Here is a 144179-nt window from a genome sequence, read left to right on the forward strand (position 1 = left end):
AAACACAGGCACATGCTGCACAAACACAGGCACATGCTGCACAAGCACAGGCACAGCAAAATCATGAAAATGGAGATGATGAGGATGAGGAGGGGGAGAATCAAGAACCGACATCAGCTTCCTCTCAAGGAGAAGGGAACATGTTTTTACAGATGGCTAAAGCAGGAGAATCTCCATTTACTTGTCATGTTTGTGGAAAGACTCTAAGCACATTGTATACACTGCGTAATCATATTCAGAACCATTATGGTCATAAACCATTCAGCTGTGATGAATGCGGTAAAACATTTAGTATTAAAACGCATCTTATTACACATAAACGTGTGCACACTGGAGAAAAGCCATACATCTGCCAGTGTTGCGGAAAACATTTTCAACGTTATAGCGCTGTTCAACGTCATCTCCTCTTCGTTCATAAAGTTGAAAAGGGACTCAAAGGTAGAGATTATGTCATTGTCCACTCTGATTCTATGAAAGATGACATTTTACAAGAAATCAAAGACCATGAAGATGGACATGGAAGCGATCATGAACACGAACATCAAGAGTCTGAAAATGAAACTGATATTGTAATGCCTCCTGCTTCAACCAGTCAATCATCAATCAAAAGTGAGCCAGTGGTGGCTCCTCCCAGAAATGGACTTAATACTTCGTTAGATGAAAGTGAATCTGAATCTTCAGGTGGTAAAGAGGAGATAATAGAATGCCGTTGTACAATATGTAATATTTTGTTTATGGATCATGAGGCTTTAATTAAACATCTTGGGATCATGCACACAGGAGGAAATAATAGAACATGTGAAATATGTGGCAAAAATTTTACGGTGCCTTTCTCACTGAAGAGACATTTAATGATTCATATGGGTATAAAACCCCATAAATGTAATGAGTGTGGCAAAAGATTTACCGAAAAACAACACCTAGAGTCACACCAACGTGTCCATACTGGTGAGCGACCTTTCAAATGTCACATTTGTCGTAAAGTCTTTTCACAGTCTGGTACACTACAAAACCACCTTAAGAAACACGTTGAAGAGCCACAAGCATCATCAGAACTGAGACAAACAGCCAGTCATGAACAATTTCTAAATAATATACAATATCAAATGATGCTGGCACGGGCTCAGATGGCACAAGCACAGGGATTGGATAACCCTCTTGCATTGTCACAAATCATGTCTCCTGGAGTTGACATGCAGCATGTGTCTTCAGCCGGATTAGTTCAGATGAGGTCTTTAAGTGTTGATAGTTCTGTCGGAGTTGCACAACCTGCGAAATCACCGGGGCTTGATACAAATGTTGCAGCAGCATTAGCATCTAGATCAATAAGTGTCGATAGCGCCATTGCATTACAGCAGTTGCAAGAACAAATGCAAGCAGCTGCTACCATGGAACGGCAGATGCAGGAGCATTTACAAGCAGTTGCTAACGCTGAAAGAGCAATGCAGGAGCAGATTCAAGCTACTGCTAATGCAGAACGTCAAGTTCAGGAGCAACTGCAAGCAGAACGTGCAGTCCAAGAACAGTTACAAGCTTCAGCGAATGCTGAACGAGCTTTGCAAGAACAGATGCAAAATTCAGCCAATGTTGAACATGCTGTTCAAAATTCAACTAGAGATGAACATGTGTCCACAGAGCATGAAGAACAGGTGTCCAAGGACCTGAAGAATAGTCGTTCAAGGAATGAACATTTGCACAATAATACAGACACTATAGACAATTCAAATACTGGTTCCAAGTCCACAGTTGGAGAATCTCATCAGTCAATGGAGCTGGACAGGGAACCAGATAAATCAGGACAGGAAACAGTCATATCTAATGATGTTGAAATGACAGAAGTGTCACAAGCTTAAAACATGAAAAATTGTATAGGTTTTTTTGTATTATATAGTTAAGACGGCTCTGTATATTGTCATGACAGCACAAACAATATGGTACATATGAAAATTTGTTAATTGTTATTGTTAGTGCATCACTCTAATATTTTTCAATATGAATATTTTCAAAAGGTATAATATGAGCAATGATGGGAGTAAAGTTATGCATTAACCATTTATCTAATTTTATTTTTGAGGGGGAGGGAGGGGGAGACAAATGGGTTTTATAATTGTGACAAAATTAAACAATTTTTCAAAAATTTTCAAAAGCAAATTATTGTTTTTAACATCATCAAGAAATATGTTTTGAAACACAACGTTATTTTTTTTCATCATAATATCAATGGAAATACACTTAAAAAAAAACTCATACCTTCTTTAACTTTTTCTTTCTTTTTCAAAATTTAGAACCAAAGAATTAATTGTTTTTTAAATCCCTATGCTGCCTCTGAATGGTCAGTGCTTTAATTAAGTTTTTATCTTATATAATGGTTCCCAAAAATGTTACCATTAATACAGAAAGAGTTGACCCCTTGTGGGAACTAATACAGGTTTAAGCAGAAGCTACATTTATTCAAAACTATGTAGCAGTTGAATTTAACATTGTTCAATTTTAAAAAAGTTCCCAGTATCTTTTTTATCAATTTTGATCAACTTGAATTCAATAAGAACTTTTAATTTTGATTAAAAAAAAGACATATCACCGGTTTTTTTTTAACACTTTCAAAACAATTTGAATAAATATTAACTCTAATAAGTGGGATACATGTTTACAAGCCTTTGGTGATCGACATATTTCATGCATTTTAGTCACAATCTGCCATGACTATTATAACTGTGTACCATTATTTTGAAATGATAGGTTTGTTTAAACACAAGTTTATGAATATTTGCAATGCTGTGGATTCCTTAATTTTCGTGGGTACCAATTTTCATAGATTAAGAAACTTGCATGTTCGTGAAATTTAATTTTGTGGTTATGCAAAAGTCTGTGTACAAGCCTATATAAAATATGTCATTTGTTGAACATTTAATTTAAATGTTCATGTGTACCCATGAAATCCACGATTATTGGTATCCAACGAATTATAACGAATCCACAGTATATAAAGGGGTTGCTTTTCTTAAAAATAAGTTTTTAGACAAAACATGAAAAATGCTATAATAGCATTTTAGTTTTGATTTGCCATAAATGAACAGGTTATTTTTGTTAAACTTTCACTTTTTTCTTGCATAATGAATATTACAAAAGTTGTGTTTAATGACTTCCCCCAAACCTTACATACATTGAATTTTCCAAGGATAGGAAATAGGAAATGGCTCATATTCTTTTATTGTTACATATTTCTTGAACTTTACAAATTATGTCTACCAAGTTTTGAATAGGGCCGTTTCAGAAAGTGCCATACATGCAGTTTTATTTTTCTGCTGAATATAGGTTGAAAAAGATAAGCTGCTTTTTAAAAAGCATTTTTATAATTCAAATGTCTTTTTCTTATTTAAACATTAGTTTACTAACCACAGTAGTCATGGAAACATGTCCCAATAACCAAGAGTATTTAATATAAAATATAATATCTATTTAAAAAAGCGACCTGAAACTTACACTCTATGACATCAAATTATTTGAATCCGATTGTGTTTCAATTTATAAATAGTTTTTCCTGACAGAACTGCAGCCGTGCATGCAGTTATAAATTGGCAATACTTAGAATTAGTGTATTTTGATGAATTTGTAATTTTGTATAGAAATGTTCTTAGATTGATGTTGTTACTGTCGTGAATTGTATAATTTGTACAGCGTTTATCACTAATGAATTTCATGTCTTTTCCTGAAAACATTTTGCATTTATTTTTGATGAAATATACATGTAGTAAAATGACTTTGTAATGTATTTTTGTTATAAATTTCAATATTACGATGAATTTATCATGTCTTTAAAGTAATTCATAAAGTAAACTCATACATACATGAAGTGTATAAATAACATCGTCAATCTTTCATCATGATAAAAACAAAACCAATAATAAAAAATATTTTTGTCATTTATCAATCATAATTATTATTAATCATAATAATACTTGTATAATATATTTTATTCTAACCATGAATACTTAGAATATTTTCAATATTTCAATATAAATAACTATTTTATTTTAGTTTTAAGGGTTCATTCTCAAGTTTAAATATGATTATCTAAAGTTGTAAATATTTTTGACCGATAAGTTTTTTTTGCTTAATATTGTTATATGCAGAATTCAATTGCTTTTGTAATATTATATCATTTTGTTGTCTGCTACACTGAATATTAAAATACCTTTGAAATTTAGTATCTTTTAAAATCATCAAAATCTGTTTCTATAGAATAATGATAATAACTCAGACTGTATGATAAAGGACATTTGTATGGTCCAATTAAACATAGTTCATGTGTCAACATGAGGTATTGCAAAAACCTTGAATAAAGTTTTACCCCTTTGACAAAATATAAAAAACTCAAAAAAAATTAAACCACACTCTAAATCAGAAAAATTTAATTGGCTCAAAAGCAGTTTGACAAACACTTACTTTGATCATTGAGAAGCATAATATTTCTTTAACAATAGCTTGTGCTTAAAATATTCAACTGATTTTTTTTTACAGAGTTATCTCCCTGTAGTGTTATGTATCAACTTGAAAACAATCACTGGATTAAAAACATAGTAAAGCATTAAAAAAAGGTCTGATAGTCCTAAATTAGATTTATAACTTCAGTTGGCAATTTTAAACACAAGATATATGTTTTAAAGATATAGTATTAAACCTTGATACGAGGCAACATAGAAGTGTTTGAAAAAAAATTCTTTAAAAAAAATATCATGTTAGAATCTGGAAGGAAAATATAGTATGTGTTTACCTTTTTAAATGGCCTTGTATTTAAATGCCAGTTATGTTAATTTTTTAAAATAGAATATTTGTGATCCGACAATGTGAAGCTCACTGAGGCTATCATAAAAAAAATGTTTTTTGTTAATCTGTTTTATTTTATCTATGTCTGTTAGTTATTCTGTATGACAAATTGTTGAAAATTACAATATCTATTTCAAAGTCACAAATGACCAATTATTAAACAAGCAGCTGAAAATTCAAAAATATAGTACATGTATTTTGAATATAAGAATATTGCAATGAATTACCTCCCTTTAATTTGAAACTTAATTCAAAATTTTCAACAAAGAAAAGGCAATTGAAAGATATTTTTTATTCTTCATCTGAAGTTGTTAACATTTAACACAAGTACACAAAGCATACGCCTTTTAAAAAAACATTTTCAAAATCTCCTCGAGCAACTTTTAAAATCAGATTTGGTTCTAACAATTTTCATAATTTTTGAAATATTTACATATTGTTGTTGAAAATATTTTTGGTAGATTTTATTTCTTATGAATACCTATTGATGCATTTATTTCAAGCTATTAATATTAACTTAAATAGAGTTAACTAGTTATCTAGTAAAAAAGGGGGAGAACTTTAAATTTGAAAACACCCATTAATAATTTCTCTCCAAGTGTGTGTGTTTTTAAGTGCTTATGAAAATTGTTAATATCAAATCCCTGTATCTGAAAACAAGTAGAATTGCCTCCCATGGAAAAGGAATCTATTTTCAAAGTTTAAAAAATTAGCGAAAGTTATTAAACCCCATCTAAAAGAGATGATAATATTCTTGAAATTGCAGGATTGATTCTGATTACGCAAAAATAAAAAAAGTCAACAATTTTGTGATATTTTATTGTATTTAATGTATTAGTGCTTTCTATAAATATATTTTTTTAATCATTAGCTAACACATTTATACCGTTTCTGCTTTTAGGAAATTATTTTTTGTGACGACCCTTATCTAGTGTTTTAATACATTTTGTACATTTCTTTTCATAAAATCTCACAAACTGTCTGTAAATAATTATAATGAACATTACACCACATATATCTGTTACTGGTTTGAAGAAAATATTTTTTTGTTTAATTATGTTATGTCATGTTTACCATGTTTACCAGTATTTTTTGTTAATGACCTAAGCTGCATTTCACAGTGGTCATGTGACTTACAAGCAGAAGGTAATTCCTATTCAGCTAGAAGTTACAACTGGTGGTGAATCATGTGACTTTTGTAAAACGCAGACTTGACCCTGATTAATTGTATATGTTATTCAGTGGTAGACATATTATGTATGTAGTTATATAAGGGTGACCATTACACTTTTCTTATGTTTGTAAGGGAAAAATTAGAATTTAACACCATTGCTGTTGTGAAACTTTTTTTTAGACTAAAAAATGATTTAATTGGTCCGTAGTTCAAAAAATATGCAGGGAAGACTTTTGATTGTTTAATAAAGAAAATTAGAAAAAATTTACATTAAAAAAAACAAAATTTACATTAAAAAAACAAAGTTTACTAAAGAATTGATTATTACACTGCATAGGAAAATACCACTGAAATTTAATTTTGATTAAGAGATCATCATCAAGAATGAGATTGTATAGGGGTAATTGAAGAAAAGAGAATATTTCACCCAGAATTCTGCACTTTGCTGATAATTTTGTATTATCAGAACCAGTTAAACTTTTGTGAAAAGCCTTAAAAATGTACCCGTGCCCTTCATGTTTTTTCAAAAAGCAAAAGTTCAAAAAATGCATACTTATTATTTTGAACAGATATTTCAAATTTTGTGAGAATAATGCAAAAGCATACATTAAAAATTTATTTGGATTTCTGTAACTTTTCACGAAAAAAATTATATATTTTGGAGCTTAATTGTAAATGAGACTGAAATGTTCATTACTTACAAGTATTTCTATTCTTTTAAAAGATTTGTTGAGAAAAGAACCTCTGGACCCTTGCAGTTCAATTATGATTCCCTATTTGTAACATAATTTTAAAAGTGGAAAAAAATAAAATATGACTTTTTCGTTAAAACTATGGTATACTTTAATAGACCATTTTCATATTACCGAATTTTGACTCCAGAATTATATTTCTTAAACAGGTTACCTTCTCTGTGGTTGGATATCCTGGTACTTGGTCAAGCAAGAGCAACCAAAATAAGTAAAATCAAACATATGATCAGTGTAATTTGATTTGATTTTGTTGTTAATAGAAAATATTAAGCAGTTAATTTTCACTGCAAATTGTACCAATTGAAAGCTTAATTTGACTCTTTTATCTTGCTCTTACTCGCATTGATACTAGGATGTCCAACAGTATAGTTGAGTTGTCGAAAAATTATAAACTGATGAGTCAAAATTTAATAGGTAATAGGAAAAGAGTCTTTTGAGTTTTTACTCCTTGATCGTTATTTGTTTTTTATGTATAATATACTTGATATGGATAAATTCTAACTTTTCCCAGAGATGATGAAACAGAAGTCAAGCCCTATAAAATTTCAATTTATGTCAGGGTTCTCGTTAAGGCGAGTCCATGAGTCCTGGACTCATCAAAATCTGTCTGGACTCACCATTTTCAAAACTGGTGAGTCCACAGATGCATTAAGATTGAAATATTTTGTATAAACTGAACACAAATAAACATAAATATCATCATTTCATAGCAAATGTTTAAAAGAAATCTTAATTTAATGTCATTTCATGGATCTGTTAGGCCCTGGAGACTAAAATATTACATTATATAGTAATAAAATATCTTCTACTTGCTATTGGACTTACCATGGCAAAAAATGACGAGTCCCTGGACTCGCCTTCAAAAATCCTTAGCGAGAACCCTGTAATATGTTTCTAAATTCTATATAGATTTTTATTTTGGGAATAGACTTTTTTAGGGTTAGATTTCTTAGCATGCTATTTTCAAATCACATTTTGAATGAAAAAGATTAAGTATATTACTATTTACCCTTCCCATTTAGATAGGAAAGAAAGATTTTGATGAAACTTTTGATGGTAAAATCAATTGATTAATAAATTGAAATTATAAATTGTCTGTTTTTATAATTCTGAAAAAGTCTTATACACATTTTAACTATAAATAAAACAATATAAATTGAAATTAAGGCTACTGTTTCATTGTGTGTGTGCGTGACGTAGATGTATGCAAATATTATATAACTGCTTTGTGTCATTTGCCATGAAATGAAAAGTGGCGCCACCATGTGGTAAATGAATTAAAACTATATATTGACTTTTGGCAGTTCTTTCCTATTTTCCAAGAGTACTTTCAAGAAAAATCAGGGTTTTTTTTATACAAGAAGAAAAATTACTTTTGTACTTATTCAAATGACTAAATAAAAACTACTGTTAATTCAGAAATTATTGCTTGCATTTATATTGCAATTTGTGATTTTTGACTAAAATGCGATTTTAATTTCTGCAATATTGTGAAAAATCCTGTCTTATTCATACACAAAATTTCAAAAATGCAAGAATTAATTGTTGCAATTTTAATCCTATCACATTTTGCAATAATAAAAAAATTGCAATTTCTGAATTTACATTTTTTTCATTCATAACTTTTTTTACACGAATTGATTTTATAAGAATATTTAAGTTGATCAAATAAGTTGAAGTGTTATAAGAAAAACATATTAAGAATCAAGATCTGACAAATTATTTTAACAAAGTGCATTTATTCATTTGCGCAAATTATTCATTACATCTGCTTCTGATAATTTTGGTTTATTTAAAATTGTATATCACACTTGAAAGATGCTGTATTGTGAAATATTGAAATATTTCTGTAATATATAATTACTGCTGCATTTTTAGAAATATGTCATCCTTTTTATATTTTATCTAGAAATAATTCTTTTAAAAGGGAGACAATTTCACAACCATCCTGTATTATCTCCCTTACTTATATTTCTATTTTGTAAAGGGAGGTAACTAATATGTACTTTTCTTCAATGACATATGTACAAATGTGTTACAATAATCACAAGTTTATGTTGTTTGTTATATTATATCTTTGTTAGAATTGTGTAGTGCCAAAATAGTCACCTAGATAATAATATAACTTTAGGTTCGATTTTGTGTTGTTATTTGGCCTAAACCAAAAAAAAAACAGTGAATAGTGGTAATTCTATTTAGCTTATATAGTAAACGTCTGTGGCGGATCCAGAACTTTTTATAAGGGTTGCCAACTGACTGACCTAAGGAGGGGTCGATTCAGTCATTCTTCAGTAATTCCCTATATAATCATTTTTTCCACAAAAGTGCCCACCACTTTTGTGCCTTGATCTACCTATGTACAAGCACTCAATTCAACTATTATAAAGAAGGTATATGTTTTGCTTTTTGTTAAGGCTGTACAGTTGCCGACATCTACATCAATCGAACGCTGGTTGAAAGTTGTATCATTGGCAATCATGCTCAAGATTCTTTTGATATACCTTTATGTTCGATTTTGTTTTGTCATTAGGCTCAAACCAACACCAAAGTGACTTGCATTGATTCTTTTTAGCTAATAAATTTTAAAATGTTGTAGGAGGGGTTTGAGGAATGGAATACTCACATATCTAAGTTGGCATAGATTTTGCTCATTATTTAAGACGTACTCTGACATATAGATGCTTTAAACATCAACCTAATTTGATCTCTGGTGGGTAGCTTTCTAATTGACAATCATGTGTCATCTTATTCAACAGAATATAGGGTGACTTAATGTGCAATGTGATCCTGTAGTCGTACAGTGGTGATTTTTTAATGAAAATCTGTCTTAACTGAGTTTTCTTTTTCTTTCCAAAAAGTCACTGTGGTTAAAAGAAGTAAATGTAATTATGTCAAGTTTTAGTATGGAAATGTAGTAGTGCCTTCCTTGGCCTAACCCTTTAATACCATGATTTGTTGAAATCTTCTGTTGCTCAGTTGGTAGAGTAACTTGATATGCCAGGCTTTAAAAAAAAACTGTTGAAAAGACAAAATGCTACACATATAAAAAAAAATCTAGATTGAGCAAAACAAAAAACACAAAATAACAGGATGTGCTTTTCAAGAGCTTCAGATGAATAAGTAGTTCCAGCTCTACTGCTGGCACCTTTCATGTGACTCAAAAGCAAAAAAAAAACATCTGGTGTCAGCATCAAGGAAAAAGAGTGCAGAGGTTTAAGCTTGACGATTAAGACATCCTTAAGTATCTTTATACTATGTGCAGAGATCTTTCTTATATTGATGACATTATAAAGTGTTTGTTATGATAAGTCACACAATTCATACATGTAAAAGTAAGGAGATCTGGTATGATTGCCACTGAGGCAACTATCCACGAAAGTTCAAATGAAATGGATGTGAGGAATAATAGGAAACTGTAAGGCCTTCAACAATGAGATACACCCATACAGTATGGTCGGCTATAAAAGGATCTGACAGGGAAAATATGAAACAATTCAATTGAAAAAAGTAACGACCTAATTTATAACAAAACAGTTTATGAAAAACAAATTTGAACCAAATGACAACCACAGATCTACAGGCACTTAAAGAATGTGGTGGGGTTAAACATGTTTGTGAGCTCTCACAAGTCACAGGTGCCAGTCACAAGTCAAGAACCTCATCAGTGGCTCATGTGTGATATCTTAATGTTTTTTTATGTTTGATCTATGATAGTGAGTAGCATTATTTTTTCTTTGTCTCTGTTTCCATCTGTTCTGGGTCATTGGTTGGTCTGTCCTATGTCAGGATTAAGTTTTTGGTTATAGTAGTTTGTTAAGAAGTTGTTGCCATACCAAGTCAGACGGTTGTTATTTATTCATTTGATGTGTTTGCGCTTTGCACCTTTTGGTAAGGATCTTTCTGTTCTCCATTTTCCTTGGATTTCGGTATTTTTGTTATGTTTATGTTCATTATGATGTGAACTTTTTTAATTACAGGTTATATTAATTATAGTGTGGGTATCTATGTTGTGATGTTACATTATTATTTCAGGTAAGGGTGAAGGTTGGTACCTATTATAACGTTTAATCCCGCTGCATATGTTTCCACCTGTCCCAAGTCGGGAAACTGATATTCAGTGGTTGTTGTTTGTTGGTGTGGTTCATAAATGTTTCTTGTTTTGTATAATAGATTACACCCCCTTTTTTTACTATCAATATTTTTTAATGGGGGCATATGGTTTGAAACCCCACATTCTTTATCCTTGGTTAGAAACCCCTTTTATAAAGAAATATGTGTGTGGCTAATTGAAGGACTTGTTTTTTTATACAGATCTTTAGCTAGATTTTATTTAAATCTTCAATATTGAGATTCTTAGTTTGAAATATTGTATGGGCATTTGTCAAATATTAAATACAAAGAAGACGAGGGATGAATGCCAAAATATTTGCCACTAGATATCGAACAAACATTGCCAACAATCAATCAATTCAATTTCAGAACATGTTATATTTGCCACTAGATATCGAACAAACATTGCTTACAACCAATCAATTCATTTCAGAACATGAAATATTTGCCACTAGATACCGAATAAACATTGCCAACAATCAATCAATTCATTTTCAGAACATGTAATATTTGCCACTAGATATCGAACAAACATTGTCAACAATCAATCAATTAATTTTCAGAACATGTAATATTTGCCACTAGATACCGAATAAACATTGCCAACAATCAATCAATTCATTTTCAGAACATGTAATATTTGCCACTAGATATCGAACAAACATTGCCAACAATCAATCAATTCATTTCAGAACATGAAATATTTGCCACTAGATATCGAACAAATATTGCCAAAAATCAATCAATTCATTATCCGAACATGTAATATTTGCCACTAGTTATCGAACAAACATTGCCAACAATCAATTCATTTTCAGAACAAGTAATATATATTTGCCACTAGATATTGCTAACAAACATTCCCAACAACCAATCAATTCATTTTCAGAACATGTAATATTTGCCACTACATATCGAACAAACATTGCCAACAATCAATCAATTCATTTTCAGAACATGAAATATTTGCCACTAGATATCGAACAAACATTGCCAACAATTAATCAATCAATTCATTTCAGAACATTGGTGGCCTTGGGCTGTTTATGGTCTTTGGTTTGCTGTTAAGTTTCCTTTATTAAAAAAAATCTCAACTTGAGGTCGACTTCCTTTAGAATCCCCTCCCCTAAATGACAAAATTGGCATAGACGAAAAACCCTCCTCTGATGAAAGAATAAACATGGGCATGACACGGGTTATGTTCTTCTCATATATGTTATGATGGTATGATACTAAACCCCTAATGGGAAGGATTGTGCCTGATGTTCATATGATGAAATCATAATCTTTCTGTCAGTTTAATTGAAGTCTGGAGCTGGCATGTATGTTAACTGCTAGTACTCTGTTGTTATTTATGTATTATTGTCATTTTGTTTATTTTCTTTGGTTACATCTTCTGACATCGGACTCGGACTTCTCTTGGACTGAATTTTAATGTGCGTATTGTTATGCGTTTACTTTTCTACATTAGTTAGAGGTATAGCTAGGGGGAGGGTTGAGATCTCACAAACATGTTTAACCCCGCCGCATTTTTGCGCCTGTCCCAAGTCAGGAGCCTCAGGCCTTTGTTAGTCTTGTATTATTTTAATTTTAGTTTCTTGTGTACAATTTGGAAATTAGTATGGCGTTCATTATTACTGAACTAGTATATATTTGTTTAGGGGCCAGCTGAAGGACGCCTCCGGGTGCAGGAATTTCTCGCTACATTGAAGACCTGTTGGTGACCTTCTGCTGTTGTTTTTTTCAATGGTCCGGTTGTTGTCTCTTTGGCACATTCCCCATTTCCATTCTCAATTTAACTGAATCCACTTCTGGTGAAGATATAAGCATATATACCGAACCCTCTTTTGTTGTAGCCTTAAGGCTAAAGCATAGACTGAAACCCCCTTTGTTGGCAAAATAAGCATAGCCTGAATTCCTTCTGTTGAAAGAATAAACATGTTCTGAAACCACTTCTGGTGAAGATATAAACATATACTCTTGTTGTAGCTTTAAGACTAAAGCATAGACCTGAACACTCCTCTGTTGATGAAATCATTATATACCGAATCTCCTTCTTTCGGTGTAATAATCATAGACTAAACCTCTCGGTTGAACAAATTTAATTAAAGTATAGACGGAAAAATGATAGACGGAAATTTCTGTCACAGTGACGAAATAAGCATCTTGCAACCCTCTCTGTTGACGAAATAAGCATATTGCACCTTTCTTTATTGACGAAATAAGTATATATTGCACCACTCTATGTTGACGAAATAAGCATATTGCACCCTTCTCTGTTGACAAAATAAGCATATTGCACCTCTCTTTATTGACGAATAAACATGTACCCTTCTCTGTTGACGAAATAAGTATATCGCATCTCGCTCTGTTGAAAAAATAGGCATTTTGCACCCTCTCAGTTAACGAAATAGACATACTTGTATTCCTCACTGTTAACGAAATAAGCATATTGCACCCTTCACTTCTCTGTTGACGAAATAGGCATATTGGCTTTTGCACCACTCCGTTTATTGACGAAAATTCAAATAGCCGCATATTGCACCCATCACTGTTAACGAAATTAAAATAGACTTCCGAGTTCCTTTAAAGTACAACCTTTTGTAGGACTGAAGTATAATCGCTCTATTTCATAAATTGTTTAAATTCTATTATAGGTCCTCAATCAAAGTTTCATCTAATAAACAGTCATGTAAACATCTAATTTTTCAGGAGTTATGAATTCCATTGATCAGGAACATATGTACTATTCCCAGCATTGATGAATTTATAATTATGTTTTTTATTCTTTAAATCATTATTTATATCTAAATTTGTTTATTTGTCTGTTATATGATACCTGTTTTAGGTATAGTTTCTTTTGGTCGGGACTGGATAATTTAATTTATACCCAAAAATTAGAAACTTCCGATACATAACAATGCATTGTGGGAATTGTTTGTGAATGGCGGCGACTTTAAAAATTGCAAAAGTTGGTTGCTAAAGTTAGTTTAATTAGACCTGATGATAGATAGAACATACTAATACACCAAACAAAAATAAAACTAAATCAAAATCCTCCATTATTTTCATTTTTAGGAGACAGAAAGTCCCTTGCCCATCGCAATAAAACTGAGCGACCTGCATCTCTCATCTAGAAAACAAGTCAAAACACGACATCGACAAAGTTAAAAAGAGAACATTTAATCCTAGTCACACGTTGAATCATGATCACTGGAGTTGACTGGTATAGCATGCTGTTGTGTGGAGTTAATCAATATCTTTAAAGAACTGTCTATTGTTTTCGATGTTATTTGTGTCATTGTCTGTTCATTATTTAGAAATTTTTCTTTCGGAAAATATGTAAATAAAAATTTAAACTGAGTGGAATGGAGATTTAGATTGTTATAATCAGAAACATTTATAAGGTAGGATTGAAGTTACAAACTACATGTACAATGATGTATCATAAGTTTACATGATAACCTAAAATCTTGGTTGACTTAATTTTTGGCAGTTTTTATTTACATTTTGTAAACTAAACATGTTGATAGAGAATGGGAAGATATATAGATAGATAGATGTTGATAGAGGCGCATTTTTTAGTAGATTAGTTTATCCACAAGAAAAATTCACTGAGTAAGGGTTAAGTTCTGTTATGTTTTCAATCAAGAATGGATGAAGCTTCCTAGCTAAGTCCCCAAATTGCCAAAACAATATCAGTAGAACCTTAGGTCTTGGGTGGCTTTAGATGATACACCTTATATAAATTTGCTATTTTGAAATGTGTCCCTCTTGAGCTGAGATTCTGTCCTGCTCAAACTTTTGACTTCATATATCAGTATATACAACAATCACTTTTCCATTGGTGACGTCAGATATTTTCTATTATGACGTCAAAATTTTACGGGAACTTTTGTGATGTCCAGTAATGGCGTACAAAACGCGATAAGATGAATTCATTCTACATGTTCTACCCCTTATGAGAAGGCTGGGGACCTTATGAAGTAACATTTCAGGCCATTCCAGAAATGGGCCAACCCCTAGCTGTCTATTTGAATTTAACCCATTTTTTCATCACATGCATCATGACACCGCTTAGGTCCTTTGGCCAATTTCTCGGATAACTTTTCATCCTAAATTTTAAAAAATCATACATATTTTTTGTAGGAATGTACATTAATGAAATGAACCATGAGTAACATGAGCGGAACCAGCATCAACTTTGACGGACAAGCTCTACAGAACATCCAGGAGGCTGAGTACAGGAAAGAGGAAGAGGAACAAGAACATGAGGTAGGTCATAAGGTCAGAGGTCATGTAAACGTCACTTTACAGAACATGCAGTAGGGTAACAACAACACACTTGTAGATGAAAAGGTCATAGCACTTTATGGTACATTGTAGGTCAGAGTTCATACAGTTTGTTATGAAAAAAGATGAAGGTGCAGTGTTCCAGCTAAGATTTCAAAAGGGCAGGGAGCCAATCATGAAAAGGGCACTTAAGCACAATGATTTATGTTTCAAAAAGGGCATGTTAATCTTTGTCTAACGTAAACTGCAAAGGTTTCAACTAGGAGTTTTGAGGGGGTTTAGTCACAAAAATAGACTTCATTTTTGTTATACGACCGCAAATTTTGAAAAAATTTTCGTCGTATATTGCTATCACGTTGGCGTCTGCGTCGTCGTCGTCGTCGTCGTCGTCGTCCGGCGTCCGAATACTTTTAGTTTTCGCACTCTAACTTTAGTAAAAGTGAATAGAAATCTATGAAATTTTAACACAAGGTTTATGACCATAAAAGGAAGGTTGGTATTGATTTTGGGAGTTTTGGTCCCAACATTTTAGGAATAAGGGGCCAAAAAGGGCCCAAATAAGCATTTTCTTGGTTTTCGCACCATAACTTTAGTTTAAGTTAATAGAAATCTATGAAATTTTGACGCAAGGTTTATGACCACAAAAGAAAGATTGGGATTGATTTTGGGAGTTTTGGTTTCAATAGTTTAGGAATAAGGGGCCAATAAAGGGCCCAAATAAGCATTTTTCTTGGTTTTTGCACAATAACCTTAGGTTAAGTAAATGGAAATCTATGAAATTTAAACACAATGTTTATGACCACAAAAGGAAGGTTGGTATTTATTTTGGGAGTTTAGGACCCAACAGATTAGGAATTAGGGGCCAAAAAGGGACCCAAATAAGCATTTTTCTTGGTTTTCGCACTATAATGTTAGTATAAGTAAATACAAATCTATGAAATTTAAACACAAGGCTTATGACCATAAAAGGAAGGTTGGTATTGATTTTGGGAGTTTTGGTCCCAACAGTTTAGGAAAAAGGGGCCCAAAGGGTCCAAAATTAAACTTTGTTTGATTTCATCAAAATTGAATAATTGGGGTTCTTTGATATGCCGAATCTAACTGTATATGTAGATTCTCAACTTTTGGTCCCGTTTTCAAATTGGTCTACATTAAGGTCCAAAGGGTCCAAAATTAAACTTAGTTTGATTTTGACAAAAAATGAATCGGTTGGGTTCTTTGATATGTTGAATCTAAAAATGTACTTAGATTCTTGATTATTGAAGTTTTTTTGGTCCAGTTTTCAAATTGGTCTACATTAAGGTCCAAAGGGTCCAAAATTAAACTTTGTTTGATTTCATCAAAAATTGAATCCTTGGGGTTCTTTGATATGCCAAATCTAACTGTGTATGTAGATTCTTCATTTTTGGTCCTGTTTTCAAATTTCAAATTCTACATTAAAGTCCAAAGGGTCCAAAATTAAACTAAGTTTGATTTTAACAAAAATTGAATTCTTGGGCCTCTTTGATATGCTGAATCTAAACATGTACTTAGATTTTTGATTATGGGCCCAGTTTTCAAGTTGGTCCAAATCAGGATCTAAAATTATTATATTAAGTATTGTGCAATAGCAAGTCTTTTCAATTGCACAGTATTGTGCAATGGCAAGAAATATCTAATTGCACAATATTGTGAAATAGCAAATTTTTTTTTAATTAGAGTTATCTTTCTTTGTCCAGAATAGTAAGCAAGAAATATCCTATTTGTGCAATAGCAAGAATTTTTTTTAATTGGAGTTATCTTTCTTTGTCCAGAATCAACTTAAATCTTTGTTATATACAATATACAATGTATATACACTTTTTACTACCAACTGATAAATTTAAATAATCTTTACCATTCAGTGATAACAAGCAGTTTTTTTACATCTTAATATTTTATGATGTATTTAAATGAGTAGTTATTGTTGCAAACTCCATTAGAAATTTGAATTGATATCAGTTTTGAAAAAGGGAAACGGGGATGTGAAAAAAAAGGGGGGGGGGGTTAAATTTTTCTCATTTCAGATTTCATAAATAAAAAGAAAATTTCTTCAAACATTTTTTTGAGAGGATTAATATTCAACAGCATAGTGATTTGCTCAAAGGCAAAAAAAACCTTTTAAGTTCATTAGACCACATTCATTCTGTGTCAGAAACCTATGCTGTGTCAACTATTTAATTTTAGATTTAAAAAGTTTGAAGAAGAAATCTTTAATTGATTTGTAAAATCTTGGCATTTGTTTTGTGTAAAAAAAAAACCATGTAATGTCAAAAATTTGATCACAATCCAAATTCAGAGCTGTATCATGCTTGAATGTTTTGTCCATACTTGCCCCAACTGTTCAGGGTTCGACCTCTGCGGTCGTATAAAGCTGCGCCCTGCGGAGCACCTGGTTGCTTTTTTCACAGATTTAACACAGCAGATCAGCAGAAATACATTGTAGTTCAAATGTACATGTATCTGATTTTTTTTTTAAATTACTCTTAAAAACTTTTTTTGGAAAGTTTGCTATAGCTTGCTATAGCAATAAACTTTCTTAAGGCATCGGACTAACCCGAAAAGAGACAGACTATCTTACTTTAGGAAGTGTGTCCTACTTCTAGATAATATATAGTACTGGTGTTTGAAAACTAATAATAGAAAGATCCTTTTGAAATTTTGAGCTCTTCTATTTTAATAGCATACAGCTTGAATAAAAATGTACTGAATTTTCATCGATAAATCAAATAATTCAACTTCATTTGAAAATGACGAACAAACACTACTTCGCGGATCTGCGCTACGCGGAAAGTAAAATCAATACACACACGAGAAAGAAGTTTCTACGTTATGAATTTATCGGTATTCTTCAGACATGCATCAGATCCATATATGTGTGCCTCCAAACGGAAGTACTATAATCCCGGTTACAGAGGTTTCCTACCTTCCTCCGGTTGAAGAGAAAATTAAGACCGTGTTTAAAATAGTTCATGAATGAACATTTTTCGTCGCTTACTGTTTATTAAATAGTTAAAAGCCCGAGAGTATCGGAAGTATCATATCTGGTATCTCATCTGATCTCGGCCCACAACAAACTCGGACTATAATTAATCGGCCATTTACATATTCGGCATTGGAAATCGGACTATAACAAAATTCGTAATTATACTAATTGCTATTAAGACTCCTAAACAAAGGTTTTGCTCAGTTCTTATTATTTTTCTTCTTGTGGTCTATTTAGTTGTATTTTGAGGGCCAACAGAAGGGAGGAATTTACTATAGAACCCTATGGGATTTTTTTTTTAATTTTCAATAACAATAATAAATTTTATAATTTGAAAACAGTAAGGGACAGACACACATGGTTTTCAGTAATGATCACAGGACCATAAAACAAATTAAATGAATTAAATTTAGGTTGAGTCATGGTGTCACCCCACCCAACCCCTCATGTTTGAGAACTAAAAAACAGTCAGATCCCCACCCCTAAACCATCTGTATTCTTATACGTTACAATAAAACAAATCAAATGAAATAAAAGGCGAGTCCCCTGGGGTCACTCTCACCCCTGGTTGTTTGAGAACGTATTAACAGTTGAGACCCAACCCATATACCACATATATTATTGTATGGGACAATGAAATAAATCAAATGAAATATAGAGGAACTCCAGAGGGGTCAGTCACCCCATCCCTTTCTTTTTGAAAACATGTAAACGGTTGAGATCCCCACCCCTAAACCATATATATTTTTGTATGTGGCAACAAAACAAATCAAATGAAATAAAGTTGGTGTCCCTTTGGGTCAGCCCCACCCCCTCATGTCTGAGAACTTGGAAAGGGTCGAGATCCCCACCCCTAAACCATATATATTTTTGTATAGGGCGACAAAACAAATTTAATGAAATAAAGTGGGAGTCCCTTTTGGGTCAGCCCCATCCCCTGTTGTTTGACAACTTGGAAATGGTCAAGATACCCACCCCTTAACTATATATATTCTTGTACTGGACAATAAAACAAATTAAATGAAAAAGAAGGCGAGTCCCTAGGGGTCACTCCCACCCCCTTGTTGTTTGAGAACTTGTAAACGGTTGAGATCCCCACCCACAAACCATATACATTTTTGTATGGGATAATAAAATAAATCAAATGAAATATAGAAGAAGTCCACAGGGGTGACCCCACCCCTTCTTTTTGAAAACTTGTAAACGGTCGAGATGATCACCCCTAAACCATATATATTCTTTTATGGGGCAACAAAACAAAACCAATGAAATATAGTGGGAGTCCTTCTGGGTCCTCCCCAACCCCTCATGTTTGAGAACTTGTAAACGGTTGAGATCCCCAACCCTTAATCATAAATATTCTTGTATTGGACAATAAAACGAATAAAATGAAATATAAGGAAGGTCCCTCGGTGTAACCCCACCCCATCCTGTTTTGAGAACTGGTAAACAGTCAAGATCCACCCCCTTCTTTTCGAAAACTTGAAAACTGTCGAAATGCCCACACTGAAACAACACATATTCTTGTACGGAATAATAAAACAAATCAGATGAAATAAAAGGCTAGTCCCCTAGGGTCACTCTTACCCCTATCTCTTGTCTGTTTGAGAACTTGTAAACTGTCTAGATCCCCACCCCTAAATCATGAATATCACTTTACTAGACCAGACCTCTTTGTATTGGACTTTGCTTAATGTCAGACGACCGTGGGAATGACTAATTGTGAGAGCTTTGTTTGGGAGATTTCGTAGCAGCATCCTGTTACAATTATTTCTTGATAAAGTTTTTTTTTCTTTTTTAAGTAGAAAAAAAAAGTTAACCATGCAATCTACACACAATCTATTAGAAATATTACAATCTACCGTTGCAAACTTTCCATGGGTGCTATCCAGCACTTTGATTTTTGAATTCTTTTGTTTTGTCAATAAAATGTTTAACATGTATGTTTTAGGCACAGGAAACTTTTTTTTGGTTTTCCCTTCAACAAAAATTTACCAAACATCAAAGAAATTATAAAGAAAAGATTAACCATTGATTTATATTTCTTGTATATATATACATGATCATTGGCGGATCCATGGGAGGTCTTGGGGGCCTGCCCCCTTTTTGTGCGAAATATTTGGTTGATTAGATAGGGAATCACCGAAGCAAGTCTGGAGCGCCTCCCCCCTTTAGGTCATGCAGCTGGCCCACCCCTAAGGTCAGTCAGCGCCCCCATCCCCCCTAATGAAAAGTTCTGGATATGCCACTGATGATATAGAGAAAGGTATAGGATCATTTAAAATTTGAAAGGTCCTCCATAAGCATTTTGATAAGAAATCAATGGTCATGCATAAAGTATCAGTGTTAAAAATAGTAGGTCCTTCACTTTTTTTAATTAAAAAGGAAAAGTCCTCTCCTAGAAAAGACAGGTCCCAGACCTCGGACCCACATTAATTTAAACCCCTGTTGCTGTACTGCAACTAAAAGCAGTCGTTATACATAGTATTTGTAAAAATTCCAAATTTTACTGATAATATAATCCCATATTGGCATGATTGATATGTTAAGATAATCAAATTACTATTAAAATTCCTTCTATTGTATATAGGTAACATGTTACTTATTGTTATTTTAAACTGTTCAATGAGGAATTTGGAAGTTGCCAAATATGTGTATTATAAGCATGATAAGTACATATAATTCTGCTGATTTTTTTTTTATGCCCCACCTACGATAGTAGAGGGGCATTAGGTTTTCTGGTCTGTGCGTCCGTCTGTCCGTTCGTTCGTCCGTCCGTCTGTCCCGCTCCAGGTTAAAGTTTTTGGTCAAGGTAGTTTTTGATGAAGTTGAAGTCCAATCGACTTCAAACTTTGTACACATGTTCCCTATGATATGATCTTTCTAATTTTAATGCCAAATTAGAGTTTTTACCCCAATTTCACGGTCCACTGAACATGGAAAATGATAGTGCGAGTGGGGCATTCGTGTTCTGAGGACACATTCTTGTTTATTTGATCAATTTAGAAAACTCAATAAAATTCAACACAAATTAAAAATATGTCAAACTATTATAGTAATTAATGAAATATGATAACTTAAAATTTTGTAAAGGTCATTTTAATTGGATTTTGTCACATACATGTACGTTGTAAGCAAAAGTAATGGTTTTATTATGTTCATGAGGATATGTTATTGTTTACAGTTAAGGGTAAAAATGAAAATTGTTAATAATAATACATTTGTAATAAAAGGAAGAAATATAAGAAGCATTTGACATGATTGACAAGTTTAAAATTGCATAAAATCATATATTTAATGAACAAAAAAGATATTGTTAAATTTGTACCCCAAATTATAGATTGACCCCATAATCATGATAATGGTTTTATTTTTTGACTTTCTCTGTATTGGTATGGACCTGCTGCTTTCATTATCACTCACACTCATTGTGATTTTGAAAAAAAATATCAATATCTGAAGAAAAAACTTTACGGAGCAATTTGGATATATACATGTACATAAGACATGTATGTATATTGTTTGTGAATGTGAAAACCTTAGTCTAGCAGTTTCTAAACACTAGTTTGAGGCGTAACTGGGATATATTGTCACTTCTGTACAATGTAATATTTAGAGGCATTCAACAGCCATGATGATAACTTCCGTGTGGATGCTGTTTATTGAGGTATATCATCTTTGTGCTTTACAGGGAATAAACTTTACAGTACTGGGACTCAGTAGCCAATGCAGACTTAATTTTTACTGGGTCCTAACTTTTTACGGAATATTCCAATATATATATATATGTCTAGTAAATACAAAATTTTCACGTGACTGTCACATGGATGAAATTTTTCTGGAATATCTTTGAATTCCAGATTTTATCATTTTTGCTCCTGTATACAATGATATATTGCCATGATTGCTGTAAATACAAAATATTGAATGTTTGGCTCATTCTCTTATCATGTAACAGAATGAATGAGAAATCGAAAAATATTGTATATATGTTTTTACAAGTGCATACTGTCATGACTAGAGAAATGTATACATTGTATATATAGACAAGTATAAATTGAAAACAACATTCAAACCTATGATTGCATAGGATAAAAACCGCAATTTTTATACATACATGTGCATGTACATGTAACAAACGCTGTTGTAGAGGGATCTAAATACAGCACAAACAACATTTCCCTAAAGACCAAAAGAGTGAAAAAATATAATGTAAATATATATTTATATAATCATTTGCATTGAACAAACTAATTCTACTATAAAAGTCTATACATGTATATTGAAATTATTAACTTGTGAAGGTCTATTGTATTCAAGGTTTTTTTGGTCTTGCCTTTTCATTTCATAATTCATAAATCCAAGTTAAGTTTTAATTAGGCTAGTTTGAACTTTAAATAGGTCATGTGGATTAAAATTCATGATTTACATTCATGAATGCTTTTGAAGTTAGTCAACTAAATAAACTGTTTACCAACTTTTTAATGGAATACTATCATGTATATTGAGTTATTTAACTGTGATAATGATAAATGGGATTTATAAAATAATCATAAATTTTAAATGATAACGTTTAAAGTTCTTTTTATATGCAAAATATTATAGCTTTAAGTATGGCTGTTTAATTTGATTTACAATTGAATATAACTGTATTGCATACATATACAGTATATAAAAATATACCAATGTCCTTCCTATGAGTACATGTAATTGACAGAATTAGATAATATATTCAGAAATTGCATTGTACAAGTATTGTATATTGTTACTGTTGAGATTCATAATCAGCAGTAAATAAATATTAATTAAAAGCAATTTAAGAAAAAAAATGCTGTGCTGTATTGAAGTAATGTGATTTGAATAAAATTTACCATTCCAATTTACCTTCCAGAACTTGTCATCCAGTTAATATTTTTTTTTAATTTTGAAAAAATCATAAAACTTCTCACTCTGAATTAATATATATTGATGGAGATTTTGCAATATGAGGGAAAGATGGGCAGGCAATATAGTAAATTGAATGTATCAAATGACTCTAAAATCAAAGTATCTGTTAATTGTAGACTTGTATTTCTACACTATCTGACATGTCTGAAGTGAATTTTAAATGAATATGGGTTATGTGCTTAACATACATATATTAAAAAGAAAAATCTAAAATAGTGAAAATTGTTGAAATGCTTCCAATCAAGAACATGAAAACAATACATTTAATTCAGATAATGATTGTTTATCTAAGAGCTGGCAAAATTGTGGAAATATAAATGAAGGAGATGTGGTATAATTGCCATTAAGACAAAATGACACAGAAATTAAGAACAATACGTCACTGTATGGCCTTCAACAATGAGCACAGCCATACATGTCAACTTCTGATAATGGGAAATCATGACATGACATGATATGTCAAAAAGCGTGTGAAAACGCGTGACGTAGATGCGGACTTGTTAATATGAATGTGGTAATGTTCATAATTTCATACAAATTTGTGAATATAAAAAAACAATATATATTCTACTGTGAACTTTTATTGTATTAAGCACAGCCCATACCGCATAGTCATCTACAAAAGGCCCTGACATGATAAATGTTAAAAAATCCAAGCAAGAAAACTAACGCCTAATTTCTGCATAAAACAACGAATGAAAAACAACCATGTTACACTGCAAAGCTCATACTGTTCTTTTACCCTATAATTTTTCTCCCACTTTTAGGTAATAATTTACACTTTACAAAAGCCTACACTAACCATGCTTGATTATAATACAAGTTAGTATAGTTTAAATGTCATTTAAACTTATTTTGACTTTTTGTAAACACTTGTAATTTGCCTTAGCTTTCAAACCCCAAAGGTAAATACATATATAAATATGTACAAGGTATTTTAACCTGTTCTGACCAGACTTAGGATTAAGATCAGTTAATAAGTAGACTATAATGTTTAAGTTTTTTAGCCTAAAGGATTTCAAAATCTTTGTAAACATTGATTTTTTAGCACCTCTGACAGCTTGATTTCAATTTTTTTATGCCCCACCTACGATAGAAGAGGGGCATTATGTTTTCTGGTTTGTGCGTCTGTTCGTCCATCCGTCTGTTCGTTCGTCCGTCTGTCCCGCTTCAGGTTAAAGTTTTTGGTCAAGGTAGTTTTTGATGAAGCGGAAGTCCAATCAACTTGAAACTTAGTACATATGTTCCTTATGATATGATCTTTCTAATTTTAAAGACAAATTAAACTTTTGACCCTTATTTCACCGTCCACTGAACATAGAAAATGAAAGTGCGAGTTTCAGGTTAAAGTTTTTGGTCAAGGTAGTTTTTGATGAAGTTGAAGTCCAAATAACTTGAAACTTAGTACAAATGTTCCCTATGATATGATCTTTCTAATTTTAATGCCTAATTATATTTTTTACCCATTTTCACGGTCCATTGAACATGGAAAATGATAGTGCGAGTGGGGCATCCGTGTACTTTGGACACATTCTTGTTTTTGATTATCATGAAAATTATAACATTGAAACATTCATTGCAATGTATCTGAAGCACTAACTGGTATTTACACTTTAAAAGCTGAAAATTTGAAAGGCAAAACTTAACTGTTATTTTTAAGAACTTGAATTTGTTTACAGTCATATATGACTTAAATGGATAAAAAAAAAAAGAATAGCTAGACCTATAACAGTCAGCTTTTCTTATGGAGATTTGAATCAAAATTTCTAATAATAATTTTTAAATTGGTGAACCATGAATTCACTTTAAGTGTTTTATGTTATAAATATTTTTATATCAAAGCAAACATAACATTTACACTGTATAATTATCTACTTTTGGACCAGAATTTAACTACATGACTTCATTTTAAGGTTTGAAAGAATTTGTAATTTGTCATATTGTGCCAAAATTGCATTGAATAATCAATGCTGAATTAATCCCCTTAATCCTGTAGTGTAGATCCTTTGTTTATTAAGTTCTTAAGGAAAAACTATCATGGGTCTTTATAGCGAGGAATGGTTTGATAAATTCATGAAATGACTGTGGATGGATATGTTTAGTTAGTTTTGAGTGGATATGTTTAGTAGAGTATGGGCTGTGCTCATTGTTGAGGGCCTGTATTAAGCTGCGTGACACTTGAGGCCAAGGAAGGAGGTTGCATGACATCATCATGAAATTAAACAGTCGACAACAGTTGAAAAAACAAGTACTTTATAATACATCTTCATTTAAGGATCAAAATTTTAAAAAGTTTAACGGTATATGAAATAACAAGACAAAAATAAACATCTTGTAAAGCAATACACCATTTTTTATTCATCAGGACTTTAACATATATTTTGTGATCAATCTTGGGTAGTTACTAAATGTATATGTAGGATCTAAAATTGAAAAGTGAATTCTCCATGTTCAGAATGTTTCTTAATGTAGAACTATTAGTGTGAAGTAAGCTGATAAAAACAACTGCTTTTATCATGTTTATATCTTTTTGATGTCTCAAAATGCTTCTAAGCAAATAGTTATACTATAAAATGAAATATATAGTAAAATATGAAGAGAACATCTAACATCTCGAAACATGTAAAGAAATTTGAGGCTATCTAGAAATAATATATTTAAATCTGAATCAACATTCAACATACCAATACATAGGTACAACGTAGTATCAGAATTTTCTGTAATGCAAATACAGCTTGACATGTTAGCAAATATTTAACAATGTTATTGTACAATTAAGAGATAATTTATCTAATTTACAATTGTAAAACTTAGTAAGATTTATTTGCTTAAACTAAATACTAGGTTTACTGTTTCTGGGTGACAAGCTACTGTTCTTTGTGTTAAATCCGTAGACAAATATATATAATAAGAAAGTTCTGATTGAAGTGTTGAAAAACAAATGGAAAATATTTTATCAAGTTGTAAAAATGAAACCCTGCTGAGTTTTAATGTTTTACATTGGCATTGCATATAAAAAAAGCATTGAAAATGTTTAAAATAATTTAAAAGTTGTGAAAATAAATATAGCTGAGAGTTAATGTTTTAAACTGAATGTAATTATAGCATTGAAATTTCATTTGTTTATAATTATTTACAGATGTTCTTATTCCTCAGTGAAGGATCTTTTAGTTCAATTTATTATCTTCAAGGTTACCATGGTTACAGTGTTTGAGATAATGGGGGTGTAATGGTAAAAATGGTGCAGGTCAATTTTATTTGCTGATTAAATGAACTAACATTTTTTTTTCAAAGGGGTGGGACTTTCATCCTATTACAACAGACGGGATAGAAATATATTAAATCTAATGGTCATGACTATAGCTAGAGAGTGGGGCAAGAAAAAAATTGTTCCACACAAAATATCATATGTATCATGTTTAAGGACATAATTTGTTATTCTCTTATGGTCTGGGTCACTGCATAGATTACCTTAGCCGTATTTGGCACAATTTTTGGGAATTTTAGATCCACAATGCTCTTCAACTTTGTACTTGTTTGGCTTTATAAATATTTTGATATGAGCGTCACTGCTGAGTCTTATGTAGACGAAACACACATCTTGCGTACTAAATTATAATCCTGGTACCTTTGATAACTATCAGAAAGTGGTCTTGATCTTTAGTTATAATTCTGTACACTGAGTTTGAACACCCCATGTGGCAGCTGTACATGTGTTCAAATCCCATTTTGATTGACTCAGATTGCTAATTTTCCTGCAGAATGTCATCATGGTTTTTTCCAGCCTCTCCATCTATAAAAACTGACCACCATGAAATATTAAAAAATAACCAATTGTGCCAAAAGGGGCATCAAACACCAATTTTTCAATAAATCATAATTAACTGACTACATGTACTGTGTTTTTTCATTCAGTTACGACAGTTGCTGACCAATGCTTTTGATGATTTGATGGAAGATGATGAGTTTTCTGTGACATCCGATGAAGGAAATGATTCCAGAAACTCCAGTATACATATAAAAAATAATCGACAGGAAGAGTAAGTCCATTTATAGTTTAAAATATAATCAGTTTTTAAAATTTGAGACAACAATATCTACAACTACTGATTGTTCAAAATTTTAATTTCACACCATATATATCTCTGCTAAGGACAATTAAATTTTCAAATTAATTACTGTCTGAAGCATGGGAAAGACTTGGGGTAATATGGAGACGATTGCTAAGGACAATCAACAGTGCCAGTTGAGAGACCACAAATATCAGCCTTATACATGTTATATGCCAGCTGGCATGAAGAGGATTAGATAGTTAGTTAGAATGAAGAAATGTTGAAATTAGCACCAAATAAGGTTGTGGAATCTGTTTATCTAATGATCGGTAAAAAAATGTGTTCTTTCTATATGACATCATCAGGAATCATGGCCTCTTTCTGTAACATCACAATAGTTGAAAAGCAAGAAAATTTGATAGTGAATTGTAAAAAAAATCATGAAAATTGATACTTAATTATTTACAATAAAGGTTTGGGTTTCAGTTATGCACTTACACATGTATATGTTAAGCTATATATATAAAAGTCTAGTTTCAACCTTGATCAGTGTTCCAGCTAGGTTTTCAAAAGGGCAGGGTGCCAATCCTGAAAAAGGGCATTTAACGCACGATATGATAATATGAAAAGGGCATATTTTAATAAAAGATGTTAATCAAACATTTGTGTTTATTCGTTGAATCACAGGTTATACAAGAGCAACACCTTTAGCCCATATAGAACTCTATCTTTCTATTTTTAAGGCTGAAAAACTTGTCAAGCAGCTTGTCACCCAAGTTTTTTTTATCATTGCTTGGCACAGTTGAACTTTATATGCAGTATGTTTTGAAAGGAGATCTGTTTCATACTGTTTCTATGGTCCACCACATTTTACCAGTTTCACCTTTCTACCCCTGCTGTGCTTGATGGCAATACAGCACAAAACAGCTGTGCTCAGTAAATTCACAATTTTAGGATATAAAGCAACAGTGAAAAATAGTATCAAAAATAAAGAATACAGAAAAAGATGACCAAGGCACCCTACCAACACTGCTACTAAGACCCTCTTTAACTTTTCCCATAACTCAAAATAAATACCTAAACATATATATTGTTAAGCAAGAAGTATGGAGACACATTTTAGAATATGTAAATGGGTTACTCAATGCTAGGAAAAAAATCAGATTGAGTTATCTTTCTTTATTCGGGTGTGCTCCATCTTTGGAGGATTATAAACAGTACGTAAATATGATGTAAATATGATCACAATATGGCGGATGATTTTGTTATTTTCGTATCAAAAATGAAGGCAGTCAATGACAAATACGTCTGAATTTTCTGTTTATTTTACAGAAAACAAGTAAAACAATGTCTTCAACGAGTTTATAATGGTTTTCCAACTTTCTGTCATTACGTTTCTTCCATGAAACTACGGTAAAGATCGTAAATTGTGCCCAAGTTGTTGTATGCACATTTCTTCAAAGATAATTGCCGACTGACCGATTCTATTTGAACGAATTAATGTTGATGATCATTAATGACCCATCCGATAAACGGATTACCCATAACAACAGATTATGACACCAGTTGTAACCATTGATTAGCTTGGGGTGGTAAACAAAGTCATAATCTTTTCCCCAGGTAAAATTTAGTAATTAGCGTATCATATCAATACTCAAATTAATATGCAATCGATCTTCAAAAAAGGCAGGGCGCCCTGGAAACTGTAAAAAGGGCACAGGGCGCCACTCGGAAAAGGGCGGGCGCCGCGCCCTCTGAAAACGGCCTAGCTGGAACACTGTTGATAGAATGTTTATTTTGATATATATTTTTACAACATACATGACATATTGATTTATCAATTGTAGAGACAAAGAAACTGAACAGACTCCAGGTTTTAATGGTGCTAATGGATGGGGAAGGAGATACTTCCCTGGATCCACTTCTACACCCCTCCCCACACATCAGGAAGTAGATTCCCCCACTCCATATGACACAGTCCCACCTGTCAGACAGTCAAAAGAACTGCCCACAATATCTACACGCCAATCACAGGATTTACTCAGACAGTCACAAGAAATGGTGGCATCCTCTTTACGACGTTCACAAGAATCTGTGCGGCAGTCTCAAGAAATGTTACGTCGTTCTCAGGAAGGAATACTTGATGGACATGATGGGGGAACTACCAGTGATGGTTACCATAGCAACAGTGAAGGAAGTGCAATTGGTCATGTGATTCAACATGACAAAGGTTCTGATTGGCTGGGTAAAGATGCATATAACATGCATCACCATGGTAACCAAATGAATTTCATTCCCACTAGTCAGATTCCACCAAGTCAGCAGAAAGCTTATTCAGATCTTGGTCAAGGGTATGGACAATATTATGGTCAGCAATTTGGTGCTATACCGGAAAGACAGGAAGCAGAAGGCGGGAATACAGACACTGGGCATGCTCACACAGATCATTATGCCACACCCATTTATGCCCATCAGCAGCATCAGTTCCATCCAGGTTTTTACAGAGACACCTATCAGGAAGAGGATCAGCCAAGGACAGGTAACTTTGAAATATGTGCAGAAATACCAAATGAGAAACCTGTCATCAAATGTTTTTAAAGTACAGCACATATATATAACTGTAGTCATAACAAATCACCCTCATTAAGTGATAATATCTCAGTAATTGTAGATTATCTAAATCTGAATAACACAGGTTCATGATGTTGTATACTGTGAATTCATTATTATTCAATGGAAAGTAATTTTCATAGATGCCGGTGAACCACAAGTTTAAATGATTCTATCAGGTTGTATGCAGACTTGGCAAAACCATAAAATCGAAATACCCATCATAAGTAAGTTTTCTGCCATCCTCAAAAATTGGTGCCCAGGAAAATAAATGAATCCACAGTAAATGTAGTCATAACAAATCACTCTTGTTAATTCGCCGTTTCAGAATCTAATGCATTCTGGGTAATATTTTCAAAAGTGTACACCAAAACGTCGTGATTGGTTAAAAAAGTCCTAAACAATGGAAATTCAAACAATGACGTGACGTTATTTTCATTTTGGGTACAAACAATGATATTACCCATAGTCCTTTAGATTCTGAAACGGTCAATTGTAGATGATCTAAATATGAATAACAATTGTTGCATAATTAGAGTAATTTCAGAGTAATTGATTTGAAAGTTCCTGAATTCATTGCTATCTTTCTGGACCACACATTGACGGCACTGATATACATATTATTAAACATGTTAAGGAATAAAGATATGTTGGGTATATCTTAATGAGAAAGCAACACTAGAATATTTTGACAGAAAAAGCTACATACACAACCATATTATAAACAGGAGTCATTTGCTTATGTTACAATTCTATATTTGTACCAATTCAGGCCAACTCAATTTAGGTATCATTTCTTCTTTTAAAGTTGATTATGATTAATCATGTTATTACAGCAAGAATGTATTTTTTATGTGCATAAAACAAAATTGTATTATCTATTTTTACAGGTGTAACACCATATCAGAGTACCCCATATTCTCAGGGATACCAAACTATGCCTTCCAATGACCTTGGATACCACACAGTGACCTCAATGGCCACAGGAATCACTCCACAAAGTCATAACCTTGACCTATACGGCTTACAGCAGACCCAAAGTCAAGATGAACCACCCAGCAAGCCCTTGTCACCAAGGAAACAAGATTTTACTGAAGACTACAAAGTTCAATATAAGCATGGGAAGGACAAAGAGAATGAAGATAGGAAGGGAGATAACCTGGCTAGAATGTCAAAGGGAGATAATTTGTCAAGGCAACCTAAGGAAAATTTTGCAGCAGAAAGAAATTATTACTCGGGTATGGATAGGCATTAACGTTATAGCAATCTTTTCACATTTCTTGGGTCACATGGATTTATAATAATAAAAAAACAAATATTCTACATTTTAGCAAGTCAATAATGGCATATTTTTTTAGGGGAATATGCTAATTTTATAAATGTTGTTGATTGTTTGCAAACTCCAATTTTTTGACAAGAGTCTTTTGAAGGTTTGTGTGGTTTGAGTAAGCTAAGAATCCTATTTTCATTGGATCATTCAGTCAATCAAATGTATAAGTTAAATTAAAATCGAGTTGTCAGAACTTTAAAAATTACAAATGTGTATCATGGTGCATGGCACTGCATGCCTGAAGTACCAGATTTTTATGTAAATTGGATAAAACATACAATTTTCCTAAATTTGTTCTAATATCAATTTTGTTTTAAGGAAAATAAATATATAAGAATACCAACCAACAGAAGACAGGACAAGACATTTATACTTTAATTTTGCTAAGCTTTTTACGATTGATTAAAAATGTCCACCATTTAAAAAAGTCATAATATGTTTTGTAGACACAGATAGTTCTGACAATAGACAGTACCAGCAACTGCAGGCCTTGTATAAAGCTAGAGGTAGAAAACTGGAGGAAATCACAGAAGATTTGGATACATTTAAAGCTCAGAAAGAAAGGGAACACAGAATACTCAAACATCAGCTCTCAATAGCTCAAGGTATGGCTCTTATGCTCAAGGTATGGCTCTTATGCACAAGGTATGGCTCTTATGCTCAAGGTATGGCTCTTATGCTCAAGGTATGGCTCTTATGCTCAAGGTATGGCTCTTATGCTCAAAGTATGGCTCTTATGCTCAAGGTGACTCATTTGGTCATGATAGGAGTTATTGGTTTGATGGATTTGGGGAAACCAAAAATTTAAATATTCATCAAAGTGCGAAGTTTCCATAGGCCTGTATACAACAAATATAGATGGACTCTTCACAATAATCTGACAACACACTGTTCAGTGTTTCCTACAGGTGGTTTTGGCGTGTAATGGCGCCCTGCCGTGATTTCTCGACGGCCTGCCCTTTTTGGGAAAAAAATTTGGCGCCCTGCCCTAGTTTTGTCGAAATTCCTGACGCCATGCCTTTACGGTACTGAAAGACATATTTTATGAATACCGCTCGAGTTATTTCCCTTCAAACGTAAACAAAAGTTCACTAGGACGCCATTTTGTAATCGATTTCGTAATCAGCTGATTAGCAAACTGCAATAGATTGAATAGTGAATACAGATACTAATCACGCGTCCTGATTGTATCACCCAAGTCCCAGAAACATCGTTTTGCCTAGAAGATTAATGATATGACATTGTTTTGACAAGAAACTAAACCGGAAAACGATTTCAAAACATCGATTGCTTAGATCAATATTTTTGACAGCTGATAGATATCTAATTTACATAATATACATTGTTTGCATGGTTGAACAAGCCAATGAACGGCGATCATGAGACATTTGTCAAAGTGAAAAGTAAAAATTCTTTGCAAACTATTTTTAAATACAAATGCTTGACTGTACCTTAAATGAAATGAATAAAAATCCAAACTAAATTATTAAAAGCAGAATAATCCAGAAAATAAATGAATTCCTTGATGAAATGTTGTCTTTTGTTTACAAACATGTCACATGATCATTTTAGGCGGGAAAAATACTTGGGAAAACACCTAAGTAACAGACAACTATTTCTGGCTATTTATAGACATTTAAAATAAACAGCTGATATGGTAGTGCCATGAAAGTAGTAAAACTTGGTGTATCTATATTAATTTAATTTGGAAAAGGGTGTAGAGGGGAAGGGGTTAATTTGTAAAGTTATTTTTTTTTGTAATTTACTAAATTTTGGTTACTAAAAATGACCAGACAAATTCTTTAAGTTAATCATTTTAAATAGTCCATTCATATTTTAAAAAAAAAACCAACCTATCACCCTGATCTTTTTTATGGAACTCTGGCTTTGGCAAACCAACATTTTTTTTCAATGTGGTCCCACATCAAGAATATGATAGACCCAGAAAGAAGTCTGTTACATGTATATATTTTGAACAATAACTATTAAGAGGTCATTAAACTAGTATTTTTTAAATGAATCCATTTTATAGAAATTGCCTGTTTATGTTAAGTAAGTGCCCTAAAATTGTTGTCTATCGCGCTTAATGTGCCCTCTGAGCTAACAATTACCCTGCCCTTTTTAAAAGCTGCAGGAAACACTAACTGTTCTACTTTCTGTTCTGTCAATGAAATGTCTGCCTTCCAAATTTTGATAGTGTGTACATTGGAAAAATACCTGAGGATCCTGAAAGGTTGCTTAAACATAAAGTAAAAAGAAGCTTTATCACATAATAGTAAGCAAAGCTTAGACACATATAAATAAAAAGATGTGGTTATAGGTCAAAGTACAGCCTTCATCACGCAGCCTTGAATCGAACTGAACAACAAACTTTAAATGACTGATGTAATAATCAGTATTACTGTATAGCAATATAATATTTCCCACAGAAAGTAACCAAAAGTTAGCGTGCAATAAATTCCAATATTGCACTAGTGCAATAAATCTTCAGAATTCATGACGTCATCAACGACAAAATCTTAGTTTAAACCAATTTTTACTTTTAAATATTATATTGCTATACAATAAAAGGGTTATTGCATGAATATTGGGAAATATTGTCCCTCGTAGAACATATATTGCACTCGCAAGTTTGTGCAATATAAAATTCTACTCGGGACAATATTTCCTAATATTCAGGCAATAACCCTATATTTTTATCAGATTGATATTTCAAATTTTCAATTAATAAAACTTGTATAAAAAAACAAACAAATCAACAGTAATATTTTTTGCTCTATCCAATCTCATCTTTTATAGGAGAAAAAGCAGGAGCCTCTACTAATATGGAACAACTTCAAAATCTTCTGGTTGACTCTAAAGGTGAAGTCTCCCAGGTAACAGGAAAACTGAGATCTGCTGAAAATCAAGTGGAAAGTCTTCAGAAATCTAAAGATGAGGTAAGCCATAAGTATCAGCAATGTGAATTTATTCTGATAGATACATACTAAATGCAATGTCATCACCTTTTCATTTCTGGATTTTAACTCTTTTAGGAATTCATACAGAAACCAGTTGGCCATGAAAAAATCTATATACCACAAGAACATGAAGAAACAGTCTGAAATTCAATATAAAAGGACAGAAACTAGCTATTGTTTAAAGATAAACAAACAAAATGAGTAAATTAAAATCTGGGTAGTGTCACTTTTACCCTTCTTCAGTTATGTCCCTTTATAATGTAATATGCAAGCATGTGTCCCATGAAGATATTCTCCATTTATTCTTTTACAATGTATATATCTAGTTGATGAGAAAGCTACAGGCCACAGAATCAACTATAGAATCAATGTCACAACAGCTGACAGAGATGGGTAACTCAGACAGCCTAGCGAGGGCGAGACATGAACATGAAAGAGTGATTGCCTGTGTACAGCAGAAATATGACAAAGAAATCAAAGTTCAGAATGAAAAGATCGACGAATTAAATGGAAAAATCAATGATCTTGTAAGTGACCTGAAGAAAATTTATTTAAACTGATGAAAATAGTCTGTGATTATGTGATTTAAGTTTAGTAACCTGAATGAGTAACTCCCCTCTAATTATCACCAACTGGACCCATTTCCTACTTTGTTTTAAAATGTGAAATGTAAATAAAACTTTTGATTTAAAGGACAATAAATTGATAATGAAAATGGGGAATGTGTCAATGAAACAAAACAACCCGACAGTTCATTTTATCAGTAATACATGTTCTCTCTCTGACAGGAACTATCTAGTTGAAAAATCAAATTTACTGATTTTGCAGTCTTTACTAAACTTTGAAATTTTCAAATTATAGATGAAACAATACATGCATAAGTTTTAATTCAAATTCAAATTCAAATATTTATTGTCATATAAACTCTGAACAATAAGTTTGTGACAAATAATATAAACATACGCAAAATACATTTAACAAACAAAACCATGAAAACAAAAAAAGCAAAAAAGCAAAACAATCTATCTGTATGATATATAAATATATTTTATAAAAAAATCAAGAGTCCCCTGTCCTCAGTTATAATGCCTACTAAATGTTCTGTAAGAAGTTCTCACACAATGAAATTAAAGTTTAAGAATGGAGTTTTCTTAGATTGAAAATAATTGAAAATAATATATAATTGAGAAAAAAATGTTGATTAGAAATGTTTAGTTGCTGTCTTATATCCAATAACTTCTTATATTCAAATATGTAAGGAATGACTGTAATTTTTTTTCTGTCGGTGAAAAAATAACATAAAAAAAAATTTGGTGCACACTGAATTACCTGCTACTTCACAGTCACATGACATTATTATGTCTGTGAGCTGATAGACAAAGCACTGTTGGCCAATCAGAAGATGTGTTACATCCAAAATTTAATTATTTATATATGTATTTTATGTTTTACAGAATTGTGAGAATGAGACCTTGAGGTTAAAACTTGATCAGAGTTACAAGCACTGTTGGCCAATCAGAAGATGTGTTACATCCAAAATTGAATTATTTATATATGTATTTATATTTTACAGAATTGTGAGAATGAGACCTTGAGATTAAAACTTGACCAGAGTTACAAGGCAGCAGAGAACGCTCAGATATCCAGGGCAGAAACTATAAATAGATTGACCAGAAGTCTGGAGGACTCACAGAAACAATGTCAGGCCTTGCTAGAATCAAGTAATGTCTTTTATCTTCTAAATAAACTCATCAAAGATACCAGGATTAATTTTATATATACGCCAGACGCGCGTTTCGTCTACAAAAGACTCGTCAGTGACGCTCGAATCCAAAAAAGTTAAAAATGCCAAATAAAGTACAAACTTTCTGTTGATGAAGAAAGATAAGGGCACACATTATTATAAACCAATCCTAAATTACTTTCATACTATTTTCAAAGATGTAATATATAGTTATAGGTATATATTTTTTTAGATATTTGAATTATTCACAATGTTCAATGAATATTCTGCAGTTAAAAAACTTTAATATTTTCATTTAATTTTAGAAAGTCTCACAAATCACTTTCTGCATCAAATTTGCTAACCAGTAAGACATCTGGACCTATCAAATGCATTAATTGGTTATGCAAGATGGTACATGTAGTAGCCTACCATACTACCTTAACAAAATATATAAGGCCAACATTAAAAATATCTTTGTTTCCCCTCACCCGACTGAGGTTGTTAGGGTATGGGTAGGTAGGTAGGCAAATTATTTTATTTTATTCCTTGATATGATTTTCTATATTGAATTTATATTAAATTCAACAGGTAAGGCTCAAGTCAAGAAAAGTGGGGTATTCCCTGTATTCTAATTCAGTGTACACCCCAGTTTTCTGGTGATAAAACAAAACAGTATACAGGGACCTCCTTTTTTCCTATTCATTTAATGTAATGAAATCTACAAAAGCGCATATTCTACTTGTGATAACAATGCTTAATGATAGCAAGTGTGTTTTTAGTTAAAAAATCAAGTTTAGTTCAAGTCAAATTTGATGCATAACTCACAACAAAACAATTCCTTTGTTTACCAATTCATACCTTGATCATCAATAATGAGATGACAAAAAGATACATGTATGTTAATCACTTGGGAATTAAAATTCAATGAATAAAAATTTTCAATAGCAGTGAACATATTAATTTAGTTATGCATGCAGTCTTCACGCTGAACTGCTAAATCTACAGGCCCGCAGCTGTAAGTCTGATTTTTACAGGCCCGAGAGTAATTTTACCAACATGGGCTGCCTGGGCTGCCACTCGTCGTGAAGACTGGTTATGTTCAGTTACACCTGGATCATGCAGCTTGGTCAATTGATTCTTAAACAAAGATTTGTATGTTTTTTTCGAGTTCTAGAAGAAACACGGCTTCACTTTATATTAATGTTTTGTTTTTCCTAAAATACTTTTAGTAAGTATTTACGAATTCTACGGATGCAGTTATAATGTTAAAACGTGCCCTTTTGTAATGTTCATGCCATAAATTGAAAAAGGAAATCCCATTTAAACTGGTTTTTTTTACACCAGAAAACAGGGATGTTCCCTGAAAGCAGGGAATACATGTATCCCACATTTCCTGACTTGTGCCCAACCTGTTCAAAGACAAAGTCAGTAGATAGATTTTAAAGCACGATTCAGGAACAGGGGTTAGATACAAAACAAATCAAGATGCACTCAGCGGGTTGAAAGATGCTTCAGGTTTTTTTTGATTTTCAAAAAAGATCACCCTTGCCCACAAATCGTGTGGCTTTGTTTCCTTGATTCCGAATCATGTAGAAGCTAATCCTTGCAAAAATGCCTTGATTTAAAACGCTCGTTGACTACAGCATCATAAAAGTATCACCAAAAACCAACATAGCAAAAAAAAATAGTGGACAAGAATGGCCAATAAAATTTTTCGGGTCGCGGTGATTTTACCGGGTCGGTCGTGTGAGGGGAAACAAACAATATTTTATTTTTGGCCTAAAGATTACAAAATGTAAATGTAAAAAGTTCAAATTAGCAGGGCTCTTTTGTTAAAAAATATTTTGATAAAAAAAATTAATTGCAAGTTAAACCCAAATGTTCATAACTTACAAAAGAGGTTTGTCTTGTAATTTTTTTGTAAAATGAGTTGCAGGAATTTAATATCATCACTGATCTTTTCTGTATGCATTATATGCATAATATGAATCCTCTTTGCATTATTTCCCATGAAGGATGGCAGGGATTGAATCAAAAGTTAAATCAGAGTTTTAATTGATTTTTGTTTAATTTTTCAGCATCATCACATGAATTAAGTCAAGTGAAGATACAGTTACAGCAGGCCTTAGCTTCTAGGAAGATTGGTGACGAGATGTGTCAGACATACCAAGATGAAGTCAAAGACTTGAAGGAACAACTCAATATGTTTGAGGCAGCATCAGCTCTGGGGGTCCTAAGTTCTAACACATTACAAGTTGATAGTTGTAACGATTCACTGTCGGACCTTGGAATCAGGAAAACTCTGGACTTCCAGACTCCAGATACTTCAGTCAGGTAAGGAACATCTTTTAAAATATGTTTGAGGCAGCGTCAGCACTGGGGGTCCTTAGTTTTAACACATTGCAAGTTGATAGTTGTAACGACTCACTGTCGGACCTTGGAATCAGGAAAACTCTGGACTTCCCGACACCCGATACATCTGTCAGGTAAGGGATTAAGAAATATGTTCGAGGCAGCGTCAGCACTGGGGGACCTTAGTTTTAACACATTGCAAGTTGATAGTTGTAACGACTCACTGTCGGACCTTGGAATCAGGAAAACTCTGGACTTCCAGACTCCAGATACATCTGTCAGGTAAGGGAACTAAGAAAAAACTGAAATACTACGTTTTTTTATGCCCCACCTACGATAGTAGAGAGGCATTATGTTTTCTGGTCTGTGGCTCCGTTCGTCTGTGTGTCCGTCCGTTCAGGTTAAAGTTTTTGATCAAGGTAGTTTTTGGTGAAGCTGAAGTCCAATCAACTTGAAACTTAGTAAACTTGTTGCTTATGATATGATCTTTCTAATTTTAAAGCCAAATTAGACTCTTGACCCCAATTTCACGGTCCACTGAACAGGGATGGGGTAATTGAAAATGTTATGGTAATTAAGTGTAATGCATTACAATTTTCCATGTAATTGAATGTAATGTGTAATTGAGCATTTTTTTAATTACATGTAATGGTAATGTAATTAATTACATTGAAAAAAGCATGTAATGCTCAATTACTTTTGAATTACATTTCAATTACATGTACTTTTATTGTGTTAAAGATAAGGATTTGTGTTTAATAATATAAATTGTTAAATTATATTTATTTTTAAAATATTGATATCACATACTTCTTTAATATATGAAGTCTGTAATTTATTCTGAAGTTTTTATATTATTTATTTGACCTACAGAATTTTTTTTCTGAATAGTCTTATAAGTAAAAAAAAAATGTGAGAATATTTATATATGTGTTGTTCAGTTTTTTAGAAAGATCTTTGTTAACTAAATAGATTGATAAGTTGTTAAACAAAACCAAAAAAAATGTGTCACAGTGATTTTTTTTTTCTTATACAGGTAATTAGAATTTAAAATCACTGCACACAATCACTTTGTCAAATTAGTATACACAAAAGGATTATAGAAATAAAAATTAATAGCTGTAAAAACAAATAGCAATTAATCAGATTAAAGTGTCAAGGGACAATGCCACTTTTACATGTATTTTTATCTAATTAGTGAAATACATGTATTGCTAATATTTAGACATTATGGACATTGTTTGTACTAAAAATTATTTTCAATATTGTAGCAAGCACATTTTTAAAGTAAAAGAAGACAAACTTTTAATTTATTTATTTATATTATGCTTTATTTAAAAGATTTCATTTCTGAGATGTCAAAATACCCCTTAATGTATTGGCAAGTAATTATGAACAAATTCCCTCTCCTATCAACACATCTTCTAATCATGGAACTTCCATGTTCTGATCAAGCAATATCTGCCACATAAGCTCCTGTCGAAAAACTTTAGAATTTGCTGTCAAAGTGTTCAGACCAGAGATATGCAGACTAAATGACAAAACATTAAAATTACTAATGATTATCAAATGCAATGCTTAAACTATGCTTATCGATACGTCATGCATATTTTACACATGGTTTTTATATACATGTATAATATTGTTAAAAAAATATTATGATAAAATGTAATGTGTAATTTAATTAATTACTTTAGTAAAGTAATTGTAATTTAATTAATTACATTTCAAAAACTATGTAATGTGTAATTAGTGTAATTGATCATTTTTGCAATGTAATGTGTAATTATACCCCCGCTTTAAAAAAGGGGGGGTATACTGTTTTACCTCTGTCTGTCCGTCAGTCCGTCCGTCCATCAGTCCGTCAGTCCGTCCGTCCGTCAGTCAGTCCGTCCCATGAAACTTTCGTCACATTTTTCTCAGGAACTACACATCCACCCTTTCTGTAATTTGGTATCAACATTTATATATGTCAGCCATACCGTGTGATGCGTTTTCAGATTCATCACTTGACAACTTCCTGTTTACCGAACACTTGTCTGATTTTACACATTATAGCCAAGTTGAAAATTTTCGTCACATTTTTCTCAGGAACTACAATACAAGGATTTCTGAAATTTGGTTTCAGGATTTATATAAGTCAGCTATACTGTGTGATGCGTTTTCAGATTCATCACTCGACAACTTCCTGTTTACCGAACACTTGTATGATTTTACACATGATAGCCAAGTTGAAAATTTTCGTCACATTTTTCTCAGGAACTACAATACAAGGATTTCTGAAATTTGGTTTCAGGATTTATATAAGTCAGCTATGCCGTGTGATGCGTTTTCAGATTCATCACTCGACAACTTCCTGTTTACCGAACACTTGCATATTTTTACACTATTAATATTATCCACTTGCGGCGGGGGTATCATCAGTGAGCAGTAGCTCGCAGTTTCACTTGTTTAATTAATTACATTCCAATGTAATTGACCCCAAGTCTGCCACTGAACATAGAAAATGAAAGTGGGAGTTTCAGGTTAAAGTTTTTGGTCAAGGTAGTTTTTGGTGAAGCTGAATTCCAATCAACTTGAAACTTAGTAAACATGTTGCTTATGATATAATCTTTTTAATTTTGAAGCCAAATTAGACTTTTGACCCCAATTTCACGGTCCACTAAACATAGAAAATGAAAGTGGGAGTTTCAGGTTAAAGTTTTTGGTCAAGGTAGTTTTTGATAAAATTGAAGTCCAATCAACTTGAAACTTAGTACATATGTTCCCTATAGTATAATCTTTCTAATTTTAATACCAAATTAGATTATTACCCAATTTCACGGTCCATGGAACATGGAAAAGGATAGTGCGAGTGGGGCATCCGTGTACTTTGGACACATTCTTGTTTATAAATAAGAGGATTTCTGATGTGACTTCTCTGCACCAGAGACCAAATGACATAGAAGTTACTGTGGATTCATCTATTTTTGTGGGTATCGATATTTTGTTGATTCAGTAAAACTTTCATTTTCATGGATTCTTGACTTCTTGGTTTTACCCTGTATGGCTACATTCAAGTCTATAGTACATTATCAATTTGTTGAACTCTTAAATTTATGGGTCACCTGTACCAACGAAAAAATTAGTATCCAACGAATAAAAATGAATTCACAGTAAGAACTATAGGTCACTGTACCACCTTCAACAAAAGGCAAGACCACAATCTGATAGAATTACATGTCCTATGTCCACGCTTTGCTTACAAGGCTTTGAAAATCCTCCATTCTTCTTCTGATTTAGATACCTTTTGGGATTCTCTGGTTTTGTCAAATGATAGACAACTTAAAAAAATCATTTGCTGATGCAGAACAAAAGGTAAAATGGAGTGTAATCATATCCTTGCAAACAGATGTTGAAAATAAGATCTGTATTTTAATCGAGACCATCATTATGATAATGACCATCATAAGCAAACCTTTAAAAGATTGAAACAATGAAAAGTGAATTTGATATGATTGTTAAAATGTTGAACATTGATTCAAATTTGTTATGAGCATTTAAAACTTTTACTCTACACAACTTTGTATAATGAAGTGTTTAAACATATATATCTCTTTAAATGAATAAAATTGAGTAAGAGTTCCCCCCACTTTATTCCAGGACTGGTCCCAATGCCTCAGCAGCTGATGACGGGACAGTCCACAGCCTGAGGTGTGAGTTAGAGAGATGTCTACTCAGTAACAAGGAGAAGAGGATCCAAGTCTCCAATCAGCAGGAAGAACTACGAAAGTTGAAAAGGGAGATGGGAGAATATAGGATACGGTGTGAGAGGGCGGAGAAAACTGCTGAGGAGTATAAGGTAAAATTTAGAAAAAAAAGAAACAGTCAAATTTCATTGAAACAGTCCCACTTATCAGTATAAACAGGCAAAATAAACATTTATATTTATTATTGAGAACAGTCACATTTATCATAGAAGTATTAAAAAAGTCACATTTATCGTTTTAACCATTAAAAACAAACATATTTATCATTGAAAACACCTCAGATGTTGTGAGAATACACCTTATCGCTATTTGTCCGCCATTACTGGATATCACACAGGTTCCCGTAAAATTTTGACGTCATAAAACAAAATATCTGACGCCACAATGGAAAAGTGATTGTTGTATGCGTTCAAGCGGCCGGGTCAGCCGGGATTAGCGATAAGGTGTATGGAAAATAGGGCATAAAATAAAATGTTGAATTTTAAGTGGATTCTTTTCTATACCCCACCATCCATTAATTTGATATGGTTGTAACAACTTTCTTTGCTTTTAATCCATTACCAACAGAAAAGGATATCTAGTTTTTTTTCCTTGAACAGCCTTTAACAACAGTATGAATGCAATTATCAGATGAAGACTAGCAAATGTGATCTTATTGAAAAAAATACAGCAAATCAGTCAATGTTGTATGATCAGTATAATTATATTTTATATTTTAGTAGAGAAAGAAATTTCTAATCAAAGCTGACTTGACAAGATTTATGTTTAATTGTATACTTACAGCATGTACATTGTTTTATTTCAATAGCAGATTGTGTTTAAATTTTCTGGAAAAATGAAATATTAGTAGGATATTTTATAAAAGAATTTTTCTGTTGTAAAGGGCAAAGTACAAGAGTGGGAAGATTTACTGAGGACAGGGGACAAGTCCAATGCTATAGAAACCAGATTGAAGAAGGAGGCAGAAAATTTGAGGAGAGAGAAAGTCATTCTTAATGAGGATATAGATGTAAGTCATATATTTGTTTTCTCAAGTTTAATAGATATAAGAAGATGTGGCATGAGTGCAAATGAGACAACTCTTCATCCAAGTTACAATATGTAAAAAAGTAGACCTTCATATATAGCATGTATAGGTCAAAGTATGGCCTTCAACACAGAGCCCTAGCTCACACTGAACATCAAGCTATAAAGTGCCCCAAAAAAATATGAAGTTTTGTTAAAAATTTGTATTGTATTCTGTAAACATTGATTTTATTTTTAATTCTTTTCAAATTTTATTCTTTTTAATGTTTTCAGGAACTAAAGAAAAGATTAAACGAAGCTGTTGTGAACGAGGAGAAGTTAACTGAAATTAACAATCATCTGAATCAACAAATTTCACAAATGGTAAAAGATTATGATCAAGACAAACGAGAGGCTCTAGACAGGTAATTTAATTTTGTTTGATTGAAATACTGATGTTGTAACACTAAAATCATGATTGATAGTCTGCTCTTACACATATTTTGTCAAAGAAAACAATAATGAATTTTAACCTGTTGTAAGGTTCTTTTTCCTTAATGTAAACAAAAATTTGTGATTTAGTTTAATAAAAAAAAATTGTTTTATTTGTACATTGTACCGGCAATGTTTAATGTTAATTTCTATAACTTTTGACCTTTTCCAGATTTTGATTTCATTTGCAAGGCACATATATCACCTCTTAGTCTTGGTACCCTCAATGTTAACTGATAAATTTTATTAAATAAACTCTGGCCTTTTTCATGAATTTTTATTATATTTGAAAGGCATATATATTTTCTTGCAGCAACTGTAGCCTCATGCTTAATGTTTAATTTTATGGATACCCTTTGACATTTTCCAGAAATTGATTTCAGTTGCAAGGCCTTTTATATTGTTATTCTGGTTTTGAATCCTCAATGTTAAATGTTCTATTTTATAAATATTCTTTGACCTTTTACAGGTGTCAGAAGGCCAGTGACTCTGTACACGAGAAGGCTAGGGATAACCTTAGGAAGGAACTTGCTGAGGAGTTCTCTTCAGAGAAGGCTAATCTTATAAAGAAATATGAAACTGAATGTAATAAACTTAGGTGAGATATGTGTTTGGTAGAAGTGTGCCAACATTTAAATAAGGCCAACTAAAATTAATTAGTAGATTTTCATCCAAATTTTTGAAAAAAATGGAGTGGGTGGGAGGATTTTATTCTTTAAATTTTATTTCATATGAAACCCTCTTGTCACGAGTTCTTCGTACCGCGGGGTATGAACAAATGTAAAATATATATATTATAATATATTATGATAATAAGCTTACGTCATGTATATACATTGTACATGCCGTATAAGGGACTATAAGGAATCATAATATATAATTTTTCAAACTCTTAAATAAATATCTAATTTGCAACCACTGTTATACATGTACATGTAAATTTGCCCCTTTAGTTGTTGTTTGATGACTACATTGAGGGTATTGTCCCTGTTTGGATAGAGGGTGTTTGCTGTTTGTCAACAAAAAACGACAGCCATGGGTAAATCTAACGGCTTGCTAAACATGCTATAATATAATGCGTTTGTTTGTCGACTTTTTTTGTTCATTATACGGCCATAAATCTAACAAGTTCGTGCTTGTGTTAATTTCTTTAATCCAGTCATGTTTTTTTGTACCAATTTGTTCCACGATTTTTGCGTTTTGGATATCATTCACAGTCGAAGTTTCCTGACACAGTCATAAATTAAAAAAATACTTATTCTACTGAATCACATTTGTGACATACCGCAATTTGCGTTCTTGGACACAGCGTTTTACTCGTAACTCGAATATTTCATACATGCCCTTCTCGTAATCCATCTTAATTCTCGGTAGATGATGTTGTCATCAGAGAGCAGCACAATATGTCAACTTGATCATTTTCGTTAGATTACTCGAAGAAATACAAAACCGAAATTTAGAAGAGGAAGTTTTGAATGAAACGAAATAATCGAATGTTTCCGGTAACGGACATGAACAAAATCCGGAAATCATATTTTTTTATTAAATAAAATAATCGGGGCGGGACGATTTCAGAGGGGCAGGCGGGGATGAAAATCTATCAATTAATTTTAATTGGCCTAATAGAGTAATTCAAAATACTGTGAGTTAAGTATTGTTTGTGTGTAGGTAACTTCTTTATACAGATTTTAAAGATTTAAATATCCAATTGAACTATCAATTACAACTACCACAGTTTCATCTGAAAAATTTGCAAAAACCCTGAAATAAAGTATCAGGTAAGGGTAATTTTGTTAGCTAGTAACGTAAATGTATTGCTGCTTACCTTATCATTTAAAAGAAACAATACATAATGTCTGCAGAAAGCATTGGACAGAGAAATATACCAAACACAAAAATTTCAAATTCATTGTTCAGGATGTAAAGCATGAACGATGAATAAGGTGAATATTTTTATTTCCTCACTATGTCCTAAAATCTTCTCAAAAGCTGACAGTATAATAAGCCAATATGAAGTAATTGTATTATATTAATTACAGAAATGATTTGAACAATGCCCTACAAGAAGTGGATGATTGTAAAACGTTGTATGTCAAAGTCTGTGAAGAGAAAGACAAATTAGAACAGAAACTGAAGGAAGAGATGGATGAGTCTCTCTCTGAAAAACTTAAAACAGTAAGTCTATTTATAGAAACTGAAAGTAGAAAGTACAAAACATACATTGATTGTGTTTTTGGTTAGTGAAATTACAGAATGATAACATGGAAAATATAAATTCAGTCATTTGCAACTTAAGGGAGTTCGCTTCTCAGTTTCAAAGTAATTAACTTTTCAAAACACTAGTTTATATAGATAGGGGATTAATAAAGGAATCCAAAGAGCAAAAAAAATATATAGGTCACCGTGCTTGTTTTCGAGATATTCGCCGTTGAATTTTTGGCAGGAAAATATTCTCTCTGGACTTTTCATTGCTTTATCATTGACAAGTTAAAGTTCTCAAAAACTTAAAAAGTAATTAAAATTTTATAAGACTTTTACAGATGGCTTATCATTATACATGTAAAAGATTTACAAAAAGAAAAATGGGGGTCACTGGGCAAATTTTTTCAAGGCATTTCAAATGGATAAAAGTAGAGGATTCCGAAAATCTGACAAAAAATCCAAAACATGACAAGCCAGCTTCCTTAATATAGATTTTTTAGATAAAAAAAAATCACTGTACTTTTAAGAAACAAAGTATAATTTCTACTTTAAAAGGATTAATAATTTTTACCTATGAATTCTGCAAGAATATAAAGGTTAAAATGATAATTTATATTATGGGTGGATGGATCTGAAAAAAGTGCCTTCATGTTTCCAAAATGCATTTTATACTTAGATTAACGGAATGGGTTCATAAGTATTATCAAAGTCTTGTGCTTTAATTATTAAATGATAGTGTTTTGTTTTTAATCTGGATCTTACTGAATGATAATAATATGCATTTTACAATCCATTTGCCCTGAACAACCACTCGTCAACTGAATAATATCAATAAAACATTTGTTTTACAGCTTAAAGAAAGCCTGGAGAAGGAGAAAGAAACGGAAGTCAGTAAATTGAGAGAAGAGGTGAAGGACGAATGTACTAAAGCTAATGATATACTGAACGGTAAAATAAGGGAACAACTAAAGAAAGAGTTTGAAGTGGAGACAAAGAAAACTGTAGAAACTGAGGTAGGTACCAGTTTGAAATGTTTCCTGATTTGTGTTTTAAGGATGTTTCTCGCTACATTGAAGACCTGTTGGTGACATTCTGCTGTTGTTTTTTTCTATGGTCGGTTGTTGTCTCTTTGGCACATTCCCCATTTCCATTCTCAATTTTATTACTACTCTGTTTCAAAATAACAAGCTTTTTAAAAGACTGTTATAAACTCATAGTAAAAAGATAAAGTAACTTAAAAAGCAGAAATAAATTAATGGTCATGATTGTGCTTGTTTTCAAGATATAAGCCATTGAAAATTTGATGGGGAATAATTCTCTCTAGACTCTCATACATCATGACATTTAACATAAGTATCCTTTTTTTTGTAAAAATATGCAAATATTACAAGGATTTTATAGGATTTCAAATTTGGCTTTTTAAACTTTATATTATAAAATTATGATAAACAAAGTAGGGTTTAAAGGGGATTTTTTTTTAATGGCTCTTCATGAATAAAACCAGAGGATTCAGAAAATCTGGATAATATTTTTCCTCATTATACTCCATGTTTGATGGAGGGTATATATTGTTTAAACTGTTGGTTCTTGTTTGCATCTATCCATCAGACTTTAACTTGACAGTATTACATAAAAAGTCATCTTAAGGTGGTACCCAACACTTTAACTAGAATTAATTTTGCTCGTTTAATTTTCATAAAAATTTTTGTTTAAGTATTTACTTTGACCCTTTAACAAAAATATAAATATTTCAAAAACTTCGAACCAACCATTTTGTCAGAAAAATTACACTGGTTATATAACAGTTTGACAAACACTAATTTTGATCATATAGAAGCTTAATATTCCTTTTACAACACAACGTAATTAAAACGTTTAGCTGACTTTACAGAGTTTTCTCCCTGTAGTGTTAGGTACCACCTTGAGAGGCCTCATCATAAAAAAAAAGGAAATTTCTATACAGAAACACTAAACCTAATTGTAGTTAAAACTTACTTCTTATGTGTTCACAAAGTAAAATTGCGAAAGGAATTGGGAATGTGTCAAAGCGACAACATCCCAACCATAGAGCAGTCAACAGCAGAAGGCCACCTATGGGTTTTCAATGTAGCGAGAAACGACTGCACCTGGAGGCGTCCTTCAACTGGCCCCTTAAAATATGTATACTAGTTCAGTGATAAAGCAATGTTTTAAAGTTAAATACTTAAAGTAATTCAAAAATATCATCAGAATTTTCAAATTGATCATGGAATATTTGGTTTAGTCCAGATAATTGTATTGTTTACATTAAAAATGTTCTCATAGAGAAAATTCTCACTAGTAAATATTGTAAAAATTTGAAAAAATCAATGAAAGTAATTCAAAATTGCTCGTGTCAGTACATTATGCAGTATTAACTAATGAACATTTTCTGGAAGATCTTCTGGTAACTTTAAAAGTACCAAATCTGAAGAGACTTTTTGTTTTTTAAGGGCCAAAAAACTTTTTTTCATGAAATTTTTCTTCCACATTGTAAGATTAGGAAGTATCAAGGATCAGCCAGTTAATAGCAAAGAAAAATTCTTTGAACTTCAATTCCAGTAACAAAAATATATATTCAGCATATTTGTAATTCAGTGGTTGTCGTTTGTTTATGTTTACATATTTATTTTTCTTTCAATTTTTTTTTACATAAATAAGGCCGTTAGTTTTCTCGTTTGAATTGTTTTACATTATCTTATCGGGCCTTTTATAGCTCACTATGCGATATGGGCTTTGCTCATTGTTGAAGACTGTAAGGTGACCTATAGTGGTTAATGTCTGTGTCATTTTGGTCTTTTGTGGATAGTTGTCTCATTGGCAATCATACCACATCTTCTTTTTTATATTGTAAACAATAAAGACATGAAATAAGAGTTTTGTATTTAATAAATAGACTAGTGTTGTGTCATCTTGACCTTAGTTTAAATACCTTGCGAAATTGAGAATTTGTTTTCAAGTTCTAATTTTATGAATTATTTTTAATTACCAGTCAAGGAATATACATAAGGATTATCTCCCTTACAACGTTCTCATAACTCGCAACACCTGGATGATTTCAAACATCTATCTAACATTGATCATCCGGGTGAAGGCCTCCTCAGTTTATCGGCGGGAACAAAATATTCCCTATACCGAAAATTATTTATAACTGGGGAGGTGGTGGGAGCCTTGACTGGTAAGTAAAAATAATTCATAAAATTAGAACTTGAAAACAAATTCTCAATTTTATATCATATATATTTTTACTTACCAGTCAAGGAATATACATAAGGATTACTACTGATTTCAAAGCAGTCTGAACCTTAGGAGGAGTGTTATAAATAAATTATCTCACCTGAAGAGACTTTCTACAACACATCTAATAACAGAAAAACTTCTCTGTGATTCTTTGTCATTTCAACTTCATCATAAGTTCAAATGCAGTTCATAGTTAAAAACATATAAAATACTTCCACCATTTAAAATGCTTCCACCAATAACATTTTAATGAATAACAAAAAACATGCTGTGCAACTCGCCGAAAATATCAACTTAGTCTATTTTCTGTAACACATTTACATCTAATTCACGCAAATAAAATCTACTAAAGGTAGATTCCGAACTCCAATCTGCAGATTCTAAGATCGAATTGATAGATGCTCCTTTAAAGAATGCCCAAGTCGGACCAATAGCTCTTGTAGAATGTGCATGTATTTTCCCTTTCCCTGAAGATTCAGAGTCAGAATAAGCCTGTTTAATAATTTGAACAATCCAATGTGAAATTGTCTGAGAGGTAACTGGTTTGTGAGGTTCACATAAAGCTAAAAATAATTTCCCTCTTTGGTCCTGCTGTAATTTTTTTCGCGACGGTTTTGTTTTATCTAAATATTGTAACAAACTTTCCCGTGGATCTAAAGAGGTATTCTCAGTGTATGTAGGTACGAAAATTTTTGCTCCAAAATGTTTCTCCCTATCCTGTTTGGCTAGGCCATGTCTTATAAACGTAATTCCTTTAGTCTGTATTCTCATGGAGCCTTCATCCGTTCTTAGTGCCTGCAGATCGCTACATCTCCTGAAAGTAGTAATGGCAGTTAAGAATACAGTTTTTAAAGTCAAATCTTTTGAACTCATTTGTTCAACATTGTCAAAAGGACTATTTTCTAACATTCTTAATACTATGTGCAAATCCCATTCAGGTAATAGTTTTGCAACTGGAGGTCTTGTATTGAAAACACCTTTAATCAATCTAATTATTTTAGGATATTGTCCAATTTGGAAATTATCTATAGGAGGTAATACTGTGGACAACATTGAGCGATATCCTGCAATCGTTCTGTATTGCAAACCACTATCAAATAAATATGATAAAAAATCAGCTATCTGACTTAAAGATATTTTATAGGGATCAATTTTCCTTGTACTACACCAGTTATTGAACCTTTTGAATTTTGAGCAGTAATCTTTTTGAGTCCCTTTCCGCCATGAGGCGGAGAGTAACTCTCTAACCCCTTTAGAAAAACCTTCTGTTGTAAACCGTTCGTTGATAGAAGCCATGCAGTCAGCTTGAAAACTTGTGGATTGGGATGATAAATCCGAGTTTTCGGTTGACATAACAATTCTGGAATTACTGGTATCCTAATGGGAACTGCTATCAATAATTGAAGCAGCTCTGGGTACCAATGTCTCCGTGGCCATTGGGGAGCTATCAACAAAATCTGACACTGGTACTGCCTCATATATTGCAAGACTTTTAGGATCAGACAGATTGGGGGATAAGCATAGGCATAAATTCTCTCCCATGAAATTGTCAAAGCATCCAGAGCTAAAGCTTTCTGAAGTGGGATCCATGAACAAAAAATTTCTGTCTGACGATTGTCTATTGAGGCAAATAAATCTATGAGAGGAGTCCCCCAAATTTGAAATAGATTTTGAACCACAAGTTTGTTCAGAGACCATTCCGTATGTTGAATTTTGGTTCGACTGAGTTGGTCTGCTAAAATGTTCAATTTTCCTGTTATATGAGCAGCCTTCAATCGAATATTGTTTTGAATTGCTAGATTCCATAAATCCCATGTTTGGTAGCAAAGAGTGGGCGATTTCGTCCCCCCTTGTTTGTTTATATATTGGACCACTGTGGTATTGTCCGATCTTATCAGAACATATTGACCTTTCAACTGATTTAGGAAGTGTTTCAGCGTTAAAAACACTGCTTCCAATTCTAGGGAATTTATATGTTTCTTGCTCTGCATTTCTGACCATTCCCCTTGAAAAATTTGATTGTTCATAAAACCCCCATACCCGGTTTTGGAAGCATCTGTCGTTATGGTGACAGAAGTCTGAGCCAGTTGAAAATATTGGCCTCTCAGCGTGTTTGCTGAATTTTTCCACCAACTGAGATGTGATTTCAGATGTGGTGTAACTGGGATCTTTATGGACAGATCCTGACAACTTGGTCTCCAAAATGAGAGGAGATGTAGTTGAATAGGTCTCATGAACAAGCGTGCATTCGGAATTAACTCTATGCAAGATGCCATTATGCCTAGTAATTGTAGGAAGTGAAACCTGATGAAAGAATTAATATTGCCATATTGAGTTTGTCTATTCTTTCCTGAGTTGGGCAAACAAGTCCCTTGTCCAAATGAAACTGCCCTCCTAGGTATATCAAGTTTTGAGTTGGTACTAGACTTGATTTTTCTCTGTTGATAAGAAAACCTACTGACATTAGGAGATCGAGACATTTCTTCCGATCTTGATATAATTGATCCTTGTTTTGATTGACTATTAACCAGTCGTCTAGATAGACTGCTAGTCTCACATTTTGAGTTCTCAGAAAAGCCGCTACTACCGAAACCATTTTTGTAAAGACTCTCGGAGCAGAAGTTGGTCCGAAACAAAGAACTTTCCACTGATAACACTGGTTCTGAACAGAAAATCTGAGAAATTTGCGATGTTTCTGAAATATTGGGATGTGTAAATAAGCATTGCTTAGATCTAGAGAAATGGCCCAATCTCCTATTTTTACTAAATTTAATACTTTTGTGAGAGTGTCCATTTTGAAATGTATTTTCTTGAGATACCTGTTGAGGGGTCTGAGATTTATTACTGGTCTCATTGTCCCATTCTTTTTGGGGACTAGAAAAAATGTACTGTAGAAACCTGTTGCTGCATCTTGCTGGCGAACAGGTTCTATAGCGTCTTTTCCTATAAGAGTATTTATTTCTTGGATTAAAATATCCGAGTCTTTTAAAGACACAGAGGTTTTCCGTATGCCTGTCCAAAATGGCATTTCTAGAAACTCTAGTTTGTAACCCTCTGTTATTACTGACAAGACCCATTGATCGTCTGTTATTTTTTCCCAATTGTCCCGAAAAAATCTTAGACGACCCCCAACTGGTATCTCGGCCTGATTCTGATAACTTATTACTTTCAACTCTGAGTCAGCTACTGTTTTTCTTTGGGATCCGAAAAGAATTCCAATTGCCACCTGCTTTCTTTTCTTTATCCTTTTTCCCAAAGTCATCAGCTTTATTGTCTTTCTGGAACTTCCTGGGAACAGATCTCACAGAAGATTTGTTATAATTAAAACCTGAGCGTTTATCAGCTGAATTAGCATTGTTATAATTAACATGAGTAGAACTATTATTAGAACTATATCTAGGAGCTTTATTTTGCCAATCTTGACGCACCTGAGTTGATTCAAACTTTCTCTTATTATTGTTTTTATACTCTGGTAAGAGATCGTCTAGTTGCTCACGTTGTTCTTTACGTTTCTCAAGTTTGTCTTCCAAACCTTTACCAAATACACCCTCATTCGAAAGAGGTAAATACAACACTTTAGCCTGTATATCTTTCAAGTTATTTAAACCAGACTCAGTAGCTGCAGCTTTCCTGCGTATCATATGGTTAAACGCCCCTGTGCGTCCTACCTGATCAAGAGACTTTGTCGAAATTGCAAACAAGTCCTTCACCATTTGACAAGTTTCATCACTTACATTTTCATTCTCAACTCTCTCTAATAAGGTTCCTAATGTTTGTTGCATATACAACACTGATATAATACCCATACGTGAAGCCACCTGCCCTTGATAGGCTAGATTTTCTATCTGTTTTAAAGGTTGAGTAACCAATTGCTTGTGTTTGTCCCATGACTTAACACTATTTGTTCCATGAACAGTTCTTATCATTGGTTCTAATAAATCATCCAAACTGGGTACTTGCAAAAAGCTTTTAGATTTATCATTAACCGGAAAACAACTACGGTATTCATCTTTAAAAGCAGTAAGTTTCTCTGGATTTTTAGTTCTCCAGGAACGTTCCAGAATTCTAACCTGCGCTTCATCAATGATCAAGCCACCTGAATTATCAGAAGATTCTGAAGGAATATCTTCCTTGAAAAGCTTAGACAATAAATTTAAATTATCTGACTGTTTGTCTACAGTTTTATTGTTATTATTATCAATGTTACTTGTTTGTCTCTGATTTGACTGACTTTCAACATTGTTATTAATTATAGTAGGTTGAGTTTGTAGATATTGGCTAAATCTTTCAACATTTCTAGATTTATTGCCAGCCTGAGAATAAACACTAACAGGACTACCAAGGCCACGAGAATATTCATCCTCTGATGAACATAGACCAAGTAAATCAGCCTTTTCACGACTGTCTATATGAAGAGAAATTTCTGACCTATTGTCAAAATCAATATTTCTAATAATTCTAGGACTTCCCAAGTCCTCATCAAGATTTGCATTCAAAGAAATTACCGGTCTACGCTCCCCTGTACTTGGGACGTTATCCGAACTTTGTTCTCTTTGCGTGTCTAAACCACCAGATTGAGAAATTTCTGCAACAGTCGAACTACCTGTAGTAGTACATGACTTGTTCAAAACTGCAAATAACATATCTATTTTCTTATCAAACCTGTCCTCCATACTGGTTAACTTATTCTCAAGTTCAGCCGTCTTTGACACACGTTTCTTTTTCTTTGAAGAAGAGTCTTTTGTTGTCCTCGCCATTTTTTTCACGAGAAAATCACCCGTTGGCGTTTCACCTGCACTATCTGAATCTAAATTTTCAGCATTTGCGTCAGCAAGTGAATGTCTATACTCTTCAGCCATCGTCCAATATGAACGGACGATAATAAATTAATATAAAACGTACATAAATAAAAAATTTCAACGACGAGACTATAGTAGAAAGTCTCAAAGTGAGAACGTCTTATTTTGTTGCCGCCGAAAGATAAACTGAGGAGGCCTTCACCCGGATGATCAATGTTAGATAGATGTTTGAAATCATCCAGGTGTTGCGAGTTATGAGAACGTTGTAAGGGAGATAATCCTTATGTATATTCCTTGACTGGTAAGTAAAAATATATATATGATATAAAATTTGATATTGTTGACTATATCTGTGTCAAAATTGTAATTTGAACCCCCATACAAAATTCTTATCAGCACTTTTTAAATTGGTGTGTGATTTATTCATTAAAAAGCATTTAAAAGGTTACAATTATCAGTTTTTTTACTTTTTTGTTTTTGATGGACAAATAACAGAATTACCAGTTTATACATGAGTTCCGAATTTACAGTATATTGATTACGAGCCATAGTAATTGCATTCAGTTCTAATGGATTTGTCATTTTCAATTCAAGACTTATATCCAACTGTTAATATTGGGACAGTTGTCTATATTTTATCCTATCACATACAATTAAGTATTTTAACATCTTCAACCTACACTTAGTAATGTTCAAAGATATACAATGTAATTTTAATTATGAATATCTTTAATATTGATAATATACAATTGACTCGTAATCAGTTTATTATATTTAAAGGGATCATACCTTTGATAAATATAGATTTAAATAATTCATTGCATACCACAAATACATGCTTGAGTGATCTTTAAATACACCTCTTAATTAAAAGCTTTTGTTTTGGAAAATTAGATCTCTGCAATGAATTTTGATATTGTAGCCAGGGTGAAAAATTTGTCTACAAATTTTTTAAATATGTCAGTTTGTAAACCACATAGGCATTGTAATATCTTTAGAAAAAGGATAGTAGAATTAACTCAATATTGAACTTAAAGGATTGTTGTGAAAATGGATTTAAATGCATTTGAAATGGGCATAGCAGGTAAAAGCTTAAAGCCATAATTTGGGGATTTAAATAGTGTTATTATTGTGTCAAATCAAGTAATTATTTAAGAATATTTTTTTGGTTAGATTAAACAATTGAATAGTCTGTATATACTGCTGTATGCATGATGACATCTCCATTTATTTATTTCATGGTTAGCAATGATTTAAAGTCTGAAAACTTAAGGAGTTGAGGATATATTGCATTGGTCTTGTTGGGTCTTCCTTTCGTTAGTTCTTTGATCCAAATTGAGGGTTCTGAGTTTAAATCTTGCATCTTGAAGTTGCCCTCGACTCCAATTTTAATTGACTAAGATTGTCAGTGTTCTTTCCGAAGGTAGGCTGTTCTTTCATGTCTTCCTCCACCAACAAATACTGGCTGCTACAAATTGCACAGTGAGCTGAATGTGGCGTTAAACACCAATAAATCAATCATTCAACATTTCTGTCACATTTTTCAAAACATAATTAATTCATATTTAATGAAATGTTTGACATTGATAAGTTTCTTAAAAACTGCTATACAGAACTAATACCTAATTTGTCAGCAGCTTGGTAGTGACAAGTTGTAATTTGTGAGCACTTTTCAAATCTTACTACTTTCTTTTAATTTAAACATATTTATTCATCATCAATACAAATATATAACCATACACAATAATAATAGGATTCAGAAACAAGCTCTATATATATATATCTTATATTAATCCGCTTCCTTAAAATACCAACCCCAGTTAAATATTACATAAGAATAGCATGCAATATTACAATGATATGGAACAAGAATAAATAAGAAACTATATAACTGAAAAAGAAAGAAGAAAAAAAATCTACTTTCTTTTTAACCATAATTGAATTACAAACAGGAGTATGCATAGCAATACATCCATTTTTGTTTTATTAAAACTATGTTTCATACCTGCCAACTTTCACGATTTAGGCGTGTATTACACTATTTTGACCCTTTGTCACGATTGCACGATCGTGATCATGAAAAACCCTCTAAAACACGATTTTGTGAAAATCTACTCGAAAATATGGATGGTTCCCGATTTTGAACTGTGTCAAAGGAAGACATTCGTGTTCAGCCAATCAAATTCTATGTTTCTCATGATCAAATTAATCAGCCAATCAAAAACGTTTTCTCTCAAGATAATTCTAACATCCTGGTTGAACTTGTGTTGAATTCCTCTGTTTTTTAAAATCGTAAACATGGCAAATGGTTTTTCACCTGCAAGGAGGTTCTTACACAGAATAAGAATAAAAGCATGGCTGATTGACAAACTTCAATGATGCAGTACTACCATAAAGATAATAAATAGTAGTTTATTCACTAATTTATTGATATTACACTTGCTGTAACAAATGTTATTTATGTATTTAATTAAAATACCAAATCATTTAATGTACTATTCTTTATTTTTCACATGGACAAAACAAAAACTTAGTCAAGGGGTCATTTTACTTCTGTGAAAAATAAAAATGAAAAATGTAGATTTTTATTTAACTTAAAAATGGGAAATTCTGACATTATATTTAGAAACACTTTTCTTAATGTAGGGTCCAATTATTTTGAAAAATAAAGAAGATAGACATGATATATTAGGCCAAGAACATACCAAAATTCTTGGACATGTGTTGACCATATTATACCAGATAGATCATATAAGATGTATAATTCTTTGGGAAAAGTTTCTTCAAATAATATGAATATGTGCTCATTTTTACTTAAAAAAGTGTTTTTAATGTCCTTACATTGAGGGGATACCCCTAGGTGTTGTTCCCAACCTGATAAAGGTCTTTCTTTGTGCATAATTTTAAATTGGAAAAGTCAACAATTATTTAATATCCTTACACATGAAATTAATTCCTAATCTTGCAGCTACATGTTCATCTTTTCTACTGATATATAATAACTAGAATCATGCAAATAAACTTAAGAAAAAGGCATGTAAGCTCATCTGACAAATATGACACTTTTTCTAGACCACAAAACAGCACACGCAAAATAGTCGTCACAAAGAATTGTAACCTTTGAAATTGTTGTCGCGCACTAAAACCCCCATGGACACTTTCAAAACTTGGCAGGTATGATGTTTGCCTTATTTTGATATTATGATGTTCTATTTCAGATTGCTATGGCCAAAGTGAAATGGTTTGAAGAACAGAAAGTAGCCAAACAGACAGCTGTAGAAAATGCTGTGAAACTTGCCGAGTCTGAGTGGCAATCTAAACTGGAAACGGCTCTCGAAACAGAAGTTGACGTTCGTGTGACAGAAGGTATAGTTAGGTTTATTATTTGTTGGATGCCATTTTCAGCGATTTCATGGGTTCAAGTCAACCACAAAATGAAACGTTCAATGAATGACAAATTTTCTATGAGCTTCTATGCAAACTTCGGCAAAATCATGAAAATAAATATTAACCAGCATGTAACATTGTAAGTTTTCCATGAAAAATGGTACCCACAAAAAAAATAATTTTCTGTATGGGATGTTTTGTCAAAGAGACAGCAGTTAACAATGGAAGTTGGGAACTCTTTATAAATTAGATGATTAAAAAATTACGCTGAATTTAACTTATTTGTGCCTCGCGTGTGAAAGTCATGGAAGGTATTAAAAGTTGTTGCTTTACCAGCTGCATAGTAGTTGCCGTCATAATAAACTCATGATTCATACTGATTTAAAGACACCTTTGTAACTGAAAAAATCTAAGGGCTGTTTTGTTAAAACATTGCATTGTACCCAATAAAAGTCACTTTAATAATAGAGTTAAAACCATATAAGAAAATTTTATAGAACTGAAAAACATTAAACCGATACAAAATAATTTTTTTCCAGCAATTATAACATTTTTTTAAAATTTGTATTTCTCATTGCAGCAAAAGAACAGTGGACAAAAGAAAGACAAACCTCATTTGACAAAGAACTTCAGAGTAAACTTACCAAAGAAAAAGACAATATCAAAATAGTGATGGAGACAGAATTTGAAAAGACATTGGAGAAGGTCAAAGAGGAGATGGAGAATGATAAAGATTCAGAAATAAGGAAAGCTGTAGAGAAAGAGAGATTGAGGGCTACCAATAGGGCGGAGGTCGATAGAGAAGTGGCTGTACAGAAGGAGGAGGAGAAATGGAAATTAAAGATGGAGAAGGATCTAGAGATCAGACTGGAGAAGGAGAAGACAGATTGGGAGGAGAACAATGAAATTGATGTTTTACAGGTATTTGTATATGATGGGGATGAAATGAATTTGTCAGTAATGGTGTATCTTGGTCAAAATGCCTTGAGGAGTGGCATCAGAAAAGAATTTTGGGTTGTACTAATTTTCAAATAAATTCTTCTCACTCCTTAACCCTGAAAATTTAGTTACATGCATGTATTTGAAAATGTCTTGGCTTCAAAACGAGCTAGCATACATATCAAAGTTTATGATATAAGCAGAGGAATTGAGGAAAAGGCTACAATTACTGTCTACCTGAAATAAATTGTGCATCTGTGTCCATCTACTGTAAATTTAGAAACTTTTGAATGCATTTATTATGATGATTGTTAAACAATAAAGCAAATTAAGAAATTAGGCATACAAGCACTCAGTGATGTGGTTAAAATTGTGATACCTAAAACTCACATTATGAATTTTGCTAGTTAGACTAGAATAAAGATTATATCCAAACTGCCATTAATGAATTGTCGATTGTTAAAATTTAGACTAGAATATAGATTATATCCAAACTGCCATTAATGAATTGTCGATTGTTAAAATTTAGACTAGAATATAGATTATATCCAAACTGCCATTAATGAATTGTCGATTGTTAAAATTTAGACTAGAATATAGATTATATCCAAACTGCCATTAATGAATTGTCGATTGTTAAAATTTAGACTAGAATATAGATTATATCCAAACTACCATTAATGAATTGTCGATTGTTAAAATTTAGACTAGAATATAGATTATATCCAAACTGCCATTAATGAATTGTCGATTGTTAAAATTTAGACTAGAATATAGATTATATCCAAACTGCCATTAATGAATTGTCGATTGTTAAAATTTAGACTAGAATATAGATTATATCCAAACTGCCATTAATGAATTGTCGATTGTTAAAATTTAGACTAGAATATAGATTATATCCAAACTGCCATTAATGAATTGTCGATTGTTAAAATTTAGACTAGAATATAGATTATATCCAAACTGCCATTAATGAATTGTCGATTGTTAAAATTTAGACTAGAATATAGATTATATCCAAACTGCCATTAATGAATTGTCGATTGTTAAAATTTAGACTAGAATATAGATTATATCCAAACTGCCATTAATGAATTGTCGATTGTTAAAACTTTGCATCAATAAATGTCTACAATAATTTCTGACATAACTAAAGATATATGAAAAATACATAATTATTCTTGCATCAAAAATCGTTAATACAGGCAAAAATATACAGTATCTTAAATGATTTAATACACAGAAATTTTGATAGTTAAGCCTATGTTTCATTCATTTCAGAAAATTCATGAGGAGAAACTAAAATGGAATAGAAAGAAAGATATTGAAATTAAAGAACTTCTAGAGGAAGAAAGGACAAAATGGCAGAATAATCTGGAGAAACAAACGAGGGAAAGACAAGAAAAGGATAAACTTACAGCTGAGCAGAGAGAAATGGAGCAGAAGAAGGATTTGAAACAGGCAATAGAGCATGCTCGAAGGGAATGGGAGGACTCGCATGAATACAGTGTAGAACAGATAAAGAATTCTATGGAAGAACAAATCCAGGAGAGAATATCTGCTGAGGTTAGTCTGAGGGCATTAGAGCATTCCAGATGAGAGTACAAATACTGGCATTGTGCAGAGTTAAACATATAAAAATCTCTATGAAGGAAACAATTCAGGGGAGATTACTGTTGATGTTTATAATTAAAGACCATGAAATCTGTTGGATAGTTGTCTCATGAGCAGTTATACTACTCCTTATTTTATATAGAGAGTAGTAGGCTTGAGTTATAGAAATCCTTTGATAAAAAAATGCAAGATTAATTACTGCGATTTTTTTTATGAAAAATCTTTGTACAAATGATTGTATCAGATATATATTAAAATGTGAGTTCTTTTTATTGCAATACTGACCTAGTTACATTTTTGGCATTAATAAAAACCTAGCAACTACATGTATAACTCAATTACCAGTATTTTAATTCATAGGTCTTTCTTGCATTTTTTTGCAATTATTTATATTCTCATGAAAGTTGTGAAAAAAAATTGCTTGCCATAATTAGTTGGTAAACAGTATAATTCATATTTTTAGCTCACCTGGCCTAAAAGGCCATGTGAGCTTTTCTCATCACTTGGCGTCCGTCGTCGTCGTCGTTGTTAACAATTTTTCAAACATCTTCTCCTCTGAAACTACTGAATGGATTTGAATGAAACTTAGCATGATTGTTCCTTAGAGTATCCTGCACAAAGTGTGTGCTTCGATTTTTGATCCGTCAAAAAACATGGCCGCCGTTACTTAAAATAGAACATAGGGGTCAAATGCAGTTTTTGGCTTATATCTCAAAAACGAAAGCATTTAGAGCAAATCTGACATGGGGTAAAAATGTTCATTAGGTCAAGATCTATCAGCCCTGAAATTTTCAGATGAATCAAACAAACCATTGTTGGGTTGCTGCCACTTAATTGGTAATTTTAAGGAAATTTTGCAGTTTTTGGTCATTATCTTGAATATTATTATAGATAAAGATAAACTGTAAACAGCAAAAATGATCAGCAAAGTAAGATCTACAAATAAGTTAATATGACCAAAATTGTCAATTGACCCCTTAAGGGGTTATGGTCCTTTAATGACAATTTTTCACAATTTGTTCATCATATTAGCTAACTTTAAAAAATCTTCTCCTCTGAAACTGCTGAATGGATTTGGATGAAACTTAGCATGATTGTTCCTTAGATTATCCTGCACAAAGTGTGTGCTTCGATTTTTGATCCGTCAAAAAACATGGCCGCCGTTACTTAAAATAGAACATAGGGGTCAAATACCGTTTTTGGCTTATATCTCAAAAACGAAAGCATTTAGAGCAAATCTGACAGGGTAAAAATGTTCATTAGGTCAAGATCTATCAGCCCTGAAATTTTCAGATGAATCAAACAAACCATTGTTGGGTTGCTGCCACTTAATTGGTAATTTTAAAGAAATTTTGCAGTTTTTGGTCATTATCTTGAATATTATTATAGATACAGATAAACTGTTAATAGCAAAAATGTTAAGCAAAGTAAGATCTACAAATAAGTCAATTTGACCAAAATTGTCAATTGACCTCTTAAGGAGTTATTGCCCTTTAAAGACTTTTTCACAATTTGTTCATCATGTTGACTTACTTTAAAAAATCTTCTCCTTTGAAACTGCTGTATCAATTTCAGCCAAACTTAGGCTAAATGAGTTTTAGAGTTTCAGAGTATCTAGTATAAATTTTATATTTCATTTCCTTGTATGTCAAGAAACATAGCTCCTATGGCTAAAATAGAACATAGGAGAAAATGATTTGTTTTTCTTTTGAAGAAAATAGGACGATTCAAAGAACATTTGAATAAATTGAAAAGCCAAAATAATCATTGATATGAGATTAAACCAAAAAAATTCAGGTGAGCGATTCAGGCTCTTGAGAGCCTCTTGTTTTAATTTCATTCAGTTTATTGTTGTATAACATCTTGTTTATTTTCTTTAAGGTTTCCATAGCAATAGATGAGGCTAGAAAAGAATGGTTACAAGAGAAACAAAAGGAAAGGTCTGCTAGTGAGGAACTCAGCCTGTCTGTTATAAAAGAGGTAATTAAAGGGAGACAATTTCATGTTATCTTAATCAGGTGATAGCCTTCTCCAGAATTTCTAATATAGGGTTACTGTTTTGTCTATTTTATAACGTTTCTTTTTGTAAAATTATGTAACTGAGCTTAACAAAAAATTAGGTAGATAAGATTGATTTAGATCAAATATTATTCAAGAAAAGATCTTTAGATGCTTATTAGTTTTGTTCAGATCATTGGATATTTAGAGATTGTAACCAATTTGATTTATAAGAAACTTGTATTTGATGTGACGGAAAAGAGCTACATTAAATTGATTTGTAAGATTTGATTCCTTCACTTCTTTTGATGTTTTAATCATCCTATTGTTCTTATAATTTATTTCTAATTTTATAAAAAATCTTAAAAAAATACTCCATAGTCTTATTTTTATAAAAGAACTCTTATTTTAATGTCTTCTCAATTACAAAAATTCTAAATAATTTGTTGTTTTATAGTGCTTCCATATTTGATAAACTCCTAACAAGAACTGAATAATTACTATAAGTTTATGATTACAATTTCAAATTTTGTATTTTAGAATAATCTCAAATATGAGGTAAAAAACACGTTTTTGAATAACAGTCGCAAAAATAATTAATTCTTCAGACTTGGCACATTTATTTTATATGATTTATTTAAGTAGATAAATATATAAACATTTAGAATATTGTATTATATTTTTCTATTTGCATAATTATGTATTCATTGCATAGTTGCTGAACATATAACATTTAAACCATGGAATTCAGCATATAAATAATAGATAATTAATTGAAACTGGTGTACAACTTAGATTAAAAAAAAAATCTACTTGATAAAGTTGTACCATCTTTCCGCTGAAATGAAACAAAAAGTGAAAGCAAAACACACAAAAAGCATCACACACCTCATATTAATGGAAAACCTTTTTTTAAGGAGAGGATAAAACTTAAACAGAGTGTAAGTTCTTATAAGGCAAACATTTCACCAGCAGTTAATATAAACTGTTCTTCATTACAAAATTTGAAACATTCTAGATAATATTTTTGAAAATGAAAGATTAAAGTATACTTTAAAAAAAAGCCGATTAATCTAATGCAAAATTTATTTTTTGTTCAAACAAAGATTTAACCTATTAGCCTTTATAATTTGAAATTAAAATCCTATACATTTTGATACTCTTGATTTTTTGTAATTTTTTGGGCTAAGGCAGAATGAGGACGTCATTTTCATTTTTGAAAAAAAAGTTACATAGTGATTTTAAACAAAGAATTAATTGGAAAGCTAATTAGATGAAACATATAGAGGCTAAAATAGGTATTTTGCATGTTGAAAAACATTTGTATTTATTTTGGTGAAATGTAGTCTTATCTAAAGTAAAGAAAACACAATAATTCATATGTCATAACTTGTAATGATTAATTTTGTGTGAATAGCAGACACAGTTTAACACATGCTGAACAAACAAAAGTAGTGTTTTTCTTTCTTTCTACATTTCTTTCTATCTTTCCTGTGTTTAATACATGTTCTTATCAATCAATTTTTATACATTAATAATATAAATAAATGTTTCTACTTTGAAAATATACATTTTAAAGAAAAATGACGCCAGGTCATTTACTCTTAATTTAATACAAACTGATATAAAACAAATAAACGCTCTGTCAAAAAAATTGAACTGTCTCCCTGACACTAGCCAATGCTTTATAAGAAATATGTGATTTCCCTGACACTAGACAAAGCTCTTGAAAGAAATATATAATTATTTCCCTGACACTAGCTAATGCTTTCCAAGAAATGTTTAATTTCCCTGACACTAGACAATGCTTAATAGGAAACATAGTTATCTCCCTTGCACTAGACAAAGTTCTTGGAGATATACACGATTATTTCCCTGACACTAGCCAATGTTTTACCAGAAATATGTTTCATCCCTGACACTACAATGAAAGTTTTTAAGGACCTTGACTAGCCCTGACACTAGACAAAGCTTGATATGACACATTATTATCTCCCTTACACTAGACAAAAATCTAATTATCTCCCTTTATGGTTTCCAAAGTATTTAGACGACAAGAGAGTAAGTATATTGTGTCATGTTGTTTTCATTAGATGCTTTTTATTATTTTTCTTTTTCTTTTTTTTTCTTTTTTTTTTTATCTTTCTCTGAAACAATAGCACCAAAAATAAAGGGGGATAAAAATAAAAAATAATAATGTAATGTAGCATTTTTAAAATTTTTTTTTTCATTGCCCCAAAGCATGACCTGCATGATTTGTTTTGCTAGGACAAGCCTTATTGACGACACAGAACACAGGAAAACATACTTATATGAAATTGAAACTAAATAATATGCTAGATAAACTTGTTTGAATAGTTGACATTTGACTTTGTTTACCATACCTGTAAGCTTTTTTCTCATTTGATTTTCTCACTTATTTTCTCACATTAAGTCACAGTAATTTAGCAGCATGTTTATGTTACTCAAACCACAGAGTGTTTAATATTTTTAGTATTTCATTTTTTTAGCTTATATATAATTATAAGAACAAATGTTCCTTTTCTACTTGAGTAATTGCAAATTTTTGACTACACTAGATTTATTTTTATGACTGTAAGGTACTTGATTGCAGTATTGAATTCATCATCACAACACTGAAAAAGCAGTATTCAAACATCGTTGTTAGTGCTTATCTACAATTTCAGCCCATTTAACTATTTAATGGCAGCTAGTTTTATTGCTGGTGAAAGGTGGATACCTGGAGGGAACCACATACTTTTGGCAGGGTATCTGGCATTCTAATGCAACAACGTTTGTAACGTTCATTTTGATTGGATAACGTCACTTTCTTACATGGCATCAATTGAGAATTGATGCTAGGGGACGTATGTGCAAGCGCAGACGGCATATGACAGATTTTAAATACATGTTTTAACATTGTTTTCTGTCAGTTTCATTAGAATGGAGATAACAATATTGTATTTTAAGCTCCGACAGCATCAATTTGGGATTTGATGGTCGCAAATACCCGTTTACTGTCTCCGCTAACGTGTTGCCAGTAAACTTAATTTGCGACCATCAAATCCCCAATTGATGCCGTCGGAGCTTAAAATACAATACAGTTATCTCCTAAATGTATGACAATAAAGATCAGAGTTGAACCCTCCTTGCCATGAGCAAAGTCTCAAACTTTCAACCTCTGAATGAAATATAGATCACAGAAAAAATATTTTAATTCTCCTGCTGGAACACTTCCTAATGTGTATATAGTAACAAATTGATATTAAAAATACAAAGTTCTGCAATTGGACATAAAGATATTGGCAATTATACAACATCTTCTTATATTTTATAGATCTGAAATTAAAACCCTTTTCTCCAAATACTATTTAACTTTAAGATAAAAAAAAATATAAGAAATGTTAAGATTTTATTTAATTGATAAATTATCATATGATTTGAAATTTTAGGAGATAGAAACTTTGAAAGATGAGAACAGTGAATTGATTGACAAGTTAAAACAGAAGGAGGAGCGATGGAAAATGGAGAAAGAGGCGGTGACTAAACAGAAGGAGGCGGAGTTTAAGAAGAAATTGGAACTTGAGATTTCTGAATTGCAAGACCAACATGACAAAGTTGTCAAGGAAAACCATGAGACTTTGACTGAGGCTTTGAAGCAGGCCAGAGAAAAATTCTTTAAAGAAGTGGTAAGATACACAACCTTATAAAAATTATTTGTTTGATTCTGCATACCCTTGTTTTTTAGGGTAGTGTAGGGTAGGTAGAGATTTTTATGCCCCACCTATGATAGTAGAGGGGCTATATGTTTTCTGGTCTGTGCGTCCGTTCGTCCGTCTGTTCGTTCGTTCCTCTGTCCAGTTTCAGGTTAAAGTTTTTGGTTGAGGTAGTTTTTGATGAAGTTAAAGTCCAATCAACCTAAAACTTAGCATATATGTTCCTTATGATATGATCTTTCTAATTTTAATGTCAAATTAGAGTTCTGACCCCAATTTCACGGTCCACTGAACATAGAAAATGATAGTGCAAATGGGGCATCCGTGTACTGGGGACACATTCTTGTTTTATAATAATATAAGTTTCATCTTTTAGACAAGCAATCAACATAAGTGCAGGTAAAAATCTTTTGAAAACAAATGATTAAAGATACCAGTCTCTTCCAAAAAAGCATTACAGTAAAATTTAGCTGCCTGCAGTAAAAAAATTCAAAATAGTAAACATATAGAAGTATTTTCTAAATATAAGCTTTCTTGTTAAAGTTTTGACACATGACTGTCACTCTGGTATCTTTCCCCCTCTTTTATATATATGATTGTTATTGCAGAATGAGTTAAAGAAAAGTCATGAGGAAGAAATCCAGAAGTACAGAGAACTCTTACAGAAAGAAGATGACACTGTATGTTGTTATTTTTCAGTCTCAATCTTTATTAATTATGACTGTAAAAAAGCTAATTTGAACTAAATCCTGTTATTATGTGAATGAAATGAAGTTGATGGGTTACTGCAAAATGCTTTGATGCTATCATTTACTGAATTACGTTTATACTTTTGTTAAAGGAAAAGCCACAAAGAATTTACATAAAAATTACAATTGATATTTGTTGATATTTAAATAAGATACGAAAAAATAATTTAGAAACTATTGTATTATCGAAAAGAGGTGACACACAGCAATGGTACAATTAAAAAAACATTTTTATAAAAGTAATTACATTTACATGTAAGTTCTTTGAATACAAGGGATAATTTAAGAAATAAATGATCGAAGAAGTAAATACTACAACAATAAAGAGGAAGAAAACAGAAATAAATCTATGTAATCTCAAATCCAAGTGATTTATATGAGTTTAAGGAATTTTGAGTTATACTCATGTTTATGAGAATTGACACGAATGAAAGGAGATGTGGGGTGTCTTCAATTAGACAGCAACCCAACAAAATAAATCAAAAAGACATCTATGGGTCAACAATACACAGATGTTTATACCGAGTTCTAAATTGCTACAAGTTACAAAAGTTGTAAATAATTTGATCTCATTAACAAGTTAGTCAGAGTTTGTAAAAAGATTTTTAGTAGGTATGCCCTACTCACACAATGTTTTATATAAGGAACTTATTAATGTGTTTTATACAGGAACTTAACCGACACACTGGTTTTTACGATATTAATCAAAATCATAATATAGTCATTTTAATTTTCAGGCAAATGATTCCTTCAAAAGAAACATGGAATCTCAAAGAAAGCAGTGGGAGGAAGAGAAAAGCAATCTGGAACAGGAAGTACAGGAAAGAGATGCATTGTTGGAAAAAGCTGACAGCCATTTGTCTCATGAAATAGAAAAATTGACTGCAGAGATTGAAAAAGCTTATCAGACAAAGCTTGAGACTGAAATCAATACTGCACGGCAGAAATTTGATCATGAGTCAAATAAATTGAAACTTCAGGATCCCAATGTTGAAAAGTTGAAAAAGAGAAATAAAGATTTGGAGGAAGAAAATAAAATGGTACTCTCAAAATATGAAATGTTGAAAACAGACACTGAAAAGTTTAGGTCAGAGGTTGATAAGGTCGTGAGAGAAAATCAAAAGGTCAAGTTCGAAAATCAAAAAGTTCAGTTAGACAATCAAAAGGCCAAAGCTGATAGCCTTAGATTTAAAGAAGAAAATCAGAAAAATACTGAAGAAATTAAGAATTTGAAAAATGATCTTGACACTTTAAAAGAAGAAAATAAATTTGTCAAATCTTCTTTAGAGGAAGTTTCCCAGAATTCAGCTGAAGCAGCGGAAAATTATAAAAAGTCAATTAATGAACTGAATGAAAAATTACGGAGCCAGTCTGACCAAATGAAAGAACTAGATTCTCTGAAACAGGAAGTTGAAACTTTACGGCAGGCATCGGAACAAATTAAACTTGAACAAGAGGCTGTTGAAGAACAGAGGAAAAATCAAGGTGAAAAGTATGAAAAATGTAGGTCTGAACTGTTGAACATTATCACTGAGAAAGAGAAATTAGTTGACAATATTCGTAACTTGGAGACAGCATACAAAAAGGATCTTGCTGCTCAAAAACAAAAACAGGATGAAGTTAACGATAAATTGAGAAAGACTGAAAAAGCATATCATGAAACTAAACGTTACTATAGAAATGAGATGGAGAAAATCAAAAGGGGTCTGGAAACAGAAAATAATAGCGCCATGGATACGATGAAATCCAAAATGGTGGACATGCAACACAGCCATAAGAAAACATTGGAGAGCATGAAAAGACAGTTTCAGTTAGAGTATACAAGGATTAATAATGAAGTGAAAGATCTGAGAGAAAGAAGTCTCAATTCAACAGAAGTACAGGTAAATGTTTCTAGATGAAAAAAAAGGTATCTTTTGATAAGATAATTATGTAACCACAGTTGAATTTTCTATAGGCATTTTAGAGAGCAATGTTTATAAGATGTGGTATATTTGTCAATGAAACATTAAAAAAAATTTAAACATACAAACTTCATCAGTAGACATGTGTTAATAAAACAAGTCAAGTTCTGATTACCCAACAAAAAAATCAATCTGCTTTGATACATCAACAAGATAAACATGCTTTACCAAATGGATTTCTTAAGAAAAAATATTTTGGAAGAATATTTTATGCGAGACCATAATACAATACTGTTTGTTATATTCATTTTAATTGTTGAACACTCGCTGACATGACAGTTATTTAGCATCGCTTTATTAGTTACATAGTGTGCTAGTTACATAATACGGTATTTATGGGGTCAGTAAATTCCATTTGGGGTGAGAGCGAAGCTTGAATCCCCATATATACCGTATTACGTCACTAGCACACTATGTAACGAATTTATCTTTTCGACTATCCTAACATGTGAAATTTAGACTAGTGACCTATCAAAATGAGCAAGTCTTCAATACAGTAAGCATTAACATGATTAAGAAACTATTTCCTTTGCTCCTACAAAAACAGATGCTAAAAATGACAACTTGTTAGATTTAAATGTGTTTTATGAATTTATTTCACTTTATCATCACTTTCTTTGTTTGTTGAAACCTTTAAGATTTTTTTCTTGGTACTGTTTTGTTTCTCTAAAGGGACGTTACACCACTACTAACCGTGTATGAAATAAGCCCTGCCTCCCAACTAACCTAATATTAAATATACACGGTTTCCACAAGGACGCTTTTAACCAATCATATTCCTAGAATTGTATAGGAGGTAAGATAAAAAATAATATGCATTTTATATAATTTGACTGTATGTAGTACTCATTTTGATTGTTAACTCATTTTATTAGACTGATTCTGAAGATTTGGACGAAGAAAACGTGATGCAGATCAGAGGCCAGTACTTGGACACGGTTACTAAAATTAAAGGTGAGTTAAAGATATTTGTAGTATACCGCTGTGAGATATTAACATACAACAGCAGTGACATCAGTAAAGCAAGCAAGTTTATGAAGAAGCAAGATGTATACAAAAAGCAAAACAATCAAAAAAACTTTGAAAAGTATGAAGAAATGAAGGTGGACATCATAGTCTGATGCTTACCCCATGGGGCTTTCAGTATTACACTTTAATCAGTAATGAAAAAAAGGAGATTTAAAAGTTTTGAATTTCATTAACTAATGTTTCCTAATTTAAATATTTCGATTTTTTCAGAGGATGTTATGAAACACATCACAGAGACCAACATGAGGGCAGCAGAAACAGTTAGATGTGAAATGTTAAAGGAAAGAAATGCTACTCTCAAACAATTGAAACAGATCTATATGGATAATGTTAGAAAAGTCTTACAAAATGAGATAATTGGGTAGGTTTAGGTTCTTGTACAATAAGAATATTATGTGCTTAGTATAGAATTCAATCTGGAATCGTAATATTTTGTTAGATATTAATTTTCATAGATTGGCTTGTATTTAAGATAAAACAAGTAAATTAAATATAAAAAAAAAATCATGAATCAACCAAAATTGTTTACCATGTAAAGTATTTTAATCTATTTATTCAGAAGGAAAATAGAACCAAATGATAGTGTGTTGAATTGGATTGAAAAAAATTATTTGCTTAAGGAACGACATCAAAAGATTAATGAAGGATAAAAAACTTAATTCAAATAGTTGGGGTGGGGGGGGGTAAAAATTGCAGCAAGTTTTGTTTAATTGACATCGATTTTACATATATCCTTATTGGTCAATCAATTTTTCCCAAATTAAGTTAGGCAGGGGGTAGGGGGGTCAATGAAAAAACTATGTGAGTTTAGTTTTTTATCCTACATCAAACTTTTGATGTCGTCCCTAAAAAGGTAATTATTTCGTCAATGTTCAATCTGTCCGGGCAGGAATTAGTAGTTCAATACCTTATGCAATAAGTATTTGTAACCTACAAATTTTGCTATATATTTCATAGAAAAACTATTTTCAAAAAATACTGTCAGCTCATTTCTAGTTGGAATTCGTATGACCTGGTATTCTATATTTGCATCATACAATAGCACATTGTAGATTATTATATATATGTAATTCATTACAATATTTTTTTTATCATTTATTAATCAGAAACAGTGCGTTTAATGTGTCTCTGGATTAGAAGGTTTTTGGAAGGGGTAAACATTGTGTACCTCTTATCCATTCCTCCTCGATGTACAGCCTTGGATTGTCCTCAAACATTAATTTGTCACTCATACATATTCATTTAACAAGTGCATTGCATTAATTTATCCATTAAATTACATTAATTTAATCATTTTATTTCATTAGTTTAACCATAAGATTTCATTAATTTCAACCATTATATTACAGTCCAATCCAGTCATTACAATAAAATTAGTTCTAAGTTTGTAATTTTAATACCAATCAAACATTCCTTACAAAGGTAAATCCTTTCTGTATTGATTTTACCTTGTGTGATCGACCTTTCCAAAGTTAACATTTGTCAATAGAAGGGGTAAATATCAAAGAGACAGCAAACCAGCAACAAATTCATGAATAGTTCCTGATGGGGTCTTCAACTATTAACATATATCTGCAACATCAGGCAACCTTTCAATAGCCACAAGTCAAAGTAAAAAAAGATATTATATTAGTCTAAACCTAACAAAGAACTGATAAAAAAAATATGCATAATAAAAAAAAAATACAGTTGATTTACCATTGTTGCTTTGTAAAGCATTATATAGCACTTTATATTGTAATTTACATGTATGTGACAGCATTTAATGTACATAATCATGATGCCATTTAATGTATGATATTATCATGATAACTTGATGCCATGTGATGTATATGATCATGATAAACTTGATAGTATTCAATGAACATAATCATAAAAAATTTGGAAGTGCATGTATTCAGTTAACATGGTCATGAAAAACGTTCAGTATTCAGTGAACTTAATCATCAGAAAGTTAATAGTATTCGATGAACATAATCATGATAAACTTGATAGTATTCGATGAACATAATCATGATAAACTTGATAGTATTCAGTGAACATAATCATGATAAACTTGATAGTATTCCGTACACATGATTAACATTTTATATGACCTTTACAGTTTATTAAATGGAATATCAGAGGATGGCAAAACTAAATACATTACAGTGGAAGAGTACCGGTATAATTGACAGCCTGTGTGTCGTGTCACTCATTATTTTGATTTGATTTGCCACTCCCCTTTTTACCTTTCACCTTGCATATATAACCATGAATTATGATAAAAAAAAAAAAAATAAGTACTGATAGCAATATTCAGAGATTCTTTACTGATTAAGAATAAATTCCAACTGATTTTTGTGCAATGCAATGTGATGCCTTGGGTGAAAATCTTTACACAAGAATATTTTTGAATTGATATTATCTCTGGCATTCAATAAAGTAGGATTTAAAAAAAAACAAAAAAAAATGATTAACTAAAAGTTGTCAGTTTGACCTATTTCTTGGCCATCTGAAAACTGAACACAATTTTCCTAACTTGTTTGAAATTGCCAAATTTTGCTGTAAGTATTACAATGTATAACAATTATCTCAACTGGTTAAAAAATATTTGAAAGAAAAAAAAAATATTAAAAAAAAAGTTTTGACAATACATGGTTATATATGCCTGCTTTACAGATTTTTTTTACCAGAACCTGTGTGCGCAAATGTAACAGAACCCCCCCTTTATTTTCAGTTTAGTTTTTGGGTTGCTGTCAGCTTTAGTTGTAATCACAGTATTTTTTCACTTTTTTCTCAGTATTTCAGTGTTTATTTCTAGGATAGTAATATTTCACTTCTTCACTGCTTATACAGATATTGAAAGGATTTGAAAACTGTAGAGAAAAACACCTTTTCTAATGCGGTTTTAACAATGTTTGATATTTTTTCTTGTTCTTTATTTATGAATAAGAAATAAATTTTAAAATAAAATAAATGTGTAAGATATTATTTTCAAGATACTTTCTAAATAAAATACTTCAACAGTGTACATAGATACATGTATAAGAAGAGTGCCAATGAGACAACTTTCCAGTCACAATTTGCAAAAGTAAACCATACATAGTATGTTAAAAAATATTCGTTTGAAGTCATTTATATACACTACAGTTGTCCAATCCATGTGGTAACTGTGAGAATGTGTAATGAATGTGGATAACCTCAATAATTATATCAACTCTATAGATTGGACAGCATTCTGTATAAAATACACATCTGATATTAGAATTTACATATGGATTAAACAAAAATTACATTGTTATAACACTATATTTGTTTTAACAAAATGTTTATTGCATGTTAATCTGCTTATGTTTTGCTAAAATTTGTGTTTTTTGTTTCGCAATATATTAATTTGTTTTTGTTTACTTTCAGTGCAAACATTGAATCTAAGCTGTCAGACATAGAGCAAGCTCTGGAAATGATATCAGTCAACAGTTCAAGGTCACATACTCCTAGAGAAGAGATTTCAAGAACAAATACCCCGACCCCTAGATCTTCTTCAATAGCAGGATCATGTGAGCGTTTTCCTGTTGGGTCAGGTTACAGGGTTTCCGACATAAACATTGATGAAGAGAAAGAAAACGGCTTCAAATTCAAACCTAACATTTTATCCAATATTAAATCTGGTGACCATTCCCCAGCTGAAGCTAATATTACAGTGCGAGAAAGAAACCAAAGGGAGACAAATCTTGGAAGAAAGTCCCCAAGGGAGCTAACTAGTCAGTCGTCACCTAGAGATGTGTTGTACAGCGTCCAGGAGAAACTGTCTAGAAGTGGTATTGTAGAAAGTGATACGGACAAAGAAAGTTATGAACATAGACCCACAAGTAGTTCTTCACGAAGAAGTGAAAGCGATTATGATCGACCTGTTAGTAGTTCTTCGCAAAGAAGTGAAGGGAAGGAAACTGTATATAATAGTTCTTCACGCAGAAATGAAGGGAAGGAAAACGTATATAGTAGTTCTTCACGAAGAAATGAAGGAAAGGAAAATTTATATGTTATGAATGAGAATAATGAAAAGAGGTCAACAAGTGGGTCATCAAGAAGAAGTCGACATGAAGATCCGTCAAGAGTAGATCGACATGAAAGGAAGTCATCAAGACATGAACCGAGTTCCACAGCTAGAAAAAGTTCCAAAAATGTACATTTCACCCCTACAAAAGATTTAAGTAAAAATCTATCAAAACATAGTTCACGTACAAATGACCTTCAGCATTTTGATTCCATTCATTCAGGTGACCCTGCTTCAAGAGAATACTTGTCTTCATTGGAAGCACAGAATGATGCAGAAGAAAAATTCTCCGCACTTGATCCCCGTCCAAATCAGACAAGTAAAAAGTCATCACCAGAAGTTCAGCCTGTATTTACATCAAACCGTACTCCTCGTGATTATTTATCACCAAGGGACACAACTCCATCAATAAGTCACCAACAAAGTTCACTGTTCAAGGCTCGTTCACAACCAGAGTTAGGTTTTGGATTCGAACAGCCATTTTCATTGAGAGAATCTGGCCTTGGTAGTTATAAATACACGTCCTTGAGAGATGCCCTTGGGAAAACCCCTGTCTCTACCTCACCAGCTAAAAATAGCAGCATATCCCAAGAAGACTTGAGAGCTTATCCAATAAACAATACTGCCTTCAGAAATCAAAAGGCTTTGAGTGTAGACATTGGTCTCCATCATCTTGGTCTGGAAAGGTCACCAAGAAAATTTAATCCGTCCCCTGAAAAATTAGCCCATGATGCCGGAGAATCCCCAATGGGAACCCCAAGGCTGCGGAGAAAGATTGCGCCATTGAGTTTAGAAAGAGAGGAAAATATGTCCAGCCAGGAAAGAGTCAATAGAGATTTCAACAGATATCATGGTGGAACGAAGACAAAACCAGTTAGGAACCTAGTAGAACAATTTTCTGGTGTTGTTTAGTTCTATTGTTGATGACGTTTGAATTTGGACCACATATTTGAAAACCATAGCCACTGACATTTTATGATTTAGGTAAAATTTTATTTAAAGAAAAGAAATATTAAGATAAGTTTTATTTAGAAATGTGAAATTTGATTTAAGAATTTACTGAAATAATGTCAACATTTTAACGAAAAATTCACAATTTGATTATTTTTTCACAACCTCTTTTGTTAAAAAGATGAAAAAGAAAATTTAAACTCAGGAAAGCTACAGATGGTTTGATTACATTTGTAAAAATAAATTAAGTGTAAATGTTTTATTGTGAAATTAAATTTGAGAACTTTTTAACAGTCAATGAAATTGTGGGTCCAAGTTAACAAATATCTGTGATAAAAACATAAAATTATGTAAAGAAAGGGTTATTGTCTCTCTTGTGTGACTAAACTAAGAAGGATAACTCTTGTTTGAACCAGTCTGTTTATTAAATATGAGGCTTCCATGGAACTGTAGATGCTGCTAATGTTTTGAAAGATTGCTTATTATTGTGTTATGCCAGTACAAATATATTGATATAGTTATAAAAACTTCTGTTTTATCTACAACTAATGTTCAGTCTATAAATCTATTCAAAATTTTGTAAAAAAAAATTTGAAACAGCTAAACCTTCTTGTGTCCAAAACAGTGTTTTTTGTCAATCATCATCCATTTTTTTTTCAGTTCAAAGTTCAAGAAATTTTGAGGAATTGAAATTATTCAAATGTTGTAAAGATTTTTAACAGCTCTTTTTTACATTCAATGTAATGCTAATAAGAAAAATGAAAAAAACAGTCTCCTAGCCAAGAATGAATTCAACACTTTTTTGAAAGGTTTCTAAATATCAGTTTCAGGTGAGGTCTCTTTACAGGAAATAAAATGAAATTCAATAAAATTTTATGCCAAAAGTTTAATCCCTGACAATATTATTTCTTGAAAACACTTTTTGCTTTTACAAAAGAAGTTTCAGGCAATTTGCAGTTTTGAAAATGAATTAGGACAAACAAATTGTTGTAGATATTGCAGATTGTAAAATTATGCATTTAAATGGACATATTTTATATTGACTTTAGGATCATGTAATGTTAATAGTTTTATCCGTCCGTTATATTTTTATTTTCATTTATGTCAGATACAGATCACATGCTAATCATTACATAATTTCATCATAAATTCAGCTCATCTTTATATTAAATGGTTTAGATTTAGATTTTTTGGATTAAGATATTATTCTCTCTAGAAATTTAGCACTATTGATATTTCTCTTGAAAACATAGGGTTTACATGGTTTATTTCATTTGTAATTTTGTTTTTCTTTCTCTACTTTCTTTTATTACAATTCCATGTTTGAAATCTCAGATTTTGGCATTTGTGTATGGTATATATTTTGTTATTGAAAATTAAGAAAAGTGAAAGTAGATCAAATATCTAAAAAAATCACCTCATAACATAATGGTCATTTATATTGCTACCAAAGTCATGTAAAGGATAGTTAAGGGTGCTGTGTTCAATACATAATTGAAAGTTATCACATTTAAGGTCTTAACACACATACAAAAAGTTCAATTCCCATTAAAATAATAACTTTCTGAAAACAATCTTCTTTTGAAAGACCACCACTAAAAGCGATTCCAATTCTTTGTATTTTAGTAAAAGAGAAAAGTGTTAAAACAGGTCATTCATCTTGGAAGAACATTTTAGAATTAAATATGTTTTAAAGTCAAGATTTTTTTATAAAAGCAAATTAGAAAATCTTGTAAACTTGAATTCAAGTACAATTTCATATCAATCATCATTTGCACGACAGACAAGGAAGAACAACACTAGAGTCCTATTGACTTTGGTAGCTTCATTTCGTTTTCGCAGATCATTCATGTTAAATAGGATACTAATCTCATTCACTCGTTATTCGAACATTTATACATGCACTTGTTTTATGCATATGTCACAGATGTAACTATCTCAATCTTATTTAACTTTTCAAATAGTAGGTATTGAATATTCATGAATTGCTTTGAAGTTTTTAAATAATCAAGGGGAGAGAATTACATCTGTTGCTCTTAAAATATTTATTACTTCCCTTTCCATTTTCTGTGAACATTATTCTTGATATCATTGTTTCAGCAAATGATTTTTTTTCTTCAAATTATTAAGATTTAAAATTTCCTTTTTCCTTTTTTCTTCTACAAATTTCAAAAACAGAACATTTCATCTTTTCATTTTAATTGTTAATTGATTTGTTTTTATCTTAAAATGAAAAAAAATCCATAAAAATTTTAATGATATTCCATAAGCTTAGAGTTAGAGCGGCATTTTACTTTTAAAGATCTGTAATTTTCTTTGTTTTTTGTTTTATTACATGTTAAAGTGTTTTTATTTGTGAATCAAATATATTTTTATGTTTTTAATTTATAATATTTATTTGTAAATATTTATACCTCAAAATATTTATGAGAGAAAAATAAAAAATATTAATAAAATGGTATTTATTTTTTAACATTTGTTCAAGAACAGGCAGTAAATCTGATTTTTGAATGCAGATATTAAGATTTTCATAATTATCACAGCTATTATGACGATATTATTAATCATTGTTATTTTTTTCAAGAACCAGCAGTAAATCTGGAATTATTAATTTTTTACCAATATAAAAATAAGAAGATGCGGTATGATTGCTAATGAGACAATTCTCAACAAAAGACCAAATTTTATAGAAATTTACAACTGTAGGTCACATTACAGCCTTCAAGAGAGAACGAAGCCCATACCATATAAACAGCCATAATCAGTTATAAAAGGTACCAGGCTTATGATTTAATATACCAGACGTGTTTTGTTTAAATGCTCTGTAATGATAAATGTAAAGTAATTCAAAGGAGAGAACTAACAGCCTTAGTTCATGTAGCTGTGTACAAAATAATGAACGGATATGTTACACTGCAACTAAACAACAACCACTGAGTTACAGGCTACTGACTTGGAACATGAACATACAGAATGTGGCAGTGTTGATTGTTACAGTACAATTGATTTGATGATTATCCTCTATTACAGGTGAGATAATTGCCACTGATCAGTTTATCAAACAATAGTCAATCTCTCCTTGGTAAGCATATATGATTGAGAGGAGTTCTGTCAAGACCTACAATCTACTGTTATTTGTCGATCTGGCATCTAGCTTTATTTGATATTTTGGGTATCATTGTAGTATGTCGATAAAAGAATTTAAAACAGCAATATGAAACGCAAATATCTTGTGCAAGAAAGATATTTGCCAGAAAATTAAGATTCAAAGTTGGCAGTGCATGTAGTCTGGTTGATTAATTTCTGTGTTTTCATCTCTTATACATCCTTGGCTTTCAAATATTAGGCTTGAAGCGTTTCTAAAATCAAGAAAATAGCTATGGATGCATGAATTTTATAACATGGTCAATTTTCGGCATACTTGGCTGTATTAGGGTGGTAAGTTTTTATTGGTAGAGAAAGCCAAAGAACTTGCATAGTACCACCTGGTTTTGGCAGGATAACTAGTAGCACTAGCCAATCTAGAGCTGACTTAATTCATAATCTTTGTGCTGACATAGGAAGAAAAAGAAAATAAGAAAATCCCAAAACAGCTGTCCACAAAACACAGCACAAAAAAATATCCAAAGTTTTAGCTAAATAAAGTGAACCAAATAAACCTGTTGGTGTTTAAAAAAATCATGCTTCCTGAGGCCTTGTTGACAATATAACTTTCTTTTTTATGTTAGTCCCGTCGTTGGTCCTTTGGTAGTGTGCTAGCATATGTTTGAAATAAAGGCAACAGTAGTATACCGCTGTTCGGAAGACAGAAATCGATTGAAAGAAAACAAATCTGGTTACTTACTAAAACTGAAGGAAACACATCAACTATAAGAGGAAAATAACGAGACAACAGAAAGACTGAAGTTCAACAAAAACCGTGGTCAATACTTGAGACTATATAATTGGTATTTGCTTCTCCCCTAAGTACACGTCCTTAATGAGTAGGAGAAAAGTCTGATCAGCTAGGCTTTATATATTTTTATGTTTTTTTTTCACGTTCTGAGAAAAAAAAACTGGAGTAGATGGAGAGAAATTATAAACAGCATAATATAAGTTATCATAAACACTAGATATTTTTTTCTTCTCATGAATAATATTCTACGATAGATTTGATAGATACGATTGGTATTTAGTAACTAAACAACAAACGTTTTTAGCCGTACCAATTCATTCTTCAATGCCAATATGACCAAAAAAATGGATGACCCCTTCAAGAATTATTGTCCTTCAAATTAAAGGAAATACAGAAACTAAAAATTAGCGAGACTAGATCAAGTAAACAAATATTGGTCATAAATAATATAATGTTGGACATTGGCAATTATTAAAGAGGCAAGTAAATCTACACAGACACCTTAAACTCTGTATCTGCCAAATCCGTTCTTCAATATTTGTTTTGAAGTTTCCAATTTATTGTCCTCGTGCATCATTGGAGAGGCATTATTTGTCTAAACGCGAATCTGGTGATTTCAAATGTGTACCGTCGTATCATTATGCCCAATAGCATGTGCTCCTCTCAGCATGTAATGGTGAGCCAGGATCCCGTGATGATTATCGTGCATTTTCGTCTTTCCATATCTTTAAAAAAAAAAATGAAGTGAACCACAATGTGTACCTTGCAACTGCAAATATACTATTAAACATGTTTTAATTAATTGTATTGACTTTGCTGATATTCGTAAGAAGCATTTCAATGTCAATTATATGTATGATTTATTTAATAATGTTCCATTTACAAATATTGTTTCATTCTTAAAAGAAATTGGAATGTATTATAAAATATAAAACATATTGTTATATCTAAAACGATTTTAATTTTTTATCACATTACCTTAGTGTTGATTTTTATTTGTAAATAATCAATTTGCTTTAGTCTAGAATTTTAGTTTATTGAAAGACCTTTTGTCTGATTTTAAAAATATACCTTAAATTGTTATAATACTCGAATTTGCTCTCGCCGCGATATAGCCTTTCTGTGCTAATGCGACATAAAGCAAACAACAATCAATCAATCAATCGTCTTAAGTTTGCTTTCAAACAAATACTGTTTCTTCCAATAATGGAATGAAATCTGATAATAGGTGTTGTTGGTCACTTATTTTGAGTAAAAGGGTAATTATATATTTGGTTTAAGATATATATGCAGGTTCTTCAAGAGGAGCAAAAGATACAAGAGGGACAGTCAAACTCATAAATCGACTAAATAAACTGACAACGCCATGGCTAAAAATGAAAAGACAAACAGACAAACAATAGTACAAATTACACAATATAGAAAACTAAAGAATACGCAATACGAACCCAAGCAAAAACTGGGGCTGATCTAAGTTACTCCGGAAGGGTAAGCAGATCCTGCTCCACATGTGGCACCCGTCGAGATGTTCATGTTTTTACAAACCCGGTAAATAGTCTAATTCGGTAGGTCCCACTCATGAAAGGGAAGAAGATTGTAGTTACGACGTAGGGAACATATCCGATATCAACTGTGAAACGGTTATTCCATAACGGTCAACCAATTCGTGATGGCGTCCGTAAAATTTACGAAGGGATGATTTCAACTTCACCATTAGGAACTCTTGGTTTGATAGCTGGATTCGAGCGTCACTGATGAGTCTTTTGTAGACGAAACGCGCGTCGGCGTATATAAAAAATTAGTCCTGGTATCTATGATGAGTTTATTTCCTTGTGAGCAGCAACCCTCTTTCAAGAAAATCATGATAGGACATACAAGCACGGGAATATCGTATCAATTGGGAGATATAAACCCCGTACGCAGGTGCTGCTGGAATGTTGCTACTTAGAAATGGAAAGTTCACATTTGGAAAGCTGAAATCATTTTGTCGTAAAGTTTTGCTTTCAACCGACACTTATTGTCAATTTATAGATGTAAGTCAAGATATGAGCCGACTTAACTGTATCTGTTGTATCCGTTATCTCTAGTTCGATGGGATAGATGCGTTCAACATAGTCACCAATTTTTTAAATTATTTAGTGAGAGAACATCATCTATAAGCGACTCCTGTAATAGATGCATCACCCGTCATGGACATATCTGATTCAGTAAAGCTTAAACTAATAATGATTATGCACTTTGAATATTTGAACATATGAAAAAGAAGATATTCATGTGTGACGTGTGGACACATTGCGAAACCCAATGTTATGGAATATTCAGTGTTTTGTCAGTCAAAGTAATTAAAAAGCTAAATGTATCATGATCCAGGTTTATTTAAATGTGGCCGAATGCTAAAACCAGATTTTAGTTCCAAACCATGTTTTTGAAATAACACCATGCAAACATTTTGAGAAATAAAAAATAATTGTAAAGTTCTATGTTGTTGTGAATTTGGATTAATCTATTGATTATTAAAACTCTCAAATGACAGGTTTTAACATTTAGTCATACATAAAACTGCTCTGTTGTTCAAAACTTTCAAACAAAATGTGCATTGCATGATCAAAACTTTTTCGTCCCCTACAAAACTACAAAAGAAGCAAAAGTTCTATACATTGTATTGTCATGCTAAAAAATGAACTTACAAGTATTGTGGTGTTGTTAATTTGTTTTGTTTTAAAAAAGTAAAATAACAAAAATACCGAACTCCATGTGAAATTCACAACGGAAATCCCTCATCAAATGGCACTATAAAAAGCCCAAAACATAAATATTCATCTTCTGTCTTGTAACGATATCATTGAAATCACGCGCAACTTGAATGTTGCATTTATTTTAAATTTATCACCCCATAACACGCGTGATTTTGTCTATTATTCAAAAGGACAAAATCCATACAAAATATCAGTGTACTGTTTTATTATTTTGCATTACATGGCAGTTATGTTTTATCACACTAGCCAACATTCCACTCGAAAGAATGTCTCAAGATTAAATCATCATTATTTATTTATAATGCACGATTAAGATGCGTAATAAAATGACAAAGAATATAGAATTGTCTATTCCATCTGATATATCCTTTGTCTTGTGTTAAATTGCTCATTGTATATTTATATTGTGCAAAATGTAACACGTTGTTAAATAGTAGTATTGATATATTATTTGCTTTGTTTCGTAATGAATGGTCATACTGAAATTAAATATATCAATTTATGACACTCGCTTTAGCTCGACAAGTTAAAGAGGTACAGCATGATGGCTTCTTAGAACAGTACTATTGTAAACAAAGTTCAATAGTGTCCATTTCTATTTTGCATTTATAAATTTTAGTTTTGATCGTTATTTAAATATCCTCATTTCATTTTGTGTTTGATATTCAACCACTTTTCAACGTTTTATATATTGGTTGACTACTGTATCCCTAGTTTTTGGCATTTTTACCTATTATGTCACTTTGTTCACACACCTTTGTCAGTAAAATGGAATTTCATGGGACTGTCATACAAGTGAAAGGTTTAGCTAGCTATAAAACCAGAAATAATCAAAGCTATAAAACCAGAAATAATCAAACAATTTTTACATAAGAAAATGCCTTTACCAAGTCAAGAATATGACAGTTGTTATCCATATGCATAATATATGTGTTTTAGATTTTGATTTTGACATTTGCTTAGGTAATTTCCATTTAGAATTTTCCTTCGAGTTTGGTATTTTTGTTATTTTCTTTTTTTCCCTAGTGCTTTGGATATGGAAAATAATTGTTGATTTCCGCTCTAAATGAATATGCCTGTACAGGCAAAAGGCGACAATTACCAGAATATCAAATGGTCGTTACTTTATTTGGCATTGGTAACATGTTTTGATTCGACTGTCACTGATGAGTCTTTTGTAGACGCGCGTCTGACACGTTAATATAAAATTTCAATCCTGGTATCTATGATAAGTTTATTCACCTTAAGGTTCGTCCGCCTCAAAAGGTCATTGTGGATTGACGGTTGTTCTAATTATTAGAACAGGAAGTATCTAATTGTGCCAACAAGAAATTCGTTAAATATAGTATGGAATTCTAAGAATTCTATTAATATTCTGATGAAATTTGGCATACATCCTCTTTAATGTAATTTCCCCCAAAATTACCAACTTGAAAAAGGAATATAAAAAGCCACATTACCATACCAGCTTCAGAAAAAACACAATGCCGCCTTGTTAAACCAAGTAAATGTTAGCCGCGATACAAAAGGGAACATAATGGACCATGTGAAGACCTTTATCCAATTAATAACAGTGCTATTAACTGGTGAGTACTTTTTTGATTTATTTCTGTAAAAAAAACCCTGTGTTTCCCCCCACTATTATTGTTGAATTCACATTATTTGATACAAATCATATGACTTTTAACCAATTTGCTACTGATTTTTTTTTATTTTAATGAAAAATAATCATCGATGTGAAAAACGCTACACAAATGATTAAATTAATTGGACTTGTTCTAAACTTGATATTTTTGTTTATTTATGTATTAAATAAAAAGAAAATTGAAAACAACACGTTTAATACTTTCATGTGTCCGAAGCGCTTTTCTGGATTTACCTTCATCAGAAACGCTCAAAGTCAAATACTTGAAATCCGAGGGATGTATAAGTACCGAAACAGTTGAAGAGCTATATGACAGAAATACCTAAAACAAACAGCCGAATTCGTCTGAGGTCAACTTTGCCTTAGGGAGTTGAAACCTTAGTTTCTTTATAATTTCAAAATTTATAAACGGACATTTTAGAAAAGTTTGTTGTTAAGCATGTCAGTACCGAAGTACTGACAACTGAGCTGATGATACCCTCGGGGACTGATAGTCCACCAGCCGAGGTATCGACCCAGTGGTGTAAAAATTGAAAAGAACACGTTTAATACGTGCATGCGTCATTAAAGAGATTATAAAAGGTTAACATTATTTTATAAGTTTTAAATAGTTAACAGTTTAGGATAGAGAATGGAAGCGGGTAACGTTTTTTTTTACATATATCAACAGTATCGAAATGAACCAAAGTATAAGACAATTCCGTAGCCTGTTCAAACAATACCACGACATTATAAAGTTTCAAACTAAACTCGAACACATAATAATTGAACTGAAACTTTTAAGATGCTACGATTGCATTTGAGACTCTTTGAAAGTTATCCAGACATGAAATTATTAATTAGAGGTATTTCAATAAATAAAATATGAAAATGAAATTAATTAATTAATTAATTATAACGACTTTCTACATTATGTTTTATTTCGTTGTTTTACAGTTTACGGCATTGTCAACTCTTTGGCGCTACCTAATACGACTATGACAACTACAAAACATATAACAACAGCAACCAAGTCGCCTGCCACAACTACAATTACAATGAACTCCACTGAAGAAGCTATCAGACGACGAAAAAGCAGTATGCAACTATAGTTGTTCTAATCTATAATTAATGCATTAACGATCGTCTTCACATATCATTTAAAAATATATAATTAATGCATTCACGTGCACAGATCATAAAAAAAAAATGTAATTATCTATCATGATTTTAGAAGTATTACTTCGGTTCTTTCTTTATTTTGTTAAGCAAATGAGTTAAATACATGGAAACTGATAAACAAAAACCTTAGTATTAGGCATAATAATGAGTTGAGATGTGGTTCAGCAGAACAGGAATTTATATTAAAAAACAAAAGGAAACAAAAATGAAAGCAGATGTATTGCTTGATTGGTGTTTAAATCAACTTTTAGTGCTATTGGCTAATTTCGTGGGGGTCAATTTTCATAAGTCGAGGAAGCCGGTGTGCCAGGAGAGAACCGGAAGGTAAGCTGACAATTATGGTCAATTGAGATAAGCGATGAATGCACCTGCAACGTACAGGATTCGAACTCAGAATCTCAATGTTGACAGACTAAATGATATGGAGGAAATATAAAGAATAAGGAATAATAGACCCAATACAATGGATAAAACTCTCCCTAAAATCAATGAATAAAGAAAACAAAATTCATGCTGTGGATCAGCGTACAAACCTCAATAATAAGCAAAAGATGTATCGGTTAGTAAGCTATAAATCCGACATGACTAAATTTGAAGTAATTGATCATAATGCAAACCAACAGACTATTTAATAATAACACGATACACAAAATGTTTTAGTCTTTTCAGGTTCTAAGGGTATACAGTGTTTTAAGTGCAACAGCTGGGATACTCCTGAATGTGGCTTGAGTGTTTACAAGACAACTGCCCAACGTTTATTTCCGAGCGTATCCTGCTCAGATGATTGCATCAAACTAGTTATAAAACTAGATGGAGAAATAGGTACATGCATTTAGCTATTTTAAACAATGAAAGAAAATCACTGTTCAGATGAACATACTTTATTTGAAAACACGTTGTCAACAAAAAATTAACCGTCCCTTATAGACCGATTTCGGCTAAGATTAGAAAATTAAAGTGACAGAGAACTCCTGATTCCCTAGTGAAATACACTGTGCTATTCTTTTTTAATCTTTGATAATATACTAAAGTACGGATCTTTGATGGATATTTTCAAATTCTCTACTTGACCACGTGGAAATGTACTTTTTTTGCTTTTCTTAGGACGGACATTAATATTCATCGAAAATGAAGTGCTAGCGTACATACCAAATCTATTAATTCGCGATATGTGTACTTTTAAAGTTTTACTCAATATTTTTATTTAATTTTTTTAATCAATAGTTAAAATAGATAAAATAGATATTGCTTTAAAAAGTAAAATCACAAAAATACTGAACTCCAAGGAAAATTCCAAACGTAAAGTCCTTAATCAAATGGCAAAATCAAATGATAAAACACTTCAAACGAATGGATAACAATTGTAATATTCCCGACTTGGTACAGGCATTTTGAAATATTGAAAATGGTGGATTAGACCTGGTTTTATAACACTTAACCTCTCACTTGTATGACAACCGCATCACATTCCATTATATTTACAACGATGATAGTTTGTTTCTTTATTCTACATAGGCTAGAGGTATAGGAGGAGGGTAAATATTTCACAAAACATGTTAACCCCGCTGCATTTTTGCGCCTGTCCAAGGTCAGGAGCCTCTTGCCTTTGTTAGTCTTGTATGGTTTTTAATTTGAGTTTATTGTATATTTTGGAGTTTAGTGTGACGCCCATATTTTGTGAACTACTATACTTTTGTGTTTAGGGGCCATCTGAGAACTACATCCGGGTGCAGGATTTTCTCGCTGTGTTGAAGACTCATTGGTGGTCTTCGACTGTTGTCTGCTCTTTGGTCGGGTTGCTATCGCTTTGACATATTCCCCATTTCTGTTCTCAATTGTATTTGTTACAGATGTCATTTTCCGAAATTGGAATTGGAATCATGGTGATTTCGTGATTTCCTTTTGTAGAACCTCAATGTAAAATTACGTCGAACAATAATGATATTGTTAGCAGCCTTAAAAAACTTTCAACGTATCATGCTATGGATAGGCAGCCATCCATTTTTATAGTTTATGTAAAAAAAGAAGATGTGGAATGATTGCCAATGAGACAAATCTCCACACAAGACTTAATGACACAGACATTAAAAACTAAATAACCAATACACAATTGGCAAAAAAAAACTTTCTATGATTAAAGTGTGCTATACCAAAATAGCATCTGTCCATAGTAAATACACTTTTTGACAGGAAAAACTACGAGTACTCTTTAAAATAAGCGAAGTAATCTCCTCCTGATGCACATTACATACACCTCGAAATCAACCAGTTACAATCTTGATGTTGAATAGAAGCAAATTGGACACACATGTAACGGTTTTATTAATATATGATTTTAAATAAGTTAAGGCTTGTAATTTGTAGCAAAAAAAGAATTGATAAACCTCTGCAGATCCTGATTCGCTACAATACATTTACATTGATTTCAATTGCCATTTTTCAGGTGTTATCAGAGGATGCTCTACAGGTGTGGAGACAGACGACTACACATGTGACTCGGATCATTGTAATCGAGGAACTTCTTTTAAAACTATATATAAGTCTCTAATTACAGCAATTTTATGTACCTTTTTCATTTTGTATTAAACTAAATAAAAGATCAAAAGATCAAAGTCATGCCGCATAACAAAATATGTGAGTTATAAATGAAATCCCCTTCGGAACAATAGCAATAATATTATGTTATTTGCCTGTTATCTATTTTCTACAAACGACAATGCCTGTATAGTGCCAAGTCATGCAATGACAGTTGCTATCCATTCTTTGATATCTTGTTTTTGCCATTTCTTTACTCTTTATAATCTGTCCTCCATACAGAAGCTGTAAGGGGACTCAACAAAATTAGAAAATATTTTTTTAATTCGAGATAACGATAAAACAAATCTGTTATATCGAGATCTCGGATTATTATATCGGTATTTAGATTTATTAAATCGTGATCTCGGATTATTATATCGTTATCTCGATTTATTAGAACGAGATCTCGGATTATTAAATCGTTATCTCTGTTAAATATATCGTTATCTCGATAAAACGAAAGTGTATTTCTGAATTCGTCATTTTGATGTTATCTAACAAATATTCAAATTAATATCTGAAAAAAAAAAAATCAAAGCACTCTTTAATTTGTTTTTTAACTTAATTCACTCATTTATTTAGTTTCGGAGAATACTAGTGGATTTCCCTAACTATTTTTAACAGAAATTCCTTGGTTCAATGTATGGACGACCTGAATACCAAAACATATATATAAATATTAAAATACTCAACGTTATCTTTTTTTTTACAAATGTCTGTAATCTGTTCCGAGATGTACTGCAGGGCACTTTGATATTGTTTTTGTTTAGTTATATAATCTTACTCACAACTTTAGAAGAAATATGTTTCTAAGTTTTGTTACAACAAGTCATGCAAATGAAAACAATCCTCTCGGAAGGGATGAGTTATGTTGGTACTGCGAACACGTTTAAAGATTATAGATAAACCTGAGACTACCTTGTAACATACATATTTAAGGATAAACGAATTAACGCTGTGAAAAGATATTATTTCATTTTCAAAGGGAACTAACGTTAGGGAAAATGATTTATAAAAGGCAAAGGAGTATCCAAGAATTAAAATTGTACTCGAGTACTCGACCTTCCGAGCGAGTACTCGTTGCCATCCCTAATCACAACATAGAAAGACACACTAAACACTATCGATGGCTTAACTCAATCAAAAGACATTGTAACACAAGTGAATATACACTGAACAAATAAATTTGATCTATGATACAATGCAAATACAAAATAAATAATAGAAGGGATTCATAATTGAAGTAACAGTATTATACCACTCTGACATGTTAAATGCCCATCAATGAGCTGTTACAGAGGATCTGAATACACAGAGAGCGTGGCATTCTCTCTCTTTATTGAGCATCGGATTTAAAATTCCCATTCTGGTCGGATTTGGCTGCGTACTTGAACATCCTGCACTGATTAACGGATCCTAAATTTAGCAAGAGCTTTACTGCCGGTCGCAAAAAGACATGCAGTGATCATATCTAAATGCTCTAGTCATTTTTTCTTATAACTTGCATGAGACATCATCTTCAATCAGTATAATTGAGGTATGGTATTTGTAAATATGTTCATTATTGTCATTTTTCTTAGCTTTCTAACGTCGGCCTCTGACTTCTTTTAAACTGATTTTAACAGGCGTATTGCTGTGTGTTTGTTTATTCTACATAGCTAGATGTATATGGGGGAAGGGAGTTGAGATCTCATAAAACATGTTTTATCCCGCCACATTTTATTTGTGCGACTGTCCTAAGTCAGCAGCTTCAGGTTTGTAAGTCATGTATGGTTTTTTTTCATTTTGTAAAAAAAAAGATAAGGTGCGATTGCTTATGAGAAAACTCTCGACAAGAGACCAAATGACACAGAAATTAACAACTAAAGGTCACCGTACGGCCTTCAACAATGAGCAAAGCCAATACAGCATAGCCAGATATAAAATGTTAAACAATTCAAACGAGAAAACTAACGGTCTAATCTACATGATCTATGCACAAAAAATTAACGAAAAACAAATATGTTACACATCATCAAACGACAACCACTGCATTACAGGCTCCTGACTTGGGACAGACACATACATTTAGAATGTGGTGGGGTTTAACATGTTAGCTGGATCCCCCTCCCCTTAACCTGAGACTGTGATGTAACAGTACAACATAAGAACGAACTACATAAATCAGTTGAATAAATGCTTATATCAGCAGAAAGATACACATAGAAATACATCTAACAAAAACACAGAGCGAACGTGGCCGGGTACTGTGTCATATATATGTTTCGAAGTTTAGTGTGAAGTCCATTTTCTTTTACTATGAATTTAGTAAAAGGGCCACCTTAAGCCCGCCGCCGAATTTTCTGGCTGCGTAGAACTCCATTGGTGGTCTGCTGCTGTGTACTACTTTTTGTTCGGGTTGTTGTCTCTTTGACACATTCACCGATACATTTTCAATATCATATGTCCTAAAGTCCATAACTGATCAATTGTCCCCGTGGAGGGTTTTAATAGGAACATACGATTTGGCAATATCACGTTTGATTGAGCAAAATAGAGAAAAATAATGCAAATACGTCCGCAGTTGTTACATAAGCAAGCTGCAGATGCGCTCGACTCCAATTTAAATTGACAAATATTGTTAGTTTTTATTATTAAGCTCGATGGTTTTTTTTTCGGGCATTCCGTCTTCTCCACCAATAAAAACTTACCGCCACGAAATAACACAATAATATTAAAAGTGATGCTAAACGCCAATCAATAAATCAATCAATCGTCTTTTTTTATCACACTCATTCGTTTTTAATTTAAATAAGAATCTTTTGCTTTCATTTTAGAATATGATTTTTATAAATGCGAACACAATAGTCCATGATTCGGAAATCAAAACTCTTCAGATTTGTTCATATATTTGTGTAGCCAAAGCGTAGCGTTCTCTGAAAGTGAAAATAAATATTTGCTGTTCTTTTGCAACTTCATATTGCTGGTGACATGAATGAAATTATCATTTGATTATTCAAAACATCACGATTGTTTTCAGTCGACCGCATTGCCATAATGCTGCCTGTCTTTAAGTCGAAGGAAAATGATATCTATGACTTCAAAATGTGTTGCATCAGGTTCTATACAAAAACACATGACTACCTCTTATTGAATGAAAGCGAACTGTCCGGAATTGATTCTGACTTTAAGGCAGAGAGTGCAACAGTAATTGCAGGCAGACATCATTGTAGGTAGCTCTAACAATCTTACATTTGTTGCAGGGGAGTGAGATCTACCGAGGTTTTTCAATTGAGTCAGACATCATTCGTCACACGTTCTGTGATCTAACAATTTACCGAAGTTTGCTATTTGAGTCAGAGGGGATATTATGTCGGAGCGTATTCATATCATCTATAAATAAACTCATATATACAAGGATTGCAGTTTGGTATTGGCGGCAGACGCGCGTTTCGTCTTCAAAGACTCATCAGTGACGCCCGACTAAAATAAGAGTTAAGAATAAGTTATAATTCAAAGTAAGACAACTTTGTTTTCGTAGTTTTTGTTGGACGTAATTGTCCTCCATCGTCATGTAGTTGTTTTTAAGTGTTTTCTTTATGTATCTTCTATTTCATTAAATAATTAAATACTTCTTTTTGTAAATTCTTTGGAGTGTGACATCGTTGACCGAAATACATTTTGTAGTAAGATCATAACCGATTCGTTCTATAAAAAGTGCGCACGGTCAACGATTTTACAATCCTATGAAATTACAATACTTATAATTACATCTTTTAGCTAGGATCATTAAAACACGATTTCTATCAAAGTTTTCTTTAATTAACCTGTGCGCTTTATTGTGGGAGGTATCAGGAATGTTACATATAATGAAATGAATGTCAATTTCAGAAGGACGCGAGATAAATATTAGCCACTTGAAATAACGTATCATAATGAAACTGTAATGTTACTGAAATACTGAACGAAAAATATAGTATATAGGATGAGTCATGTGAGTCTATCTATTAAATTTGTATATATTTACAAGATTGTAGTTGAGGAAGTAGGGCTTAACACAAGAAAGGGAAATCGTTGTTTACTTTTTATAAGGGTTTAAATATATCCTGATGCAATTTGGCATGAATTCTCATGAATAATATCATTTTCTATATATCTATCGGGACAACGATTTATTAAACTACGACCAAACAATTACTGATAAGAAAAATTTATGAGATGCTCAACAAGTTTTAAGATATATATATATTAAAAATAACTTTTCGGATAATTCAAATACGCATATCAGTTGTAGCAGATTAGAGTCAGTGAATACTAATGTTGAACTGTTTCACGAATATGAAGATTTTGTATATTAATCAGATTATGCTTTTCTTTAATTCAGGTGAGTATATTACTTCCATGAATATTATTTCGAAATTCATAATAAACGGTCAATACGGCCTACTTTATATTGGTGTCACGTGCCAAGGAATTGAGTCTATTCTCAATTGAAATTAACATATATTAATGAGTAATAATGGAAGTACAAACCGTTTTTATCGATATATTTTGTTACGGAAATTGACATACAATGTATACCTATAAATACCACCGTTGTTCAGTTACAAGAAAATAACAAACGATACGTACGCTATGTTTTTGTTTTGTTCATTGTTTTGTTTCATAATTGAACAATTGGAGGTATAAATTGTATGTTATAATTAGAACAAATATTAGTTGATGAAAATAGTAATTAGACAAGTAAATCAGTTTGTACCAAGTCAGAAAAACGGCCATTGTTATATTATAGTTTGTTTCTGTGTGTCTTGATTTAAGTGTTTTTGTTGTGTCGTTGTTCTCCTCTTATAGTTGATGTGTTTCCCTCAGTTTTTGTTTGTAACCCTGATTAGTTTTTATCTCAATCGATTTATGAATTCGAACAGCGGTATACTACTGTTGCCTTATTGGAATATTCGTTGAAGATTGTTTTAGATGGAGGCAATATCAGAGATATCATTGTTAGTAGTGTTATTAGAAATGCCGGTCAGTTTTGACAGAGACGAACATTTATTGCGTACGTATTGATAAACTGCAAACTCAAACACATCAACCGAATGAATAACAACTGTCATATTACTGACTTGGTACAGGCATTTTCCATTTTATGTACCTGGTTTTATAGCTAGCTAAACTTCTCCCTTGTATGACAGTCGCATCAAATTCCATTATATTAAGAACTATGCGTGTACAAAACAAACAGACACAATAAATAAATATGTCAAAATAGGGATATAGCTGTCAACATTGTGTTTTTATTTTAATCAATAAAAAATAAAACAAAGGTAATAAGGAATCACACAAAAGGCATACACCAAATTTATCCTCCTCGTTTTGCTTTTTAAATGATAAATAGTCTGTTCATAGTCACCTGTATTGTTAATCTCAGTATACTCGTTGGTACAAACCTGATTTCAAAAAAGGTTTATTTTGCCAAATTCAGCATTTAAAATAACATATTGTTCAATTATTATCAAAATACTATGTTTTTACATTTTACAGTTTGTTTCTCAGCATCGTCTGCCAACAGCATCCATACTTCAACCAATGCTAATGTGGCAACAACTCCTCAGCAAGAAGGTAATTTACATATATTGTTTTTAAACTCATATTTGAAAACAAAAATCAGGTCTATTTGTATTGGTTAGAATTAAGCATAAGTTTTAATCCGGTTATGGCGTTTCAGTTCACGGTACATACAAATCTAAGGAAAACACAAACTATAAATAGAAATACCCATTAAAGGTATCCATAGAAGATCAAATGAAGTGGATGTAAGAAACAATGAGAAAACCTATATTCTCTTTTCAGGAATTATAAAATGTTTCAAATGTACCAGCTGGACGAACCATTATTGTTCGCAGAGAGTTAGTTTATCTGTGGCGTTGCAGTATTTTCCAGTGGTTTGGTGTTCTGGGAATTGTATAACCATGGTAATTGATCACGACGGTGTTACAGGTACTATTAATTAGTTTATTACATGTATATGCTTAGTAGTAAAAACAGATAAATTGGATGCAAAAAAAACAAAACACGATAAACGCAATCTCCTGTATCAGCTATCCGTGTTGATAGTTCAAGGATTATAATCTAATACGCTAGACGCACTTTTCATCTACATACGACTCATCTGTGACGCTCTCGATAACAGTCACTTTACCAAAGACTTTGTCACTACTCTAACTGTGTGACGTCATGAAATAGATGTCAGTAACTATTTCAAAGCAGAAGGCGGTATCTTACCCCTAAGCTGTATGACGTCATGAGGTATATAATAAAGTGAATATGATATGGCTTTTCAATATCACATACTGTTTGAAACCTCAACCAATATAATCCCTCGAATCAAAAGTAGTTAACTGATAGTCAACTTGCATTAATCAAATAGAAAACACTAATGCAAGAAAAAAACCTGAAGGACACACAAAGCTTTAATAGGCGAAAAAGCTCGCACGCCGACTAGTGCCACTTAAGACGGGGTTGATTTAAAACTATGTTGAGTCAGGGTATCCTAAATCACTACAGACGCTTTTATGTGGTTCTTGTGATATTGGTGCGATACTCAAAAGTCGGTTTAGAGTTCAAACAACGTCAAAATTGATAATTATAAGATAGACTTCATTTGAATAACAAGTACTAGATTTAAACAGTATAAAATGAGAAATCATTACTTTTAAATAAAGCACAACAAAAGTAATATTAATAGATAAGATAGTGTCATTTGAAAAAAAGTTACGTTTTTAATAATATTCTTGAGTACACTAATGGATAGTGAATAACATTAAAACTCTAGTAAGATGAGTTAATCACAAATACAGTTCGTATATGCTCTTATTGTCAGTAATCGAGCATTTCCCTAAAATTGAAAAATCCTTATTTAGGAAGGCTTGGTAAGTTACATTGAAATAGCTACAACAATATGATTTTAACGATATCTATATACGTATTTACAAAGGAGAGATACGAAAATATAGTTCATAATACATGTTATTTACGAAGTAGTAAATACAAGTAGATTATAGGTGTAATAAAATTAAACCACGATTTATGAGTTATATGTTTTGAGGAATTATCCATTATCAATCATGTAATTTGTATTATAAAGTATAAATGTCATATAGAAAACGTCTATTTGAGGTATATACAGTATAAATGATATGGTGGTTTCAATATTACACACGTATCTACCAGAGACACTTTTATAATCCTAAATGCTCAAAAGTCTGTATATTGCCTTGTTTATTAAAGACTATTTTTTTTTAACAATTAGCTGTTGGACTATATAAAAATATACTGGTGAAATAAATTAAAACTGGACCAACATGACCAATGTGTTGACAAAAAGTACCACATTTAATTGTATTGTCGAAATGTGCATCTGGTGCAGGAAAATTGGTACCCTTAATGTTATTACTTCCACTGGGTCGATGCCTCTGCTGGGGGACTGTTAGTCCCCTAGGGTATCACCAGCCCAGTAGCCAGTACTTCGGTACTGGCATGAAAATACGGATTGTTTGTGTTATTAAAATTTGCTGTTACAAAATGTTACAAATTATTATAAATTAAGGAATGTTTCTCCCTCATGCAAAGCTCTAATTCCTTTCACAGATTTGGCTATACTTTTTGGACCTTTTGGATTATAGCTCTTCATCTTTTATATAAGCTTTGGATTTCAAATATTTTGGCCACGAGCATCACTGAAGAGACATGTATTGTCGAAATGCGCATCCAGTGCAGGAAAATTTGTACCGTCAATGTTATTAAATAGATACTATTAGCCTTTTTAGAATTTTTTTCTATAGGCACTATTTAATTATTGTAAATACCATCTAGGAAGTAAGGTGCGAAGGTAACGTTCTTTTTCGCACAAGTCGGATCTTGTATTAAACAAGTGTTACTAATGTTACTGTCTTACGAACCCAAGTTCTGACAGGCATACGATAACAATTAAAAAGGGAGATAACAATTAAGTTATGAAATAAATACAACATTAACATGGTTGCGAATATTATACAATTCATTATGTCTGTTGATCACCATGTTGCATTGTCGTTTGGTGATAACTCATTACTACAAATCATACTCATTTTAAAGAAAATGTTTAACATTCATATTAACTTTGAAATTTTTTAGACGTCATAAGAGGCTGCTCAACAGGAGGAGCCGAAGCGAAGAAGACCACGTGTGCTAAAGATTATTGTAATCTTAATCACGGAACTTCCGTTAGAACTAGTACTGTATACATGACGCTCATCATGGCAATTGTGTGTTGCCTTTCGTTTATAGATTAGAATATAACCAGATAACCTGACATCCATGTCAATTGATTGGAAATTAAACTTTAAGACTAAAGAAAACCGAATCAGTCTCATACACTTCACTTAATGTATAAAATGTCTATGTACCATCTGATAAAAGCATTTACATAACGGAGTTTTCATTTCAAAAGGAAGTAAAAAAAGTACATTCATTGACCCTTTCTCACAATGACATTTTTTACAATATTTAGAACTCAAATAACAGAAAATATGATAAGCCAGTTTTTTCTGTCCCTCGAAACAGACAACACCATGACAAAACAGATAAGGCAACTGCTACAAAAACTCCATAGACCACTGACGACAAAGCAACATGAACCAAACAAACCACAGAGTGATTTTTTCATTTATCTATATGCCAAATAAAATGTTTCAAATACGTACTGAACAAAAATCTTTCAGATATCGGTATTCATTATTTTATATTTTGAAACTGTATCATTGCAACAACCTCAACTCTTAACGACATTTTGTTCATAATAACTTTGTTGAAGAAATTGTGTAGCAAAAAATCAGATATACGAGAGATTCATGTTTGAATATCGGCGGCTCAAATCTTTTGTACGAATTTAAATGTGAATATTTGAGAAATGTTGAAAAAGTTGTCATGTAGTTTCTACAAAGGCTCGGGGTATGAGAAATAGAGCAGTGTGTTCCCTTTACAGGTTTATCCAGGGGAATATTTCTATATTAACACTTGGTGTTGACATAAACATCAATTATATAGTCGTTTTTATAAATTTACTGTTTTTAAAAGTACGAATTATTCTAAGTACTAAGGATTTCCATATCCCAGGTATAGATAATCTAAGTCGCATTTGGCTCAACATTTTGGAATTTGGGTCATCAGTGCTGTTAACCTTTTGTACTTTTTTGGCTTTATTCACTGTTTTGATCTTAGCGTCACTGGTTGGTCTTATGTAGACGAAACGCACGTGTGGTGTATTAAATTATAAGCCTGGTACCTTTATAACTATTAACATGAAGAAATGTTCTATTGTGATGTTTATTTGTGTATTTCTCTGTCCATAACGTTCTTACATATCGTCGCTGGGCTTCTAAAATGTTGTAAATTACAAATTTTTCAAGAAAATTTTTTCTCACAAACAGGCTTTGAAAATTTTGGCAAAATGCATGCTTCCAAAATGTCGTATGTGAACTTGAACATTTTTGTAAATAGCAGTGAAATAAAAACGTTGAGATTTCTGGATTATCCAAGAACTTAGATTATTTTCACAGAGATAAAGAAATGTACAATTCTTTTATTCTCAAAGCCATTCTCCAACGATTTTCAAGTTTTCATACAACATTTTGGAAGCAAACTTTACACACAACTGACATTGGCAATTTTGTAATTTGTCTTATTTCACACATTTTGATTAGTCTAACTGTATGCTATTTTGTAATACCAAAGATGTCCTCCCGCCCAGACCATTGGTGTCAAAAAGTATTTTTAGCCAAAAAAGTCGTATACGACATTTTAGAAGCCCAGTGACGATATATTTGTACTGTTGTTCCGTCATGTAATGTTTCCATTTTAGTATGTTTTGTTTTATATTTAACATTGCCATTAAAGCACGTGGTTTGGTTAGCCGCAAAACCAGGTTCTACCCACATTTTTTTTATCAAAATGTCCTGTACAAAGTATGGAAAATGACTGTTGTTATCTTATAGTTCGTATCTGTGTGTGTTGCACTTCAGTGTTTCTATTGTTTCATTGTTGTCCTCTTATAGTTGATGTGTATACCTCAGTTTTAGATTGTAACCAGGATTTCTCTTGATCTATTTTAGACTTTCGAAGAGCGGTATTCTACTGATGCCTTTTTTTTTTTTAACTCCAAAGGCTCTAAAGGGTCCGTGTTGCTCACCAATATGTATTTGAACCGTCACTAAATGTGGACAAATTTAAACATAATACCAAAATGATTTTAGAAAAAAAGATCATTGTTTACTTCTGTTAACAAGGAATTATTCAAATGAGCCCGCTAGGTAATGCTTAAAACGAAAGCTTCAGTATCAGACTTTCATACTAAATAGCATAATAAATATAGGTATCAAATAAAACTAAGTATTCATGTATCACATATGTATGCATCTAAAATTAAACATTTCAGTTGCTTCTATTTTTGTTGTGTTTGTATATTTATTGATATGTTTGTGTGAGAAAAATAAAATAAATGAATGTATATGTTTTGAATATGAAGTTATTCAAATAATGGTTTTTTTTTCATTTGTTTGCTTTTTTTATGTTGTTGATGGCTGATTTGAATGTCTGCATACATTGGAAACGTACACGAAGCCTTATTGTAATTCCTTTGTTATTTTTGTGCTATGATCTGTACAAGCACGAACATTCGACAAGAGTGCGGTTTCTTATGAAAACAATAAATGCATTTGGAACAACTTAAGTCTGCTACATGCTCCAATTTTGTTCACCTGATGTAAAACGCTTTGCAAATATACAAAAACTTTTATAAATGTTTAGATCTGAACTTCTATTGAATTGTTGAGCCGGTCTATTACCCGTTTTCTGGAGAACCTTTCCACCTGACGTTTTCAGTTTTATATTTAATTCTATCAATGTGCGGGTTTTTTTCCCCGAATTGAGAATGAGGATCACAGTAATGTGCAGAATTTGTACACACCAGTTGAAATACGTGTCGTTCTTAGAAGTAAATTGATATTTTAACCAGCATAACATTAACAATCCTTAAGGACAAATTCAGTATTCGTATGCAAAATAAAGGCAACAGTAGTATACCGCTGTTCAAAACTCATAAATCCATGGACAAAAAACAAAATCGGGGTAACAAACTAAAACCGAGGGAAACGCATTAAATATAAGAGGAGAACAACGACATAACACTAAAATGTAACACACATAGACAAAATCCCACGAGAATAACAAATATAACATATATATATAACATCAAAACCAAATACATGAATTTGGGATAGACAAGTACCGTGACACGTCTTATCGCAATGTGAATTTACACTCAAAAATAAGAGAAAACAAACGACACAACGTTATAATGTAATACACACAGAAACGAACTATAAATATAACAATGGCCATATTCCTGACTTGGTACAGGGCATTTTTAAAGGAAAAAATGGTGGGTTGAACCTGGTTTTGTGGCATGCCAAACCTCGCACTTTTATGGCCATGTGAAATATAACATCAAAATGACAACACAGGACTACAATATAAATAAATTGGAGAACACAATTGACAAAGAATCACACGAACAACAGCCAACAAAAGGAAACAAGTTCAAAATTTTAATACGCCAGAAGTGTATTTTGTCCACACAAGACCTACATGTGACGCCCAGATACAAAAGTTTGAAAGCAGAAACGAGTACAAATATAAAACAACACGTTTGATAATTTATTGCGTCCGAAGCGCTTTTCTGGATTTACCTTCATCAGGAACGCTCAAAGCCAAACATTTGAAATCCGAAGATATATAAGTACAAAGTTGAACAGCATCGAGGACCAAAAGATCAAAAAGGTTGTGCCAAAAACGGCAAGGGTTTTCTGTTAGTTACCAGAAAATCCCTATAATTTAGAATAATTTATACTTTTGCAAACAGTAAATTTTATAATATGAATATTCAAAAGATGTACATGATAAAACTGAAGTATTAACTAATTACAGGAAACAACTGAAATACATTTACATAACCAGACATTTGAAACACAAAAGTAGACACATCCGAATTAGTTTAAACCTCTACGCCCAGTGACGTCCTATTTGAAACTGAAAAATGACGAAAAAATGACGTCATTTGAATTTGTAAAACAGATCATCAAAAAATGAAAAATGACGTCACATAAGAATGAATAAGATAGAATTAGGATTGATTTAAGATAATATATTTGAACTAAATACTGATATTGCATTTAATAACAAAGCACATTGTAATACTTATTAATATCAAACTAAGGTAGCAATTAACTATATTATAAAACTATGTCCGGTTTGTTTTGAATCTAACTTCAAACGTAAAATATCGTACTGATTACGTTGAACGAAATCAAATCTGATAAATGAAGACGGTGATTAATTTTCTTTACCATAACACATAAATATAATAGAAAAGACGTCAACACATTTGACAAAATCCGATGAGAATTACAAATATAACATTAAACATTTAAACTAAATACATGAATTTGGGATAGACAAGTACCGTACCACGTCTTATAGCAAACACGAGATACGCCTAACTACTGATCATATGGTTTCTTTTTCTTCTATTGCTATGTGAGGTTACAGTAAGTTATTGTCATTCGGTGTGAGTCAAGACTCGGTGTAAAAGCAATACTTGGCCAATAATTGTTTACTTTTTACACATTGTGACTTTGAAGGAGAGCTGTTTCATTGGCACTCATACCACACATTCTAATTTTTATTTATCACATACCAATTTTACTGGTATTCTTAATCGCAAAGTCACAGTGAGGCCTTCAATATGGAGTATTATATATTTATATAGCCGGACTCCAAGAAACGAGGGCGCCTAACTTGATTAACTGTGTATACATTATATCAATATTGTCGTATTTCAATATACTGTTTACGGAAAATGCAAACAAATATTTATTTATTTACGAAAATATTTTAACCAAAAGATCCGAAATGAGTGCCGATGAGACAACTCAACAAATTTCGATATTGTGTATTGACATTTACAGTGTGTTGTAATAGACTATGTAAGAACGAAGTTCGCGAATATAAATCAAGTAAATAATTAAAGTGTCTTATATTCTGCTATAAATCATTGTACAGAAAAAGGAATAATATCTATGTTTTTTTTAGAATACATTGTAATTATTTTAAATTGTACCAAATATTTTTCAAATTAATGCATTTCTTTTCAAATGTCTTTTTACTATTTCACACAAAGTCGGTCTGTAACTGATTGGCTGTCACTTTAAGGCCCCTGCATGTCATATTATATGCGCTTTTTGTCTACAAAAGATCCATTAGTGGTGCTACAAACAAGGAAAAATCTAGACTGGTTCCCGATCGCAATATTCAGTAAGTGGAAGGACATTTAGGACCTAAAACAGCCGAAAGGGTTTGCCCAGAAGAACATTTTCTTTATGTAGAACATCCATAACATTTCTAGCAGATCAAAGTTTGTTAACAGTTAATTTATAGAATAGGATACTATCAATGATATTTTATATAACAGAAAATTCAACGTTTGTGTACTCTTAAGAAGATTAAACATTGTTTCTGAAATATTCTAAATGCATATTAAACGATTAATCTATTCTTAACACGATTTGATTCAGTTATAGATTTACTAGAAAATACCCGCTAAAAATACTTTGCTGAAAAGTATCACAGACGAAATACACCCAATCAATATAACAACCAAAAGAATAGTCTTCCCGACAGAAGCTATTGGATGTTTGGAATATACATTTAAGTTGTACGCCATCTTCGAAAAAAACAATATATGAGTGGGCTGAACATTTTATGCATTAATATGAATGGGGGGGGGGAGACTTCTGTACCCCTTTTTAACCGAAACCGAATCAATCCCCTTCCCTTTAGGGTATACTTTTTGCTGAGTAGACCATAATACTTGTAGACAAAGCGCAAATGATGACGCCACGACTTTTTTCACGAATTTACCCAAAATACTTCGCAACATACTCTGTTCCGCAGAACAAAATTTTTTGCGCCCCTCACATTAAATTCTGGATTCACACCGGATTTTGGGTGTTTCCGTGCTCAAAACCATCCCCATACATAACATTGTATGCATAGATATATGAATACACTATTCATAGATACCAGAAATTTTATATTTACGCTATACGCGCGTTTTGTCTACAAAAGACTCATCAGTGACGTTGGAATAGAAATAAAACGTAAAAAAAGCCATATAAAGTACGAAGTTTAATTGGGGTAGGTCACATTCAGCCGCACTTCGGTACTCATTTAAAACACAAAACTGAAGTTATCAAAAGTAATAAAAACTTGAACAGCCTTCAACAGGGTATTGTGATGAGTGACTCAATTTTTGTTTATAATCACATATGTGTTAATTTTTAACTGCATATATAATTATGTCTTTACAAAGCAATTCACAGTACAAGTGACGTAAACTTAATCATTTTGAAGACGGTCATTACACATAAGAAGTAAAAGTTGAAACCCCCCCCCACTCATTTCATTTGGAATTGACGTGGTTCCTTGGAAGGAAAAGCTTTTGACTTTAAAAGATCTGTTGTTATATTGCTGAGAGCGTCAAGGGAATGTGTACCACAAAGTGTTTCAGTGAAAGCTCAATATTTACCGTATCTGCTACGAAATAAAATTTAATTTTGCTGGGCAGTGCAATGTCAGAAATGATGACGGCTCGTTTATATCAGAGTTGAACGTCGTGAAAACTGGTCGATCTGAATTGGCTTTTCCACGATTTTAACCCCCAAACATCCCTAAAAGATCTTGAATTGAACACATAATAAACTACACTGGGCATTACCCTTTTTAGAATAAAACAATATTCGTGGATTTGATGTGAGAGGACACCAAATTTCAACTTTATTCATTTAGTAATATAGTTGACTGACATAAATAACGTATTATAATTTAAGTTACGAGAATAATTCATATTGTAAAATTATATATTGTCATGGCATAATGTGTAGGTCAATTTGGTCAATTATTATACATTTACCAAAAAGAAAGATACATTTTTTAGAATTCTACATGACTTGAAAAAAGTTTTACCATTTTAAATTTGTTTTGTTTATAATTAGACATCGAGGGACACTCAGAACTAAACTGTATAGATAAAAAGATATATGTGCCAAGAGTGCCAATGAGACACATTTACTTCTAAGTGTGTAAAAGTCAACCATTATATGTCAAAGTATGGCCTCCAACACGGAGTCCTGGCTCACATCAAACAGCAAGCTATGAAGGGCTCCGAAATAACTATTGCAAACCAATTCAAGCTGGAAAACCAACGAGTTAATCTATATTTTTATCTCGATAAACGAGAAACATTAATTGACCATATCAACAAACGACTATCAAGAAGACTGTATGTTTCCAGGTAAATATCTTTTATGTATTCACGTCGTCTTACGTGTGACTTGGTACATGACATTTTAAGAATAAATGGTGGGTTTTACCTGGTATTGCGGCTAGCCAAACCTCGCACTTTAATGGCAATGTTAAATATAACACTAAAATGACACCATTAAATGACAAGACTACAGTACAAATAAATGCAAAAACATGCATCACAGAAAAATACACAATTAAACATAAATATATGACATTAAGTCGGTTGTTATGTCTTTGGAATGTTTGCTGCAACAGATTTAATCCACCATTCCCTAAAATAACTGTGCCTATTCAGGAATGTGACAGTTGTTGTCCATTCGTTTGATATGTTTGATTAACTTTCCTAGGACATGTAGGAGTTCAGTATGTGTGTTATTCCAGGAATGTGACAGTTGTTGTCCATTCGTTTGATATGTTTGATTAACTTTCCTAGGACATGTAGGAGTTCGGTATGTGTGTTATTCAAAACTGAAACCCGTTTTTATGTTAGAAATGTTAGTAATTTGATATGCCACTTGAACATTTATAATATTCAATATCATTTTGGGTACACAAAACTGATATAATCAAAATATTTTGTTGCAATATGAATTTTGATAATCACATTGAGTACAATTTGTTTATCGTATTTCTTTGCTTTACACTGATTTACAGTTCATTTAAGTACTTCTTGGCAAATAAATGTGTAGTTGAGGAAGTATCGTGTAACATAAAAAAAGAAAATTCCCTATTTATAAGGGTTTAAATATATACAGATGAAATTAAGCAGGAATCCTCGTGTATTTTTTTAGGCAACCATGTATTAAATCACGACAAAAGGATTAACGATAAGAAATGTTTATGAGATGATCGATAAGTTTGAAGATACACCGTATATATAATTTTAAAACAACTTTTCGGTTATTTCTAAAACGCATATCTATTGTTGCTGATCAAAGCCAGTAAATACCAGGCTGAAACTTTTCACCAAGGGAAAAAATATAAGTATGAAGACAGTGTACCTTAATCAGATTATATTGGTTTTCAATTTTGGTGAGTTTATTGTTTACATATCTGTTTTTTTTTAAATCAATTACAAAAAGTGAGTACGGTCTTCTCTATATATGTGCCGTTTGCCTTAGAAATTGATACTTTAACAATTAAAAGAAATTTTATTTACTACTAGGTAAAAATAATATACGTTAACAATTCTGTTTGTCCCTTCCTGTTTCCCCTTTACGAAAATTGATATCCACTTACACGATGATTTATATCATTGTCAAAAAGTCGTCTCGAATCGGAAATAGAAAATCTTCTTGTACAAACAAAAGCTGAATGAATTGTTACTTTTTTGTAATTGAACAACAAGGTAAAGTGGATATATATGCAGTAGTGAAAGAATTTCCTTTAGTTAAGATCGAGAGAGAGAGAGAGAGAGAGAGAGAGAGAGAGAGAGAGAGAGAGAGATAATGTGTAGTGTAAACCCTGCTTCATTTAATGTTATTATTCGTCAAAGAAACTAATTTACATTATATGAGGAATATGCATGTTTTAATTTTTTATCTGCATTATTGTGGTTTCTTTATGTTCTATATTGATACTCTTTACAACGTCATCTATAATTATAATTGTATACACCTTCTTTTATGAAAATGTCTAGCACAACTAAATAAAAATATTTGCCAACAACAAAAATACACCATCCAATAGTAATGTGATGACCACTATTCAGCCAATAGGTACTGCACTTATAGTTAATTACGAGGGGGAGGATTGACGAAAGACTGTATCATCATTCTTCACCTTCTAGGTAATTGCAGAAAATGGACAGTTGTTATCTATTCGTTTGATGTATATGAGCTTTTGATTTTGTCATTTGATTAGAGAATATCCTTTTTGAATTTTCCTCGGTGTTCAGTAATTTTTGTGATTTTACTTTTAACATAGATATCAATGAGGCTTGGTAATTATATCGACTTCTACAATAAAATCTAAGTTACAAATTTTACTACAGCAGTTTTGCATGTCGATGTTACTTCATAATAAGTTTAATAGACAAAGTAAGGGATACATTTTGGAAACAAACTCATAAAAATAATGACATTTGGTATGATTGCCAATGGGACAACAATCATCCAAACTTCGAATGAAGTGGATATAAGCAATAATGGGCATGTAATTTTGTGTGTCCTTTATAACTTACTGTTGGTGTGAGCCAAAGCTCCGCGTTGAAGACCGTACTTGGACATATAATGGTTTACTTTTGCAAATTGTGACTTGGATGGAGAGTTGTCTCATTGGCACTCATACCACATCTTCTCATATCTATAGACATAGATCAACAATGAGTTAAACCCATGCATACGATATATTTGGACATAAAAAGAGACGGTATTTTTTTCTTTTTAGGTGGTAGAAAAATGTTTCAAATGTACCAGCTGGACGGCAACTTAATGTACGCAGAGAACTAGTTTATCAGTTGCGTTGCAGTATTTTCCGCCTGTTTGGTGTTCTGGTTCTTGTATCACGAGGATCATTGAGCACAACGGTGTGACAGGTACAAAATGAAAATGATATAACGAATAAAAAAAAGTGTTAATGATATAGTGTTACTATGTGGATGTTTCTTTATTGGCCCTGTTATAGATTCGAGGTTAGCTGAATCCGAGACTCAGTATAGCTGATCGAAAATCTATAACAGTGCCAATATAGAAACAGACAGTTAATCACATTTTTATCAGAATAAACTAAGAAACTTACCGTAAAGAAGATACAGAATTTCATATCTGAACTCATCTTTTCACATTCAAAATCTAATTTAAATTAGTTCTCAACACTTGCTCCTCGTTGCAACTAGGAGCAAGTGTTGAGAACTTATTTTAATGAAATTAATACGAAACAATTACGCGAAAAAGATAAGGGATGTAACTTAAGGATGTTTGATTCTCTTATTTTTGAATTGTAGCCAGATATTCAGAATCCTACAATTTTTTTCAATTTAGTGCCTCTGCTAACCCTTCTTTTCTAATTTTAGTACATAGAGTTTGAAAAACCATATTTTAAAACTTTAGTATTTTTTCGAATTAAATGCAAATCTATCCTTCTTTTAAATGAATGCTTCAACCCCCGAGACGGTAAATATGACACCCTGAGCGGCACGTTACATAAAACAATCATGTGAAAAAATGTATAAATTTTTACTCAGAAGCTATGTTTTTTTTGTTAATTTTTATGACATGAATTCATTTCTATTCATATCGTACGGGAAAAAAATTGACAAAATTAGATTTTATCCTGAAACTTTCATATGAAGTCTCATATACGGAAAATTATGAAGAGATGTTTGAGAAACGGACCACTGGAAACGTCATTTACTTGATGAAAATAGATTATTGTTCGGTTCCTTCCGTGAATTACATTATTTGGTGCTAACATTTCTACAAAAAAGAAGTGTTGATACTTTTAATTACCTTGATTGCTTGTTGATCGCTTCAAAGCCGTCACCCCGTGTCAAACATTACAAACACTCCGCATGTGGCGATCTACACGCTGAATTTAAAAATAAAACAAGATCATTCATGCTACAATCGTCAGTAATCGAGCATTGCTTTAAATTGCTTGGCTCTGCAATTTACGGGAATAATGGCTGGTCGAATTCAAGTAAATATATCGTTGTTCTTATAAAGATATTTAGATAAGTATTTTATTCAAGAATAAATATGCCAAATTTTTTTTCATATAGAGTTTATATTCTAAGTATCAAATGCAAATAAATCTTGATTATGTAAAATCAATAAAAATCGTAATGTGATAGTCTAAGGTGAAATTCCTAATACATATTATCTAATGTCACGAACAAATGGTTTATACTTTAGGCATATGATAAAGTATGTATGATATGTTTTTTTTCATTATGACACCCGTATATGTAACGGAATTTGGTGCGACTGTCATTCAGGTGTGAGGTTTAGCTAGCTTTCAGACCAGGTTTAATCCACCATTTTTTACATGGGAAAATGTCTGAGCCAAGTAAGGAATATGACAATTTTTGTCCATTCGTTTGATGTATTTGAGCTTTTGATTTTGCCATTTGATTTGGGGAATTTCCTTTTAGATTTTTCCTCTGAGTGTTTTTTGTGATTTTGTATTTTATATACCCGAGACACTTATCGAATCTCAGAAGCTTAATACATGTAATATGTGTATAAAGCATTGGTGACTGAATACTGATTCCACAATTATCTTTGCAACTTCTACTTTAATTGAACGTAACAACTGACCCAGAGTTTTTAATAAAATGTAACACCTTTTTATTGCAAGCCATTTAACTATTTATTCGAACTTAAATTGATTGATTGTTAGTTGCTTAACGTCCAGTGGCAAATATTCGAACTTAAAGATCTATCATGTTATATATAAGATGTCTTATTTAACCTAGCTTTTATTAGATAAATGTACATTTGTGCTTAATAAGGTATCATATATACTTTATTGTTAATTCATATACGCTTTGTCATATTTCAGACGTCATAATAGGCTGTTCAACAGGAGGATCTGATGTAAAGCAGACCACATGCGATGAAGACTATTGTAATCTAAATCATGGAAATACCGTTAGGTCTTGTACTGTATATACCACCCTCATCATGGCAATTTTGTGTAGCCTTTCGTTTATTGATTGGAACCAAACCAGATAGATCGACATACGATTCACTAAAATGTGAATATTTAAATGTAAGTCTGGTGAAAGAAAATCATGTTCATGCACTTTTCACAATGTATATAATATCTTTGTACCACATAATAAAATCATCTACATAACGGATGTTTTAATTTTAAAGGAAGCCAAAAAATGCATTTATTGATCCTTTCTCACAATGACTTGTTTAAAATATTTCTTATATAACTTCACTAGTTGGAAGTATGCAAATAGTGAAAAAGATGATGTGATATGATTGTCAATGAGATAATTCTTCACAAGAGACCACGTGACAAAGAAATTAACAACTAGAGGTCACTGTACGGCCATTAACAATAAGCAATAGTAATTAAGTGAGAAAAGTGAACGACAGTTGTCCTGCAGTTTCTACATATGCTGGTAGTTTAATAAATAGAGCAGTGCTTTACTTTTACAGATTAAGAGTCGAATATATTTTACAAGAGTCTCTAAGGGTCCGTTTTGTATGTTCATGTCTGATAATTTAATGACTCTCGGAAACTTAATAGATTAGATTTTACGTCATGATAAATGTATCTTTTTCATGATCTTGTATTGCTGTTGGTTTCTTCTGATTACAGTTTTCTTTAGCTTTGCCCAACGCACAGAAAATGGTATATAAATTGTCAATCAAGGGCCATTACTTCTACAAAGACTTCTAACAATTTAGATAAAATATAAGGCTTATTTGTAGATTTTGTCTTGATGATCACTTTTGCTATATTAGGTTTTTGATTGTTTGCTCAACTTTTATATCATATCTATAGTGGTGTAGACATGAACGACGGGTGTTTATGCATACAAAAAACAGGTTCAGCTTTACTAAAATGCATCATGACTGATTTTGTTTCATATAAAGATTGTATATTTGCTTTTCTTTATATAAGAGTCTAAGTCATGCAATACAAATGAAAGTCACTCTAAATACTAATCGTTCGAAGAAGTTTTCTGGATTTTTCTTCTTTACGAACACACAAAACCGAATATGTGAAAGCCGATGAAGTAATGGTACAGACATTCTGTAAAATGTTAATTTCATGCAAACCTCACATAGAATCTGTCGATCGGTAAAACACGACGCATAAGTTAAATGTTCTACCTTTAATTGAAAAGATGAAAAAGTCGCATTTTTGCATTAACATAAAGTAACTTTATCAATATCATCTTCAAAATGCATGAACAAATAATCACTTGACCATCTTGACGTTAAGCAAACTAAAAATCAATCAAAACAAAATATCTGCTCCTCTTACATGCTATCGGAGCATCATCAATCTACTGTATTAGTTAAATATAAAACATTCTATTTTGATAGATGTTTGTGGACACATATGTTTTTTAATCTTCTTATTTTTGTTTTGTGTTTTCTTTCCTCTATCCTCTATTTCATTTAATATCATAATTATTCTTATTAAATGAAGCGTTTCTCTGAATTCAAAACCTCGTAATAGATTTAGACGATTTGGAATATACTCTTTATTTAATAATGTTTTATATAATTTTTGGTTTAAAGCTATCAAGATAACTATTTATTAATAACAATCATGATATGACAGATAAAAAACGAGTTAATAGCAAAGTACGAAGTGATATCTAATCTAAAATAATTTGTATTACAGATGCGTATTACATTGTTAAGGATCAGGGAATATTCGACTAAAATTTGTTGCCTTGGAGAGTAACGTTAAATATCACAATTACGTATAAACTCATCAAAGATATCTTTCCGATTATGTTTGTTCTCTATTATGGTGAGTATATTATATAGATGACTATTATTTTGAAATTCGATTAAAAAAGTAGATATGGTCTTCCATATATATTTAGGCCAATTACCTTGAAAATTTCCTTTCCTCAATTAAACAAGAGTGTGGCTAATATTAAGTTGAAAGTCTTAAACATTAAGGTTTATAGTTTGGCGTATGTTGTTATTCTGTTGTTTAGATGAAGAAATGAACTGTTATATTATGTATTTATGTATTTCTCTGTTTGCGTTGTACTGTCATTTATGTGTACTGTTTTCTTTCACTTGAGCGGGAGGTTGTCGCTTAAAATGTGTTTTACCAAGTCAGAAACATGGCAGTTGTTCATTGTTATGTCCTTCTTTGTCACTTTTGCACTTGTTTCTGTTGTTCCATAGTTTTCCTCGGTTTTAGTTTGTTACCCGGATTTGTCTTCGTTTAATCGTTTTATGACTTTTGAACAGCGGATTACAACAGTTGCCTTTATTTAGTGCAAGTCTCACATGAAGCTTAAATTTATCAGCGGTCGATAAAAATAAGGTCAATGTCAGATACACCCGTCAGATATATTTGTATACCTTAAATCCTACAAATAGTTGACTTTTTGTATAAAGTATCAAAGTATTGATTTCTAGATTGACAACATATGTGTTACGTTCGGAGGACGTGTTTTTCAACAGACTGTCGGCATTCCAATGGGAACAAACTGCGCCCCTCTTATTGCCGACTTGTTTTTTTATTATTATGAGGCTGACTTCATGCAGGAACTTCTTAGGAAGAAAGATAAGAAGTTAGCAATATCCTTTAACTCTACTTTCCGCTATATAGATGGTGTTCTTTCACTAAATAATTCAAAATTTGGTGACTATGTGGAACGCATCTATCCCATCGAGCTAGAGATAAAGGATACCACAGATACAGTTAAGTCGGCCTCATATCTTGACTTACATCTAGAAATTGACAATGAGGGTTTGTTGAAAACAAAACATTACGACAAAAGAGATGATTTCAGCTTTCCAATTGTGAACTTTCCATTTCTAAGTAGCAACATTCCAGCAGCACCTGCATGCGGGGTATATATCTCCCAATTGATACCGTGCTTGCATTTCCTATCATGATTTTCTTGATAGAGGGTTGCTGCTCACAAGGAAGCTATTAAACCAAGAGTTCAAAATAGTGATGTTGAAATCATCCCTTCGTAAATTTTACGGACGCCATCACTAGTTGGTTGACCGTTATGCAATAACCGTTTCACAAATGATATCGGATATGTTCCTTACGTCGTAACTACAATCCCCTTCCCTTTCATGAATGTAACCTACCGAATTAAACTATTTACGGGATTTGTTATCACATTAGCAACACGACGGGTGCCACATGTGGAGCAGGATCTGCTTACCCTTCCGGAGTACCTGCGATCACCCCTATTTTTTTGGTGGGGTTCGTGTTGTTTATTCTTTAGTTTTCTATGTTGTGTCATGTGTGCTGTTTTTTATTTGTCTTTTTCATTTTTAGCAATGTCGTTGTCAGTTTGTTTTAGATTTATGAGTTTGACTGTCCCTTTGGTATCTTTCGTCCCTCTTTTATATATCTTCCTAACTCGAATTCTTCTTTTATCCATTTTAGCTAGGAAAACGTACTTATATTCTCTAAAAACAAAATCCGATTGATAAATATCATACTCAATTGGGTCTTTTGCAAAACGTTATTTAGGCGATAAAAGCAGTTGTGAGTTTATGTCCTGCCTTTGTTTCTCACCGAAGAACCCCATGTGCGCTGTAGTTTTGTTTTGCATTTTATTTGCATTATCAATTTTATAAAATATTTCATTTCAGTCTTATTCTCGATATTGACTGCCAACAGCATCCATACTTTATCTAATGCTAAACTGGTGACCACTACTCCGCCAACAACAACACCGAAAGGTAATATACTTTAAAAAGTTTTTATCTCATAAATTGACCATCGACCTTTTCATCCTTCTTCCCTTTTTCCCTTTTTTTATATTTACATAGATAGCAACTGGGCTATGAATGAGTGGTTTAATTCCCTCCATGTCACTTTACACTCACTTCGGTATTAAATCATTTAACAAGAGAAGTTATCAATGTGTTCCATAATTCTTTAAATGCCTGTCAGAAACCTGAAGTTAAGTGGAAGTCGTTCGTTCATGTCTCTTAAATATTTTTGGAAATTGTTTTGTTTTAAATTAGGTCAGTAGGTTTCTCAATTTAATTGTTGCATTGTTTTACCCAATCATACGATGTGTTTTCTCATAGTTGAAGGCCGTACGATTGCCTATAATTGCAAACATCCACTTAATTCTAACTTTGTTGAATAATCGTTTCATTGACAAACATATCACATCTTCTTATTTTCATATCAGGACTGCTTTTATACAAACATCGTATTAAGTAGAAAAAACAGTTGTAATTATAATCGAGTTTTCTAATCACGTTAGATTTTTAAGTCTTAATTTTGATTTATATATCTTTATAAGTTATCATGATTTATATTGAATATATATGTATTCATCCTATATTTTGAGCTGTGGAATTCGTAGCCGAACCTATAACTTATATTTGAGAAAAAAATTCTTGATTAGATAGATAGAATTATGCACATTTAGTCTGATTTAGGCGCTCCAGCTCCAAACAAACATTATGGATGACGTAACAACACCTTAAATACACATTCAGAAAAGAAAAAAACCCAGATCGTATGAAATAAAAAAAACCTGGACCCTACATTCCCCCTCTAAATAAAACTCTTCTGTATTCGCCAATGCAGTTTGTGAAACAAAGCATTTGTTGGATTTTAGAAACAAACTAGTGTTCTCTTTTCAGACGGTATGAGATGTTTCAAATGTACTAGTTCGACGAATAATCAGTGTACCACGACAGTTAGTATGCATGAAGCCCTGCAATATCTTCCAGTTGTTTGGTGTTCTAATGATTGTTTTATGATGGAAATCGATCATGACGGTTTGACAGGTACTAATTATTATACTAGATATTCAGAGTACATAAACTGTTATCACAGAGATATGTCTCGCCTTTTTGTAATTTTGAATATGCAAATTTTGAAATCAAACTAGAAATACTTTAACATCTTGCACAAGTTATGCAAACATTCAAAGTCAATGAACCATGACTGAGTTACATGGCTAAACAATCTTCATGTAAATGAGATGTGCCAATACTAATACAACTACCATTGACATATTATAAGTCGTTCCCAAACCGAAATACAAACATTATCTTGTAAACGAAATAAAATTTTTAAAGTCAATGAAAAATGAAGAGGGGGTGGAGCTACATAATCAACATGGAAACAATACTTGCAAATACCAATTAATTTGCATACCAAATAGCATTGACTAAACATTAGCAGTTCATCCTAAACTGATCTAATCACAAACTAATATATGTAAACTAAGATAAGGTTCAAAGTCATTAGACTGTGACTGAGGGGCCAAATATTCTCCATGGACATATGGGCCAATGCTTATATAACTGAATACCAATTAACATTGGCCTACAACTAATAGTTCCCCTTGAACTGACCTAATCACAAACTAATACATGATAACTTAGAAAAATTTTCAAAGTCAATAGACCATGACTAAGGGGACGGAGCCAAATTATCTCCATCGAAATGAGATATGCCAATGCTTATACAACTGCATACCAAATATCATTGACCTACCACTTGTGGTTCCCAATAAACTGACCTAATAACAAACTAATACATATAAAGTAAGCAAAAGTTTCAAAGTCAGTAGACCATGAGTGAGGGGGTAGGGCCAAATAATCTCCAAAATAATAAACAACACGAACCCGAACAAAAACTAGGGGTGGTCTCAGCTGCTCCGGAAGGGTAAGCAGATCCTGCTCCACGTGTGGCACCCGTCGTGTTGCAAATGTGATAACAAATCCGGTAAATAGTCTAATTCGGAAGGTCACATTCATGAAAGGGAAGGGGATTGTAGTTACGACAAGTATGTAACGATAAGTCACGCATAGTAACCAATTTGTGTTTTGACGGTAGACGTAAAGACAACAGAACGGGTAAATAAAACGTGTCCTTCGAGAATAATTTTTTCAAGTAAATGAATGGGTAAAATGTTTTAAAATTGAAACTCTAGTAAAAAGAGGTTATCACAAAACCAGATCAGGCAGGCAATCATCAGAAATAGCGCATGTTGCTAATTGATATCTACATATTGAAGGAAGATAAGCTGTGTGATTTAGGGGAATAAAGCATGTATAGAGTGGTCTATCAAATACTATAACTTAATCAATGCAAATTTATCTAGATATGTAAATAAATTCATCATAGATACCAGGACTTAATTTAGTATATACGCCAGACGCGCGTTTCGTCTACAAAAGTTTATAAAGGAAAGATATTATATGTTTATTTTACATGCTATATAGATACTGGTATACACAGTTGTAAATACAAGTAAATTGTAGGTGCAATAAAACCAATCGGGATGTATCAGTCATATGTTAAAAAGATTTACCAAACACCTAATACATGTATATTATCTGATTATTACATGGCATTTTTCATATCGCATGTATTATCAGCCCTAGGTTCAATATCAGCCCAAGAGCCGCAGGGCTGATAATACATGCGATATGAAAAATGACATGTTATTATCTTTTTATCATATGCTTCAACAATGGAGAAAAATAACAGATTCATTTATTGATCCTCTTACGTGGTTCCCAAATAGAAGTTCAAAGAGTTAACGTTCACGGACGTTGGACACCAAATTTAATACATTGATATAAAATCTTTCTAAAATATGACTCAACGGAGAAGAAAAACATTTAAATTTACAAGAAATCTACCCGGAAATTTGTGTTTAATTATAGCCAATTGTGTTAAGATGTAAATATCAGTGAAAATACACCTACTTCATGTTATTGCAGTAATTCTGAATACATTTATGGACCCATTTCCCATGTTATAACAGGAGATCTTAACATCGTTCAAGACCGAGAGTTGAAATCATTCCTCAGTAAAGGACCTAAATATCGTCCCCCTTCAACTATTAATTGGAATGAGTGTCACGATATCATCCACGACTCACTCCGTACTTACTGTTTGAAATGGATAAAATGGGAAAAAGCTGACAAAAAATATTTGAACTCTTTTTTTTTAATTCAATAATAAACATTGTTGATATACGTATTCAACATTTTAAAGAGCATTTTACCCTTAACAATAACCTGAATAAACCTATTTCTCGTATAAAACATAAACTAAAAGAACTAGCTAGAACTTATTGCGGACCTGTTTTTGTATTGCTATGAGTTACAATTTATGACAAAAATCAGCAAAGACCCATCGAAACAACATCTGATACACAAATTTGATAATACTTTTAGATATTTGGATGATATTTTAGCTCTCAATAATGACGACTTCAGTATGTATACTAAAAAAATTTATTCTGTTGAACTTACTTTGAATAAAGCTAATACTAACAATGACCACTGCCCTTTCCTCGATCTTGATAAATATATCATTAACGGAAAGCTTAATACTAAATTTTATGATAAAAGAGATGATTTCTCATTTCCTATCGCTAATTATCCATTTTTAGATGTAGTAGAGGGTTTGCTACTCCTAAGAAAATAAGCAGTTGATAATTGGAAAATCGAAATCATCACGTTTAGAAATCAGAGATTAGACAGGAATGACCCTCTAATAAAAATAAAACTATACGAGGTTCACTCACAAAAAGAGGAGGTTAGGCTAAAATTGTTTTCAACGTTGCAGATTTTTGACAGTTGTTTTTGATATATATCTTGATATAGACAGATTGTACAGTACCTATTGTGGGGGTGGTTTTAATAGGCTTCTATTGAAAAGATGTGTTTTAACACAAACTATATTGATATAATCTAGTTGCGCGTAAGGTCTTGTTTTGTGAACAAACGTGTTACACAGTATACAAACGTTACGGTAGAAATCAAAGTTAGTTATACACATCATGACTAGTTTCGTATCCTTGACGCTGGTGGCACCAAGGAGTGGAAATTAATATTAAATTGTTAAAAATAGTTAACATGCAAAATTATAATTAACTTTTTATTTTCCGTGTAATAGATAGACAACTTTGAACTGTCTAAGTTATAGTTATTGACCAAGCAAGTCGGTATATGTTATTTAATCTGCACAGCTCGAGTGACCCTGCTTAACCTGAACGACGATTTGATTGGTCAATAACTGTTTTAACACATGACGCAATCAATTTACGTGAACGTTTTAGAAATTGTGGACGGTAGTCCGCAATCCACGGTCCTAGGAAATATTCTTGTAGGGTAAAGAAAGGGAGAAATACGACTTTGGTAATTTTTAAATTGATAACTTTTTTTTATATTTAGGCGTATTCAAAAATTGTGATTTGATGGTAGATTTTTTTTTTTAACTTTTCTGTTAAATTTATTCCCAATTCTTATTCAATTACAGACGATTAAGACTTTGACAAATAGTGTACTTTGAAATCGGTGTATGATAAAAAAAAAACATAACTGAAAGGGTTATTGAGTTTAGAATAATTGCTTTTGAGTTTCTTTCCCTCAATTTTTATATTACCTAAACAAATGTTAAATAAACAGACAATACCTTTCTCTTTCCAATCTTTTACTACCCCAGCCCCCAAAATTTCTTTTTATCTACTGTATTAATTTTTACGATACGTCCATCTAAATGAAGAAATGAAGTCCGATGGTTCTCCAGCTACCCCCCTCCCACCCCCCCCCCCAAAAAAAAACCAACAAACAAACCCTGTTTTGAAACAAGCTTAAATATGATCCTCTTTAAATTCGATCCAAAAATAGTCGCTTTATAGGAATAGATAATCAAAAAGTCGTTAAAAATTCCATTGAGTCTAAAACTAATCCAAATCTTATTTCTTTTTATATTTGGATATTCTTAGATACATTTCTTTTTTGGCAGAAATTACAAAAAAATGTTTCAACTATCTTTCGGACTTAAAACACTGATTTTAAAAGATTAATGTTGTACACAAAATATAATACAATATGTCCCAGCTTAGATAAAAAAAAAGAAATGAGAAACCTTTCTTTTTTTCCTATTTTGAAACTACGATATTTGTACAAAGTTTAACTTTGTTGTTATTTCAAGTCAGATAGCGGATTCGGGCAGGGTATGAGCGACTAGGTTGTTCACCCTAGGATTAGACAAGATATCGTGTTTTAGCATAAAATCGTCAATACTGTTTTTAGTCTCGCTACACTCGGTGATATTATTTTAATTTTATTGAATAACGCCCCCTCAAAATCCTGGAACCGCCCCTAAAGGTAAAAATAGATTTGAACTGTGCAGTATATCTGAGGTAGTTTATGCACACCTTTGCTGTGCATTATCCAGACAAAAGCACAGTTAGAACAAAGGGATTTTACCCATGCCATGTGTTAAGCGCACTAATTGCAATGTTTATTTTAATCACAAACAACGAAGTCAATCCATTTAAGAATCGTGAGTTTGGCTGGAGATTTTGATTTACGCTCTTCTTTCATATGTTGGTATTGTAGAATTCGAAACCTTTGACAGAAAAAGTTTTCAAATAAGACCATACAATAATCAATTCTTTATTTCAAATTTCATTGATCTAGAATATGCATCTTTTCTATAAAAAAAGTTCTGCAACACCAATTTCCTCTGTTATCTGCAGTGATTCATCTTGCATCTAGACACTATCTCCCACTTTGATATTTTGATTGTTTGTTCAGGTTGTCTTGTGAAATTCTCGCGGTCAAACGTTCGTTTTTTCTTCTGATTTGAAATTGTCTGAAAAAGTTTATATTTCATATCTTCTTAATGGATCATATAAGTCCGGGTATCATTAACTCGTTCAGCTTTTCAGCAACGTCTGATATGGTAAACCAGGCGCGTAGCTACGTATACGTCAAAACTCCCGGGCGTACACTTGAATTTTGGTAAAAGAATGTTTTAATATTAATGCATTAAAAGGAACAGATTAAAATCATATAAGTCTTGAAAATCATTCTTCATTATGGCTTGTATAATTGCGAATAAAAATGATGAAATTTACTTTTCAAACAAAAGGTATCGTATCATGCGTATTATACATGCGTTCATTTTCTGTCAAAGTCTGAATTTGCTGTGAATTGTACTTTCTTACCATTTGTTTAAAACTATTCATTATCTGTTATGATTTGCATTTTTGTCGATCCTGTCGAGCAAGCGAGACATACTAATCCTAGATTACGTCGGAGGCGTCAACATAATGTTCAGCATGTTGTTAATTTTTTTTTATATCAATAACTTTGTTTACGAAAGTTGGGCATACATTTAATTTTCCTGTATTTTCCGATAATTATAAAAGGAACTTCTTTTTGCAGTTACAGCCGATAACATTGCGTGTGCAGGTAGAGATAATATTCTTTAATTTACTTGCTTGCAAGCTGAACCGTGAAGAAATTATTAGTTTAGTTAAAGTACCCTCCTTTAAGAAAAGCCTAGTCCTACAGACAGATAGGTTTTATGAAATTAGCGAAGCTTTTTTCTATGATTAATGAAACAAAAAATTTAAAAGAATCTTGTTTTAATTTTTCAATTTATGGACTTATCTTTTTGCAATTAACAGACGAGCTGGTATTATTTTTTTACATGACAAATTTGTAAACCTTCATAGATTGTCATGAACTTTGGCAGAAGAAGATAGAGAAAATTTTCAATTATTTTAAATCCTGGAATGGACTGATAAATGTTTTTTTTGCAGGAAGCAATCCCAGGCGAGAACCAGGGTTCCACAGAACCCTTTACGAATTTCATAATACACCTAAAAATCTATCAGAAAGGGGTCTTATTGATTGCTTTGCCTCGTGACTCTTTTTAAACATAATCTAAAGTAACTGGTTTGGACATTTTCTCTAAAACCAAATTAACACCATGAATTATTATAAATTAAACATTAACGATACACAATTAGGCTCTAAAGTATGTTGCTTTTGATGAGTTTTTCATGACAGAACAGGTATCTCCTTCTTGATATCTCGTTCGCTTCAGGGGGCTTCGCCCTCGAACCCACTACTATATGACCTGAATACTTTGGGAGCCCTCAGACCCATTGTCGAGCTTCGGGCGTACGCCATTGGCAGTGGCAAATATCAAGAACTATATATTGTGAGAATGTACATACGAGTAGAAATCATCTTCGAAAATTTTATACAGAACTTCATACATCCTTCTTTTATTTGCACTATTTCAGTTTAAAATTTGTACACTACGAATATACACAGTTTAGGTTGAACATGTTATCAACTGTCTACTTGAAGATTTCAATGTGATTGTCTTATCAGTTGTGAAAATTTAAGATATGCAAGTAAGTAGTGTTGAAACAAGATTTTACATCTTTGATTGTAAGTAGACATTTAAAAAAAGTCATTTACAAGAAAGTTTTATTTTATGTGACTACACACGAGTGTCACGATTTAACTATGCAAAATAAGAAATGCAAATCAAAATGCGGATGTATATGTAAATAAAAAGATGTGCTATGATTGCACAACTAGACGAATATCACCAAAGATTAAATAGAAGTTAACAATATAGATCACTGAACGGCCATCAACAATGAGCAAAACCTATAGCGCATAGATGGCTATACAAGGCCCGAAATGACAAATGTCAAACAATTAAAACGAGAAAACTTAAGGCCTGATTCCTGTTGATACCTTCGCATGATTTCCAGGTTATATTTCTTTAATGGTGTACTGGTGTACTGTTGTAAATTCATATGAGTTGTCCGTGGTTTATCTGTGCTTTGCATGTTGTAATGTACTATTATATAGTTTATATATATATATTTCTCTGTCCTGAGTATTCTTGCATTTATTTGTACTGTATTCCTGTTACGGTAATTTTAACAGTGCCATATCAGTGAGAGGTTTGGCTAGCCATAAAACCAGGTTCAACTCACCATTTGTTTCTCTCAAAATGTCCTGTACCAAGTCAGGAAAATTACAGTTGTTATCAAATAGTTCGTTTCTATGTATGTTGGTGTTTGTTTTTGTTGCAGTTCAGTGTTTCTGTTGTTCCGCTGTTTTCCTCATTAATTGATGTGTTTTCCTCAGTTTTGGATTGTAACCTGGATTTTTTTTCGGTTAATCAATTTATGACTTTTGAACAGTGGTTTACTAAAGTTTATGTTTAAAAAAAAACAACGAATGAAATACAAATATGTTATACAGTAACTATCGACAACCACTGAAAAACATGCTCCTGATTTCCGACATGCAAAACAGAATGCGGTGGGGTTAATACTATATGTGGGCGCCCTTATCATAGGAAAATTGGTTATATTATGGGTTATAAGTATTATAAGTATTATAACGAATTGTTGAAAAGGGCCATCCAAATTAAAACAACAAGTAAAAAAAATGCAGACTGGGCGTGGCACTGTATTAACAGTTCCGTACAACTATGGTCGGGTTGTTGTCTCTTTGACACATTCCCCATTTCCATTTTCAATTTTATAACATAAACTCAGACTACTCACAGTAACTGACAAACCCACTAATTATTGGTTAAACAATTTATGAGAGTTATCAACTTTAGTTATTTTTTTTAATATATTAATTAACGCACCTGTAGCGAGTCTATTATTACTATTGAATAAGTTATAGAGATAACAATTATTTTGAAAATAAACATCAATCATCAGCGAGCTTTCTCCCAAGACAGCGGCGTAGGATACCTTTATACACTAGTTTTGTTAGAAAAAAAAGTTATAATATTCACATACACAACAAATCAAGATATCTCAAGTTTCTAGCTGTATTATGAAGCAGTAAACTATTAATCGTTGTTATATTTTAGGAAAAATAACAGAGAACGATGGCAGGCTATGGTATCATGTCATTTCTATGAAAAATTATCAGTAATGTTAATACATGGCTTACAAGTTTACTAAAGGTGTTCCCAATAGCATGTATAACAACTCATCTAAGAATTTTAAATCATAACTGAAAAAGAATAAATCTTCTGTACTAAATAAAAAATAATCTTTTTTAAGGAGATAAAACGAAAAATGTTGAACTCAAATCGAGTTCATCATATTTATCCATCAATCGGCAAATCAGAACAATGCATTTGCATCTGCCTTCAACACACAAAAAAACCCAAAAAATAATAACAAGATAGTTACACTCAAAAGATATATGCATCCTCTATAAAGATAACAATCAATAAAAAAAACAACACATTTACCAAACTCCAAAGCGAAGTCAGTTAACAGTTAGTGAAAAATGAGAAACTAAAACGCTTGACTATACCAGCAAACGGAACGGATGGAAAACCATATATTGCCTGTTCATCTTATATTTACGTTTAAATTAAATTGTTAATCAAAACCAAAGCGGAATAAGCAGTGTTATATGTCTGCATTGCCCGTAAAAGCGACAACGCTACTTTTTATTTAGATACATAATTTCATAATTCAAATTTTACAATCAAACAAAGAAATCAATGACTAATTACAATCACTATTATTGTTTTGTTTCTAACAAACTAATGTACGGCTTATCCGATATTAACATATTTACGATTACCTGACTTCCCCCTCATATCGGGGAGTACCATGGCTAGAGAGGGAAGACGTTCTCCTGTGTAAAAACGTAACAATGTTTCATGTTTAGTTCAGGGAGAGTGCCATGCCCCGTGCCCTTGCACCAAACAGCATCCTATTGTGAATGATCCTTATATGTTCCCTGTTGCAACATGCATAACTTGCCCTTATCAAGAATGACATTATTTTCAGTGCAGATTAAATTTCACATCTTTCTTTCCATTTCAATTTGTTTTTTTGTTTTGTTTTTTTTTTGTTATTATGTTTATTTTACTTTTAGTTAAAGGCTTGTTGGAAGGAAATACTAAATGTTGAGTTCGTTAGGGCAGAGATGAATTTTTCACATCAACTAATTCCGTTACTTATAATTTCAATCAAATGCCATTACTTATTTATCTTAACATGATCAAAATATATTTAGAGATTGTTTTGCAAGATATTATTCTCTTTGAATATCTCAAAAGATAATAAGTTTTTAATTTCGTATGAATCATTTTGAAACTGTATTCTTTTAGGTTACAATTGCAAATGTCCATTTGAAGAAGGCGTACCAAAAATTCTTCAAATTTGTGGAGCATTCGGTGCAGTACTATTTGGAAGTGTTTTTATAGCTTATGCTTGTTGTGCAAATTCGGAATGTTTGGGAATTTTCTTTAAAGGTCTAGTTGGAATCAACATATTAGTTTACGTAATATGCTTATTTGCAGGTAATTTATTAAATCTAGGACTTTAAAGGCTAAATACTACTTAATCTGAAAACAGCTTTGTTTTATTTCAAAATTATATACTAGGACCTAAACCAAAAACAACACAATCCAACAACATCAGAATGATGATCATTAGTGAAATGAAGAAAAAACCCAACAAATATAAAACATAAAATTGAGTTTGCAGTAACGCGAAAGGCGAATTACATGAGCATGTGTTAAACAACCCGAGCAAGCTACGTATTCTAAACAAAATCAACTTTTACTATTAAGATAAACCGATATGCTAAAGCTGTTTTGCGAGTTCTATTGTTGTTGTTTTAATTGAAGCTGCTGCTACGACATTTAACAACTTCTCAAGATGGTCATTGGAAAATCAAGCCAACTGTGATTGCTTTAACTATACATTTGGAATGGTGATAACGAACTGTGTTTTCCTTATCCTTGCAGCAATTGTTATATGTTCAACAAAGAACTCGTCCTAAGTACTTTTTCTAATAACAAGAAAAAAACAAATTAAAGAAATATTTTCTGATTTGATTTTTTTTACTTTGTGCTGGACTTGCTCACCGTTCCAAAGGAACGGTGAGCTTTTAACCATCACTTGGCGTTCGTTGTCGTCTGGCATCGTCCGTTGTCGTCGTCTGTCTGGTGTAAACTGTTTAAAACATCTTTTTGTGCATCTTCGTTTGTTTTTATACTAATTAGGATTATAATACAATGATGACTGCTGTAACCTATTTATGAAATTATTACTTTTATGTCTGATTGTTTTTATTAACACATCATTGTCAATACAACGGAATTTTATGCGTCTGTCATACAAGTGAGATATTTATCTAGCTATAAGCCAGGTTTAATCCGACATTTTCTACACAATAAAATGTCTGTACCGAGACAGGAATATGACAGTTGTTATCCATCCGTTAAATGTGTTTGAGCTTTGATTTTGCCATTTGATAACGGAATCTCCGTTTTGAATTTTCCTTGGTATTATTGTAATTTTACTTTTTTCAAAACAGTTATGTTTTTCATTATCAAAATGAAGTTAATAAGACAAAATTTTATCATTTTTTTTTACATAGATTGAACTTGATTGACAGTACTTTTTATCAAGCTAGCAATCTGTTGACCACCCATTTGATATACTTAAATCGTTAACTATTTGTCATGATATCTTCATTACAAAGTTTTCGTTTAAAATTGATACACACATTTTAATTCAGTCAGTTATCTGGACTTTCATTTGAAGATAAATATAATATATTCTTTCTATTGAGGAATCAGGAAAAAAAAGCGAGATTTCGAACCTTTTAAAGTAAGTTGTTGTGTTACGTAATTCTGTATAAGAAAAGAAAAACTTGTTTAAGAGTCTGGAGTAGACGAAACGTGTATCTGTCGTGCTAATTAAAAACCTGGTATTTGTTAAATAGTTAAACCATATTTTACTTCAGTTCGCTATCTGCAATTTTAGTCTAAACCTCAATACGATATAATTATCTTTCAATTGAGGAAGTAGGTTAAGTACAAGGTTATATAGACAAGTGCGTATTAATATATCAAAAAAGAGATTTTGATTGTACTACAATGATACACTGTCTACATCGTCCGATTTTAAACAGGTTGTGTTTTAATTTAACAGAAACTATCAAACATCGTTACTACAAGTTTATTTTGTGACAAACCAAACATTCTTATATCATAAAAGACAACCGATGACGAATCTCCCAAGAGAGGCATATGAACATGTTGCAAAGAAAATCAGTATTGTATTAAAAGAGAGGGACAAAAGAATCAAAGGGACAGTCTCGAAATCACTCTATAGTATGGAATAGATAAACACACACAAATATAAGTTTTGCAATTGCAAACAAAGCCCTAGTCTATATGAAAAAGTCTGAATGCAACCTTGCAAATATAAAGTTGCAGTGACACCGCCATCTTCCCTAGCCAAGGGTTACGATCCACTTCCCTCCTCTCCACTCTTGACAGATTAAGCCAACATTTGTGATAACAAAATTGCGCCATCTATCGGTAGATTTAAGTCACGCCCATTCCGATTACATTATTCTTGACCAATGATAGCACTTGAACTCTTCAATTTGGAGGTAAAACACGGTAGCGTCTAGATTCTACACACTTGGTAAAGTAGGAAACGAAAATATACGTTGACTTTCATGCATTTGTGTAAGAAACATACATAGGAACTTCTATTAGCAAATTAAAAAGATTCAAACTGTCACTAAATATAGTCGTATGTTTAGGGATGTAAAGACTTGTTGCACAATAAGCACGTGGTCATTGTTTATATACACTTTCTACATTTACACGTGATCATGTTATAGGCGCTTTTTGATCGGATGCATCGAGTTTCGATTGCAACCAATGAAAAACCTTACCTTGTGTCTCCGAAATTCTGTTTCAATCCGCCAAGGGTGGAGAGGAGGGAAGTGGAGCGTAACCATTGGTTAGCACAGATGTCACATAACTATGATAAACTTGTGTGTATCACTGTGTGGAATATTTTTGATAAGGGATGATTTTAACAAACGGACGGATGTTTACCAATTCGTGTTACTATAACAGCGTCACATATATGATTTATACTTTGAACATACATTATTAAAAATAACTCACGTCAATATTGATATCAACTTATAATAAAACACGTTTGATCCATCCATCCTTACAAACACTTACAGATAAGAATAGTCTTCGTAAAATGCAGCAGACACATGTTGTTCTTTTTCCTAAAAGGAAAAATGAGAATTTTGTTGATCACCCCCGTTCCCTACTTATTTGAACATTAAATACTAGTAGTATATGTATATATTTATTAGTACATATCCACGCATGTGCAGCAGTAACTAGGCCTCATTACCGATGGATGAATGGAAATCAAACGAAGGTGAAGAAGAACATCGTCCAATTAAGGATACTTATAGAGGTATGATGGATAGAGTGTCAGTAAATACTTGGTAGTTTTGTAGAGTTTTATTGAATAAGGAAAACAGTTTAACAATTGCAGTATACTGAATAAATCTTTAAGAGTTGTAAAAGATATTTTGTAAGAATGATTTGACCCGTTCATTGGAATCCGTTTTGGTTAATAGTTTCGCCCGAATTCAAGAATTATACATTTGTGGTTTAGAAATTTAAGTTGTGGCATTCATAATGAAGGTGAAATCCAGAAGAGCTCTGAAGCCACACCATAGTACTAGCACCAGGTGCCATATCAGACAGAAGATAACAAGGGGACATTCAAAACTCGTAAAAAAATCCTGACAAAACTATGGCAAAAAAAAAAAAGGAAAAGACCCCCCCCCCCCAAAAAAAAAAAACAAACAAAAAAACAAACTGGAGTTTTACTAGTAATAACATGCCACATAGAAAAACTTAAGATTTAACATGTTTAACAACCCGTGGAATGCAATAAAAAAAAAGGAAAGAAATAGATTGCTCTGGAAGTGGAAGCAATTCCTGCTTAACATGTGGCACTTGTTGTCCGGGCAAGTACAAATCCTATGATAAACATTCAGTGAGGCCAAAATCAAGGAAAAATTCAAAACTCAAAGTCCGTTATCAAATGGCAAAATCAAAAGCTGAAAAATATCAAACAAATGGAAATGTATGTCTTAAATTTCCGTTGATGAATACAAAAAATTATTATTTAAAATAGCTTTATATTTCTTTTAAATAGTTATTCTTAGATGAGATGAACTTTGTGAAAACGTGTTCGAGTATTAAGACATTTTTGACTTTCAAATATTTAGGTTTGAGCGTTCCTGTTGAAAAAGAACAGTGACGCTCTTATGACCTACCAAATTTATAAAGAGTTTTGAATTCTGGAAAAAGACAATCTGGGGTTATAAGACCTTAATAATAGTCATTTAGCTAATCAGCAAACACACTTTTGTAATTAACTATTTATATAACCCAGACGGGTTATAATTCACATCTGAATAAATTATAAATATTTTATCTAAATGACTAACATGCCTTATAAGACAATTGTTATATTTTAGAAGAAGGTGAAAGGAAGAAAGAAGATGGTGTGTAATATATTATTTTCACAAAAACAAATCAGTGAGATTGATTTCTAAAATTTCACACTAGTGAATGAGCTTATGTATTAAGCACTTACTTAGATAAACAGGTTAGGATGGTGGTACCTAACACCTTGAATAAAAATAATTCGGCTAGTTTAATTAACCTAAAATTTAGAAAAAATATATATATTTACTATGAACCTTTGACAAAAATATCAAAGTTTCAAAAAAACTTAAACCAGACACATTGTCGGGAAAAAATGCTTGGATATATAGCAGTTTGACACTATATTTGATCATTGGGAAGCTTTATATTTTTTAACAATAGAACGTGATTAAAACGTTCGGCTGATTTTACAGAGCAAATCAAGCAAAAAGATACTTGCTTTGAAAAAATATTCACAATTACAAAATAAATTTTATATTACATAATAGTACGTTTATATAAAAAGAAGATGTGGTATGATTGCTAATGAGACCACTCTCCACAAGAGACCAAATGACCAAGATATAAAAAACTATAGGTAATCGTATGGTCTTCAACATTGAGCAAAGCCCATACCACAAAGTCAGCTATAAAAGGTCCAGAAATAACAATGTTCATATAAATGAACATTTCTTTTTGTAAATTGTATTCTTGCATCAAACTGATTTGATTAAAAATCTAGACATATTACGATCTGTTATTTTGCAACTAAGATAGATTAGACGAAGACTCTCATACATCCATAATCATATTTGAAATGCCTACATATGTTTGTGAATAATATTAACTCTTCATAGACGTCTAAATACGAAGTAGTATTTGAAACATTATTATTTGTTAGTTTTTTTAAGGCTAATTGTAATTTATAGAACCTCACTGGGGTTTGTGCAGTATTTAAATGAAAATAAGGAAAGGGAAAAGGTATATGGTATAAGTCATGTGGTGTTTTAATTTGTCGTGTGTGCTAGCACATGAAATACTGTACTGTTTGAAAGATTACATCATTAAATAACTGTACTTTCTGTTTGATGTTTTTATATATGTTTTAGTCATGCAATTTATTATATGAATTTCATATGATATGTTCTTGATACATACACAATATAATTAGTAGGCATTAATCACAGTACAACTCGGAAAAACGTGAACTTATCTGAAAGTCTTAGAAACGATTCAGCAAGAGTGATATATAAAACAATTTAACTTGATGCTAAACTGAAGTGAGCTCAAATACTGTATATGCTTTTTCACTTACAAATTGCTAGTGATTTAACTTACTGCATGCTATTTTCCATGGATATATATTGCTTAATTTCAGCTGAGGAAAATGCAGCAATATTTGGATTTATGTTAAGTCTAGTGATGTTTTGTTTTCAAATTGCAAACTGTATTATTGGTAAGTGTATTCAATAGTTGTTTAACACGTTTTTTCGGGACTTTTATATGTTGACTGAATTGTTCATTCACCAACGAATTAATCCACCGAACTTTGATTAATAGTTAATGTATGAAATAGTTTAGGTTACACATACATAAACCCCGGAAATTTCGTTTCGACATTTTGATTGCTATGTTTCTTTTACAGTTGATGGTCAATTAAAGTGTGTTAAGGAGGCTTGCATTAAAACATTAATTTTTCATTATAAATTTTATTTATTACCTTTATTAGTTGTTACTTTATCATATGGTACAAAAATCATTCCAAAAAATCAATTCGTATTGGCCCAAGGTGACTTTTAAAATGTTGATATCATTGAAAAAGCTCCAAATTATCTTCCTTTATGTGCAAAATGCATTTTTTTTGCATTAAAATTGAAATATCTTGTTTAACTCATCGGTGACCTATATTTTTTATTGTTGTTTTCGAATAAGCTGTTCATGAACTAAATAATTGTAAAATTTAGGCGATTTCTGTAAATTAGTTCTTTTTTTATTTCAATATTACCACTATTTCTCCTATTAGTTCAACAGAAAAAAGGACATTAACAAAAATGTAAGCTTCTTTCGAAGGCAGATTGTGAGCGTAAATGAACGGTGACCACATTTTTTTATTTCACTTTTCTATTAAGTAGAAGATAAAGTTTATTTATAGAAAATTATAGAGAAGTCCTATATTAAATAAAAAATATGATTTAGACCCGCGAGCCCCTTTAAATATAATGTGCAAGGTAAATTCTAGCCAGTACGATGTTTATATTGGTTATTAAAAAGTCTGTTGAAATAGTCAGTTACACCAAAAATGTTAAGTATTCATGGAATTTAGAATTAAGAGAATCGGTCCCCAGAGGAAACCCGTTTCTGTAAATCATTAAGAAAGAAATGTTGCGTTCCCCCGAGTCGCCATATTGAAACTGTTAATTTTCCTTCTTTCGTAAGTCAATAAGGACATGAATTATTTCAAAATATATTTCGGCAGCTTTTCCAAGCACGTCAAATCTAAAAAATGACTATCGATAGTATAGAAACATAGAAGCCTTTCGTTAAACAGGGAAGGATTTATTCAATCTTCAATTGATGTATGCACTACAGTTCAGTACTGGTGTTTGTGAATTATTCCTTGTCGGAGATATATTGAAGTAAAAATGTCAGCATAGAAAGAAAACAGCTTCAACTAAGAAGTAAAATCTTACAGTTGGTCTCTTAATAATTTTAATAATTTAACATATGAAGAACATTGAATGATATTAGCAAATGAAAAGACTAATATTGTGTTTTTTTTATCATCTCTAATACAGAGTTCCATTTCTTTTGTTTAATATCAACTGGGTATCCGCCTGTTGGTCTGTTTTAAAACGAAGCCACGTCCGGTTCGAATTACTATATTTCCTCCTGTAAAGAGAGAGTCCTGTTGTCTCCACTCTAAGGATTCCCTAAACCTTATTTTTCTTAAAAAAAGTATTTCCATTATATTACCTAGTAATTGTTTTAAACTTTATGCTTTTGTTTATCAATTTGTGATTAAAAATTAAGGAACTTGAGTAACACGTGTTGAATTTCTAAAACTCTTTTAAATGTTTTCCATACAATTCCTAAAATAGGTAATAACTGTGAATGTCCATTTATTGAGAGCATCCCAACAATCCTACAAGTTTGTGGAGGATTTGGTATAGTACTGTTTTCTACTGTGTATGTTGTTGCAAAATACTTTACAAAACGGGAATGCTGTGGAATGGTATTCCTTACAATAATTGCATTCGACATATTGGGATACACTGGATGCTTAATTGCAGGTACGCCTAGGTATTAAAATCAAAGATCTTATAATAATAAATTAACGGTACCAATTTTCTTGCACCAGATGCGCATTTCGACAGTACATGTCTCTTCAGTGATGCTCGTGGCCAAAATATTTGAAATCCAAAGCTTATATAAAAGATGAAGAGCTATAATCCAAAAGGTCTAATAAGCTTTTTGTAGTTTTGAATTAAAATATGGAACTTAGTGGTGTTCTTTTCGTCTAAGGTGACAGTAATTATTCTGATTTCCTTTTTACTTTTGATAAAAAAAAAAGACAATCGATGCTATTTCTATCAGAAACAGGTGGTAACATTGTTGCATTATCATCAACATCATATTCCGATAGTTTCATCAATTTTTGGAATTTGACCCCTTTAGATTTGGTGATTTTATGTTTATATCGATTTTCAGTAAAATATGTAAGTAATAAAGGATTGATTGAATGATCGGGGAACAAACTTCACGAAAATATTATTATTTTTTTGCCTGGGAATATTTTCTTCATTTAAATTATTTTGTTATCTCGTTATAATCAGTAAAGTTTCTATTAAGCTTCATCGTACCTTTAGTAATTACTTTTTCTAAAGCGCTTCCAAATATACATTCAATTCTTAGAAAAAATCTTAAAATTCTCCATCAATCTGAAAGACTAAAGACAATATTCCCCGATCCGCCTATCGTGGCATTTAAACGCGATAACAACATAAAAGACATCTTAGTGCACAAAAAGCATAATTTACTATTTTATAAACAAACTAATGGATGTGGACCATGTGGTAAAAATTGTGCATTATGCTCACATATAAATGAAACCAAGGTATTTTGTGACAACACCGGCAAAGAATATACCATTCAGGGACAAATAAATTGTAAAACCGTAGGCGTGATATATTCGATTAATTGTACAAAATGTGAAAAAGTTATATATGTAGGACAAACGGGTGATACACTATATCAACGAATGCTATTGAACTTTTCAAAAATACGCACAAAAAAAACAGAAGATCCAGTAGCCAACCATTTCATTCAGAACAATCATTCAATGACAAATTTGAGAGTTACCGCCATAGAGAGAGTATTTGGGACAGAAATTTACAGAAAAACTAAAGAAGCTTTTTGGATGAAAAAATTAAAAACTTTAGAACCTGAAGGACTCAACACAATGTATGAACGATAATAAATATATTTATATTAAAAAAGCGAAAAACGCGGCAAATGAACGTCATAAAAGTTATTATAACGTAATGTATCCAAGCGATGTAATTGTTGTTTCAATGTTGTAATTTATTCCAATGAAGAAGGCCGTAATGGCCGAAACGTATGGGAATTTGTGTTATAGTTTTTATTATACAATCATTCAGAGACTTTACACATATATATATATATATATATACATTCAATTTGCGTTTCTATTCTTGTTAGCTTGCTTGCTTTAATTTATGCATGTTTCACTTTGCCTAGCTATTTACATTATGCATGTGTTCTTGTTGTGTAATATGCTTATAATTTGATATCTGATTTTTGTATTAAATATCAAGTCAGTTGAACTTGAGAGAGCTACAGAGCTCATATTTACGTTGTTGAAACATACATATCATGCCCGACCCTTAATTTCCTGACTTATGCAAATAGAGTTAATATAGTTTTACAAGCAAATATAGTTATACAAGCAAAGCTGAGTTGATATTTTCAACCTCAACATATGATCTGCAGGCTCGTAGCCAGGAATTTCCAAAAGGGGGGGGGGGTATTTGGACTCATGAACTCGACCTTGACAGTCACAATTTGAACAGAACGTTGACTTTAACAGTGCTTATTTGGTTTCAAGGGGGGGGGGGTCGTCCGAACCCCCCTGGCTACGGATATGATCTGTTATTACTATTGGTACAGGTTATTCAGATAGCTCACTAAAGCTCATGACCAGGACTATTAGTTTACCAACAAGTCAACTTAGAGCAAATAAGGGAATTATGTGCACTTTTGACAAAATTATCAAATTACTTTATAAACTCACGATAGCAACAACCATGCTATGGGAGATAATTCATATATCCAATTTCTTACCTTATTCCCAACAGGCCCCGAAATATATCCATCAAAATACTGCACAGTGCCGCGTTAATTGGCTTTGTTAAAACGCCCAAAGGATCTAAGGTTAAAGACCCGTGGAGAACCCTTGTGTAAACCCTTTGTTGCAAGAATGAGTGACAGGTAATGGCGAGGACAGTTTTAGCAACACTGAAAATATCATGTTTTCCGAAATTATATCGATTACACTATCACCATAGCGATTTCTTGGTAGATTTTGATACATTCTAGATGTTAACATAATTGTTTACCCCTATAAATCCCGTTCTATACATGATAATTAAATTTTTTCATCAAAATCCCAGTGGACTGCATTGAATAGGGTACTCTAAGGGAGGTAATTTGGTCACTTCCGGATTGTAAAAAATTCTTGTTTACATACAAAATTTACTCATTTGTCACTGTGTTGATGTCTAGATCATAGTTCTGAGCTATTCAAAATAAAAATAGTTATATTTACATTATCATTAATGAAAGACTGTGCACTTAAGTTGAAGGTTTACAGAGTTATAAACTGTAAATTTTGATTTCTACATGAAATTGAAAATGAAAGTTATTTTTTTAGTTAATGATTATTGTAGATTATCTTTTCTTTGGCTTTGTAATTAAAAAAAAACATTGAATCAATGGAATTTATGCTTTCTCTGCTGCTAAGCATAAGTTGCCCCTACCAATATTTATACATAGATGTAAGAATAAATAACACTGACTTGACCATGACATGTCATGTTCACGTGTTTAACTTAAGTTTTCCTAATATTAAGGTTGATTCTTAGTAACTGTCAGTGATACCTCAACTATATTTGGTCTGTTAAAGTGTTTATTATTATTCAGATGTGCATGGGTGTCTGAGATATCTCACCTGACCTTGACCAGGGTACAGTGGCAGTGGTTAGAATTAATATTTTTGTGCTGAATGAATATTTCTATGGAGCCATGTACTGCATGTGTGTTAACTCTTGTTTTATACATTGATTTTGTTTATTTTATAGTCAAAATCCAATAATAGTAAAAGACTCCGAGGAGTATTTTCCACCAGCGAGTCCACATGACTCATCTGACAATGACACGGAATACAGACTTGATGCAGTTACTGCCGGTAAACTGAGGAGGCTTCAGTTAAAAGGTTAAATAATATTTAATTGAATAAGCTTCAAAATACGTCCACATTTTAAAATGACATAGTTAAAATATGGTAGTTTAAAACACCACACTTGGATACAATATGACATATTTCATTCTTATTTACTATCCTCATTCTACTTTGTTGTTACACAGTTGTAAAGGCTCAGTTCTTTGGTAATTTTTCACCCCTGTTTGAAAGAAATTTAAAATGTTGAAATGAAAATTTGACAAATCCTCTGGATTTTTCTCAGGTTTTCTAATATGTATTTTCTGACAAAATGAGAATGAGTAGACTTTTAATCATGGATTACCTATGTTTCTATTTTTGTATATTTTAGTTCTAAGAGAAGCAGAGACAAGTTCTGAAAGTGATAATTTGGTGTTCGATACTAGTCCCTACAAACAGGAAAAAAAACCATTGGCCAGAAAAAGATATTTTACAAATACATGTAGTGAAAAAAAGGTAAATACATTAATAAAGGCAATAAATAAAATTGAGAATGGAAATTGGGTGTGTTAAAGCGACAACAACCGGATCATAGAGCAAACAACAACCGAAGGCCACCAATGGGTCTTTAATTTTGCGAGAAACTCCCGCACCCCCGGAGGCGTCCTTCAGCTAGTCCCTAAACAAATATGCATACTAGTTCAGTGATAGTGGACGTCATACTAAACTCCGAATTGTACACAAGAAACTTAAATAAAAAATCACCAGACTAACAAAGGCCAGAGGCTCCTGACTTGGGACAGGCGCAAAATTGCGGCGAGGTTTTTTTGAGATCTCAACCCTCCCCCTATACCTCTAGCCAATGTAGAAAAACAAACGCACAACAATATGTACAATAAAACTCAGTTTAAGAGAAGTCCGAGTCCAATGTCAGAATATGAAACAAAAGAAAATAAACAAAAAGACAATAATACATTAATAACAACAGACTTCTAGCAGTTACTAACATGCCAGCTCAAGACCTCAATTAAACTGATTGAAAGATTATGTCTACATCATATGAATATCATGCGCACACATGTATTTAATTCATTTATTACTGTTTTTATATAATGGCAAACAATAGTCTGTCATTCTTTGTAATTGCAATATCTTCATCTGCATCGTCTGTCTTTCCGTCTGTCCAAAGAAATAATGGTTTCAGTGATCTTACTTGAGTACCTTTTCAACAATCCTTGTGAAATTTAAACATAATGTTTTTGAAGATAATAAAATGTCTGGTATTGACTTTGTCGATTTTGTATCCTGCTGTGCCTAGTGTAGCCCTTTTTCTAATACTATATGCAATAGGTCAACTATATTTGGTGTACGGATATATTTATGATCTATATGTCAGTCGCGCAGGTTTTATTTGACCTTGACCTCATTTTCACGGTTCATTGCTCAGTGTTAAGTTTTTGTGTTTTGGTCTGTTTTTCTTAAACTTTAAGCAATAGGTCAACTATATTAGTTGTATGGAAGAATTGTTAGCTGAACATGCCTGTCTGGCATGGTTCATCTGATCTTGACCTTATTTTCATGGTTCAATGGTCAATGTTTAGTTTTCTTGGTTAATGTTAAGTTTATGTGACAGTTGTAATAAAGCTTTATATTTAGGACTATCAACATAATATCAATGATAAGTAAAGAAGGCGAGACATTTCAGCGTGTGCACTCTTGTTTTTTTATAGTTAATTCTTTTAATTGTAAATAATAAATTAATGGTATATTTTTATATGTCTGTCCGTCTGTCTGTCCTGCGCTGAAACCATTTGACTGATTTTAATCAAACTATTTTTTAAATGTTTTGTGTTTAAATTTTTGGTGGAATATTTGTGTATTACAGACATATCATTTATTTTTCAATCCCATTAGGTCAAAGCATCTACAAGTAAAGAATCAAGATTTGTGACAGAAATAACAGCATTAAGGGTGCGTATGAAATACCTTCGCATAGAAAATCAAAAACTGAAGTATAGGTTATTAAGAAAGGTTAAAAACGTAAACAAAAAATTGGACAGAATAGACAATTGTATTAAAACAAATAATTTTAACATGTTGTAATACTAATATTTAAAGTAAATCGTCATGTCTGATTACATGAGTAGAATTGGTCTATCAGAAAATCATCTGTCAACAAATTGTATACAATGCTTGAAAAATCCTCTACAAAATGGACTTGTATATGAACTTTTTGGTTATGCGAAAAGAACTACAAACACACCAACAGAAGCAGTTGCAAACTATTTATCACAGTTACTTGGCATTGATTGCAGTAGTATTCCTATTCCAGCTCTAAATACGAAAATAAATCGTTTATGTAATAATTATCGATCAAAAGGTGGAAAGGGACGAGTTCTTCTTCTCCAAAAAGAGTTTGTTGTACCAACTATTACATCCTCAACCATGTCTGCTGTAGAAGCAAGTGTTCTATCTTAATTTTCTGCCCAACTGCAGTGTGCGGAAAGTACCGTAGAGAAGCAGCAGTGTACCATAGCAAACTTGAGAAAAGAAAAAAAAGGACTTCAAAGAAAAGTACGATCATCTAAAATGAAAAAAACAAAAACTTTAGTGATGGTTAAAAAGACCCCTATTAAAACTTCAAATAAAACGTTTAATTTACTGGAGCAGAAGCGACAATTGCGTGTGTTGAATCGTAATTTGAAATTGGATAATAAACGGCTTGCAAATGAAAAAAATGAGAAAGAAAAGATAATTGAATATCTGCAGTTTGAATTAGACAAAAAAAGATAGAGAAATGATGTCCAAAAAAAGATGAGTATGAAACTAAATTGCAAAATTACGAGCAATTGAAATCTGAACAGAAGAATTTAGTTGAGGAAAACAACTATTTACGTAATATTCTTGAGGATAATGAACAATTAGAACTCTATGATAATTTAGAAAATCGTTACACAACTAGCGCTGTTGAATGTGTTATGAATTTATTAAATTTTAATATTGCTTCTTCTAAGATAGGTCGTGTTATAGAAACAGTGTGTTCTCTATGCAAACGAATACCAAATCAGGTACCATCTTGTTCAACAGTTAACAGAATCAATGATATGAGAATATCTGTTGCTTCAAAACAAATGCAAGATATTTCGAAAAAGACTAATTTGACATTATATTCGGATGAGACTTCTAAATATGGAAAATCTTTCGAAGTGTTCGCAGTTTCTGATGACCAGAAAAACAGTTACCTATTGGGACTGCGTGAGATGCAATGTAAGAGCTCTGAAACAGTCTTAGACACTTTGAAAGAAATACTTCATGATATAAATGAAATGTGTGACAAACATGAAAATGACCAAAGTGTTGGATACAAACTGCTAACTAATATTAAAAACACTATGTCTGATAGAGCGGCCACTGAGAAAAAATTTCAGTCTCTCCTGGAACAATACAGAACTGAAATATTAGGAGAGTTAAAAGAAGATTGGTATATTCTTTCAGATGAGGAGAAAAGTGTAATGTCACGTATGAACAATTTTTTTTGTTCTCTTCACTTACTTGTCAATTTTGCAGATGTATGTGCAGCAGCCTTACTGAAGTTTGAAAAGCATTTGAAAAATACCTCTGAAAATGTAATAGATGACCTTGATTCTTTCTCAAACCGAAGTGAAAGTGGAACTGTTCGTCTACTTCGAACTTCAAGCAAAGCCTTTGGTCGAGGTGTAGATGAAAAAAGTGGTGTGTATAGGTTATTTGACACTTATTTGAAGAACAAAAAAGACACAACAGTGAAGTTTGTACGATACAGTCACAGTCGCTTCAACATATTTTTCTTGATAGGTCAAATTACATATTATCATAGACAGAACATCAGCCATTTTTTAGAGTCTGTACAAGGATGTACAAATAGACTTTTACAATCAGTTTTTACTGACATTTCAAATCCAGTACTTGTGGCTGGGAGCAGATCTCTTGGTATAATATCAAAATTGGTGACAGCTCCACTTTGGAGGGATATAGAAGAAAAAACTCACATACTTGATATGAATGATCAACTAACATCATTAAGAGATTTTCTTAAGGAAGCACAGGATGATGCTACAGAAGTATTGGAAGGTAACTTGTCACCATTTCCAGATAAAATAGACAACGAGGACATTGTTTTGCGACATCTGTTGAAGTCTGATGAAACTGATACTTTGACTATTCAAATATTACAGACTTTGTTCTCATCAATGTTGACTCTATTAGAAAGACAGGCAATGTGATCATCTCCCAGGAGGGAGATATTTTTCAAAAGATGAGACTATATATGGGGAAACAATGAGTGCTTTAAAGCATAACAAAGTGCCTGAGTTCTTCTTTGGACAACTTGATTTTTTACTTAAGGGGGTTCGCGGGTCTAAATCATTTATATAGGATATCTCTATATTTTTCTATAAATGAACTCTATCTTATAGTTAATAGAAAAGTAAAATAAAAAAGTGAGGTCACCGTTCATTTGCGCTCACAATCTGCCTTCGAAAGAAGCATACATTTGGGGTTTTTCTGTTGAAGTAATAGGAGAAATAAAGGTAATATCGAAATAAAAAAAAGAAATTTATTACAGAAATCGCTCAAATTTTACAATAATTTAGTTTAAGTACAGCTTATATGGAAATTATATTAAAAAATATAGGTCACCGATGAGTTAAAAAAGATATTTCAATTTTAAAGCCAAAAAATGGCATTTTTCCACCAAAGGGAGATAATTTGGAACTTTTTCAATGATGTATACATTTTAAAAGTCATCTGGGGCCAATGCGAATTGATTGTTTTGAATGATTTTTGTACCATATGATAAATTAACAACTACAAAAGGTAACAAATAAAATTTGTAATGGAAAATAAATGTTTAATTTTTTTCTGAAATTTTTATACCCTCGAGCCTCCTTAAATATCGACCCAATGCATCAGCATTATGTAATGAAGCATATCTTATATACTCTCACAACAAAACTAAAGAATGGCTAGACAATTTGGATGACAAAACCAAAGAACAGTATCTCAATGACAGCAGGAGAGAGGGGGTTATTATGAGGAAAAAATTTCAAGAACGAATGAAAGCAATAGCGGATAAGAGAATTGAGGCAATCAAGTTGAGAGAAAATGATATTGCAAAAAAAACCAACTAAAGTTAGTGAAAAAGAAAGAAGGATTTACTAACAACATACTGTTCTTTGGTTTGTGGCAATGCAAAGAAGATGTCACCTTTCATCTTGACCAGATTTCTTCAATAACAGAAAAAAAGATGGCATTAAAGGCCCAACTCAATTTTCGCAAAAATGTATTGTTGCAGAAAGCAAAGGACAAAAACTTATTCCTATTCTCAAGTAAGAAAAAGGCGAAAACTGTTTTGGAGTTGACAAACCAAGTCCTGGAACTAATAGAGCAGTCAAAACAAGGTGACACCGTAGAAGTTAGTCAAGAAGGCGACATGCCAGTGTTGATAGGAAAAAATATCAACCATCAATTTGAAGATGGAGTATATAAGGTAAAAGTTGTTTCGGTCGTCCCGGGGTTCCGGAAATGGTACAACGTCAAATATGAAGATGACTCTGCTATATATGTATACCAGCTATACGAAGACTATAGGAACGGAAGCCTTGAAATAGTAGTAGAAGGGTACACACCTCAGTTGAAAGTTCTGTTGACCGTTTATATTTTGTTCAACAAAGTCCAAGAAGGACTTACTTTTATTTTCTGTTTTGGTTTGTACTTACTTTTTATGTTTTACTTTGTACTAACTTGTTTTGTTGACATTAATAATAATTTTCCTTTAGCTCAGGGCTATTCAGAATAAGTTTAATGGAGTGTTGGAAGGCACTTTTTAGATTTATGCATGTGTGATGGGGAGATTCAATTTTTCTAGCAATAATACATGTAGATTTCATGTTCAAATTATACGGGTTTTGGGTCTTGAAAATTAAGTGCCTTTCAACATACCCTTTACATTTTTTTCTGGAATAGCCCTTATTTCTTTTCATAAATGGTGTTTCCCTCAAGCCTGCTTGGCATACTTTTATGTTTAGAAGTGACAATTTTAAGAGAATATTCAATATGCCTTTAATAAAAGCAAACTTTATATAATTTAAAAGTAGGAATTTCAATGAACTCAAAGATGCTTTTGATTTTAAAAGCATAATGGCTTTTTAGAAGCTGGGGAAAACACTATAATTAATTGTTAAAACTGACAGGTTGAAAATGCCAGATCGTTTATTACGGTGATCCGTATTAAAGATTGAGTTGGGTCAAATGTCTTTTTGGAAGATGGGGTTCAAATATTTCAACATGAACTGACCAATTTATATTTCTAATTAAAAATTCCATGTATGCAATGTGCAAATGAGTCATTTTAATCAGCTTCGTTTCAAGGCTTATTTCACCTGTTTTTATTGCTTATAATTTGATAAAAATTTATTATGTTGCAATTTTGATTTCAAGATGGCCACCAAAATGCAAACATACTCTGATTTATAAGAAATTTTGTTTCCAAGTAGATTAATGATGTACCTGACTCTATCAAAAGGTAAAAAAATAGTGTCAGATATCTTTTTAATTTCATTCCAATATGGGTGTGTGAGGATACTTCAATTTTCCGGAAACATTAACTGTAATTGACATTATAAATAATTGTACTGAATGATCCTTTTTGTTTTATCTTAATGAAAGTAGATTGTATTTATTGAAATTAATCAAACAATGGATTAAAAAAGAAGCAAAAACTACAAAAACATTTTTGTAATTTGTTTATTTTATTAATATGCACACCAAATGCCGAGTTTTCCCATGTGAGTGATTTAGGCACATGGGAGCCTCTAGTTTATTTTTGTAGAATAATTATGTTTTCCTTCACACCTTAAGCAACGTTTTAATCAAATTATTTTATGTTGCAGGTCTTCATAACATAGAAAGGGTAACCAGTCAACAGCATTTGATCCAATTTAAAATCAGGTTAGATTTTTTTCTTTTGAATATGAAAATTTGCAATCATGTGCAAAGAAAGTAACTTAATGGACACTTCTTATCTACAAAACTATTATTTTATGACACAAAGTTTATATCTTCACTATTTTTATAATAGTTTTTTCATGCAACAACTATTTTATCAAATTTACTATTTTTTCATGTTTTCGTAAGGGGAGATAATTCATTTTTGCTTTAATCTGAAACTTTAAAAGGATAAAAATAATTATTTCCTCTTATTTTTCAGACTACAAGATTGTTGGAAATCAGATCTGGGGACTGTTACTGGTCACTGGTGTGTACATTTTATATTCATAATTTTAGAAATCAAAGTGGAATAAGTGGAACCTGTTTTTAAGTACTAAAAAAAGACCATGTTTTCAACGTTCAAAAAACGATTATTTCAAATATATGTAACTTTTTTAATTAAAGAGATAATTTAAAAAGGAAAAGTGTTTTGGGTTTCTGAAATCATCAATTTGTTATTGGATATGTTTTTTGGACTGATTTATCATCGTTTTAAAATGGCTTGTTGTTGCTACTCACGAAGCAGCAGACAGAGTATGATACACAATATCCTCTTTACTTTGAAGTGCGATAATGTTATTGTATATATACATGTATTGTTCATAATATTTTTGATTGTCATCATCATCTAACACGGATATGTGAATATTAAGGATACCTTTGTATTTTACAATCACATTTCTTTTACATGTATCACATGTCAGCACGAACTATGGGCTTTTCCCACAACTATTTTTAGAAACAAATCAAATATGTGGTATGTACTTTTAATGACTTTTACAGACAAACACGTATATAATCCAGATGGGAGACTCCATGAATTTTTAAATTACATTTGTAGTTTCAATTACTCTTGATCTATCTCCTTCTATTAAAAGGAACATTTAGCATTCTTATCTATATACAGAGCTGATTGACACAATCGTTTAATTTTAATTCTAGTCGGAATTAATCAACTATGCATCTATATATATATATATATACACACCCACATGGAATTTTCACTCTAGCACCTAATCCTTTTAGGTCACATATAATATATTCGAGGTAAAACTATTCAAGTTTGAACTTTCCAAAAAAGCTGCACAGACTGCTTAGCTGTAACCGAGTTTTAAGTTTTACTAGGAATGCATGTGGCAGGTTGCCGACTTAGTACAGGAAGTGTGGTACGTTCTATATGTATTGATTGATACGTATAAATTATTGTTTAAAAGTGTACGTTATACACCCTTGTTTTTAAAATATTTTTCACGTTACTTGTTAAAAATAAAAATGTATACAAATGTACTCGACTTCGAAGGAGTGCCTAGAATAGCATAAATTATATATACAGGTAATGTATTTTCGTAAACTTTGTAGAGGATAATAAAATTGAGAATGGAAAACTAATATTAGTGCGTATTACAGATTAACAAAGCAATTAGGTAGATTCATGGTATACCACTATCTTGCATTGTACTTTTGCAGTGACCAATCAGTCTAATTGTTACTCAAATCTCCGAATTTGTACACACATGTTCAATTTTATTGATAAGAATGTTTATTTCTGAAGAAAACTTCCTGATTTATCGCATTATAAATATAAAAAATATTTTTACAAGTACCAAACATATGTGCTTTAAAATAAATTTGTTTAACTAAACCGGTTAAGGCGAGATAACTCTTTTAGTAAACATTGATAATTCATGAGCGGTTTTTCAGTGGATGTATTACTGCTAAAATATTGCGTTTTTATGATGATTTATATATATATATAACATGAATAATACAACGAAAGTGTGATATCGTCTAAAACAAATCTTGCTGAGGGGATATCATGGAAGGATAACAGCCCCATGATATCAAAGCTATTCATAAGGGAAAATATGATTGTCCAAGATTCAAACGTATTAACAAAGACTAATGCCTTCTTAGATAGTTCACTTAAATGGACCTTTAGGTTGTGGAAAAGGGGGGGATTTTGATGAGTGTGTATAGACATACTCAAGTGGCAAGATTAAGGGGTTATGATCGTTTCCCGTAATTGTACGTCGGATCATATTAGGTTTTTACTTTTCTGCGGTACCGCAGGAAGTTCTGTTGAGACCATCTCATGTCTACCCTGAGTGGCCGGTTCTGAATTGGTTCCAATTCGAGCTTGACTGTTTTATGATACATAGTATGGCCTATGTATTCAGCGTTTTATGTTATAGAAACTGTTAATCTTTACACTCCCCTGAAACCAGGGGGTGATGCGAATAAGACCCGACGTAAGGGGATCATAACCCTCGTTCTCTTTAGGCTGAACCTTGAGGAACTTGAGCATCCATTGCTACCAATGGTGCACAGATTTGTCAGTTAAATCAATCATGTCGGCATTCTGTAATCATGTCAGACCTCGTCATTCTAAGTGAACTGTGGCCGTTATTTCCACATTAGTTATTTGTTTGTCATGTTTTTGCCTGAAACTTGATTCTTTGATTAATACGGTTTATCTCTTTCATAAGATAAACCAATTTAATTGAAGAGAAATTATTACTGCATCATTCGGATCCGGTTCTCGTTTCCCGCCAATCAACGTCACATGACTCGTCAGCATTAGTTTGCACTAGCCACTCTTGTAGCCAGATATGTAAAAGTTTTAAAAACCCAACACCTCCCCTTGCAATCTCCCAATCTAATAACAATTATTGTGTCTGCTGCTGTTTTATTTATCTTTTCAGAATGATCAGAACAGGCCGGATCTATATTTTTTGGACAAAAAAGAGGAGACATTCAAGCCGATGGATTTGCTAGCTGATCATACGTTCGAGAACTATATATGTCAATGCTAATTTTTATGAATGGCTACCACCTTTATCTAAATATTCAGACACCAGTAGTGTCAGAATGGAATTATCAATTGAATACCTGCTATTAGTTCTTCGCCTGGAATGCATTTAACTTTATTTAGATAAAGATCATGCAGCATTTATCTTGATTACTTGATTCTAATTGTTCATTTATATTTTGTAATAAAATCATTCGTCACAGTCAAAAAGGATGTCGGGATCTGGCAAGATTAAGGGGTTATGATCGTTACCCGTAATTGTACGTCGGATCATATTAGGTTTTAACTTTCCTGCGGTACCGCAAGAAGTTCTGTTGAGACCATCTCAGAGTGGCCGGTTCTGAATTGTTACCAGTTCGAGCTTGACTGTTTTATGATACATAGTATGGCCTATGTATTCAGCGTGCATATAGAGTTTTATGATATAGAAACTGTTAATCTTTACTCCCCTGAAACCAGGGGGTGATGCGAATAAGACCCGACGTATGGGGATCATAACCCTCGTTTTCTTTAGGCTGAACCTTGAGGAACTTGAGCATCCATTGCTACCAATGGCGCACAGATTTGTCAGTTAAATCAATCATGTCGACATTCTGTAATCATGCCAGACCTCGTCATTCTAAGTGAACTGTGGCCGTTATTTCCACATTAGTTATTTTTTTGTTATGTTTTTGCCTGAAACATGATTCTTTGATTAAATTGTTTATATTAGTATTGTACCATTATTGCTTTTGAATCCATTATATATTTAATCATTTTGAAATTAAAAAAGGGACTACATTGTACTATGTTTTCCCTTTTTTTAACTGTAAGATCAAGGATTTGTAAAGTAAGATGCTACTATACAAATCCTTGGTAAGATATTTCGTTGAAAAAAAATAATAAACGGACAAAGGAATTTGATATAATATGTACTGAAACTTTATTCAGAGCTACAATGAAATCCTTATATATCAGCTTGTTATGTATATTCTTGACATGCATGAAGTTGACGCTTTCGAGACGCGACGGCCATACTTCCATGACGGCCATAGGATGTGTCGGCCATACCGCCACATCGTTCATGGGATATATCGGCCACTCACTGTGAGATGTTCGTCCACACTTAAGTTTTTTTTTATTGAGATTATAACATAAAATATAATAATGAAATAAGTATTTATTCATATTAATAACTTAAATATATGATATTTTAGTATTTTTTTTCTGCACAAGAGATCTACTGTGCACCTTTATTTATTCTTGTAAGAGTTATCTTTACTTGATTTTTTAATTGATACCTATGGTCCATTTATTGGACAAACTTGTAATGCAAATAATATTTAATATTGAATTTCTTCACAAAAGCATAATCAATACTTGTGTTCATCAAAGAAGTAATAAAAAGCAATTAACAATCTTCTTAAAGAGGTAGGGCCAATTTGTGCGGATTTTTTTTTCACAGAAGTGCCAATTTCAAAAAGTGCCAACAGAATAAAATTTACTATAAAAACAAAAAATAAATATGCCTTTTGATCACTATCTCGATTTACATATATTATGATATGTGTGATAAATATTTAATTTAACCTTAAAAAGGATGAAAGTCCAATATGCGGAATTTAGGGTGTTTTAAGAAGGACATTTCAAACCAAAAAAAAGTTATGTTTTTCGTGACTCTGACAATTTATACTACATTTTCCCTCAATAATGAAATTGGTTTAGTGTGTCCTTATTATATAAAGAACAACTCTAAATTGTACCAATATAGCTCGTTATTAAGAATATTATGGTCAAGTTTCGCGGTGGTTTAATCGGTAGAGCATAGACCTACAAATGATAGATTGCTTTCCAGATAGGATTCTAATCTCGCTCAGACTTTTTGCATTGTTTGTGTTGTTATATTAAATTTTAAAGTTTCTATCATATTTTTTCGGATGTTTGCTTAATTCATTGAGTCATTCTGGTTCATTTGGACTATATAGTATAAATCATTTTATTAAAAAAAAAATACTGTATCGCTTATTGTGTGCATTCTTATGACTGTCAATACTCTTGACTTACTTTCTATTCATGTGTTTACATTGATAACATATATGCAAGGAACAACTGCCGTCAAACTGAAGTAGGTGCCTGTATATAATCAATAACACGAGAATTGATTTTATAGCAATGAATCCCAAATGTTGCGTGTGTAATATACACATAACATAAAATAAGGCCATTGTATACAAGTTTCAAAACAACACAAACAATTTTTCGAATTTTTTTTTGAACATGGTATAATATATAACAAATGCAGTCAACAGCAATCAGTTTTGTCGCCAATTCACTAACTGTGTAGATACTAGTGCTGCAATTCTTACCACCGTCCCTACACCGGTACCTAAGTCATCAGAGAATAAGACAACACCACAGAACAGATCAATTACACTACAAATCGTGATTGTAGGTAAAACATCAAGAAGCTGTTGCATCTGTATCACAACGACGGGCCGATTTGTTGAAATGCCAGAAAAGGTCATATAACATGTGTCAGTAACACAAGGTGTTCTATGGCCAGCTGATGTAAGATGTTCTCCGGTTAAAATATATATTATCTTATCTTATCTTATAGACGATAAAACCTTAAAAGACCAGGACAAATACAGATATACATATATTCAGAATGAGAAGAACAACATCCCATTTGAATTAGTTCAATATTATTTGGCTTCTTGACAAGTTACGTGGTATATATGGTATCTTATGTGCATAAATAGTGTTAACAATTAGATAAAATTAAATTTCGGGATATGGCCGTGTCATCATATGGACGTCATTGCAGTATGGCCGTTACGTCCTGCATCGACGTTGATAATCTAATTAAAAATCGACACAACCGACGAAAACTGTCGTATGTGACCTACATATAATTTTTTGAAAGGAAAAATTCTTATTTGGGTAGACATAATTACTTATTATTACAGGTTCGCACGTGTAACAACAAAATGTATCATTCATAGAAAAAAAAACCCGTATGAATTAAATGTTAGTCATTTACTTATAACCCAATCAAGTTCAATCAATCAACGAAATCGAATTGTATGCTGCTGTCGTCTCTAGTATTACTTTTGTTTAAGCCTAAATTAGTTTCTATTACTGAAAAAACCCAACGTCAAATTGCACATAGCAAACAGTTGTTAAAATGAACGTACTAACGCATACATCAACATATGGAAATACTTATTGAACCATTCAAAAAGAGGGCGATTGCAGTATCATCTAAGTGCATTTATTTCAAGATAAGTTCATATGTACCTTCGCTTGAACATTTTATTCAAATGATAAGACATGCACAAGTACGATCTTTTGTTGTCTGTCTTAGAACGAACTGGCTAAATAAGTTTATCTGCATGTTTTTCTGCACATAGTGCATAATATGACACAACCACAGATAAGACTTAAAGGTTTATACTCTAGCATTATTCTTACAATCCATCTAAAAAAAAATCGAATATTTGCTGAAACCAAACTCATATATAAACATGTATCTAATAGTTTATTACAAAATAAAACACAAAAAATGTGTTGATCATAAGAGGCAATGTCGACGTCATTGTAAAATAAAAATAATCATTTGAATTCTCTTTGACAAAGCCGAACAGTTAGTG

At 32.0% G+C, this 144179-nt stretch overlaps 2 protein-coding genes and 4 long non-coding RNA genes across 9 annotated transcripts in view; all 6 read left to right on the top strand.

Annotated features, from left to right (window-relative positions):
* The window catches only part of LOC143051782 (uncharacterized), a 16125-nt gene extending 7235 nt beyond the window's left edge, over positions 1–8890 (top strand). Inside the window, exon 2 of the mRNA XM_076224711.1 lies at positions 1–8890. This exon is cut by the window's left edge and continues 3056 nt beyond it. Within this exon, the coding sequence (XP_076080826.1) occupies positions 1–1853 (1853 nt within the window). The 3' untranslated portion in view covers positions 1854–8890.
* Positions 8891–13776: 4886 nt separating this feature from the next.
* On the top strand, positions 13777–76484 carry LOC143051783 (uncharacterized). Of its 4 annotated transcripts, none has more exons than XM_076224712.1 (28): positions 13777–13847; positions 15013–15138; positions 27023–27147; positions 29007–29698; positions 30660–31007; positions 31546–31704; positions 33899–34038; positions 34386–34586; positions 35633–35780; positions 37864–38119; positions 41780–41978; positions 42770–42895; positions 43186–43316; positions 43853–43981; positions 45423–45558; positions 46437–46598; positions 56861–57008; positions 57610–57950; positions 59253–59537; positions 61467–61565; positions 62501–62524; positions 65036–65272; positions 65908–65979; positions 66786–67931; positions 68888–68966; positions 69252–69402; positions 71146–71205; positions 72438–76484. In XM_076224712.1, exons 2-28 carry the CDS (start codon positions 15037–15039, stop codon positions 73987–73989), a joined length of 7248 nt encoding a protein of 2415 aa, XP_076080827.1. In that variant the 5' UTR covers positions 13777–13847; positions 15013–15036; the 3' UTR covers positions 73990–76484. The 4 variants fall into 4 exon arrangements, with proteins under 4 accessions (XP_076080827.1, XP_076080829.1, XP_076080828.1 ...); XM_076224714.1 differs by having other exon boundaries at positions 13816–13834; XM_076224713.1 differs by lacking the exon at positions 13777–13847 and adding an exon at positions 14053–14270.
* Positions 76485–90311: 13827 nt separating this feature from the next.
* LOC143051035 (uncharacterized) lies at positions 90312–94347 on the top strand. The gene is made up of 4 exons (XR_012970555.1): positions 90312–90425; positions 91583–91660; positions 91892–92038; positions 94214–94347. It is a non-coding gene; the product is annotated as an uncharacterized LOC143051035 (long non-coding RNA).
* A 13465-nt stretch (positions 94348–107812) lies between these two features.
* On the top strand, positions 107813–110931 carry LOC143051036 (uncharacterized). The gene is made up of 3 exons (XR_012970556.1): positions 107813–107947; positions 109774–109863; positions 110785–110931. It is a non-coding gene; the product is annotated as an uncharacterized LOC143051036 (long non-coding RNA).
* Positions 110932–120093: 9162 nt separating this feature from the next.
* LOC143051037 (uncharacterized) lies at positions 120094–120815 on the top strand. Its single transcript, XR_012970557.1, has 2 exons — positions 120094–120280; positions 120611–120815. It is a non-coding gene; the product is annotated as an uncharacterized LOC143051037 (long non-coding RNA).
* Positions 120816–135643: 14828 nt separating this feature from the next.
* LOC143051038 (uncharacterized) lies at positions 135644–138070 on the top strand. The gene is made up of 3 exons (XR_012970558.1): positions 135644–136456; positions 137642–137699; positions 137959–138070. It is a non-coding gene; the product is annotated as an uncharacterized LOC143051038 (long non-coding RNA).
* Positions 138071–144179: the final 6109 nt, after the last annotated feature.

The sequence above is a fragment of the Mytilus galloprovincialis genome, chromosome 11, assembly GCF_965363235.1.
Source record: "Mytilus galloprovincialis chromosome 11, xbMytGall1.hap1.1, whole genome shotgun sequence".
In the NCBI taxonomy this organism is placed as follows: Eukaryota; Metazoa; Mollusca; class Bivalvia; order Mytilida; family Mytilidae; genus Mytilus; species Mytilus galloprovincialis.

Bases quoted from the DNA above. Each gene is read 5' to 3' on its own strand.
- LOC143051783 (XM_076224712.1), top strand. From the start codon at position 15,037: ATGAGTAACATGAGCGGAACCAGCATCAACTTTGACGGACAAGCTCTA. The intron at 59,538-61,466 runs GTTAGTCTGAGG...ATTTTCTTTAAG, and splicing joins AGGAGAGAATATCTGCTGAG to GTTTCCATAGCAATAGATGA. The intron at 68,967-69,251 runs GTGAGTTAAAGA...CGATTTTTTCAG, and splicing joins CACGGTTACTAAAATTAAAG to AGGATGTTATGAAACACATC.